We start from the raw sequence: 144,179 nt of genomic DNA, 5'->3' as shown, positions 1-144,179 counted from the left end.
ATTGCTTTAACAATTAATTAATCATTATTAATTCACAGCAACATCGTGATTAATCAGATTAAAAATTTTAATCGCTTGACAGCCCTAGTTTCATTTCAAATTAAACTCAGAAATACTTTATTAATCCCAGAGGGAAATTAAATGCTGTTGCAACTCATATTATGCCATTTTTTTCAAGGACTTCTTGAAGTAATTGTTTGTAGATGTAGTCTGCAGAAACGCATGGACAAAAACTTTCATCTCCATCTTCCTTACTAAAATACATTGAATTTTGCCATCGTATTGTCACAAAATTTGAAGCAGTAGGACATTTGTCAATACATTTGCAACTTACTATACACTTATTTGATTTGAGTAAATCAAAAATACCACTTTTGCACAAAACTTGTTTCTGAAACAAATTGAAAATCTTATCTCTGCCAATAATCAAATTTAAAAGATGTCCTGGTGAGCAATAACGGATTTCAGCTTCAAGGATTGCCATGTGGAGCCTCCAAACTGTCGCAGCATGATAATCCTGATAGGAAATCAAAACATGCCACGTGTAAATAAAAGTTAACAGCTTATACAGACACTTAGCATTTCAAAATGAGAACAGCGATTACTTACAGCCCAGGTCAGAAGAACCTGCACAGTCCAGAGTTGCATCAGATGAAGCTGGCTTGGACGATGGGTGCGATGGGATCCATGAGGCAAGAATGGGCAGACCTGTACTGATGTACACCAGACCCACCACAGCTGTGTAAATAGTGAGCCAGGGCCAACCTGAGGCATGGCCATCGGCCACGACTGCTGCTGCACGCTCTGGCATCGGGTCATTGGACCGGCAGCCCTGCTTTATAACAGAAACGCTGCCTCTGTAATCCTAGGACTTTTATTCTCCAGCTGCTGTAGCATCTTGCTCACTATTTTATGATGTGTGTGATGTGTCTGTCTAATAATGCACACAGAGACTAACAATCACTTGAGGGAAGCACATCTTTGCATAAATTTGCATGTTGGTCACAACCAGTGGACGGCCATTTAATCTAAATTCATCCACTATATGGTGAAATAGAAAATTATTACTTTATCAAAAATAGCACGTGGACCAGTTTTAGCTCAGTAATCTATTAAATGTTCAAATTTACATATTTGTTGTTATAAGAGGTTATATTTATTATATCTTTATGATTACGGCAGAACAATAGGCTGCTGAAGTGCCTCCTTATGATTATTTCAGAGTGTAATTTAAATTAAGCCAGAGTATTTTTAGATGGGTCTTTCATGAATAATTGCGGGTTTTTACAGCAGAGATCTTGGGTTTATCTCCCATAATTAGGCCAGCTGAGTGTGTTATAGGCACAGAGACGCACCAGCAATGTAATTGTTTTGGAGCAGAACAGGGGAAATGCATTTATTCCCTCTCACATGCTTAAAGATTTAATTGTGAGCTTGCAACTTGACCAGCTGCCTTGGTACATTATGTTACACCCAGTCTGGGACCGTCCATTAATGGCCTGTGGATGTTTGCAGACGTGCAATATAGAAAAACATCAACCCTGCGAAGCAGATTGGGTTGTGCAAGAAGAAAACGCAATGGCTTTCATAGATGTTTGTTGCATAAGGCAGAGAGTGACAGGAAAACAACACATACAGGCCTGTTTTCCTCCCCAGTCTGTCAAAGATGTGTCATGTTCTATCCTCTGCACTGTTGTCATGGCAAACGGGAGACTCAAACATCTGAAGTGATGCTGTGCCTGGAATGGCATGCTTTGCGCACTGAGTCAGAGTGTTGTGTAAAAATCTCTTAATACGCCTGTTATTTGGTAGGTCTAGTACCAATTTACAACATGAGAGTTCAGAAAAAGCACCGAACAAACTCTGTCAGCAACAAGAATATGTTAGACAAACATTCAAATGTGTGATTGTAATGTCCATAGGAGGAAGAATCATCTTCATTTTCAACAAGAAAACAGACAGTAACTAAAAATACTAGATCATATACGGGAACATCTTTTGGTTTACATGTGCTTTAAAATGAAATCAGATGCAATTTATAGCTTAATTTGAGAAGTGTGGCGTTCTCAGGGCTGTGCTCCCCTCTTGGGATATTTAAAATTCAGTGGAAATGCTGCCAATGCCTCCACGTACTCAGAGATGCATTTTGTGGAAGTGAATCTAAAAATAAAACTAATAGGTCAATGAATAATGACTGAAAAGTCATAGATAAGTACTTTGAGTGCTGTGTTGCAGTCAATGTTTTTTAATAATAGCCAATCACAATATCTTATCTTTAGTCACTCGGCAAAATTTATCGAGGCAATTTGAGGCAATTTATCTCAGACAGAAGACTGTAAATCTTAAAACTGAAACTTGTAATGAGGTGAGCTTCTTCATGACTTTCAAATGTTGGTGAAGATGTTTTAGTAATGTCAACTGAGGAAGATTCCTGCCATATCATGTCAGTGTTTCAGAATTGTCTATAAAAACGTAACGACCAGAAATCTGCTGTTTGGTACAATGTTTAATGTTATCTTGTTTATGTACAAGTCCACATCCCCGAACCCTTGGAAGGTTGTCCTCCCACAGTCTGAATATATAAGTCCTTGCTACTGTAATTCATGAGAGGATGACTACATATCCTCAGCAGTACATGCAGATGTGCCTGATAGAATATTTATCATCCAGGATTCATTTGTATGACTTTGATAAAGTGCAAGGCGTTGTGCTCTGTATTCCTAATAAGCTCAGCTGAAATGTGCAGCCATGATACACAGAATAACTCAAAGGCACCAAAGGTCAGCTTTGTTTTACCGGAGGAGACATAAATGTGTGTGTAAAGGGCCGGGGTGGGATGAGTGGCTTTTTGATGTTTCAAGTTGGAATCAAGCAGGTCAAAAAGAAATTCTATATTTAACTGATTTTTCTCAACCTCTAATTTACTGACTGGATAAATATTTTTCAGTCCACCCACAGTAAGGCCTGATCAGCTGAAGCAGTCTCACCTGTTTGTAAGTCAACATTCACTAACACCACCAACAACCCTCGTTTGTGTTGCGGTAATGACGGTAATGGATTCCTGAACGTCATAAAGAGAAATCATTGCAAGTTCTGCAGCACGCCATCTGGGTGATGCTTCTACTTCGAACAACCATTATCCAGTCTGACTGCTGCCGTTAGCGCTGTGATAGAAGTGATACATTAAGCAAAACTTTATTCTTTAAATGACACCATAACACGATTATAACCATTTTGTATTTTATAGGTGAAAAAGGGAAGCTTATCACTGATTATTATGTGTTTTTTGTTCTTCAGTCAGCTTACTTTACAAGAGTTAGACTGTTGGATAAATAAGAGCCAAATATAGATTATATTAACATCTGACAAATTACAATGCTATTGTAATTTAACAAAAGTGTTAGATGCCTCCAAGTTTCCAATACCTATTCTGCCTTTCTGTTATTTCCTTTTTTTTTTTGAAAAAATAGGCCTATGTCATTAAACATGTACGTAGGTAATTATGATATAAATAAAATATAACCTGATTTATAATAAATGTGTTGTTACCTTGTCATTACCAGTAAAAAATAAAAATTCCAAATCTTCTGGTCTTATGTACACATAAAGATATATTTTAAAGAAATAACCATCTTATCCAGAAAGCTATGAGCTCCATGCTATTCTGACTTTCCTTGTCATTACCAGTAAAATAGTTTGCTTTGCTAGCTAACCAAATGGGGTGACTTGTATAATTCAAATAATAATAATAATTATTTTTTAGCTTAACTTAAACTTTTTTCTTTTTTTGTCTTTTTCAATAATCACACATTTAATCACATGTCCCTGCAAAGCACCAATACATGTTGCACTGTTCACTTCTCAGCTTACAATCAGATTAAAAAGGTGTGTTGAACATGCATCCAAAGTGAAACAGGATTTGTTCAGTGATTGGTGATTCAGTTTCCACCAGTTTAAGAAAATATTTGGCTAAGGATGTAATTTTGAATTAGCCATTCTGCATGTTTGCTTTATTAAAGCACAAGGAGAGGAGTGCTTAACCCACATTGGAATTGGGAGCACAGCAGGTATGATTTTGGCAATGTTACTGGATGTTTACCTTGGATAATGTGAGTCACAACAACATTTATTTTCCCTCCTCAGGGATCAATAAAGTATTTTTGAATTGAATTTGAATTAATGAATTCTCTGTATATTAATAAACTGAGCAAACACCACAGTACTCTCACATTACATATATATTTATGTATGTTTTTTATTCATATCTAGTCTGTGAGAGTGCATTTGTTTACATGGAAGATTGCAGCTCCAGTTGAACGACAAGTAGTCAAGCATAATTCAAGAAAATATGAATTTTCATGAATTAATAAGTTAAAAAGCTGTATGGGTTGCACAAATAAGGTGGAGAGCCTAGTCAAATCAAATCTAACCTGTATCCCTCAGACGTTGGGAAGTCAGGCCGATATCATCAGAGTTAGTGAAATCTTGGTTAACCTTAGAGACCTGGTAATTGTCTTATAAGTAGCTTGGATTGCTATAATTCATTTAGGTCTGAACACAGACTGGAGCTTTTTAAATGTGCTTGTTCAAGTAAAGAGTGAGTATGCGCATTTGCATGTAAGTTGGCCTCCAATTGGTTGTTTGATTATTGAACTGGTGCATATTTAAGCATCATTACTCACATTATTAGCTTCTGAGTCCAAACTTGTTCACCTTCAACCAGCACAATGTTAAACTGACTGTAATGTTATCACATCTGGGCTCTGGCCTTTTTAGAAGCTCTAAACCCTCTTTGTCTAAATCCCTCTGCTCATATCCCTTTGTTATAACAGGCACTAATGCAACAAACTGATTAAGCGCTATTAACTTGCAAATTAGTTCTTTTGTTCCAACTTTATCCCTATCAGCTCCGTCCGTTTAAAACAACCTTTGTACAACCACAAAAAAAGATTGCGCTGTCAGTGATGATTCTTAATTGTGCACTTCTCATTTTGAGTATGTCTGTTTGAATTGTATGCAACAGCATTGAGGAGAAAATGTCATTTTGGCATCTCTCCATTCAAATGCAATTAATAATACAACCTGGATTGCAAGAAAGTGCTCTGCGTCATCATGCTGACAATTACTGAAGCCTTTATGATGTTTTCGGATGGATCTCTCGTCTCTGGCAAGTGGATTTTCAGAGAGATTGAAATTAAGAGAGTCAGCAGATAAAAAAAAAAAAAGAACCTCGGGCAAATGCTAAAAACCTGGAGAAAGCAGGGCTTGTGAGACTGTCCCCTACCTTTCTGTCAGTCAAAGCAGCATGGAGGCCTTGAAGCGTACAATACAAAATCTAAATCATAAAGGGACAAAAGAATTTGATTGTAAAAAATTACATCAGTAAACATTTGGCTAAACATCCCAATCAAGAAAAATTGCAAATATAACCATTTCAGCTTCTTGCCCCGTTATGAATTCAATCTGATTTGGAAATTTTGTGTTCCACTTCTTTGAGCACCAAAATAAGCAATTTGTTTTGTTTTGCACAAACTAAACATCAAATCATTTCCACCTTCAGGTCAATTTCTACCTCACTGACAGGGAGTTTTCCATAATCTATTAATTAACTGAAATGAAATCTGGTTATGTGACTAATATTATCTCCTGACAAGAGCTTGCTCATAGTTAATTTGGTTTCATCAGATGTCATTAATATTTAATCTTTCAAAGGAGTTGACTGGTCCAAACAGATCCCTGGAAACAGGATAGTCTAATATCTTCAGAAATAATAATACTAAAAAAACATTTTGTAAGCATTTTTGTTATCATTTATCTTTATGGCGTAATAAAATATGAAACTGCCAAGTGAAATAAAGTGTTATCCAATGTTTGTTTTTTTCTCTTTTTACTCCTGCTTTGCTTAGTCACCCCATCCTTCTTTCATTCCATACCAACACATTTGTGTTTATGGTCCTGTATTATTACATGTTGTGGAATTTTACTGTGTGGCATTTTCATAGAGTTATTGATAAGTATTTAAATCGTATGGTGAGATTATGCACTGTTTAAGACTTGGGTTTGGTGTTTGACACCAATTCCAAATCTTCTGGTCTTATGTGCACATAAAGATATATTTTAAAGAAATGGATGGATGGATGGATGGATGGATGGATGGATGGATGGATGGATGGATGGATGGATGGATGGATGGATGGATGGATGGATCCATCCATTATGATGGTGATGTAAATATTCATTATGTGAAATACGCTATTGAAATCTTGCGCTTCATCAACTTCATATCCTAATAACCATCTTATCCAGAAAGCTATGAGCTCCATGCTATTCTGACTTTCAAAATATATCTGCTGAAGTGTTAAGCTAGAGTGATGAGAGTGAGATGTATCAAATCAGATGTTGTTTAAAAGCCTGGGAGGAAGGTGCAATACTCTGTCCAACAATGATCTGAATATTTAAAGCTAAAAAAAAAAACCTCTGCATACTGCTAAGTACAGCTGGAACATGGTAGCTGTCACTTACAATTATGTAAATGGATGCAAGTGTCACCACTAGGCTTGTAGACGTAAGGGAAATAGCTTTGTTTGTCCTAATCTTCACCAATCTAGTTGAGGAAACGTCTTGGACTCTGTCTCTTACCTTGGGTGCCCTTCATTTCCTTGTAAAATCTGTCCGCTTACTCTGAGAGGCTGCTTGCTAAGTGCAATCTGTGCAGCTGTCAGTGGTTTGTTTGTTTGTCATGGGGAAAACGTGGCATGAACAGAACTGCATCAGACAATGCAGACCTATTTTTGCATGCTTCCACAGACAACAGAGAAGCTGGAAGCAGCGTGCAGTACATCACTGAGAAGCCTTGGCATAATCCAGATAAGAATATTCTGCTTGAAAGGATAATGTTTGCAAATATAATCACTATTATCTTATAATGTATTCCCCATGAACAAATATACAATGAGTTGACATTTTAATACAAACAAATGCCAGTATACTGGCTACTTTATTACATACATCTCACTACTACTAGATTGGATTCCCTTTTGTCTGCAATGATTCCTTAATTCCTTGTTCCACCAAATTACAAAAGGTGGACTATTGGACTGGTGAATGTGAGGACGATTGGAGGTCAGTGAATTTATCACCATATATCCAAAACCAGTTGTAAAGGTTTTAAGCTTTGTCACATGGTGCATCATCACACAAGAATACTCGGTTCGACTGTGGACCCAAAATAGCAACAGTTGCTACAGTTTCATGTGGTGTGGTACGTTTTCACACTGCACTGTTTCAAATGATCCAACCAATTGAAAAACCTGACTGCCCCCGTCTCACCAGTGGAGTAGCTGCACAAAGAACCGCTGAAGGAAACAACACTAAAACTTCTGAAGGAAACGCTGACACAACTTCCTTCTTCACAATGCTGGAGTGGTGTGAAATTTTAGATGTTGGAGAATGTCTCTTCTGTCTTTGGTAAAAGACCATGAGCCATTTCTCCCACAAGAGAAATGGTGTTTGTTTTGGCTGTATTTGCCCTGAATGCCTTCCGCTATGTTCTGTGTCTTGCTTTTGGAACGTTCTCCAGTCCGCTTGCATCCACAAATGCTTTTGCACTGAGCTCACTTTAATCAAACCAGGACTTAGGTTTTAAGGCAGACCACCGTTTGGTTTTTTGGTCAGCATCAGAGTTTGATTACCTCTATGCAAACAAACTAAAATTCAGGTAAAGTGGACCAAACAGGGCTGGTGTGAATGCAGCCATATTGCATTCACTGTGATAGACCATTTTCTTTGAAATTTGGATTATGTTTTATGTATGCCACACACCTTATACTGAAAGGTATTTTGAGCTACTGTTGACTTTTTTGTCATATTAGGTTGCCTTTTTCTGACAATTCTCTATAAAGCTATGAAATTGGTCGTGTCAGAAAATCCCAGTTTTATTACTGGAGACCAGCCGGTCTCTCATCAAAAAGCATTCCAAGCTCAACATTGCTTAAATCCTCTTTCTTCCCCATTCTGATGCTCAGTTTGTACCTCAGCAAGCCATCTTCACTCCTGCTAGATGCAGAAATATATTGAATTGTCACCATGTGATTGGCTGATTTATTTGTGTTAACAAGTGGTTCAATATGTGTAGCTAATGAAGTGTCTGGTGTCCTTATACTTCCTGTGTATGTTTAAAAACAGTTTAAATTATGTTGTGCTGAAACATTACAGCGACGTAAGCTGCACAATGGATTAATGTTATTATGAGAAAAGATAATTTAACATCAGCTTCAACACCCTGTGACATTTAATGTGTAAAGGGCTGTAATAACTACATGCAGTCTTCCCAATTGTTCGACAGCTTTCTGCGAAAATCAATGTACGAACAGTAAAAATGCTCTTTTATCTAAAGGTCAAAGGTCACGTTCAGTCCTTGATGCAATTTTTAGACTATTGAGACAACATATTGCTGAGATTGATAGAATCACGGCTAAACCGAATGTTTGGTGTAAAACGACTTCTGCAACATTGATTGCAGCATCTACATTGTTTCTGTTTCTGTGTTTATAGATGGGATTTATGCTTGCAGCCTGCAGGACTCCCACTGCTTCAGTGAGACCTGGTTGAGGGACCTGGGTGAGTGCATGTGTAAATGACTCATTTTCTGCCTCTAGCGGTATATCTGGCGCATGAGCTGAGCAGTAGTATGACAAGGCATGCACAATGAGAGGCTGCACTCAGTCTGCGCCCCAACGATGAGCGGTGTCACACTGAAAGCGTTCCAGAGGACCAAGGACTCTTTTAGCATATTTCTGACAGGGTTTTAAATGTGTATTTCCTTCTGAGATGTGCCTAGTTAGTATGCATCACAACATCCGCAGTAAGCAGCACATCCTTTAAGCTTAACGAACTTCTTGTATTAACACTCAAAAAGTTATTCCGTGCCAGAAAACCTTTAATTTGCCACGGGGAATAGATGAATGGAGGTAAAAGCCTTTATTCTCAGAAACATTTCAAAAAGCACAGACACCTCAGGTTTTCTGGGGCTCTGACTAACCGGAGATGAAAATGGCTTTCAAAACGGATAAATATGAAAATGAGGTGGCTCATTTTGATTGCACCGTCAAACACATTGCACGTCCGTTTAACTGGCAGGCAATTATTTTCGGTTCGCAACAAGGCGATTTAATAGTCTGAAAAAGCAAGGTACAAAAACAACCAAAAAAGAAATGGTCAGCGGTCCTGTGCGAAAACAGGTGCATTTATTGTGAAATAGCAGTATTTGAAGATGAAATGTTTCTGAGAATACACAGCCATGTAAAGAGCTGGCCAAACAGAAGAAATAAAAAAAAACTGAATTGCTAATGTAATGAAAATCAATCTTGTGCTGTAGTTTTATGATTGCAAGTGTACTGAATGCAGATATCATCTAATCAATACGGCTGTCCAAACCGGAAAAAAATCGCTGTTGTCAATGAAAGTTTTTAAACCAAAATAGCCCAGTAAGTTGTTGCAGCGGTTTAGAAATTTGAACTGACTTCGTTTACAAAGGCCAAAAGTCACAACATATAAATGTGTATGAAACACTGATAGGAATACTCATATTACCACAGGTGGGTCGACACTGTTTCTTAACAGTAGTCATTACTATCCAAACAAATTGTCAGTCAGTGGTGTGATCAAGATGCCAGCAGGTTTTCAGATCTGCGGTGCCATGAATAATGCAAAGGTAGTTCCTTCCTACAGAGTTCGGTGCATGACACACGGTATCTTCACCAACCCACTCAGGACCTCTCGATTGTAGATAACCTGTGAGCACAGCGGCTGAATGTAGTCTTTCATCAAGCACAAAGTTGGGAATACCAATACAAATTTCAAAGTTTCCTGCTCAGTGAGAAGGAGCGTGTTAATAAAAAATGAGACAAAGTTCAACCTGTTTTATCACTTTGCTCACTGGAGTAAGCTCTCAGCATGGGCTGCTGAAACATTCCTGGGCTGCAACATGCAGCAGCGAGGTCGGCGAGGAGATTAGATGTGAAAGGCCATCAGCAGGCCAACGAGTAACATACAAGATTTGCGATCAAATTTTAGAGGCAGAAGAGCAAAAATCTTGACAGTATGAAACAGAAAGCAATAAATGCATTTATAATGCAAAAGGGCAAAAACTAAAAGGTTTTTTTTAGGATCTTGGATTCAAGGTACCCATCAATCAAAAATAAAAAGTGAAAGGAAGAAAGAAAGTGGGTTAAACGTGACTAAGTAGCCTTGAAGAACACAATGATTTGGCGCCATGTGGAGGCAGGAAAAAGGTATTTATGGAGGTTGCTAATGAGCTACAGCTGACGCCAGGCACACACTCTCTGGGGACTACTTCTCTGAGTAAACACAAGATACGATGAGCAGGAGAAAATAATTCAATTCCTGGGATTATCCAAAAATATTTCTATTCTGTAGCCTTAAGTAAAATTAGTAAAATTACAAATCTAATAATGCTAGACATTGGTAAAGAATAACATAATCACTACCAGGTGAAGTGAATAACACTGATTATGTCTTCATCAAGGTACCTGTGAGTGGGTAGGATAAATTAGGCAGCAAATGATCACAGTTGATTGGTGAAAAGCTAGAAGAAAAAATATATGCAGTCTGTAAGGATTTACATGAGTTTAACAATGGAGACATTTTGATGGATAGATGACAGGGTTTAATCTTCTCTAAAGCTGCAGCACTTGGCCAGTTTTGGAGAGGCGAGTGTCTATCAAGTGTGTTCCAAGGATCCAAGGATCTGACTATAACATCAATTATCCAGCATTGTTGCTGTTCCTGAAATGTAATGGAAAATTAAAAAATGATCTATACTACCACTTACTACAAATAATACTTTCTTAGTGTACGTTTAAGTGTATAAATTGTGTTTATCTTATCAATTTTGAGTGTAAAACAGAAAATCTACAATTTTCAGGATTTCCATAGATTATGGATGATACTGACATTGCAACATAGTTTCTCTCCATGTGAACATCTTGACATAACAAATGTTTAAAAAAATTATATAAAGAACATAACTTAATTATTGCAGCTTCTACAAAAAGTATTCACCCCTTGAACATTTTACTCTTTCTCTTTATTATTTTTACTAATCAATCATAAGAAAAAACAATGTTTTTTTTTGACAAAGCATTTACAAAAAACGCTTTGATGTCCAACATAAAAACATGATATAACACCTCTTATAAACATGAGGGAGTCTTCATAAATGGTTATGACTGTTGTCATGAAGTGTCATTTGGTAAATAATGACACTTTTAATGTAAAGTTGCCAGTTTTAATGGAATTTTAATGGAATTTTTAGTTTTAAAACTGTCATAATTTACCGAATGACGCTTTATGACAAAAGTCATAACCATTCACGAAGACTTCCTCATGTTCATAAGAGGTGTTATGTCATGCTTATGACAGTGTCATGTCAGTATTATGCACACCCTTTGTCTCATGTGACTGAAGCATAAAGACACTTGTGTCTGGAAGGTTCATCCACTGTTTAATCAGTATTCCTGGCTACCATTACAGCATCAAGACAAAAAGAATGGTCCAAGCAAATCAGGGAAATATTTTTGAAAAGAATCAGCCAGGAAATGTATAAAAATACTCTCTAAGCTACTGAACATCCCAACGATGCTGGTTATTCGAGGACACAGTTGTGACTGACTTATTCTCCAGTTACATCACTAAAATGCACCAATCACAGCTCTTTATGTCTCTTTACAGATTCATCAGTATAAACCAGCCTCAAAAACTCTTTAAGTAACTCAAAAACAACACCTTGTTGTACTCAAGCTAAACAGATATCTTCTGTCGGCAGAAAATGTTGGAATTAATTGATGCAGGCCAAAGGAAAATGTCCCAAATGTCGGCCTGATAATAGGGGACCCATCGTCATTAGGATTGATGGCACCAATTTATTATTAATGATTCGTAAAATGAGATCCAGTAGACCCCATTTTAAATACATTTTCCATTACCAAGAACTTGACAAGCAACACTGCTGATTTCAGGCCCAAAGCCGTCCACTCTCTTGTTCTTGCTATGAATTACAGCACTGGCTCTCTCTCACCCAATGCAAATGTCTCATTTTGGTGAAACATGGGTTGTCCCAAATTGAAAGCATTTGTTTTAAACCTGGGAGAAAAATATCAAGGCTTGTCACAGGGTTGTAATATTATGGTGTTTTATTTGGCTTTAAATCATTGGACATAATGCTCAGCTGCACATGTTTTCTGTGAAATGTCCCTTATGTGTCTGGGCCATCTGCTGCACTAGATATATGTATGGATGGGTGAATAACCAACGTGGATGGAAGGATGAAAGATGTTTAACAAATCAAACTTACGAAAGCAAAGTCCAAGGTCCAGAAGTCCAAAAACATAAGCTTAAGATAGTGAAGGCTAACACACCATGAACATGGTGGGAAGACGATGGAGGGCACAACAACATGAGGCGGACTAAAGCAGACTGAATAGTGATGAGCTCTGCAGAGCAGACTGAACAGATGAACCAGCAAAGAACAATGGAAACCAGTGAGCCTATATACCGAGAGGATACAAGTGTGTTAATCAGGGGATTAGGAAATAGCTGTGGAGGACAGCAAACAAGCAAACTGAAGGAAGCTGAAAAATAAGAAAGACAGCTGCATTAGACACATATAAAACACAAACCAAGGGAAGGAGACTAACACTGACCTAAGAGAAATAAATGTAAATGCACCAAGAATATAACTCATGAGGCAAAACTCTAATGGCAATACCGACTAATTATGGCAAGACCTTTCCTACAATAATAAACCCACAAGTAATTAGAGAGGAGCACAAATGAAAAACATAAAACCTATGAATCGTGACAGGAAAATAAAGAGTGCATGAATTGTGAACAACTAAGAGACTCTCGCGCACAACATATTTCTTTTTATTTGTTTATTCACTAATAGCCCTTTGGTGTAGTGATGATATTTTGGTCTCCGGTGGCTGTTCATGTTGAGGTTTGTTTCAGTCACGTGGACCAATATTTAATCATGTTTTTCGTTTTGGTTTAATTGCGTTAATATTGTCATCAGTCTGGCGGCATTCATCGGTCCCATGCATTGGTCTTTTGCCTGCACAATTTGTGAAGAATTCGGCCGATATAATCTGCATCACCTTTTCTGGGCAAAATCGGCGCGCTCCTACAGAGCATCAAGACGTGCTGCCATAAAGTGAAGCTGGAATTATTTGTTAATCCTGCAGCTCTATGTTTTGCATATTCATAAGGGAAGACACGCTAAATCTATTGCACCTGCGATTCTTCTTATTTTGCTATCCAGTCCTGTTTAGCGTGTTGTTTGTAGATAAGGTTTGTGCGGGACATTAACTTTGTTCCTGTTTTTCTACATGCAAACCTGAAGTAAATCAGGCCTTAAATACAAAAGAGGCAATGGGTTCATTTTTGCACTCCAGACATACAATATCTGGATGAAAAGAGGACTGCAGAGAGTAATTGCAATATGAATGGATCCAAAATTAGACTCAGACAACCAAACCCCAGCTTCCACTAAACTCGCTGCAGTTGATTTAAATACAGACAGTTTCTAAAACAGCCTGTGGGGCCACAATGAATTATTGCACAGATTCGCAAACTAGACATCCACCGCCTTACAGTAGACAAAACCTACACTCCTAAAATACCGTCAGCAACGCCTAGAGTGTGCTTAATAATTGATTATTGGAGCATCCATGATAATTAAGAGCTAAGAAGGCATGTGTGTAGTCTGCATGTGTTGCAAACGTGTGAGGTGATAATCATTAACTCTACATCCACAGTGGGAGATTGCGTGTGCTTGCTTTCCCGTTGAATAGAAGGAGAATCCTGTTGAGCTGTGAAAACTGCACTGCAACATCCTGGTGGCTTGCCACTCATCCCCTTTACCCTCACACTGATGTAGGGGGAGTTTTAGGAAGCCATTACTCCAAATGGCTCTCGTTCTCCCGGCAATATTTGAATGCAGTTGAGAGGGTGCTTTTCTAGGCTTTAATTGGAGATGTATAACTTTTTGAATATAGTCATTCTCTGCAGCAGTTAGCAGCTCACAGCAATGGCTGTGATGTTCTTTTGAAATGCAAATCGTATCATGAGGGCAGTGGAAGTAACAAGCTGAGAGCATTGCACAAACACACAGGTTGCCACGTTGGTGCACAGCCATAAACTGCAGGTGTACATTCAAATGTTTGTTACAAAACACTAACAATTATTCTTTTTTTCAAAAGACAGGCTTTCTAACCGTAGTAGTGACAGTTTTATATTAAAGATAAATTATAATTCGTACAAACACAAGATTTTGGAATCTGATATGTTAATCAAATGGCCTCTTACTGACGACACACATTAAGAATGAAACCAGCACTCTTATTTTCCACCAGACATCCTCTACACAGGAAAGGTAGAAATAAAAAAAATGAAAAGAAAACAGGTTAAGAAGGCATTTTTTTTCCTATCCACTGAAATAAATCTCCCAGTTTTAAACACTTATTACCCCAGATTGCTATTGCAGTTGATGCTTCGCTTCAAAGCGAAAAATAAGCAAAGGTTAAGAGACAAGGACACAACAGTTCAAGTGAAAGTATTCATATAAAGACTACGTTTTTATTTGGACTTTTTTATTAGCTTGAAAGGATTTTAGGGGCTGAATGACAATAAAATGAGTTGTTAACTACTAATGACAATAAAAGGAGTTGTTAACTACCTGACTAAAAGAGGGAAGAGTTGTGAATATAAGTAGACCAGACCCACCAGACATTTTAGGTGAGTTGCTGGTTTGCTATGTCTCCAAGGTACCACCACACAGACAACATTTCTCCTCAGTTGCAAATTGTAGATAAATCTTCCATTTTGAATTTAAGAAAACATTTGAGACTTTGCTACACAGAGAACATACAGTTGAACACAGGAAAGGCCCAGTTTGGCCATCTGGCACCACTCCAAGTTGAAATTCATAAATAAAAAGCTAAAGTAAAAACAAAATAAAGCTTTTTTTTCTTTCTTTTTAATAAAATGTTCAGTGATGTATCTAGTAAAATGTTGTAATTTTAATTTAATCCTTAGTTAATCTGAAAATTGTTTTTAATGATGAAAATTGTATTTTCTAACACATCATTATAACACAAAGTAGTGGTAAAATAAATCAAAGTGGTAATTTTATTCTCTGCTTTTCAATCAATGCCAGAGCTTTGCTTAATTGAGACAACTGTGAAAAATGTTCCTTTTTCCTAGAATTACTTTATAATAGTAGCAATAACTGTTCTAGCCTAATTACACCGTCCCTCTGTGAGCTTAGAGGAGCCATAACCAGTAGCAGACAAAAGCTCCTATTACACCGAGGCAAAAACAAACAAACAAACAAACTGTTCATTTCTGACATCTGATTGCATTTAAAAACCTGATAAAGTGTTAATCTGATGGCTAAGAACCCAGCAGGTGGGTGGGCATCAGCTCATGTGGGCAGTTTAGGATTTCCTGCTTTGTTAGCAAGGTGCACTAGCAGGGTCATTTGGGATGAGTTACTCTCACTGTTTACATTGTGATTGCTTTGGGAGTGGAAATGAAATGCTTGAGGAAATTTACTGTTGCTGTAAAAAAAAATGTTGTGTACCACAGAGTTTACATAAAAAAAGACAACAGTGTGCTACGACGCATTTCATCACCAAACTGAGGCTGTAACTCAACAACAATTTGGCCTCTCCTGCGTTTCCAACTAGGCCAAACAGACGACATTACCTGACTCACCGACATCCATATGGCACTCTAATCATGTACAGGTATGTTACTTTGGCAAACTAACAGTACAGACATAGTACACTTATTGGTACCCATCGTAAAAAACAATTTTTTACTGCTGTAGAAGAGTCTTTCACTGAAATAATAAAAAAAATCCATATATTCCACATGCAGATTTTTTTTCAATGTATTATATTTGTAATGTATTCGATCAAAATGTGTAAAAGCCTTTCAGTAGTAATCCATGTGCTTGGTTTTATCAGATCCAGTCCACTTTCTAAAATGGGAAAGACAAGAAAACATTAGGTAAAGAAAAAGTGAATGGCTGTCGGCTTATACATGTCAGATAATTGATACAAAAAAGGCACTAACTTAACCTTGATCATATCTAGAGTTATTGAAATTCAAAGGTTTAAAAGAACTAGAACTATAACATTCAATACTGGGCAAGAACCCAAGTTTGTCTTGCCAGTAGTACTCACAATTAGGAGGATGTGTTGCTCTCTAAAGGTCAAACGGATGGTTTGGATGTATGCCAGCAAAAAGCATTTTCTGTGCTGCTAGTAAAAAGGGCATTTAGAAATACAAGTTAGACTTACAACTTGAGTCAAACTTTAGGCAGACCAAAACTATATGCTTGATGGTCGAGTAGAGTCAGCACAGAGAAAAATAAACCAAGAGGAAGGACATAAAGTCGTGTCAATCTACTGTCACAACTGTGTCTCACAACTTGACCCAAATCCACATCCACAGGGGTGGACCCAAATTATTTCATTTTCCATTTATTATTATCTGGAAAATGTAATTATTTAAATGCTTTTCATAAAAATGTATAAGGAGTGCCAATAACTGAAGAACATTACGCTGCTCTAGGGATCTGCTTCACAGCTTTTCACATCACCTCAGTGGCAACTAAAACTAAAGTTCATTAAAAGGTAGCGAATTTCATATTCACACCCCACACACACTCGTGCCCGTGTCTGTCAACTTTACAGTTAAGCCTCTGCAGAATAGCTTTTAAATGGTTCTCATGGGGTTTTCCAGCAGTTTTTCATTGTCTACATGTTACACATATACATGTTTATTAGCTCAAACATCTATTCAGAAAAACATGTGCATTTCCCTCTGCTGTCACCTAAAAAGAAAAAGAACTGAACAATTTTACATCTGTACAATGCCACCTTCCATGATTAATTCTCTGTGATTCATCATGTGTTCTGTCTGAAAAAATAAAATGCAAGAATTCAAAACACACTCAGAAATGTACAGTGTAATTAGAGCATATTATGCACTTAATTACAATTTGAATAATATAATGCAAATTCCTCTCCGCTGGGTCTTTTGAAGGAAAGATGCTTCACTTTTTTAGTTCCAACCACTGCAGACAGAAAGAGAAAATTTAAAAAAAATAAACAGGAAAAGAAAATCCTAAGATCCCATCAGGAGCATCTGGATCTCCATTTTTGACTCAGCTGTGAGCCTGGTAGCATTTTGTGCACACCACAAGATGTGTCAAAGTAATCACAGTGGAACAGCTGCAACTGTTTTCCAGTTGCATAGCCGGTGCAAGAAACACACCCCATGACGCTGACCTCGACTGGCCTAACGACTTTAAAGCAATCTATTATTTCCAAAAAAGCTTATCTGCCCTACTGGTTATCGTAAGTGCTGTTTATTTATAAAAGAGTCTTATATTAGCTGTCAGAGGGGCTTGATAAAATGCTCCCTCCAGTTTTAGTTCTCCCACGGTCAGGGCAGAAGGCAGACAGTAATCGTCGTTCATAATTCAAACCTCCTAAGTCCTAAATTGAATCTCTTAGATGCATTTCTCTTAATGTAATCCAGATTTATTGAATTATATCTCTGCTTTAGATTTATTATTTGCAGTAACACCATAAATCTATCAAGCATTTTTTTATTTCATATAGTATCTCAAAGCGCAGAAGACTAAATGGACTGGCCATTAAAATTCAACAGCAAACTAACATGGGGCACATAACATACTGTACTACTTAGTACTCAACAAGTGACAAGTGAAAGTAAATTATGTTCCAGGGCTTGTGCAGAGCAGTTTCCTAGTAAGAAGGCTGTTTTAACTTCAGAGGGACTGAAAATTGGCTGCACACAACAGTGACTAGGAGGCTATGTTTTTTTGAGCCGTGGAAAAATTGATTGCTATATAAACATATTTTAATGAGTCTGATGATCAGTGGAATTCAAAGCTAATTTGACTGCACTTCTCTTCAAAACGTCGCTTTGGGGAACATACAGCAAACAGGCCGGCACCAATGAATACATATTTGTCTCTGTGGAAACATTTACACACAAAGAGTTTTTCAGCGCTTAGTGTTTTCACCATCTGTCAATACAGTAGAGAGTCTAGCATTCTCAGAAGTGCTCATCAACAATCTACAGAAAAAAAATTATAATAATAAAGAAATCTCTTGACTGATCTTTATGAACCATTTGGAAATGTTATCCATAATCATGGTTTAGGCCAAAACATAATTAAAGTGTCTCTGCATTTCCCTCACTACATCTATTAACTTGCAGATTTTAGGGAAGGGGTTGCGCCTCTTTGGAATTTATGACGACTATTAGAGTCACTGGCACGAGTCCAAAACCAAGACAGCGGGAAAGAGAAATATTTTTGACGTGACTTTACTTCAGTAAAATGATTAAATTCAGCGTGAGCCAAAACTATTTCATTCTTATGGACTACAGGGTGCTTTATTTATTCAGGCTTGTAATAATAAGCCTTGAGTCTGGGAGAAAAATTGAATCCTGTAGCAGTTTCCTTCTTATATCACACACTGAAATTATGCTTTTTAATATCTAGGAACAGGAAGGATCAATATTTGGACTGATCAATAAATTTAACTGTGATTACAACATAAACTTGGAAAGTATTGCTTCATATTAGCTTAGTGCTATTTCCATTTAGCTTTTAGAGCTGCAAGCATTCCTTAAAATCATTCTGTGCTTTTTTACTTTTGTCTCAATATTCTTAGCCTCAGTCCATACTTACTTTAATTCTGTCAAAATGGGATTTGCTTAATGAACCAGTAGTGTAAAGGCAAATAAAACTGTCTTTCAAAACCTTTCTATTTTAGGTGCGTCAGTAGCAAGTTGCTGAACAAGGATTAAGACAATGTGGCATTGTTTGCAGATGCTGACTATTGTTTTTTAATAATAAAAACAGTGATGGAGTCATTTTCACATATCCATAACTTTGTCCAAATAGTCCCAATGCTAAAATTAGACAAATTATAATGATGTGAGATTTTTAACATTATCTTCATACGCATAAAGAAATAATAAACTAATGACACAAATTATTTGAAATGTAATAACTAAATGAGTCTGTTATGTAATGGAAGTAGGAAAGGGTGAAGGGGAAATAAAAGAAAAATGTCATAATAAGATCATCTTTATCTTTAGACTTTATTTATTATGGGAAAAAGCTGTCCAATCCAACTATGTGCGATGTTAAAAAGTAATTGACTCCCATTTTAAATCACAAATTGACAGTAATAAACCAAATTTTTGGAGGGGTGAGAAAATTTCATTGCTACACACCTCTTTAATACGAGACCCACAGAATAAAGAAATGACTTAAATAAAACTATTCTGATAACATGAAGTCGGCTAAAATATCTAAAAAAAATCAACCCATTATGTTCAGATTCAAAAATTCACATCTATCTGTCTGGAAAGACTTGCAAGGTTTGTTTTTTGGACCATAGGATAACAGTGAGATGCATTATACACAAATGGAGAAAACATAAAAACAACAATGAACTTTCCCAGAAGTGGCCAGCTTACCAAAATTACTCCAAGAGCTCATCAATGGCCCATCGAGGAAGTGACAAAAGAACTCGCAAAACATCTGAAGCACTCCACATTTGAGATCAGTGTTCATAATTAATTAATCAGAAAAAGACTGAACAAAAATGGCATCCAAGAGATGTAGGGCAAAAGAAACTAAGCAAAAAGAACAGATATATCTTCTTCTTGACCTTTAAAACTAAATAGAAAACAAAACATCTGTTTGTTGATGAGACAAATAAGAGCATCTCTTAGCAAGGTGTGGGTCTCCTTCCACACCTCGGGAGGAGACCCATACCCTGATGGGATGTGTCCATAACACCTCATAACATCCAAAACCAGGATGTCATGATGATGGAGTCACTGGGTACTTCATGGTAGTAAGTTTGTGACCATTTAGGATAGTATTTTTCCCTAAACACATGAAACAATCTTTTAAAAACTGCTGTTGTTACTTACATATATCATGTTTATCTAAAACAGAAAAAAGACTGAATAAATCTGAAATTGGAGGATAGCATCTCAATTCACAGCTCTTGGGTTGGACATTTGGCAGCAATGAACATTAGAAACTACTACCTCTTTAGGGCCTGCTTTGAGGCTTTGTAGAAATGATCAGGGTCATCAGGTGCTGTGGGATGAGAGCCAGATCATGAAAGCTTAAAAACAAGCTCTGAAGTCTTAGAATCAATCCTAAAGTTCACTAGTAGCAAGTGAAAGGGCATAAGGTTGGCACTAATGTGGGGACTTTTCGCAGTTGGAGTTAAAAGCCTAGCAGCTGCATTTTGTATCCTTTGCTTCCTTTTGTACTGCACTTCCTTTAGTACTGCCCTTTATTCTGCTTCAAGCAGAATAAAGTGCAGTACAAAAATCAGGTTTAGAAGAAAATAAGCTTACATGACCTTCTCCAAGTCTGCTTCAGATCATTTCTAACCTGATGGATAATTGAAGGAGTCCGCATCAGCAGTTTTTATACATATTTACTTCAAAATATCACCTCAAAAATAATACCTTTGTAACATATTAAATAAGGACAAGATAAAATTTTTAAGGCTGCTGGTGTCAGGGCCACAAGGAGTGTTAAACATTGTTGGAGGCCAGAGTGTAGTTCTGGGTTTAATGTGTAATAGTAAAAGTCAGTGTCAAAGCTTTTACTCCATTTCAGGCTATTAAGATAATTTTAACAAACTGATAGAGAAAGACTGTAGTGTGTCCACTCTCTTGCACATCCTGCAACTTGAATATAAAGTGATTCAACCTTCAATCTTTTGAAGGTTGCATCTTTAAAAACAAACTCTAGTAATAAATCGAAACACTTGCAATGTCTGTAGGCTAAGTATGATAGCAAAATAACCTGGATGAATAAATAGATAACATTAGCTTGTCAGATCTACAAAGTTGTAAAAAGAGAAACACCAGACAAGATTGGACATATTTGATAAAGTAAGGACACTTACACTCCTAACACACTATCTGCATTTTTTTGTAATTTTGGTAGCGTGAACAACTTAGACACCATGTATGCACCACTGCTACTTCATTAAAACAAGTAATTTTCAAAGGCTGCAGCTATACCTAAACAATGTTATTTGGTTTTGTTCAACGCTATGCATGTGCTCTGCCTGCATTGATAAAGACTCACTCACCGCAGCATATCAGATGCTTGCATGTGGCTGCAACCACAGGGCAGTCTAACCTACTGTATGTTCTAATTAAATCGTCAAACATCTGTCTAACCTCTTGGTGGTTCTCACCTGTTCACACCTGGCACTTATATCCAACTGATCCATTGCAATAGTCTAATGGATGAAAAATAAAAGCATGCAACATTTTCTATGTGTCCGGACTGAAAAGATATCCAAAAACTGAACTGAAAGCAGGAAGATTAGAGAAGTCATAGTCTGAATTGTTTTCTGAGAGACGTCTAAGAAACCTGTTTTAATCAGTTCGGGTAGAATAGGGTCAAGAACACAAGTGGATATCTTCATCCTGTTAATTGCTGCACTGATTGCATCTTTTCTCATCCCCTTGCAATATGACTTTCTAGGCAGCGATTCATAGACAAAGGCGTGCCATTTAAATGTTCCAACTGTATTAGCATCTCCTATGGTGACATTTTTTTAATTTAACCAAACTAATCCCTTATGTTTGACTTCAGTGGCGCGCCTGTTTAACTTCAAAGCAAGGCATGGATTTACAAAATGTGTGCAGAGGACAGAACAGGATTAAGGCTATTTGTTGTTGTGTGAAATTACCTTTGAGGTGGTTAAAACATGGTTTCTGCGGCACGCAGGGAGCTTTATCTTCTGGTTCATCGGTTAAAATCTACAGGTTCATCTCATGGTTTAGAAGAGTGAATAAAAAAAGTAAAAACCTTATTGTATCATTTGAAATGCAACTGTTCAAATTTTAAGGAGGTAGTTGTCATTGGGAAAATTAACCTCAAAATTCACAGTTTAAATATTTATAAGATTGGTATGTGATCAAAGTGTCATTTCCCCTTAAACGTGTTATTAGAAGTTGATCCGCAGAAGCTTTGAGTGGTTGATGTGCTGCTGCCCCTGCCTGTATTCTGCAGTACTGCTGAATAAAGAGCAAAATGCTTGCTCTCAGTTTTGTCCTGCTGATAGTGAATGTCGTGAGGAGTCACTTGATGTCAATAAGTGCTACAATTTATGCATGAAATTGCACCTCAGACTCAGTCACAAATCTGAATAGCCACAGCTGGTCAGAGTGACACCGTCATTGAAATGACACCGTCTTTAGCTCTGAGAAATAGCTCTGCGAAATCACGAGAACATAAGCTGTTATCACTTTCAGCTCTGCCAGTCAAAAATTTTGAGAAAAAAAAAATGGCACAGGCAGAAAATAAGTATTTTATATGACAGGATCAGCCTGACAGACGATGCTCTGAGCACAAGGTTAGGCCTCATGCCTCCTTTGGTTTTGCTCTTGACCTGCTTATGATTCAGCATGGGGTTAACCCTGAGAAAACACGGGAGGGCAATTGTACTGCAATTCACGTCTTTGTATGATCTAAAGTCAATGCAGCATCGCAGAGACTCAACAAGAAATTGTGATTTTCACCTTTCCTTTACTGAGCAGAGTAAATAGCCCAAACTCTGCAGTGACCATTAAGAAATATCATGAAATCTTCTGTGTAGTCACTCTGTTCATGTATTTAAAAACATTCTTGAGACATTTTTTTTTTTCATTTTCTCAAAAATTGCACTTCTATTTCCATCACATTAAACCAATTACTGTGATTTATGTCATATAAAAAAATAATTAGCCTACTAACAAAAAACTATTTTCATCAACTCAAGCTCTTTTCGACAGATGTACACAAACGAGAACCTATCTTTAGGGTTTTTTGTGCGACAGCTTTCCCTTGCATAATGAAGTTTGCAATGCTCAACCAAAAGAAAAGTGATGTATAAATTCCCATCGATGACACACAGCACTGTGACGCTGTCTTACCGTGACACATGTCCGAGCTTTCGGCTCTGTAACTACCTCGCTGCAGAGGCCTGACCATCCGGCTGGCTTTGTCCTTGCATGGGTCACATGGACAGCGAGACGACATCTCAGACGCTGCTTGAAAGGATCTTGTGACGGGGGCCCAAGTGTCATGAAACACATTGAGGCAGAATCTATAACCTCGGTGACAAACAGGCAACCAGGAGAGAAAAAAGAAACAAATGCAAAAACTTATCTCAGACACTTTATATATAAAAGACTAAAGACTGCCCTGGTAATGTGTTGGCTGCACTATAATTCAACAGTTCTTTTTTCCACATTGGTGTCTTTGAACATTGTTTTTTTGCCTTTGATTTACAACCTTGACAATTTAACTTCAAAAAACATGTTGACTGAAAAGGAAAACAGAGCTTGTCAAGCTTCTTGCTCAAAGGTCCAAATCTGATTTCTACAAAGGCTCTAAGGGCTGCAGCAACTAGCAAATTTGCTTAAAGCAAAAAGACTTTGCAGTTTATGCCTATAAGCTCATGCTTTTAAGATTACCTCTACAACTTTATGGCTGCTCCCAAACTTTTGTCTACCCTTTCTGTCACCCAATGACCGGAGCCTCCATGCTACCCTGCAAGACCTGGTGGATGTAGTCAATGGATGTATGGAGGCCCAAATGGTTTTTTTGTTTGTTTTTACCCTAAGCCACTCAAATGTACAATTGTAAAACAAATTGCTTGCTCTAGTTTTTACATTTTTATACAAATTATACAAATTTTATTTATTATAATTGCTTTACATGCCTCAATAAATATAGCCCCGTTTTTCACACACGAAGAAAATAATAAACTGAGCTTAATATCCAACAAGAAACTAAGGTACATGATGTTTATACTAGAAACTATTAAATATTAAACTTGTGCACCTGTTAAACTACAATGAAGACACAATTTTTAACCTGACTCTGTGCAATGTTTTTATTGAGTAAGTAGAATTTGAATAATAGGAGAATAATTCCTGAAATTACCTAGATGTTTTTGTTAAGCTCTAAAAGTCCAGTTATCTAGGAGGGTTTGTGCAATTATATAAAAGAACATGTATGTTTCATGCCATTTTCAGGATCTTTGAGCAGACAGGGATTTGTTGAGCAGCTAGGCTAAAGCTCAGTTGCTTCCACTCTATCTTGAGGTAAGAAATACTCTCATGACATGTTCCACTTATTTGCTGCAGAATAAACTTACAGAAAGAGTTGTTCTTCTGCTTAACAAATAAAGAAAGGTTGTTATTTGTTATTTGTCTAGTGCCATATCAGTGTGCTGTGCTATGTTTAGGTCTGACTTTTGCTGCTGATCATATACTGTATGTACTGTATATAAATTTTTCCCTTTCAATTGTGTGTTTGTTTAAGTCCATGTGGAGCTCTATAAGCAAGACTAAATATCAAAAGAAATATCTAGTAGTGATTGAGTTTTCTGTGTACAGGAAAACAGACAAACGACAGGCAGTCTAGCTGCTTTTACAAACGTATCAACCCAGTTAATGTTTCAACAATAAGTGTGATGGAGAGCAAGAGTGAAAGCAAGTAAAAACATGACATTCAAACATCTAAGTGGAGTTTTAAGTTTCTAGATAAATGACATTGGATTGGTAGACCTTGTTTCATCCTACTGTGACATGTCAAAGTGTCTTTTGTTGGAGAAAAAGCCCTGGTAGACAAAATGAGAAGCAGATTCAGTTAGGAGTACATCTGTGCCTATAAGTGTATTACTTTAAGGTCCTTTTGAGTAAATATTTATGACGAAACAAAAAAAAATGGACCTTCGGAGTCTTCTTTTTTTTGATGAGAGAACATTTTGACTTTTGCTTGGAAATTTGAACCGAGAGTCTGGGACAAGACTGTAGACAAAGAATCCAAATAGTTTGAAGTCCACTGTGAAGTTTCCTCAGTCAGTGATAATTAGAGGGGTCGTGTCATCTACTCCGGACATTTTTAGAGTGCTTCAAACTTCCTCTTCCCAGCTGGGTTTGGCACCTGCTCACTCTCACAAACGTACCAAATGTCGGGTTTAATGACAACGTTATGTTTGTGCTTGCTTCATCGCCTGACTTGAACCCTGAAAAGAATCTGTAGTGTTTTAAGAAGATGAGAAACACCAGACCCAACGGTGCGATGCTGGAGCCAGCAATTAAAACAACCTGGGTTCCATACACAGCCACAAGTTCATTGTCTCTCTTCCTCACTGTATTTATGATTTTATTCATGTAAAATATCCAAGAAGAACTATGTAGTGCATAGCGTACAATATATGGACAAACTATTTATTTGGCAGTAGCATTTTATTAGCTATAATCACTAACCATTAAAATCAGCCATATAGGTGTTTGTATAATTTTATGTGAAATTAATATGCTTCACCTTTTAAACTGCTTTGCTGATCTTGGTGATATTCAGATTCATTGAGATGCACCGGTAATATTTTGCTGCAATTTAGCCACAAAGAATGAAATATTTAAGAACTCAGAATGGTAGCCTGAGGAAACATCAAAAATATAGTTTGCTTCATTAACTCCATACACTGAGATGAATACTTTATGGATAAGCTGAGAGCTGTGGTTAGTAATCCTACAAATAGTTGACCTGAAAGCTGCTCTCTCTACAAGGATATTGATATATTTCCAAGAAACAGCTGATGGATTTTTTTTGTTTGTTTTTTTTGGCTGGTCACAGAAGATTATCCACCAGCCCAAACCGGCTGAAGAGCAGGTTTGTCTCATATAAACAGGATTAGATGATGAACATGAGTGCCATTGTTTCAGAAAACCCACCCAGCCATGCTACAAGCCGCAGTGTTTGTATCGATTATAAAAAGAGCATGTCAGCGAGCGGCCCTGAGGAGGAGGTTACCCCTGCAGTATCCTCCAAAGCTTGGCGATGAACGTCACTGTGGATGGGCAGCTTCGCTTCAGCTGCAGTCAAGCCTGCCTCTGCAAACCAAACTCCTTACACCAGCTTTTAAAAAGGTGGAAATTACGTGTCGCAAGTAAAAAGCAGAAGCTTTTGTACTTATCAAAGAAAGTTTCGTTGTTTTACCTTAACGTCTTCAGGGTCCCTGATGTGCGGGCGCCGGCTGAATTTTAAGGAGCCCGGATAAATGAGAAATCATCAATGCGGCGAGTGCACAAAAGCTGTGTGAACTATTTGAAAGAGCAAACATTTGTCACTCCTGATTGCTTTGTGATTTTGGAATTTGATTCTCTTGCTTCATTTCTTTTCAATTCTTTCCGCTAAAACATGTTCAGTTTTAATGGTCTTAATTTGGATGCTTCTGGCCTTTGTGTTGCTTTTGGGTTGTTGTGATCAGTTCTTTTATGCCTTTCTTCTTTTTACGTTTTTATTGGAGGAACATTATTATGTATGAGTTTAATTTGTTGGCCCATTTAAGAGAACCACCTAAAAGGTCCAGTCCTACCGGGGTGAAAATGACTATTTAACTTTGTGATTTAATCACAGTTCATAAAATTAAATCAAATTTGGACTTTTATAAAAGTAATTCTCTGAACATATTTTGGGGAAAAGAATCCCTACAGAAATGTTCATAAATATTCCAATTATGAAAAGCCGGCCCGCTGAAACACCTGTGTGGGTGTTTAAGAGCCCCTTATTATTTATTCATGTCTCTTTTCATCCTTTTAAACTTCTCACCCATCAGAATTACTTTTCAGTTCTAAGTGTGTGTCATTAGAGTCGCAATTTAAAAGCACATTTCCAATTTGAAGTGCAAATGAGCTTTAAACATGTCTTACAAATATGTCCCTTTTAAAGGGAAATGGCTGCACATGTTCAATCTCAGATAGTATTTCAAGACCATAATTGAATCTCTGAGTTTTCAGGGCTGAATTAAAACACATGATAACAGCAAAAGGTTTTCTGCATAAAATTTTGCAGGAACGGTGGTGAAATGAGCAGCCAAGTAAATCATTTTATAGTTTTACATGTGTGAACCAATTGTGTTCTGCTGAGGCAATAACATGCAAACTAAAAAGACTGGGAAATCAAAGTTGCCTCATAAGAAACGTAGGCCTGACTGAGCGGCAGAATCACAAGAAAGCAGTTCTGCTGCCACCTTCCTCGGTTAATACAGTTGCGAGTTTCATGTTGTGTGGCTATCTTTGCGGCTTACTTACAGGCCCTTGTGATCGATGCGGTTTAAACCAAGCTGCCAATATGTGCATCATTAGCGTCCCATGATCACACAGCAGTTAAAAAGGTCATTAGGCAGGAAATAAAGAGACAAGAGCAGACTGACCGTCTTTAACCCCAACAATGACAAACGATGGATGCGATCAGGGCATTAAACTGGACGTTATCGCCTGGTATCGCTCAACAGAAATGGCCGGAAGGTGGCCTTTTCTTCCTCCAATAACGTCTACCAGGCTTCATCTCCTCCTTTTGCTGATAAGCAGAAATCAGGTGCAAACCTGCAGTCTAATGAATCTGAACATAAAACTTATCTACCAATACATTTCAACCAAAGATGCGCCTGGGATTCCTAAGCAGAACCATTATAGGACTGGAGATGTGTTGGAAATATTTTTGATTAAGTCTGGTAAAATATGCTTTTTTTAAAAAACATTTTTCTTTGCATTGATCCGTTTTCTTGGTGTGTCGTGTAATAGGCAATGTTACGCCTTTTACCATCAGGGCTGCTCAGGATAAGGAACCACTGTCGTTCATTTAGGGTTCTGTATAATTTTTATTTCTTTCCATAGAAAGTTTGCGTGGCTCAGGGTTTTTGTGTATAGCTGTGTCTCTTATCTGGATAAACTACATTCTCTCTCTTTGTTTATCTTTCCAGGTTCTTCATGCTTAGTGCACTTTTCTATCTCTAACCCTTTACTCTCAGCCTTCAGTCACTTTGCAGCAAATGGATTCTTACTACTTGCTTGCTGAGAAGAAGAGATTAAACTCTCTGGGCTTCCTAGATAGATTTATTATCAGTTGGCATTAAATATTCAGCCGAAACTGTGAAAGGCTTATAGATTATATTTATTGTGAATCGGTGCTATTTATACAAACTGAGTAGACTTGAACTGAAAGTTTGTTAGACTGATGCAATGGGATGGTGAGCATGGTCTGAATGTTTAATGTATGGAGGGAGAAGGTTCTCTGCTAATTTCCCTCTTGTCTATTCTTTTATCGGCTGGGTTGCTACTAACCGTTCTCAGTTGCTAAGGTTCCTCCATTATTCATGTGGGCAAAAGCACTGAGACACATGTGTAGTTTTGCACATTTATTTGTTAACCATGACTTTTGCTGTTTTCCACCTCTGGTGGATCACTGGCAGCACCTCTGGGATCTCCTCAGCGTGGGCTCTTTCTCTCTGAGACGGATCCAATCAGTTTTCATAGTTTAGCGTTTCCTGCTGGACGGCGAATTTGAATATTTTTAATGGGGATTTTTTTATTTATTTTTTTCTTAACAAATGGTAAGGTTCTGAGGGAATACATTTGCATCTTATTCCATCATTAGCTGGAGTGGAGATAGTTTCATTTGGTTATTTTAGAGCAGTTGGTATTCCCGATGCCTCGCAGCTGGATTTCAGGTTCAACTCATTGGATTCAGCTGTGCCTGCTTAGATTTTCTCTGAGCTTTCCGGTTTCATCCCCCTGTTCAAAGATTTAAAATTGGGTCACCTGAGTCAAATTCTCAGAGCTTCCTTATCCCACTGCTTCTACCTGTAAATTTCTTTTTTTGTCAGCATCAATAAAAGTGATAATAACCTGCTGAGTTGTCAGGAAGGTGGCGACGGCCCCTCTTAGTCACATTTATGAGCGATAAGAAGTGGTCACAGCAATTTGAGCTGATAATGTCTCAATCTTTAAGCTGACATCACAAACATAAATCTTTAAGGCTAACCATTAGCAACGAGCCAATTTACTGGTCACTTCCAGGAGCTGGAAGCGTAGGTTGAAAATGGACTTTAGTAAAAACGTCCCCCACACTTTGAGGATCTGGCCACCGGCAGCCCTGACATAGATGAATGAAAAGTGTGATAAATCCTTCAGGCAGCAGGTATCCCTAAAAAAATTGAGTCAGTTATCTTTTATCCTCCATTTTCATACATCATATTTCAAATTACATGGTTGCATCATGTGCAAAATCACATTTCTTTGGAGCTGCAAAGGAACTGGTTGCACAGAAAATCTATTACATATATTTCACACATTTTATTTTTCATAATGCGCTTCATAGGATTGCGCTGTGGTGTCTTGTATTGTTGCCTCCAAATGTACGAGATGCACAGAGAAATCAACTGTTTAACTGGCATGCTCAACTTTGACTGGTCCAAAACTAAAATACCAGTGAATGAACCAATGTTCAACTGCAACCAGGTTGAGTGAACCACTGCACTCAAAGGAAGCATAGAGACGCAAGAAGGTATTCAGAAGGTCTGTGCAATTTCTACAAAGTCTCTACAGGTCACTGAGGCTTCACAGAGGACTAAAGAGAGCGCAAGTCAGCAAATAACAGGAAGGCTGAGTGGAGAACGGGGAAAGTTGCTCCGTTTCATCCTTCTGACTCATAGTACATGTTGGATCTGAAAGTGTCTCCAACTTTTTGGATGTTGTATAATAATACTAACTGTGGTTATTGCTAAAAAAAAAAAAAAAAAGTCAGCTAGTGATTTTGTCTTTGCTTCACAGAGACTGCTTTACAATATAATTTGAGTGATTTTTTATTTTTTTTATGTTCTAAAATTGTGTTTCTTAAAGTAACATCAATATAGGCCAAAATGTTTTTTTGGAGCATCTCTAGTTTAACGCCAGCAGAAGAATCAGTGACTTTCTCTTTGGTGTGAGTGTGGATGTGCATGGTTTTCTGTGATTGGCCTTCTCCGGGGGGCGCCGTGCTTTTCACTCACTGACAGGTTTCAGACCCTCGGCAAACCTGAAAACAGCTGAATGGTGACAAAAGGGAAGTTGCGCCATTTTCCTTAAAGCACAAGACCATCATCAAAAACAAGCAAATTATGAACACTACAAATACCTACATCAGATGTGTTACTAAGAGCAGTGTCCTTGAAATATACTGGATGATCCATTAACCCACTTATGAAAGAAACTCAATGTCTCTCATTCTTCTCATTTTGTCGCATTATCCTAATTCTGGAGTTCTGACAAAAAATCTGCTAATGCTCTGCATAATGGACACCAAGCTCTTGTTCAGGAGATAACAGCCAGAAATGTTGGAGAGGGGGGAAAAAAATGAGAAGAAAAAAAAGATACATCTGTTCCTGCTCCTCTCTGCGCCTAAATAAGATGTCGGAATACATTAAATAAACATCCTTTTTCGTAGTTAGTCATTTTGAATAGAACATTCTGAAGAAAGCTCTTTATTGCGTTCTATGAAATACGTCTGCAGAATTTGAATTTCAAATTATCCTTTTGATGATGAGGGAGAGAGAAAAAAAAAATCCTCTTATGTTTGAAAGAAGTGGATGTGCCCCAGTGGGGATAGTGTGGTGCAACAGAGCAATTTCCTGCGGTCAGACAGCAAAATAGGTACACCAAATAAATTCAGAGAGAACGTAATAATTAGAGAGTTCAAGGGGATTACGTTACAATGCAGGGCAATTGAACTGATGAATGCTGCAGATTAGCAATGTCGAAGTTGCAGGCTGACTCAATGTGCTCCCGTCTGATAGAGATGGCTCAAAAGGAAAACCAGATTAAAGCTAAGTTGGAAATATTTTTACATCTGACAGCATGGGGCCCATCTTTTTTTTTTTTTTTGTCTGACATGAGAAAAGAGCATACAGAGAAGAGGAGACATTTTCAGTATACTCCTCTCTTATGTTTTCTGAGCTTGCATGGTGGGCAAAAGCTCAAAGTTACGGTTGGAAAAAAAAAAAGTTTGTGAAGTGTATATTTTACTCCTGCTACTATCTGAGTCTTTTTATCCCACTGTAAGGCTCGGCACTGTCAGGTTGAAAAGATAAAGAAACTTAATTTCCGGGTGTGGAGTTGTCATATCTAAATTAAAGCTTGTACTTTTAAGGTTAAAATAAAAAGAAAAGTCTAAAGTGAAAATTAAACAAGCTTCCACAATGCAAGATACAATGGGCACTTAATAAGATGTTCAATTCATAGTTTTTTCCCCGCTTTGAAAAAAGACAAACTCTGACCTGAAATGTTCAGGAAAAAATTTTAGAATCCGTGGAGAAACAAAGAGGGAGATAGAACATAATAATCAGCGGCACAAATGTCACCATCACAGAGGAGTGAGGAGTTTAACATGCAGACATAATTTCCCTGGCTCTTTCTGTTTTGGGACAAAGGCAGACAGGGACAGTTATGATATCCAAGTATCATCGTCACAGAAACAGTAGTGGAACAAAACAGTGTCTGCAGGGGATGTGACCCCCCGTACATCCCTCCCCTGAGAGGTTCCCACAGCCCGCCTGCCTCCCAGAGCGCTGCAGTCTGTAGGCATGGCTGAGCTTTGCCTGTCCTGCGGGGATACGAGGACCCTCCTGCTGTTGCACAAATAACTCATCCACCGGAGAGTCTCTGCTCTGTGAAGCAGCAATCAGCCAGCAGCCCTTTTAAAGTCGGGCCCACACCGACGGTGATTCTGTTATGTAAAAAGGGAGGAGATACCACGCTATCTGCGGCGCTTTGTTCTCCCGTTTGACGTGAATCGCCTGTTTGAAGTGAGGGCTTAATGTCGACACGTGTGGCAGCTGTGTGGAGAGCGGTGTTGTGAAGCCCTATCTGGTGCAGATCAGCAAAGTAAACTGCAGTGGAGTTTCCACACTCACGATTCGATTCTCCGAGGGTTTCAGTGAAGATAACACTTGCGATGATAAGCCTTTGCATTGTGTTCTCTGTGTTGGTGTATGTTGGTGTGTTTTGCAGGAGGTGGGGAAGTTAAGGCGGCATGTGTGGTGAGGGGCTTGGGGGGTTGTACCCCTTGTCTAGTGAGTGTGTAATGCTGTTGTAAATGCCACAGACACCTCTACAGAGCAGAGAGAGGATAAAGGCCAACGCTTCATGTCCACAATTTCTAAGCAGATTATCACCTCTGTGTGTTGAACTCCTGTGCGTTCGCTGAGCTGGCACCAAAATGCAGCCACAGATTGAAAGTAATGTCATCCTGTGAAATTCCCAATGAGGTTCAAATGTCACGGTCAGCACTTAATGGTAACTTCCTCTGTCGAATCCTGTGAGGGCTCTTCGTCACGTTAAACCTACGGCTCAGACTTCACATTAGTGTGTTGAACTGACCGCCTATATCACATTAATTGGCCATAAATTCAAAAAAGCAGCTTCCACCAATTCCCTTCATGCATTAGTTAAGACCTTGCTGCAGACATGGAAAGAGAATCATTGCACCTTGTGCAAGAACAAATTGTCTTCACCACGTTGGATTATGGTTTGTTAATCAATAACATTTTGCATGTCTATGGAAAGAACAGATTAGAACATAATACTCTGAGGGATGGGTTTTTCTTGTAAATGATCAGATTCCAAGAAGTGTCTAGCACACGCAATGAAAGTGATTTCTTGAATATAACAAGAAGGAAAGCAAACTCTTTTATCCACACACTGAAACCCTCTAATAAAAGATGCTCTGAGATCGTTCTGCTTTTCTTTTTCCATGAACATCCACATGGGATAAAACACTTCTTACACTAGTCTTTAACTCAATGTAGCATAAATTATAAAAATCTCTGATTTAAATGTTTATAAGTTTTTATTGCTATTGCTATCTAGTGATAAACGCTTGCATTATAGAACACAGTGGTCAGGAAATAAACAGCTTCCTACAGAGAGTGGGAAAACTGGCTGGTTAAGATGTAACTGAGTATGAAAAGTCATGAACAGTGAAATGCCCCAAGACAAATGAAAGACACTGGAATCTTTTCTGGAAACCAATGGCGCACTAAAATAAAGCTCCAACTAGCAAGCGGACATTTTGAAGTGTTCGTCTTCATTGTGCCACTAGAGGCACTGGAGTGAAACCACCTGCCTTCATTAACAACTGGAACTATGGATCGTCAAAGAGCTAACTACCAAGATTAAGCCTCCCATGTTATTCACAAAACTTTCAAAGAAAAATAACATACAGTAAACACATAGTTTACCTCAAGCTACAGAGTGAGTAGAAACATTTTGGTTTCTCTTTCGAAGACTTAAGTGAAAGAAAAGTATTTTCTGTTGTCTGATTTTTAGTTGACTATTTTGGTTATAACTTTTGTTAGATGTTGTTAATCTTACTTTAAATCTGGTTCTAAAAAAGGTTTTGAAATATTTTTAGCTGAGAAAGTTCACCTTAACACGCCATATAAAACTACCCTACTTTTTAATTCACTATGGTCTGACTTCATTGCTCTTCTTTTGGATCAACATCCTTTTCTGGTTGTATGAGCCACGTTTTTTTTCTCCATGTGTGATGATACCTTTAAAACCCCACTCCACCTAGAAACACAACTTGTTCAGGAAAGTGCAAACACAGTATTCTCACTTTTCTCCCACACTGCCAGCTGTGCACTTGTTCCTGAGTGACTCACCACAGTTGGAAACTATTGGGTTACAGCAATAGAGGAAAGTAAAAAAAAAAGCAACAAAAAAAACACCCTAGCAGGAGAAGTTTTCGTTACACTTGGTACGATTTTATTTATACCAAGCTTATCCAGTAGTCTGAATAGTTTCTTTACACATCCTTGACCATTTGGACATTATATTGCAAAAGAGATGTGACCCCTGCACGCTCCAGTGGCTGAGACTACTGGCGCTGGTACATCTATACTCTCTACACGTCTCCATGCTGAGGCCCCAAGGCAGCAGTGTTAGCACTAAATTGACAAAGCAACTAGATGTGACAGGGGGGAGTCACAAAATTGCATTTTGTTGGATCCATGTTTTCCCCTCCTCTCTTGTCGCTCAGCACTTCAAAAATTAGATCATTGCTCAATTTAAAGTGTTATGATAGATCTAAGACAGGATCTACTTTATCCACTCGTTGAGATAAGATGGAAGAGGATGAACCCAGAGGGGCCCCTGGGGACATAACATGTAGGTTTGATACGGTCATACGCAGAGCACAACGCTGCAATTTCTGTCCTGTCATTGACAAATACACATCATCTTTATGACTTTGGGACTGTATCGTGTGTCATCAGGGTTGATGATTTTATCAGTTTTTGCTCTGGCAATTTCAGACTTTCAGGTGCTACGCTTCCACTTTTTTTATCTTTTCTTCCGCAGCACCGAGAGGTGATGAGAACATGCGAACAGAAGCGAGAGCGGCCATTTCTACAGAGATTGAAAAGCCTGCCATCGGCATCAGATGGCGGCATAATCTGTAAGGCAGTCATGTGGTGTGCCACACCACAGTTGTGCATGCATTCATTACAATGAAATAATTATTGCCTCCTGGGGGAATGGCCAATAAAGCCCCAATGGTTTTGCAGGAGATTCGTGGCTCTCTCTCTCTTTTTTTCTCTTTTTTTTTGTGCTGGACTCCAGGAACACGGCTTTTTGATTGCAAGAGAGAAAGACACCCTCAGGCAGAGATGGGATTTATCAGTGCCCCTGTAGCTCTCTCCCGTTTCTAATTTCTGAGGTGCTACAGTTGAGTATAGATTTCAGGGAGGCTCTCTGAAGCATGACGCTCCTACTGAATAGCAGGTCACCTAACAAGCTCAAACCACGCATCTGTATTGGCCTGAGGTTCATATTGGTTCACACCTACTGTCCAGCAAACCGAGGCGAGTGAAACTTGAAAGACTGAGCAACCAGCTGCCTGCTGCATACCGACCCTCAACACCTTTCACTTATTGCTACCTCTGTTCACACGGAGGGTTTCTCGATGCATGTTTTTGACTAGCTTGAATATGTGCTGATAAAAAAGGGCAAGGACCTCACGCCTACACCGATAAATTTAGTCTTATCATGTAAATGATCCTTTCTTCACACAAATCCACGTCCATTTAATAGCCACTGATTGGCGCACTATTACTGATTGTCAATATTTGACGTGATCACAATGAAACACTAGTGTGGCATTTATCACATTTCTACCACTTTACCCCAGCAAGCACATTCTGCAGCAAAAATGTCATAATCCTCAGAAAATGGAAGAAGCGGAATTTTTAAAAATATATATTTTTTGAATATGACGTCCAGACTCTCCTCTGCCTTTAAGAGAGGGAACAAAACTATTTCCCCCTTCCTTTTCTTTCTCATGAGCATGCACAAGAAGGATGAGGTTGCATTTGGATGCTCAATTAATTTTAGAGGTTTTTACACTATTAAGCACAATTTATCCAGGGGCTATTACACCCTGCTCTTTCTCTTTCTTGTTTTGCTTTGATGTTTTTAGCGCGCTAACAAAATTTCAGTTTTTTAATCTACCTATTACAAGGCAGGCAGGCTGGCAGTATCACATTGTTTTCAGATGTGTGTGTTTTTGCAGCTCCTCAGTGAATGTTCCAACAAAGCTATATATCCATGTTCCCTGTTTGTTTTTTTCTGTCTGTAAGATCACACTGAAACCGGTTGACCTAATTTCAGGAATTTTGGCAAAGAGGTAACTCAATGACAGTGTGTAACCTTCGGAAACAATTAAAGTGGCGCCGTATGTAAGAAATGGATGGTAAACACCCAATTATCATGCAAACTACAACAACAAAAACCAATGAGCTGCATCTCTTCACGCTCTACTCCTTTCCTTGGAAATAATCCCTCAGCTTTTATTCCCCACAGTCCTCCAATCACATCATGCATTCACCACTTTTCTGTATGTCTCCTCTTATTCCAAAAAGTAAAAAAATCCTCATTGCCCTTGTTCCTCAGACAGCCACCCACTACCACCCACCATCAGACTCAGTAGTGCTCACCCGGGTGGGTTAACCACCTGCAGAGTGCTCTGACAGAAACTTCTCCAGCTTCACAGACTCTGAGCCGACAGAACTACTTTCTGTCGTTCCAATTAATTGCTCCATCCCTTATTTTTCATCAAACATTTTTGTTGTTGGGTAAACAATAACACAGAGTTTAGCACTGCTAAAATACAGCAAAAAAAAAAAAAAAACAAAGCAAAAAAGACTTTAGGCTCCAATCTCACCTTGTCATGATCCAGGTATCTGAGTATGGTTTTGTGTATTTCTGATCCTTCTCTTGGAAAAGAGGATTTCTGCTGGAGGGCGTGGTTGTTTGGGCTGCTGCAGACTGCACACCTGTCCACAATTCCCCAGATTGGGATTAAAAGGAACTGCAGGACAACTACACTTTGCCTGATGATCAACTTTATGGTAGAGTAAAGCCACTTGTTTCTGAGAAAGTTATTAAACTCCTGGGTGGAGTCTTTTATGTTAATGAGTTTGGTTGGTTGGGATGAATGAGGTCTCCTCTAGGTAAGCAGTCTAGATTTCATGTCAGTTTTAAACAAAGCAGTTTTGATTACAGTCAGGGAGACTTTCTAACACTGCAGCCACAAATAGCTCACTGTATCATTATGGTAATGTTAAATGTGGTTTATTAAGCTTTTGGAGAAAAGCTGCCTCTCCAATGAAGAGAGAAGCTGAAGATTTATGCCATTTAAATGTAGATATTCTCGCACAGTAATTAGGCTGAGCAAACGGAAAGACAGAAGAATGAGCAGACACCAACATTATATTGAGAAAAGGGACGAATCGCTTTTACTACTTTTTTTTTTATGGATCACTATGCAATGTGACCAACAAATCCCTTATACTGCCAGTTATTTAACCAACCATTGAACAAGCATTTAAAGTTAATAAGGAATCAACGCAGCAACTTATTTTGAATGTTAGACTAAGCTTTTGTGGCATTTTTAGCTTCAGCCCATCACCGATGTCATGCTGTTGTTGACTTATGGAAGGAACTGTTCCTTCTGCAATGCTTTCTAGTCTTAGCAAATAGCATTCTTCACTTTTTAAAAACCAATTAAAAATATAAACTTACTATTCATTCCACTATTCCTTCAATTTCTGCAGCTGCAGCTGGGGCATGGCCCCCAAACGAGGAGCAAATAGTATTTTCCCTCAAAGTGAATCTGAGTCATGACCGGGTTAATGAATGTCACATACAGCCATGATAAAATGTGCAGGGAAAACTCTCCAATACCTCTGTGCATTGCAACGTCCATGGTTTAAGTTAATTGTTATAGTTTCTGTTAATGCATTTCTATTAATGTGTCATGCTTGAGTTGTAATTGGCTCCTACATTACAATTAAAATACCCACTGTATTATAAATCTCATTAAGAGGAACAAGATTGGTAATAATCAATTATTGCTACTTGTTACTCTGAACAGTATGTGTGCCAGATTTTCCTTTATTAATTGATAAAATACTTTTTTTTTTTTGCATAATCCTTTAATTCCATCAAAAAAAAAATTGATCAAAGAACTTCCCATTCCTTCTCTTTGTAACAATCACACTATGAAGTTTTGTGTGGTTCTGTCGGCTTCGTTATTAATAGTAAATCATAGCAAATCAGAGCTTTGTAGCCATTTTCTGATCTCTGTTGTTTGTAAAACTGTTCATTCCTGCTGTGATCAGTCATAACAAGCTGATTGAATGAAAGAAGAGTCATTGTAAATTCAGGTTTTACTAATTTAAATCAAGAACAAAATGATTTGGAGGTAACATGTTACTGTCATGTTGTATGATAGTTGATTGCGGACCCAAAAGCAGAGAGGCTGAGACGTGGAGTGATGATGAATTTAATGAAAATATAAGAACCCAAACTTACAAATATCCATGGGGGGAAACAGGGAGGCAGCACCAAAACCAAAAATTCACAATAATGAAACACGCAAGGAGACAGGAGGAAAACATAGGGTGGAGGGAAGAAGTAACGTGAGTAGACGAAAGGATCCGGCAAGTAGTGAGTGAGAAAGAGAAGCTTAAATACTGGGGAGGTTGAATGCTGAACAAAAGACTTGGGTTGATGAGCTAACTGATAACAGGGGCGAGGGAGAAATGAATCAAACACTGAAAAATAACTAGACTGAAGAAAAATAATAAAACTAGAGTAACAAAGAATAGCTATAAACAAGAAATAAACATAACTAGAAACATTAACAACTGAACTAAGGTGAAACAGAAACAAGTCAGTTCTAATCAAGAAACTAACAGAATAATAATGAAACTAGAATCAAATCAAACTACAAAACAACCTATCAACATGGGATCCTGACAGTTAAACTTTCTGTAAGGCAATTATGAAGTAGTCACTGCAAACCTCAATCTCTGTGTATTCTGCAGAGACTCTCACTATACCTACACTTTTTAAAAGGTTGCCAACATTTCTAAAGGAACCACAGATCATATCATCGACACAGAAAAGGCTAAATTGAGCCTCCTTCCTGCAGTAACAGCTTCTTCTCTGAAGAGTGTTGTAAGTAATGCAGCACGGTAGTGCTTATACTAGATTGAACTATAAATAAAAAGCACACAAATCCCCACATTAACCAGATTATTCACTTTCCAATTATGGTGGACTACCTTAAAATGTTACTATTCTGATCACCAGCCAAGTTCTTGTGGCATCTCTAAATATTGAACATTTTCCTCTTCTTGGCTAAACTGTAAAATAATGCTCAAGCTTACAGTATATTGTCCTTTTAAACTTTGGACATTACTGTTCATAATGATTTGGATTGCTTTTAGTTTTTTTATATTAATTTAATTCAAATAACAATAATTTAAAAAACAATCCATGCTAAGTTTGAGACCAATCTTAGCATACAGGGGGATTTACTAATGAACATTGTGACTCACAAAGTGATGTGGTTCCCTTGAATGTAAAAGAAGTTGATTATTGGTGATTTTTTGTGCACTTTTTGTGAATGGTAGGCCATCATATGTGCTTATTTAGACCCATTTGTTTAAAACCGCTGCCCAGAAAAGGCGAAAGAAAGAAAACGTGAACTTCAAATATTGCTCAGCCTTAGTACACAGAACTGAAACTATCGGCAAGGCCAGATAACACCTCGGGGTAAACTGGCTCTTTGATTAAACCACTTTAGAAACAAAATATTGTAAATGAGCCCATTTAAAAGGTTAGGCAATGCGTTTCAGCAGCCACCACTGGTGTCGCAATGTCACAGCCATCTAAGCAGAAACAGATGTGAAACAGCCACATAAACCCGAGGGGAAAAAAAGAAGATAAATGCTGTCTGTCAGTGGTGCATATGGCCATGCCAAAATAGGAACTATACTATCTGTCACCCCTCATGCTCTCAGCAAAAGAATTAAATCAAAAGCTTCAAATGCTGAACAGCAGGTGCCACGTTTCGTCCACATTTCTGGTAGTTAAAAAGCAGAGCTACAGTTGTTGCCATTGTTGTCTGCGGGGAAGGCAGCGCTGCACCGATTCGTGCCGTACCTGTCTTCAAGGACTGTGACAGCAGCAGGATGACTGCGAGGGTGATCCGGCTCCACAGAGTTTTGTTTATTGGCAAGCCGTTTAGCCAAGCATGTCTTCAAAAAAGACCTCAGCAGAATAATTTGCCAGGTTTACGCCGCAGTGTTCCCACGGAGATACGCTCCAGAGCAAAAAAAGGGATCTGTCGCACTGGCTGGCGAAATGTCATGAGATTACAGATATCTTGTCTCGTCACATTGTGTGCAGCACGAGAATTCAACCCCATCCTGTTCCTATGATAGAGATCTTAATTTGGGTTAAGTAGAAAGTGAGTCAATCGATTTGCGTTGTGACAAACACAAAGACTAGAAGCCAAAATTTTCAGAACATCCTTCTTTTTTTTTCTTTTCGTTTGTACTTAAGATATCACATTACATTAGAAAGGACGGAAATCCCAACAACAAAGCCACATAATGATGGCTTTTGTGATACAGCACTAAAAGGGAAGATTAACATATGAATCCAGCTCCTCTGTGCAATATTCACACGCATTTTTAGGCTTGTGACCAAATTAAAAGTGCCCCACAGAGGAAATAGCCATGTGGTATTCCACTCCTGCCAGGTGCTGTAAAAAAGGCACACGGTGGCTGCTGTGACACAGAAATTGTGCAACCTTGCTGAGCAGCCATGTCAACTCTTCCCTTACTTAATGAGAAGTGGTGCCTGGGTAAGAGGAAAAACACATTTCACCATCATATAATGTCTCATTTCCAGAGGAACCCTGACAACTCCTTGAGTGGGAACACGTCATGAGTGACAGCGTTTCCACTTGCAGTTTTTTTGCAGCATGCTTGCAATTTGACAACCAAATTCATGGGACGCAAGAGCCTTTTTGGCATTTTTATACAGTTGAAGACACAAAGTGGAGAGATTTGGGCTTCCAACTTGGACTTTATCTGTTGTTATGTTTCTGGCTCAGTGTCCAACCTCAGGGGAGCCCTGGCAATTCCTCCCCCCTGAGTCTCTCAAGAGACCAGAAAAGAGAAATGTGCAACAGAATGGAAATCTCAACACTTACAGCCCTCCCAGATTTCTACGGAGAGCATCCACAGTGCACTGGGTAAGACGTGCAACCAAGCATTGATAATGAGAGCCAGGCTGCCTGGGAAAGTGTTATTTAAGAAACATATTCCTGCAAATTTAAGGCCAGAAAAATTACATTTGTCGTTATTTACCCTCCCAGAGGAGATGGAACATCACCTGTGACTTACTTCTATTTCAAGCAGCAGGTTTACATACACAAAGAAGCATATTTGTAGTCTTTAGTTGTCAATGTTGTCAATGATATGTAAAATTGATATGCCTGGTAGATATTTCTATATAATTGAAGTTGCATTATTTACAGAAAATTGCAATGGATGAACATGTCAAAAATGGGAATCCATCCCTTGGTGAAAACTATTTTATACATCAGTAATGACAATTTAATTCTAAAAATCTGCAGTTCATTTCAAAAGTCATCATATTTAAATGGAAAAGCTGAAAGAAACGAGTTGAAACAACCAGTAAATATGTAAATTGCAAGTTTCTTGAAACACGTTTTTTTATTTATTATGGTAAGAATCATAAAATCTTTTGGTCAGACAATTAAAAGGAAGTTCAGTTTTCAGCACATTTAATTCCCAGCAGTGTGAGGTCAGTGATCAGAAATAACAGTCACAGAGGCATGGTTTTCATTTTTTTTATTCAATAAAGAGCATGAGCAACGGGTGCCAGTCAGAGCTGTAGATAATTACAGTTCTTTATTTAGTTTTATTTGTTCAGTTTTCCTTTCCGTTTGAAGTTTTTGCAGCAGCTCCCCCTCCAGCTGTTGGCATCCACCCATATGGCTGATTCCAAGAGCTGTGAGTTTGCAAAAGGAAGTGAACATCACGGATTGTGGATGTAAACTGAACGTTGTCGAAAACGAGGCTGATAGCCTTTGTTCTAGTAGCAGGGTTTTAATTCCTCTCAACTCCTGATCTTACCTGAGATTAGAACAACTAAATATTAAAACTATATACATTATTAGTGCATTTCCATGTGAGCCAATTTATTGAAGTCTGGGCGTCACACTGTAGGATGCTACCTACTGTGCAGCTGCAAGAAAATTCTTCAAAATCTGAATTATCAAGCATTATCTCAGAGGCTCCCAACCCTACACCTGGAGATCTACAGCTGAATCAAATGACTGAATCACCTCTTCACCATGGCATCAAGTTTGGCAAAGGCCAAACTTTACAAGGTGAAACAACCTGCAATTATATAAAAGGCAAGTTTCTTGAAACGCGTTTTTTTCCAAGTCATTCATTTGATTCAGGTATGTTGAAGCAGGGTTGCATCTGCAAATTTTGTGGACTAAGGTTGGAGACCCCTGTAACATCAATAAAAAAAGTGAGTATAAGTGTTAAAAAAAGAAGCGATGTCATGTTGGGAGGAAAATGGGATGAATTATTCTCTATAGATAACTGAAAAAGTGATGTTCTCATATGTTATGTACAGTAAGAAAGGGCTATTGGTACCACATATCAATGGGTTTTGTAGTTTAAAAAAATCAGTGGTTTTCTGTTTTTCGCTTGGCTCAAGCACATAAGTAATTGTTGCTAATAATTGTTATTGAGCTATGAAATGCGTGGACAGCATTGCAATTTATTTTCTAAATTAATATCAAATTAGGACAATAATTCAAAGCTGCCGTTGTGTGTTTTACAAATAGCATCAGAGTTACGTAAAACATGACAGCAACATGCTCATTCGCTGCCTAATTAATAAAAACAAAAAATATATATATACATGCCTAAAAAGAGGCTGTTGTGATCTAATTAATAGCCATCATATGATGAGTATGAGGAGATTTGAGAAGTGGGAGGCCTGGGAGAATGAGTGGGCTGAATCAAAATGCACAATCACCGTCCACTGAGACAGTGCTGAGAACAGGAGAGAGGAGAGAAAAACAGAGTGGTGTCCATAAAACAGTTCTCATATAGCAGCACGGGAAGCCTCACAAGGTTGACTGCCTCCATAACGCTGGTACAAGAGGTGTTGCCGAGGGAGAGCACGCCACAGATGACTACATTATTTATAGATGAAAGAGGATCTAAAACAGAGCGACCAATGCGCAGATGAGACGGGGCGACCAGATGATTGCAACCTGGTCTGCAGAATGAGACGTGAGCTCTGCAGGGTGGGCAGGTGTAGCCGCTATTTGGCCCCTAAAACAAATCTGCTATTTAATGGCCACTTCTATCACTCTGACTGTAGAGGAAGGGGTTGGGAGGGTGAACTCTGTTCTTTGCATTTGCTAGAATCACTAAGTGAGAGAGACGGCAGGACCGCTGAGGAGTTACTGCCATTTGGGCAGATCCATCAGGGCGGTTTGCTGCCATGTTTCCACATTTCAACAGATTCCTGTACACAAGCACCTTCACAAACCTCACGTTATCACCAAAGTGGGGACGTTGAAATTAGGACTCAGTCTGTGATACGGACCACTTGTGATAGCCGCAGAGGTGTGGGAGATCCGAAGTGGGACCTTGGGGAGTGCATTAACCCACACTGATCTGCCAAATACGGCATCAATTTCACACCTGAGTGGATAAAAACACGGCCATCCGTTTGAGCTTGTGACAGGGAAAACATCTGAGCCTGAATTAAGCCATCAGGTAAAAGACATGTGTTCTCTATTATTTAAGAGCTTCTGTGGTAATTGTCCACCCAATTAGTTAGTTTGGTAATGTCACCGTTTAGGGACGTCCCATGGTATTTTACATGACCAACAGTGCCTTACAACATGTCTTTTGGTAATTTCCCATTGTGTGTGTTGCAACAATACATTTCAATGTATTTTATTGGAATGGTATGTGGCACGCCATTATTCATACCCCTTTACTCTGATACACCTAGATAAAGTCCGATGACCATTGAAATCCTCAACAATAGAAAGTTTTGGAGAAGCGTAAAGCAAGGTCGGAATATAAAACAATATTCCTAACTTTGAACAAACTTCTTGTTCAACCACATTCTAAAGTCTGTACATATACAAACCTACTAAGACATGGGCTTGACCAGAGAAGAAGCCAAGAAACTATTAGGTACTTCAGAGAAGGTGCATAGCTCAGGTGGGAGAATTAGTCAAAAAGGCAACTGAATAAGTAAAGAAAATACTTCTGGCCTTTATGAGAGGCTGGTAAGGAGAGAGATGTTGTTGGAAACACGACAAGAAGTTCAGTTTAAAGTTTAAAGGAAACAGCAAATACGTGGAAAAGGCTGCTCTGGTCAGATGAAATTAAAATTGAAGTTCAAGGCTCGCATGTAAAATGCCATGTGAGGCAGAAAACTAACACTGCTTATCTTCTTGAACTAACTATTCTGACTAGAAACATGGTGGTGTCAGCATTATTCTGTGGGAAAGCTTTTCTCCAGCAGGGACAGGTAGTTAGAGCTGAGGGAACAATAACCCTAAATTTACAATCAGATCTACAAATGAATTGTGTATATCAAAGATTATTAATTTGCTACAATGGCACAGTCAATGTCAGGACCTTTATCCAAATAAGAATCACATTAAGTCTAATTTGGTGCCTTCAGATGCTCCATCCAATCTGACTGAACAACTGAGCTAGCAGTAGCATGTCTCTTGCTCTGAGAAGAGAATACATTTCTCAAAATACTTTTAGCTGCAATTACAGCAAAAGGTGTTTCTACAAAGTGTACACTCCAGAGAACAAAAATGCTCTCTACATTTTGGAAAGGAAAGTAACTTGATGACGACTAAGCCTGCTAACTATGCTATTTAAACATTCTGATGTACAGCAATATTTGCTTTAAGTGGTGGACGAAAAGCATGTCTGCAAGAGTAAAGTTCATGTGTCACGTCACATTGAGATAATGAGCAGCGCAACAGTTTTGCTTCACAGATGAGCTCCAAACTACTTCGAAGTGGCATCCATTTAAAACTTTCTCTCCCAATAAAACTGTGTGTAATAACTGGAGGCAACTATCTTGTGCATAAAACCACTTCCCTCCAGCCATTAGAGTTGGTGTGTTGAAGATAAAAGTTGTTAGCAACAACCTCAAAGGGCTGACAGACTGAATGCTGTGTACAGTAGGGCCACAAACACAAAGTTGACTGGGTCCAATTTGTTGTTCTCTGTTTTCTCCGTTCTTCATATTTTTTCATGTGAGAGGCTTATCTGAACGTAAGCACTGTGAACCTCAAGTAGACACAACAGTGGAGGAGTTTTTATATCCTTTGATGTGTGATTTCTGGTGAAAAAGGGATGTGATGTACATGCAAAGAAAGACACCAATTAAGGAAAGCCCCACTATCCCAAGGAAGTCACACCATTATTTCTTTGAGGCCTTCTCAAACTTTGACAAAGGGCATGAATCAAACTAGACCCTCAGGCAAGGGCAAGGAAGAGAAAGTGCATGTGTGTGCGTGTGAGGGTGTGTGTGCTTGATTGTAAACTGTATCCTACTCTGTGTGTGTGCTCTGAAACTGGGCAGCAACAAACAAGATAAGACAGTCTGTGAAGAAGGAGGAGAAGGGGGAACTTTCAGAGATCTTTGACAAGAGGAAGCTCCTGAGGCAGACAAGGTGATACTCTAATCCAGAGGTCATCGGCAACATTTGCTCAAGGACCAGATTTTTTTTTCTTTTTTTCCCCCAAGCAGACAGAGAAGAAAACAAACTTTTAGTATTTTATTCTATATCTGACTTTATTGTCAGACAAGTGATTGATATTTTAATGCTTACATGTGACGAGCGCTTTTCCTCATTTTCTCTTATTTTAGAAGGTAGAGACCCTCCAATGACCTTTTCAGATTCCCTTACTATTCCTGTCGGGCCCCGTTGTGTGTGTTCTCGTAGTAGGAGTGCCACTGAGAGACGAGGTATGTCAGCTCACTTTCCACCAGAGCCGTGTGAGGAGACTGGTAGGAAGAGATGTTTGATTCTCCAGAAACTACAGCACATTCTTTGATGATTTCAGCGGTGACCTTAAATTAAGAAAAGTCATCAGAAATCTGCACCCTGAAGAACTTATTTCTTTCCACTCTTTCTGCTATATAATTGCCATTGCTGAGGGGTGTGTGCTCAGGTCATGACCTCCAAATGCTGATTATAATCTCTTTTCCTTGTGTCCGTATTGAGCGCCATGGTTGTTGCCTCTGTGCCAGCCCTCTAGCTGTTTAGCTTCGTCTTTATTTCTATTCATTCGCCTCTGTGGAACTGTGTATAGTTCATAATTAATGCGTAATGTGATCATTTAAAGCCTGGATGGAATGTATGTGTGCTAGTTGTTGTTGTTTCCTTTTCCTTTTTCATCAAAGTAGGTTAAGTGTTAGAATCAGGTTTTAACTGGATTTCATAAAACCAGCAGGGAACAATTGGCGCCTATCTCCACCATCCAAGACATGCAGGGTACGTCGTGGAAAACTTGCTAGTCCATCACAGGACCTGCATGTATGTACTTAAGGTCTACTGAGTCTCTAAGTAGTCATTGTGAGTAAAGCTGTACTCTGTGCATTGTACATGTAACCCAGATGATGACAAACAGCAGAAAGGTAAATGGGGGCACATATCGGGAGAACCACAAAGCGTTTCATCAGGTGATGCCGTTGACACATTCTGGATGCTCGCTGAGACAGAACAGATAGCTGCACTTGAGCTGAAGATAGTTTTAACGGAACATTGACATTTCTGCGTAGAACAGGTTCAAATGAAGGATTGTTTGGCTGTTTCCCTTGGATGCTTCTCCTCTGGGTTATTTAGCTCAGGTACTGTTTAACGTCCATTAAACACAGTTGATGTGTGTTGCCCTTGATATGGTCAACTTGTATAGCTAATCTGACTTTTTATTGATGTGAATTGAGCTTTACTGCTTTTTCTTTCCTTTTCCTGTAATTAGAAACCATAACCTTAAGGTTTTAAACATGGAATTTACTGTATTTAATTGATTATTTCGACAATTTGGACTGAGCTGTCTTTTTGCATTAGTACAGATGGTGGTTTTAGGCAGCTGAAATACAAACAACCCATTCTTAGCAAACACTAATGTTGAGCACTGGAACCAGTTTGGTGCGAGAAAAAAACCATTGTGATACAAACATTTAAACTCTTTATCTGCTTTATTCCTTCTCAGTGGGTGTTTGTGAATGTGCAATTGTAGTCGTTATGTAAAGTGCACTACAAAACTGCTCAAGTTTTTCCATGTTTAACTAACATTCAAGGCTGAAGCAAAGTGCCACACAAAAGCAACCAGCAAGATTCTTGACAATAATGGTGCATTAGTTTCTAAAACTATTTTGGAAAAGTATTTTTTTAAAGGGTAGACAGAATTCAGGGAAATAAGCAATTAGTCTCAATGTGTCCTCATGCAAGTTTAATAGCAAGAAAAACAATGTCAGAACAATGTAACTCATGTTAAATAACATTTTACAAGAGTTATTTCATACTGTGCAGCACTCAAACTAATGATTTTTCCGGTGGTTGTAGTCGTTCACAAGTGGACAGAACAGTAATTACACTACATCAGTAATAGTGACTTCTGCATGTTTAGCAGTAAAAAGAGCTTTCTGATTTTTGCTATTGTAGCTGTATTTATGACATTAATGGCAGTGAAGTAACAGAATTAGATGTAATGTTTCCAGTGTTGGCATAAACCAGGCAAATGACAGCTCAATCATTTAAAAACAAGTTTTTTACTGATATGTTAAAACTTTTATGATCCATAAAAAAACTCACTTCTGATGCATCAAATGTAAAGAATGATCATCTGGTTGTTCCTGTCCAGTGCTCGTAGGTTTTAGTTCTCTTGTGAGCTTTGCTAAAGTTTTACCGTGGTGAGTTTTTGGCTTTTTCAGTTCTATAAAATAGCAGCTCTGTTTATAATTAACCTGGTAGGATGCCTTTGACATTTGTACTGGGGGAGGTCTTGAGTCGCCAAGTCTCCACAGGTGTTCTGGAAACAGATGAGACTGTTTTCATCACTTTTCTGTTCAGGCAGTGTGGGCAGTGACTCTGGGTTGATTACGTCCTGGGCAGTGTTGAGACCAAGGACTCTGGGATCTCTAGACTTTTGTGGAATATTTTTTATTTCTTCTCCTGTTCTTGCTACCTTCTTGCTTTTCGCATATTTTTTAATCAGAGGCGGGGAATTAATCCTGATCCCATCCCTCAACTGACATCTGAATTTTATGGCTGCATCAACATGAATACTTTTAAAATGATTTGAACTTTTTAAAATGTTTCTTTCTTACAACAAAAACAGAAAAAGTGTAAATGAGACCAGCTTTATTGTTGCATTAGCTACATTAAAATGCAGTACATTAGCAGAGGGAACAAGAGACAATCAAACAGAATGTAAATAGGATGTCAAAGATCAGATTATAAAGACATTTCAGAGTACAGTTCAGTTCTTATACTACCTAAAGCACCACTTAGCAACTTTTTTGTAGGAAATCTGCACAAATGATTGCATTATTGACTTTAATGTGAATTAATTTGTGCATTTTTAATTAAAATATGAACATAACTGATTCTGTCTTTTTTTTTTCAGCAAAATTGGAATTACAGTGTCATAATGGGTGAGCTTACAAATGAGTTTGGCTGAAAAATGCTATAGCTTTACAGATGCACAGTATTGGTAAAATAATGCAAACTTGTAGTGGAATGAAAATGATCACATAATTCTACCAAAATTGATAATTGAAAGATACTGTATTTGGTATTGATTTGATATTATTGCATAATAATACTGTATATACTGTATATAGTGGGGAAACATTGAGATATTCTGCAGTCCATAAATGTGAGCATAACCTCATTTTCTTATTCACTCAGTGGAAAACAGCTATTATTAGCTTTTAAAAAATAAAAACTCCATAAAAATTCAATACCTCTGAAATTGTTTCAATGCTGCCCTAATAATATTAAAACAGATCCCCACTGGTGCTCTAAATATTGCTCCAGATATCCGAGGGAAGTACTGTCTGTTTCAAATATTATCTTACCAGCATATTTATACTCGACATGCCGTCGGAACGTAAACAGAAGCTTGCAAAGAATATTGAGGGAGAGAAGAGCAAATGAAGTACACTCAATTTTACAAATAATACCTAAAGTTTAGCTGTCAAAGTTCTGATTACAGAAACATATTTAGCTCTTTGCCAAGACAGAGACAAAGCTGCTTAACAAGGTCTTGAATTCGTAGAAGAATATAATGTCTGTAGTATGCTATAGAAACATTGTTGTATGTGCGTCTTTTAATTCTACATTTGTGTGTATGAAACCCATTAGCTGAGGGGAAGTGCAGTTGAAAGAGAGCCCAGAACTCATATTGAGTTTCTTCTGGAGGATGCTGCACAGGAGCGACAACAGATACCCCGCATATGTCACTAATTACACTTTAATAGCCAACACCTTAATGAATGCAATGTACTTGCTGTATATTGCATGAAGTTACATGTCGTTCAAGTCAATTTTAATGACCCTGTGTCTCTGAAGACTTTGAATCAGCGAATCACAAAAGAGGCTTTTATAGGGTTCAAAGAGAGGTAGCAGGTAAAGATCTATACTGCAGAATCCCAGCAGAGCAGTCGGCTTCACACTTTACTGACTTTGAAACAAATAAACTCAAAATAATGACATTTTCCTAAAGCACTCAAACGGAAGAGGTTTAGCAATTGCTAAGTCGCGGTTGCTAAGGCACGGAGTGATTAGAGTGCGTGCACGAGGGTGTGACTCAGCAGTATCAGTGTACGGATAGGACTCAGTGAATAAACATTAGGAGGATGTGAAATAAAGCATTGTTTATGCAGCTGCTGGCTCCGTGGAGTAGGTGGCCTTTGCCAGCAACTCAATTCTATTCCAGTTCTTCAAGACTGTCCAAGGAAGAAGGAAGCAAAAAGGAGCAGAAACCAGCTTTTATGACTGCTTATATAAATGCAGATGAGGGGTCCAGAGTCTTTTAAATGAGTAGAAAGAAAAAAAAAAGTGAGTAAACCCGGCAGATGAGAAGCAGGGGTTTGTGCTTTCAGCTGTGAGAAAGCGGCGTTGCTCTCATCTCAGAGTCGATATATTTAGCTGAGATTAAAACCGTGTGATGCAACAGCAACACGACTGGCTGAAAGATGCTCTTTGTGTTTTATGGATACTGTAAAGTTCTGCGCGCAATTCTTTGAAAGGAGGACGCGTCGATTTCACACGATGGCAGGTGGAATTAAAAGCGTCTCTCAGCGCCGATCTGGCAAGGCTCCCCCGTGTCTTTCTGCTTTCCTGCATTACAGTCAGGAGACATGTCATTTATATGAAGACAGACCATCATTTTTCGAGCTACGTCCTCTTTAGCACACCCTTTTCATTTTTGGATGAATATCCTCTATAACATTACATTTAACTTAATGGTATGAGAGAATTTATGCCCCTAAGGATTCTTTCCAACTAGGGCTGTGTAATAACCACACAGTGAAATTGCAGCTCCAACATCCATCATTCTCTGCTCTGCTATGATCCAGTTTAAACATGACTGGGCTTTGCCAGCAAAGCTGCAATAAAAGCAACTTGACATTGTGCACTGTCGCACTGCCCGGCCTAAAGAAGTCGCTCCGCAGCAGTGGCGTAAATCTCACTAAGCAGTTGCAAAGATTTTATAGTTTTGCTGCCATTTTTTTTTTTTTTTTTGCCTCCTCTTGGCTCGTTAGCGACATTAGCTCTGTGGTTTGAGGGAGTTTTGTCCATATCTATAAGGCCTTGGGGGCATCATCAAGAGAACCACCAGGTACTTTAGCCAAGGCGAATGGAGATCTGCTGGTGCATGACCTGATCGATAAACGAGACACGGACTCTGGGTTGGAGCATTACAGATTTTTTTTGTATTTTTCTATCTAGTCCTGCCAGGAGCTACAAGTGTGTCAATGTCCGTTTGCTGCAGGACGGCTAAAAAAGAGAGCGATTCAGCCAGTTCCAGGTCACACGAGGTGAAGCACTAGACTTCAAAATTCTCTGAGCGTTGCAAGAGAAATCTGCCAGAGGCAGCGTGCTGCCAAGGCTCAGATTACAGCCTGGTAGAGAAGCAAATCGATCCAGTGATGTACAGAGCTTGGATAAAGTAATTGCCCCTTTACAGATCTCTTCAGTTTTGCATATTTGTCACGCATAAATGTTTCGAATCAGCTGACTTTTTTTTTCTTCTTTCTGTCCTACAAAGATAACCTGAGTAGGTATCAAATGGGGATTTCATTTACTGAGAGGAGAAACTATAAAATCCAACGTGGATCAATTTGGAAAAAGAACAGCTGTCAAACACGCTGATAACGTTCAGTCACTATTTTACGTGACTGTGGGGGAATTTTTGTCCCTTTTTTGTTTCAGAATTGTTTTATTTCAACCGGATGATTTAAAAGCAGAACAGGCAGCTTAAGGTCACACAGCTCAACTTGATCTCTGCCCTAACCCTGACCAGGCTTCTCTAAAAGCAACACAGCAGATCAGGCCCATTACACCTTCATCTCTATGTTCAGCTGGCTGTATGTTACTCTTTTTGAGAGATACTGGGTTAGTTTTATCCCAAATTCACAGATTAGCACACATTTAAAAATAAAAAATCCACAACATGCTTTCCTAAAAGTATTGGAAATCTTCAAAATGGTTTTTGGGCAAATTTGAGATGAGTCTTTGTGTTCCTTTTGATCAGCAGAGGTTTTTGCCAAGAAGCTCTCCCAGGGCTGCTGCTTTTGCTGTTACTTATTGTTGAATGTTGACCTCAGCTGTGAGGCCTGCAGTGCTTTAGATGTTTTCTTTTTTTTTTTGTGGCTCTTTTGTGACCTTCTGGATGAGTCATCTAGGCAGTAATTTTGGCTGGCGAGCCTTTCCTAGGAAGGTTCAACCCTGTTTTATGTATTGTATATTCATGAATAACACCTTTAACTGTGGTTCGCTACTGATAGAGGACAGTGATTTAGTTTCACATCTGTTTTTGAATTTATTAGTGTTTGAGATCTTCTAGCCTACTTCCTGTTGCCATAAAGGTTCTATTTTTTGTTATTTCTTGTTTTTACTAGTCTGGATGTGACTAGTAAGACTGGACTCTGCTTTCCAAAAAAGTAGTGGTACATTCATTTTTTTAACCAAGCCAGACAATTGCTGTTTCACATAGAATGACTTTTAATAAATGAAATCATCAGTTGAAAACTCATTATTGTGCTAACTCAATGTTGTCTGACATTAGAATATAGTTTATAATCTGAAATACGTAGGAGTGACAAAACAGTAAAAACACAAGATGTATGTGAAAGTTAAGCACTAGACACAGTAAAGACAAAATACTTTTTAGCTTCTTTGTAAAAAGGCTTGTTTGGTTGAGTCCTTAGAGACAAAGAAAAAAAAATTAGAGGAAAATTAGTAACGGTATGTATTGAAATTTTTTCCAGTGGTGTGAAATAAAAAATGCAACGTTCACTACTTCTGTAATCTAACCTAGTCGTTTATGCTGGATGTTGCATTTGTGAAAGGAGACACACAAGAACAGATTAAAATGTAAGTGATGAGTCTTGTGGGAAATTTAAATAGGCCAAATCTTTTAAAATAGTGCTCTGATGAGCTGGGACCACCAATCCTTGGAATACAGAGACATTTTAACAAGCAGCTCTGATCCAATTTATAAGACGGTAGTTCTCCATTTTCCAGCTCCAATGCTCTCATGCCAAACAGACAAACTCAAAGGAATTCATTCATTTTATTTTTCTGGCAAACATTTATAAAATGATAATCTGCTGTAGATTAACAACATCGCAATATTTGCTTTTCTTTCTCTATTCTGACAGAATTAGTTTGATTTAGTTGGATAACAGCACCACGTCTTTGCAGAAACTCGCAAAGTATTAATATTCTTGAACTTTTTCAAAAATATGAAAAACTGTCACAAAATTCAAGGGATGTGAATACTTTTGGATGGTATTTGAGGTTCAACATGTCCCTTTCTTTTTTAGAACAACTTCATGTGATTTAAAATCAGACTTTTTTTTCATTTGTTTTCATGAACACTAAGTTGTGCACAACATCAACTCTCTACACAAAACACCGGCGAAGTTTAGGCGGCCACTACAGAACGCGCCTTTAAACTCCCTAAAAGATAATTCGGAACAGATGAAACCAGATGGCATGAAAGTAAATGTGTTCAAAGATTAACTCAACCATTTGTTCATCTTCACACAGTCTGGAGGTTGTCTGCAATAAAGCACATACTTATGCAAATGGTTGCTGCTTGAAATGTTCAGGTCAAATTGGTGCCAGTTTTTTATTTTATTTTTTTTATGATATCTTCATAGGCCCACTCAGCATGCTATAAAGTATTTACAGTAAAGTCTTTTGTAAAGCACGCTCCATACTGGAGTTCTTCAACTTAGTTGCACAGCCTGGGGGCGAGAGCTGGAGCAGCAGGCCTCTGCAGATGCCACACGCCAACAGACATCCACAAACGCAAAGTCAAAATAAAACCAATAAAATCACGCCTGCCTTTGAAAACAGCACGCTCTCTTCGTTTTGCCCCGCACCTATTACTCTGCACTCGTTCCGAGCGGAATCCATAGGGCTAAAAAATGTACCCACACACAGATGTTTGAGTGTTCCCCACCAAAGTGTTTAAGGCATGATGTATGCCATTATAAAAGCAGTGTGACGGCAGCTGCGTTGTCAGCACTCTGCTGTGCTGCTGGCTGATGGGAGACTGGGGGCTGATTGAGAGCTGGCAGACCGAGGACATGACAAGATAAAGAATATTAAATTACACACTCCCAACAATAATTACATCTTGAATTAGGCGGCATATTAAGGAATATCGGTTCATTTTAATGATTCTCGGGAGACAACTTCTCTTATTTGACATGGTAATTACAACATCTCTAAATAATAAATGTTTTGGGATTTTTTTTTTTCTTTCCACATCGCTGGCTAAAACAAAAAATAGTTGAAAATTTCAAAACCAACACAGGTACTGAAAGTGGAAACCTGTAGAACATGCATGGACAAAAATACTTCTGGTTAAATTTGTAAAAAAATAAATAAATGCTTCATAATCCCAGTCAGAAATTTTGCCCCAACTTTGACACATTTCTATTAGAAATGTTGTCTGTGTCTTATCACTGTGAGAGAATTTTGTTATTATCCGTATATGGTCATGTCTTCCTCTTTTAGTGGGCAAGACTCAAATTGTGTAATTTGTTTTAATATGACTTATTTGCTCTGAAACACAATTGGGAGGCTGGTTGCTGTTTTTTTCTGTCTCGTGTTTTAAATAGTTTCCCTCAAAAATATGCAGTTTAAACATGTGCAAACACATTTTAATGAGGCTAAATAAGCTTACGCCACACAATTTGATCCTATGAATTGCTTTGTGCCATTGAATCAGTTTTAAGGTCAAATATAACTGACTCGCTTATGTATTTCTTCGCCACACCATGACAAGTTCAGTCAACCCATGGACAAATCTTATTCTACTCCCACTTTCCACTGCATATACAACACGCATCCGCATTACAGAAAGTTTCCAAAACCTGGAGCAATCATTGTGTGGATGTAGACACTCCGGAGGCACTGTTCCAAAACACTGCTTCATTTCTGAGCCGCTCTGTGCCCTCCCTGCATCACCAGATATACATACAATCCGTCTGAGTCACTGCCCAAGGTTACTGCTAGAAGAGGTAACAGTTTCACATCCAAACTTCTTGTTAGAGCCGATCTTCCCAGGCAACGTCTCTTTCTAGCAAATAACAGCCACTCGAGTGTGCATGATGGCTGAAATCAAGCGTGGAGCGGAGTACCAGGTCGTGCTGTGAGGCTGAGGCAAAGTTCGCGGCACCGTCGCCACGGAGAAATTATTTAGCATCACATTTAATTAAGTCAGCCCACAGAGCAGCTCGTTACAATGGAGGCTTGATTTACTCAATGTATATCAGACTCCCTTCAGTTCAGTGGCATTTTATGCCTGTTTCCGCTCAAGCTCACCCCCAACACACCCCCACCCTCAGTGGTGTCACTGCAGGCTTACAAACAATACAGCATACATGACAGCGGCAATATGGGAGCTGACAGCAGAACAAGAGGAGCTCTGGACTTTGAGATGCATTAGCCTAAATGACCTCTAAAGAGATCGTCTTGCTCATGCATACATTTTTCCCCCCTTCCCCCATTGTGAAGGTTAAACCTGCCCTTCATGGGATTAATTCATTCTTAATGCACCGGCCGCTTTCTCTGTGATGTTGTTGAACAAGCCTGATGCATCGCACAACAACTGAGGAGCTTTATACAACATGAGGAGAGCTAAACGCGAGACCTAACGTGCAAAACGAGGGATTTGCGGAGCAAAATAAAACCCAGCATATGTTCTTATCCTCAGCGCTAGAATTTGGGTTCAACAAGTAAATAACGCCATGGCTAGTGTAGCATAACTTTTCTGCTCATTTTGTCATGGAGATATGGTCTTTTTCCACATCTTTTTCTTTTTGCAACCACAAAACTCTGTTTATTCTTATCGATGCACTAATTCAGGTTTCCTACCCATTTTTCAAGTCAAAATCCGGAGCTGTCCAGATACCCAAATGCAAGACAGATGGGTGGATGTGTGGATAAATAAATTGCAATAGCATCTTTGCATGTCTAACCTTGCCAAACAGCTAAAGCTCATGCTATATGGTGTCTGTGACAAATACTTGATGTTCCATGAAATCACCTACATTTCTCACACTTAGTCCCACACATTATTAAAGACGTCAGCATATAAAAAAAAGTGTGACAGCAGCTTTACATATATATGAACTTCAAGGTTGTCAGACCTTATCCATATTAAAAAACGGAGATAAGATAGGGAATTTTTAAATTCCCCTTTCTGAAAAGTTCCCTTTTAAACACATAATTTCTAAAGAAAAATGTATCCATCCATTCAAAAATAATGCTCCGGCCTTTATGTGCAGGGGTGGGAAGTAAATAATTAACTTGTGCAATCTGCACTTTTTGCCTCTTTTTAAGTTGCTTAAATAGCCTAAACTTTTACTTGAGTTTATTTTTCATTCAAATATTTTACTGAGTTATAATATACTTCATGTCTGTTTGGGTAAAAACAAAAACAACACCAGAAATAAATGACACTGCTAGGTCAGTAATCAGATCCCATGGTGTTGCAGCATCACCTGCATGCTTACAATCGATGCCATCATGTAGATGAAAAATAAAAGGATGTTTGTTACATCAAAAATTATATTTTAATGTAATATGAAATTGATCTCATTTCTGTAATCTGACTTGTGATGCAGTTGCCAGTTACCAGCACCTAAACTCATCTTTTGAGATTTTTGTTGTCCGGTGCCAAACAAACAAACTGCAAATTCTCATCATCAATATTCTACAAATAATTTATTTGCTCTTCTTGCCCACTTCTCCTGTGTTACCATCTCTTACATTTTGCATTGGCACCCCACCTGACGGCTGAGATAACAAACCACTCGCATTTGGGAAAAGATAATTTAGTCCGACACTGCAAAAAAGTAGCAAATTTTGCGAACAGAGAAAGCTCTCTGGGTTGGGATGGAGAGAAAAAAAACAACTGAACAAAATAAACAATTTGACAGACGGGAAGGGGTAGCTTTTACTGCGGATGCAGCTGGGAACTAGGGGGGATTAATAAGTGAAAAATGAGCTGCATGCTTCGATGATGCACCACGTTTGCCTGTGGTACTTAACATGCAGCACCAGGAGTGCATGGCAGCGTCACTCGAAAAAGGCCGATTAGCGACTTATATGTTGATATCACACCCTATCATGCCTAATTCTAGCTCCATCAAAACACCTCTAAACTAATAAATTGGACTTTATGCATATTCCTGGCTGAAAGTCACAACTTCCCCCGGTAACCATGGTGACAGAGGCAACTGCTCGACTGGTAAATCATCTCTTTCTGAGGGAGATCACAATGCTGCATTCCCTCCCAGTAATAACAACCCCGCTCCTTTCATCTGTGCTGTGCTGTGTTTCAGATCGTCTGAAAGTGGAAAGCAGGCGGAAAGGGAAGCCCCGCTGTGAGCCCTTTGTTTCACCATCAGGGCAACACGCCCCCCATGCCCCCCACCCGCCCTCCACCACCACCACACCCAAGCAAACACACACGTTTGTGGCCTAACTAGCTCTGGTACTAATTAGCCACAAATCACAGAGCGCGTTTGAAAAATCATCACTAACTTTACTTATAAATAACACCGATAAAAACGAGCAGCTCTTCGATTATTGCTGGTAGAGCCCTTATGTAGAGCTGAACAGCAGACTACATTAGGTGATTGTAATGGATTTCTATCGGCATTCTGCTATAATGAGGACTCAACTAACACACACACACACACACCCACAAGATCACACATGGACAAAACTGTCCAACCTTAAACAGTGAACTATTAGAATCATGGCTTCTCTGCTAAATTACTCCGTCATCTTGCTAAGCTTTTTTGTTTCTGCAAAATAACTCCAGGCATTATTTCCATCATCTTCTTAGCTTTTCAAGGTCCTCAAAGACTTCAATAAAAGAAATAGTTTTGCTCTTCGAAATAACAATAATTTTACTAATGAGCTTCTTAACACTACAGAAGCAACATCTATAAACTTTTCAGCACTTTCACACAGCAAGATAAAAGACTATATTAGTATTAAGAGCTGTTAAGAAAGTATTTGCCCTCACATAGATTTATTCTGCTGCTGCTGCTGCTTTTTGTCACACTTTAATGTCTAATATTTTCAAACAACACGTATAATTAGACAAAGACAACCTGAGTAAATTTAAAATAAGCTTCAAATGACGACATTATTTATTAAGGGAAAAACAATTTGTACCAATCAGATGAAAAAGTAATTATTAAGTTGTATTATTAATGATCAGTAATCAGTTATTGGGATTAAGCCTATTTTTGGGGTTGAATTTTACTAGTCACAAAGAAGTTAAGGTATCAAAAAATCACCTAAACAGAACCTGTCTGACCAGCAATGTGCACAGATGGACACCAGGAGGTGCTAGACCACCTGTCCTTTTAGTTCTGAACAAAAAAAGTGCCCCTCTGAAATCTTCTTTTTTTTTTAAGTGCTTTACATATGGCAACTGATTTGAAATAAATTATGTTCAAAACATCTCACACTAGTAAGGCAGCTGGCGGCTACATGTGCCGCACAAGGTGCCCGTTTTTTTTCCCACCTGCCCCCCAAAATGTCTATGCACGCCACTGGGCCTGACGACATGAAGCAGGCCAACACATCATGTCTGATCTACTGATTATCACAGTAGATGAGAAACAAAGTCACTAAGCTCCATCAGGCTGGAGAGGCTTACAAAGCTGGGTCAAACTGTAAAATGGATGGACGTCTTTTGGAGCTCCAATGGACAGCATTGACGGTTTTAGTCTGCAAATGGAGAAAACGTGAAACACATTTTGGGGATGATTACCTTTTCACATAAGGTCATACTGGTTTGGACAGCTATTTACCCTTAATAAATTGAATCCTAATTGAAACATATGCTAGCATTTATTTGATCATCTGAAACATGTAAATGTGTTTAAAAAAATAAAAATTGCAAAAAAAAAGAAAATCTGCAAGGTGAAATACTTTTTCGCAGCTTTGTTATCGATAGGTCACAAACATGTTTCCCCACGGTACAAATCCAATTAACACTCTCTCCAGCTGCTTTGTGGAGCCCCCACCATGAAGCCCTGCTGACCACTCAGATCCGCGTACTGTCAGTGTGCAAATAGCCGGGCTGCTTCATAGCCTGTTAGCACATGGGAAGACATGTAGGACTCATTCCCTCAGCCTCCGAATGCAGAGAATCTGTCTGGCTATTTGATTAATGTCGCAGCTGGGAGCAACATCTAATTGCAGAAGCAGGATAAACACTTACTCAGAGAAAGGAAACGGTGCAAATCAGACCACTCCCCAGAGTATAGAGGAAGGAAATTGGTTTAAGGATGAGACGCAGGCTTGCGTACCAATGCGGAAAGCCTGTCAGCCCTCTTATTCTCTCTCTCTCTCTCTTTCTAGCCCTCTTCACCCCTGCTGCGGCACCTTTGATTCAGCTTTTCACTGGAAATTGGGGAAGTGACACAGCTCCCTTTTTTCTTGCTCTTTAGCAATGCTCGACCAGCGAGCACAAAGTCCAATCCTCCAATCTGACTGTAACCGATGACTGGAGGAGATATAAATCATACTTGAATTGCAGCCCTGAGATGTCAGCCATTAAAATACTGTGCTGTCTCAAGCGGGGATCTGGAATTCATATGAAATGATTGGTAGTCATCCCTGCTGCGCGATACAGCTGGATTACCTCATGCAAAGGTGTTCGGCTGTGGGTTTAATATCAGGCTCTGTTTAAATAGCTGTCGGTGTGCGTTTTCCATAAAAGCATCAGCACGGGACAGAGCAGCATAGCTTCTCAAGACACTACTACATTTGTCTGTTTGCAAATACAGCACATTGCAAAAGTGATCAGCAATCAGATTCTTAATTAGGTTTAGGTCTCAACTTTGACCAGGCCGTTCTAAAACAATGGATGTGGTTTGATCCAAACTCTGTGCACCACAAATCTGGAACAAACTTCCAGAAAATTGCAAAACAGCCGAAACAATGAGTTGCTTTAAGTCTAGACAAGCTCCCCAACAATAAATGAAACACTAACCATCATTTTGAAGTGTAATAATGGCACACTATTAACTCTTTCAGGGAGTTAATAATGTACTTTACAAATAAAGCTCATTAAATGATTGATTAAACTGCTCTCTAGTTTAGCGCCACCAAAAGGGTTCAATTTCACCACAGTCTCAAGTCGTGCAAGATTTATCTTGTATTTAGCTCCAGCCATCTCTCTCTCCGCTCTGACCAGCTTTCATCTCCTGGAGGATCCCCCTTAACATGACGCTGCCACCACCTTGCTTCACAATAGGGATTCTGTGTTCAGGGCGATGGACAATGTTAGTTTTCCACCAGAAACAGTGTTTTGCATGTCAACCAAAAAGTTAGATTTTGTTCGGATCTGACCAGAACTCCTATCTCTGCACGACCCACATGGATCGTGCAGAGATCCATGGGGATGAGATTTCTTATGTCTTCCAAAGAAGTCAGGGTTGGGGAATTGCACAAATCATAATTGTCATGTGGATCTCTGCAGCTCCTCATGAGTTAACATGAGCCTTTTGATCGCTTCTCGGGGCATCCACAATGTTTTGCTAAGTTGTCAATTGTGTAAGAGTATATCTATATGCAGATGATATGTGTTCCTTGGTCTTCATGATACAGTTTGATCTCTTCTTTTCAGTATTTATACTGAAATTAAAACACAACCTGGTGAACTTTATCAATTCAGATGCTTCTGAAGGCAATTTGCACAGGATTATGTTGAAGGGTGTCAGAGTAAAAGGGGCTAAATACAAGATCATCTCTCGCTTTTTCTTCTTCTTAAGAACAACATTTCTATGTGGAATTAAAAAAAATGTAGTGCTGTGAGTATTCTTTAAAGGCACTTTGGTCCACCAGCCTCGACTGCAGACAAAACCGTGCCACAAGGAAGGGCCTGAAAACCACAAATCATTCCACCCAAAAGACAATTAAAGAGCAAGCAGAAAACATTTTGCATCTAATTACATCACACAAATTATCCCAGACAGAACATACCGTTCACCACAGTCATTTATTCCCAACGCGCTGACAGCAGCCTTCACTGTTCGACTTGCAGTGTTTTCTCTCTCTGAAGCTTTCCGTTGTGAAAGGAGTTTTTAACATAATTACCTCCGTCATTCCCTCTGCTGATATTCTTATTTCCCCTTTTTCTTTTAGGTTTTGTCATTCCTTAGGAGCTGCTTATAAAAGAAAATTAAAAATGAAAAGATTGCGCTCTTTCTAAGGCTGCCAACGTTTCACTGGATTACATGATGTGGAGCTCTGCTGTGCGTTAAGGGAAAATAAGTATCCCGAGCTGCGCTCACGATGAAGGAGAGCTCATTTTATGGATCTGATTTGAGGAGCAATTTTATCCAAAGGTTAAGGTATGAAAGAAGGTTTAGTGAGATCATCAACCAATGTGGCTGATCTTTATAACGAGAACAGCAAAAAATAATTTCACTGCTCAGATACTGTAGTTCCTCTTTACAAATAGAGCTTGCCTTTATTGTGGGTGTTTGATTTATATTCATAACAAAAATGTGCTTTCATACTCTAATGGAAGTCCAAAAATGTTTTTGACTCCACAGAAGTGGAAAATAAAAATGTACGTCTCACTGGGAGCAGAGTCGTACATGCAGGAAGACATAATCTAAATAACTATGACAGATGCATATCAGTCAATTAAAATATCAATAAAACACTCACTTATTTTAGTAATTCGATTTAAAAAGTGTCAAATGTCACATAGACTAATTACACATAAGCATTTGTCTGTTAATTTTGAAGATTATGGCTAAAAGGTGACCAAAAAAATGGTGTAGACAAAAAAAAAGATATGTGCTTGATACTTGATTTTTGCTCCTTTTGCATGAGTTACTTACGGTGGCCGACAGGTGCAAATGCGCAGCAAAAGAGAAAACATGCAAACAAAAAAGAAGACACCCCCGAATGAAATGCAGCAAATAAAAAGAGAGACGCAAACACCCCCGAATGAAATGCAGCAAATAAAAAGAGAGACGCAAACACCCCCGAATGAAATGCAGCAAACAAAAAGTGTTGAAAACGGAAGTGCTCCAGACCACTAGGGGGAGTCAAAGAAAATAGTATTCATTTCTATGGGACCAGATGCAAGATTCTTCTTCTTCTTCTTCTTGGTATTTATTGGCGGTTGGCAACAAACTTACAGTAGCATTACCGCCACTTACCAGTATGGAGTGTGGTTCGAGATGGTCTATAAACTTTCACTTTCTACCTTTTCCCTCCATTAACTCCTGATTAAACATACCCCCACACATACACACCTGCTTATATTATCCAACTTGCTTATAACTTTATATACCCCTCTTTGATATTCTTTACACATTCACACCCAACTTGCTCTACTCATATCCTATGAAATAGCTTTGTTTTTTTAAGATACCGAATAATTATTTGAATATGTCTACTCCCGAAATCTCTCCTCAAAAATTCTATTAAATTAAACCTTTCTTTAATACCTACACACTCTCTCAGCATGCATCTTCTCTCTTCTTCATACTTACAACACTCTAAAATAACATGCTCTATTGTTTCAGACTTCTCACAATAATCACACTTTCCAGATGCAAGATTCAGAGAGATACCTTTACTTTCTTTCAAATTTCTTTCTCTGAATCTTGCATCTGGTCCCATAGAAATGAATACTATTTTCTTTGACTCCCCCTAGTGGTCTGGAGCACTTCCGTTTTCAACACTTTTTGTTTGCTGCATTTCATTCGGGGGTGTTTGCGTCTCTCTTTTTATTTGCTGCATTTCATTCGGGGGTGTCTTCTTTTTTGTTTGCATGTTTTCTCTTTTGCTGCGCATTTGCACCTGTCGGCCACCGTAGTTACTGCATTGGTGCAGTGTAGCATGGAGGTGATAAGGGAGCCCTGGTTGCTTTAATAGTGGCCTTCATCTTCATCCTCATCTTCATTTTCATCTTCATCCTCTTTAAAAAACTTAACACTAACATTACACTACAGGTAATGCTGATCTTTGTTGAACACCAGCATTAGACACGGAGCCGCAAATCACTGACTGTGAAAACTTCACATTGGACTTCAAGCAACGTGGATTGTGCCTGTGCCTCTCCACTCGTCTTCCAGACTCTCTGACATCCATTTTCAAATAAAATGTAAAATTTACTTTGATCTGAAAAACATATTTTAAGACACTTCAACGGCGCCTCTGGTATGTGCTCCATTTCTTGTGAAATTACAAAATAACTCTTGGTTATGGACATTCATCTTAAGGTTGAGATTATTGGACGTTGCTGCTGCATCTTGTCCTACCACACTTTTCTACTTCCACTCAACTTTCCACCCTTACGTGTGGATAGAGCTCTCTGTGAACAGCCTGCTCCTTTAGAAATTACATGGCCTAATCGCTTACTCACGCCGTTTGCTGTGGGTGTCGGTGACTGCCTGGACAAATCAGCTATTTCCCCGTGAATCACTTTTTAATTAAATTTTTCCAAATTAATGGGTTTTTATTAGCCATATTCATCAAAACTAACAGAAGTAATGCTTGAAATATTTCACTGGATGTATGATTTGTGAGTACCGTAAATAAACAATCCATTGATATGCAATTTATTGAAAGCGAATAAGTATTTGTATTTCTCCTGCTGCCCTGAAGTTAACTAGTTTTTGCTAAGCTTTTCCTCTTTTTTCCTGGTGTACTTGGCATCAGAGGACATCTGTAACAAATCCCTGTTCAAACAGCCTCCTGCAGATAAAATTGTTATTAATGTTTCTACTTTTTTTTTTTTTTTTTTAAATATTGGCATTCTGCAAAGGTTGAACTAATGAATACGGGACAATGTTTGGAAGACCTTGAAACTAGATTAAACGCAATGCCTCTATACCTCTAAGTTTTGACTTTGCTCTGTAATTATCCTCTGATAACTCAAATGGAAAGCTTCTCATGTCTAATGGCTTCTCTACAAAGTACTCACACTCATGCTGAACAACAGGGCCTCTCTGTGTGTTCGGAGAGTATCAGAAGTCCCAAATACCTGACAGCCTACCCTCTGTGTCCTGCTGTCCTCTTAGATCCTGTGAGAAGCTGCTGACATTTTAGTGAGGACTGCTTCATTTGACCCGAGGTGTGGGTTTTACCGCTCCTTTCAGAGAACCGTACCTGCTATTTATAAACTCCACATAACAGAGCTCAATCTGAAAACATCAAATGACAGACAGGTGCTTCAGAAACCCGCTTTCTACGGCTTAGTTCAAGAAATAACCCCTCACAAGGCCCTGCACTCCTCTGATTATGGATGTTCAGCTCTGAGTTTCCTTCCTTCTTTCCATCCTCTGTTTTTTTCTTTTTTTTTTAAACGCTCATCCCTGGCACCCAGGAGAACTTACGCTATTGATTAAACTGTCGTACTTAACCACTGTGATTGATAAAACTTCATTCAAACATGTCATACAATGACAGCGGTTTGAGTGATACAGCACAACACAAATAGAGCAGAGGGGAGGCGTGTGGGTGGGTGGGTGGGGGACCGGCAGCTGGGTCTGTCACACGAGGAGCTGCTCGGCGTTGTCGACTCTTGTGTCATATTTGTATTCAGAAACCTCACACAAAGATCGGAGCGTTGTTTTCGCTCTTCAGGCCCTCGGCTGATTCAGGTTCCCCGATTCAGAGCATCAGAGGGGAATCTATCCTGTTATTATCTGAGCCTCCTGTGGGAAATCCTTATTTACAGAGAAGCGTGGTCGGTCCTCGGGGCAGCCGAGGAGGGTCATGCTGTCAGAAAGTGGGACGAACCAGCAAACAAGGCTTAGGTTTAAATCTTTTGTGAAACTGAATCACATCAAATTGAAAAACTTTAGCTTTTTTATAAAAAAAATACCACCAGATTTATCACCCTGACACAATATGCTGATAATGGTTTTAACTTTTAACACAATTTCATTAAAAAATCCTTCTGAGGTTCTATAAATATATTTGACGTCGTGCAGAAGTCTTAATAGCTACATTTGTCACTTTGACAGGGTTGCAGAATTGAAAACAGAGCTTTGTCATGTGTGGAGAGAAGTGCGAAGGGTTTGACTTGAATCTGAGCCATCGTGGTTCCCAACGCGCATTAAAGCGATTTCCATGCATAAGCAGACTGAAAATACGTGTTAAGAGGAAACAGGGAAAGAGGACGAGTAACAATAAAAAGAACATACATGCTTTAATGAGAAATGGTTCAGGTTTGTGCAGTGTGAAAACTCTGGCATCATAACATCATGAACACCTGGCTGAGACTGTGCTGGTTGCCTTTTTGCTGTCAGAGGAGCTCGGATGGGGCCTCTGTGGATTTGACTTGTTTGTCAAGCACACCACACAGATGCTAGATTGGACTGAGATCTGGGGAACCTAAGGGGCAAGACAACACCTCAAACTCATTGTTGTGCTCTACAAACCATTCATGAATAGTTTTTGGTTCATCGGGGAATTGCCTTTAAATGAATGGGTGTACATGGTCAGTGTCAAAAGGTGTCAAAATAACACACACAAGGATGGCAGGACTCACAATTACCCTGAAAGACATTTCTCATAGCATCAACTTCTTTGGACTGACTTTGGACTTAATGCATCCTGGGGTAACGTGTTGCTAAGAACTGCATATAAACCCGCTCATTTACATGATTTTTTAAAATGACTTGTTTGGCCAGGCCACCTACTTCCTTTGCTCCATTGTCCATTATTTTTGCCTACAACGCAACTGGTCTGTAGCTATGCAACAGACTGGGATGCACTGTCCTTTACCGACTGAATTTATTCAATATTTTTTGATTATGAAAAATATTTCACTTTTTGTTGCCAACTAGATGATAAATTAAGTAGAAAGTATTAATTTGAATATAATTATTCAAATTATATATATACTGTATATAATTTGAATATATATATATATATATATATATATATATATATATATATATATATATATATATATATATATATATATATATATTGCAAGGTTTTGTGCTGCTAGTTATATAATGTTGCTGTTTCTCTACCCTTCAGCCGCCACTAGGGGGCGGTTGTGCCAACACTGTCCATGCTAGTTCAATTTCGAGGTTTGGTATTTCTTGAATAGAAACAAGTTATATAAAAAGAAAAAAAGAAACAAGTTGTATTTAAAATCGCAAATAAATTGAATTATTTCATACATTTTTTTACTCAGTTACTCACAGGCAAACAAATATCCACCTTTATAAAGACCAGTAAAAGGAGTGATGCTAACCAAACATGTCAAAGATGTCTGTCATGAAAAACAGCGAGAAGGTCTGACTCTGTGACTCTTAATTAATTTCCTTTGTGTATTTACTTATTTATTTATTTATTTAATGTTGGATTCAAAAGATGCAAATAAAAAGGCAACGATAATCTTTTAAAAAAGGCAACCTGTAGTGCAGTAGTTTACAAAAACCTTGGCTTGATTAGTTTGCTGGCAATGAAAGAGGAAATAAATTAAGCAATTTAATATATGTTCCCTTACAATCAGCTGATTGTCACCGGCGTGGACCTGGATGAAGAAAAACAAGCTCAAGCTGCTCTGCTGGGGCAGTAATCAGCACCACATGATACTGGACAGCTCCACCTGGGGCTAAACAAGGTTTGAAATCAGCCCCCAGTGGACCAGGAGGGGAAATATCATTTAAAGCAGCTGCAGTCCAGAGCACGTTGGACTTGGAAATGTAATAAAGTTTAGTCGCTGCTAAAGAAGTTTTCCTCCTGCTATTTAGGTTTTACTTGGTTAGAATAGACCACAATGCAACCCTTTTTTCGGGTCTTATTTTATTGACTTATTAGGTTGCCTTTGATCCACCTGTTGGTTCTTGTCTGTTATATTTTCGTCATGCATTGCAACTTGATCAGCCGCACGTTACACCAGCATCAAGTTTAAACTTCAAGGTCTTTTTCTGAAAACAGATCAGTTCAAACCAGCACACAGGTTACTGCTCTATTGTATGGAGATAATTTACTTGGTACATATATTTATGCATAAGGTTTAGTCAAAAAATAACAATGTGGGGGCGTGCTGTGGTGGCGTAGTGGTTAGCGCGACCCATATTTGGAGGCCTTGAGTCCTCGACGCGGCCGTTGCGGGTTCGACTCCCGGACCCGCATGTCTTCCCCCCTCTCCTTCCCCGTTTCCTGTCAGCCCACTGTCATATAAGGGACTCTAGAGCCCACAAAAGACCCCCTGGAGGGGTAAAAAAAATAATAATAATAATGTGGAAAATATTTGCTCTGGCAAGCTTGTCTACAATAATTGAACCCAAAAGAAATGAAATGTGTTTAGACAGCTATGAAACAATAGGTAAGTTTACAATAAAATCTAAACATTTAACATTTAAGGTCAGGGCTGTGGTAGATATGAAAATGATCAGATCACTTATTGAATACTGACATTAACAATGAATAACCCAAGGAAAAATAGAGCTTACTTTTATTTCTTCAGTCTCATAGTGAAACTAATGTGACTAAAGTTACCCTCTATCCGTTCTGTTAGGTAGCTGGATCCTTTACAAAGATCACATTTTATCATATTGGTTCACAAATATGCAGAAATTGTTTCTTTAGAAAGTTATTTTAGGTTGGTGCTACTAGCCTTGTGCTACTACTACAGAGGTTATGACTGGAAAACAGCAGAGTTAAAGCCCACACACCTTCTGGTTCTGTTTAGTTGAGCTTTGAATGGACTTGTTTTTTTAATTATTTGTATACAATTTGCAGGCAAGTGTTTTGGGGGTGGTGTTTGTGTGTGTGTGTGTGTGTGTGTGTGTGTGTGTGTGTGTGTGTGTGTGTGCGTGTGCGTGTGCGTGTGTGTGTGTGGAGAGTGGTATGATGTACGTCCCGTTTCCCGTAAAATATAAGAGTCTGAAGATAAATAAGGTGATTCCAGGTTCTGTGTGAGCTCCATAATGAACTAGGCATGCTGAGAAAGTTGTTGAAAAAGAGCCATCGTTAGTGCTACTGAGTCACACTGTGCTTCTTCCGCTTCGAGGTCAAAAGCTTTAAGAAAGCTCTCCACAGTGGTTCTTCCCTCCATGCAAAAATGAAATGAGTAATGACTCATTTAGCTGCGTGGTCCTGGTCTAAATTTGTATGTCCCTTAATATACCCTTTGGAGGGTATTAACTATTTCTCAAGATATTAAAGGTTTTAAAAATCATTTGAGCTCTGCAAATTTGTATCAGGGCCCCCTGGTGTTTATTTCAGCGTTTTATCCACCTCTGTGGGCCGCGTTGACTAAATATGCAAGCGTGACTTGCATTTGTATTCAGCCTCCCAAACAAATAAATTTGATTATCATTCGTTTTATTCAATCGTTACAGGATAGGAGAAAAGCTGGTGCTTGTTACCAGGTCAGCAGTCTGTCACAGCTTAACTTATCAAAAAGAAAAAGGGCAATTCAGGGGTCTAGGGATCTTAGTGCTGTCAATCACCCTCATGCGCGCACTGCTCAAATCCTTCCCTGTGCTTTCTACTAGCCTACAGGTGGTTCCCCACACTGGAATCTATTGTAAATGCTCAGGTTCGTTAATTTTGTTTATAAAGACAGTTTTATTTATGGCTTATGTTGTGTTTTTATTTCCCTTTTATTTATTTATTGTTTTTTGATGGTTGTGCTTCATTTTGGATATTAAAAATATCTTCCAGTTCCAGTGTGGAGTGTTCTTGACAAAATTACATGAATAGTCTGAGAGAGCAAACTTGCATTATTAATTAACATATTACTTCAAAACAGTTCCAAAACAATTTATCGGCAAGCAAACTTTATCGTGATAGAGCCATTGGTGACGGTTTTAACAAATTTGTATAAAACATCTCTTTTTTTCCCCTCACCTGTCGGTGACTTGCGACTGATATTCTAAACTTAAGCAGTGTTAGAGACATCGGTAACGTTAAAAACAGAAGAACCGGAACTGATAAACATCACAATTTTAATTAAAATTATATTTCTAATGTCATGCAGCCTCAGACCTTATGCAAAATAGAAAATTTAATCTCAGCTTCCATTAGCTGTAGCTACTTCATCATCATAAACACTTGATGTAGAAAATCACAATCGAGTTTTGCTGATTCAAACTATTCAAGTTTTAATATTCAAACTGAATGAAATCCTAATTTTCATGAGATGATCATTAACGTTTGATCTCCAGGCGTATGACTACTTACTGTGTTACTGGTTGTAAGTTCTTGAATGCTAAAAAGCCTGATTTAAAACAAGCTAGAATATTTTTTAACGAAGAAGCAAAGCTAGACTCTGATAGAAAACTGTGACGGTATGAAGACGTGAAGGTGTCTTCTCAGAGCCCCTCCTTAATTATATCACCGCAACACTTCAAGAATGAAACATTTTGTTCTGCTGCAGTCGCTACACTTTGACTGCAGCAACGAGTCAGCAGCGCAACATTAAACAGCCACTTAACGTTAAAATGGGCACATTTTTGATGAGAAAATTAACCGCGGCACTAGAGCATCCCCAATTACATGTTGAAACAGCATACTGTAGAGTGCCCCCAAGTCAGTAACAAAGACTACAGGGAGATATTTATATATAATTCATTGTTATGAAACAGTGCATAGTTAGTGGGAGAAAGTTACTTGAGATGGCTTTTAATTTCCAAATAGTCAAATGGCAACACACTGCATGACCTAAAAGCATGAGAATAAGAGTGCAGTATGTAAGAATGAAAACCAGACGAATGGATTGACTTTGTTTATTTAAGATAGAAATCAGGCACATTAATATAAGAAATGTATGCACTAATAAGTCAGCTCTCAATAATAATAAAATCCACAGCAAAGTATTTCAACTCAAGACTCAAACCAAACAATAGAGCAAAAGATGGGGAAACAATCCACTGACATTTTCTGTTTCGGAGTCCACCCTTAAAAAGAAAACCTCGTCCAATAACTTCACATGTCCCTCCGGCTGGACATGATGTTTTCAACAAAGCAAAGGTCTCAAAGACAAGAGCAGCAGAATCTCAAAGCGCTGCTGTGGACCAACGACCTGCTCAAAAGCAGAAACCTGCACGACCCTTCCGCACCTTACAGCTCCACCCCACTGGTTTTAGTTCGAAAAAAAAAAAAACCAAACAAAAAAGACACATTACAAATAAAAAAAGACATTTCGTTTTAAAGCTCCATCATCTGGGAAAAAAAGGATTTATGGTTTTATAAAGTTTCTGATATAAAATTTTAGTGTTCAAGCTCAAGGACAAGAAGTTTAAAGGCAAACTCTACACAGCAGGTAGAAAATATTGATCCCGTTGAATTGAACCCATTCAGAACGTGGAGATGTTTGGTCTCACTAGTAAATGAAGCTCATTGGCTTACGAAGTACTGACGCACACTCCGCTCATCCTGCAGCCCTCTGAGCTCTTCCAAACTCTCTGGAGTTTGAGAAGCTTTAAAAAAAGAAAAAAGCACTAAAGTGAGTAGCAGTGGTGTCAGTTTGAATACATAAAGTCATAAAATAAAACAAAGAACAATGATCAGGATTTGAGATGAGGGTTTTATAAAGAAACAAAATTTAACTGTTCAAATGTTAAAGCAATGACACAAATCTGATAAGTTTAAAGTTATTAGGCGTTTAGTGGCTTCTGAACATAATTTTAGGATTTATAAACGCAAGCACATATAGAAATGGCCTGAAGCTGGCTTTTTATGGAAGACGAACAACTGAATATCTCACTATTAAGATTAACAGCTACTGCTTAAGACGCACAAAAAAAAGGAGAAGCTAATTTTGCATAGCTGATATTTGCAGTCTGTCAAAAACATAATGGGAAAACCTTACAGCCCCAGAGTTTTACTTAAACGTGTTCAAAAAAATTTAATTCATCAAAAACAAAAACAAAAATTGGAATTACTTTCTGTATCCACATTTTCTTCTCATATAAATGAAAAAAAAAGTTCTATCCAGTTGGTTTCCCTTCTGACTGCACTTTCTACAGAAGAGACGGTTAATGCTGCAGATTAAAGCAAATCTGAAAGTTAGGAATGAGTCGGTGGAGGAATACAACGGCCCAAATGAAGAAGCTGACGAACAAATGACAGCTCTTTGATTTGACTCAATAAAAGGCTCAATCTATGCTATACTTTTGGGCTACATACTGATGCTCTCCTCCTGGGGGTTTTCTAGATGCTATCCATGGCTTTGAACTCGCTCAAAGCCTGCACAGGGCTGACATGCTTCTTCTGCGAAGATCTCTTGACTTTGTTGGTCTGCCCGTCATCCTGCTTCTCTCGCTTCACCAGCGGCTTCTTCTCGGGAGCTTTCATTCTCCAGGAGACCGCAGGCATGTTGAGTGCCTCCATGTTTTTGTTCTTTTGGTACTTCGTAGAGGCGACGTAGGAGGCCTTGACAGTGGACACCACGGCGTTCATCAGGTTCTTAGCTGCCTGAATCAGGGACATGGCGCTGTCCAACTAAACCGAGAAGAGAGAAGCTGTTAGTATCAAGCAATTGGGAAAACGAAAGGTTGCTACAGTGCTTTTTATTTTACGCAATTTGAATTCATGTAAATTGAAAAGTAACTTGCCATCCCCACTTAATGACTTCTGGTTTGGGGCCAAAAACGTAAAACTCAAACATATGCAGCAGAGGATCCCTGGCGTCTGGCGAGTTTCAGAATATCTAAAAAGGTCACCCTAATTTAATCTGCTCGCTTAACAGCTCCAGAGACACTAGTGACACTTAAAAAATGCTGGAATAATAGTCTTCTCTGTGTTCCTTTAGGAAGCAGGGCAAAAATCACGACACCCTGCTCACTCAGGTATAGTAATGTAGCCATTTTAAACTGGAGAGTAAGTGCTTAATTATTGCTTAAAGGCTTTGAACATTGCTAAGTTGGAAGGTGGAAAGGTTAGAAAACATTTGTTGAACACAGCCAGGCACATTTGAGACATTTATTCCTTTTTTGTGGAAGAAGAATCAGCCTTTGTTTTGGCAGCCTTTGTCTTTAAGAATTTGTCATGGATTTTAGCAATAAATTAAGCTTCAGAAAGTAAGCAGTGCATTCAATTTAATCATAATACATGCATGAAAAAAAAAGTCTGTTTAAGCCACAAATTGCAAGGTGAGCAACAGTGAAGCATCAGAAAAACAATGACTGTCCTGTCTGCTATGGAAAGTTGAAATGTTTTCATTTATCAGTCACTTTGGTTTGTTAAACGGCGGAACATTTGAAACGGCGTCTCTGACTTCCTCTGCACTCATTAAAACTTGTCTCATCAGCATGAAAAACAATTATGCTTGGTTTAAAAGACAAAGAAGAAGAAAGAAGCTGGACTCACCCCAGAGACAACCAGCTCCCCTCCCAGGTTCTGAACTTCAGCTTTGACTTTACTGCAGATGTTGAGCTGATGGCAGTACAAGGCGATGCGCTGCAGGTAGGCGAGCAGGTCCTGCTTGCAGGAAGAGTCGGGACACTGCGGGAGAGACAACAAAAACACGATTAAACAACGTGGAATAACACATTTGCACATCTGAGTAAAAATTATACGTCTTCAGCTGGTTTTAAAGAGGAAAAGAAAAAAGGATAGTCTTTGTAGCTTTTGTTGCAGACACTAATGTGCATATCTGTGTACTTTTTCATTCATCTCACACTTTATCAGAATAAGATAGTAGCAGTGTGACAGGTAGACAACCACACTATGAGCGCACTCAGAGCCAAAATGACAAACACACGCCCACAACCTGCTGTCTTGTCTTCACAAGGTTACAGTGTGATCACTTAACGCACAATGCAAATTGTACGACCGGGCGAAAGGTGCTGTCAATCAGCTGCTGGCGGGGGGCGTTTCGCTAAAGTCTCTGTTACAGTAGACGGGAAAGGAAAACAAACAGGTAAAGTTTAAAATTGCATGTTGGTTGGAACGGAAAATGCAAAATTGTGTGAAGATATGAATGAAGTGTTGGAGAAAGAACTCAGCTTTGTGGTATTATTTTTGGCTCAATGATTAGTTATGGGGAAAAACAAACAAACATGTCTACTGTAATTACAGTTTACCACCATTATTTCTTGAGTTTGGAAACCAAATTAAATTTACATTATGAATCAATTCATTTCTTGTATTTTTTTATATGTTTTACAGTGTAGCCAATTTTTCCACCCAACAGTCTTTAATTATAATTTTAAATTCAATTCTAACAGTGTGTAGGCAAATATTAAACTATTTTTATTAATAAAAAAAAAGTAAAATAAGATATAGAATATCAAATGTTCATTGCAAGTGTAGCTTGTGACATATACTGATTCACCAAAAAACATTCAGATACCTCGTTCGTTCATTCTTGTCTATTTTTGTGATGACAAGAACAGAAGTTGTTTCAGCAGGTCAGTCTTAGGTCCGTTAAATAAGTTTGATATTTTCAAACACTTCCCTTAAAAACACACATTGCGTTTTTTTATTTATGTGTAGAGAAATATCTCCTTTGGCACAGATGGCTACAAAGTCTCCAATAGACATACCCGGCCCCTATTAAAGATCTTTGCACAGAAAGCTGCATAAAGAGCAAGCTAGTGCTGGTTCACCTCCTGCCTGTACTGAGACGACTTTCTAACAATTTAGTTAGTTTTTTGTGCGTTTGAGCGCAGATTAAAATTTACAAAAAACAATACTTTCATTTTTTTAATGTCTTAATTTTTAAGGACTAGCATTTCAGCTGCTTTCTGGTCAATTTTTCCACAGTGAGAGGAAGGAAAATGGCACCTCACCTATTTTGATCCATCAGTTGGTCTTTTTCTCTGAATCATTGGAAAATTATAAAAACTTTGGGGGCCAGCGATTTGTTTCATCACATCCACATTAAATGACTCTTTTCTGCATTGAGGAAGTCGTAAAGGACGCAAGGCAAAGTCATTTGATTTGTCAATTTTTTTCTTAAATCATTTGGATTGAAAATCAAAATAAAACTTTGATTAATTGCACCATCCTAGCCTCCTTTATTGTACAGTGCCGATAATAAATGGCATTGTAGTATTGGCATAAAAAAAGCAAAGTCCCAGACCTAAATGAAATCTGTGAGTAACAGAGGGCCAGCATGGAGGCTCAAGCTGTGCCAGACAATGATTTTCACACCGTTTGGTTGGTGATCAGCAGAGGCATTATGAGTGAAGCATTTTTGCAAAGGTGGGGGTTTAGGACTTGTGAATGAAATGAAAGGGTTTGAAACTTCTGTCAAAATAATTTGGAGTCCTTGTAAGTTGAACCCCAAGTTTGAAAAGCCTCTAATTTCAGCTTCAATGAAGAGATTCTCAAAAGATGGCAAGGTGTACACAGTCACTAAATTACAGCCAGAACCCCCGCCCACATACACACATCAACTTCAAGAAATACATTATCATAAAATCCACTTTAAAGTGGCAGCATGTGAAGAACCTCGTAAATGCATCTCATTTAGCACTGGCAATCTCTTTGAATCATTTTATCTCGTCGTAATTAGACTTGGGCTCCACCGTTTCCAATCCCTTTCCTGGTTAGCTAAACAAGCCCCCTGCCAGCACAGTAATTAGGCCACAGTACTCTTCTTAGCTGCTCATCAAGTGAAGGATGTAAACACTTTGATGGGGGCCCTGGCGCTTTAAATCAGATCAGAATGACCTGAGTCACAAATGCTTTATCAGTAATGATCAACAGACAGACTTTGGTACAGATCACAGCCGGCCAGCTTCTCGCAACATCTACTAAACACAGTAGATGCTACAAAAAGATCATGGCTGACAACGCGAGTGACAAGGCCAGAAGAAAATAGACTTAAATGCCAGTGTTTTTAGAAACTTGGCTCCCTGAGGTGAATATCCTTTAGAAGTGTCTCAAAAGTGCTGGGAGAATGTGAACTTAACAGCAGTCCATCTTTTAATTGCCTGAAGTTGAGAAAAACAGAAGCTGGGAAGATCAGTGCCGTGCAATCGACTCATTGAGTCCACATACATGTCTTGAACAATTAAGCATTTTTAAACAACTAAACAAGAAAATAATGGTCAGAACCATGCATGCCCCAGTTCACTGTATAGACATACACCAACATTTTGAACGTTACCTTAAACAGGAAAAAAAAAAAAGTTTTCACTTTATGATTTTTACAGTTTAGAGTCATTTTAGCAAGATGTCACTGAAAGCTAAATGTGCTTACTCCAGCTATATAGTACATAGAATAGAAGTGATGCTGGCAGACAGAAGGCTACTGCACTTTTGGAAGGATAAACATTACTGTTTAAAAACAACTTGGAGGTGAAAAAGTCATCCAGTATCACTATTAGTAAGTTAGCACTGTTATAAAACTACAGATGGAAAGGCAAAAGCTGCTTCGCTGTTAGTCAATTCCAGGCTCTACCAAGCTGATAGCCTGGCTAATTCACTAGCTAATTTCAGCTGGTCATACTTGTGTTACTGTATAAAGACATCAAGGGCAAAAAGTTATACTCAATGCAATGAACATTTGAAAACATAAATTTATGGATATTTATATTTTTGCTTAAGGGCATGGTTTAAAAAAAATGGTTATAGATAACGTTTTAACGTACTAAACTGTTTTTGCAACAGTATGAATAATCTCTCCTTTCTAGTCTTAAACATCCAATCATTTTCTACATTTGCTTTAAAAATTCAAGTAAACACTTTAACTTTGATACTTTTACACGAGATACACCTGCTGTGAGAATTTTTCACAGGCCTAAGTACTCGGGACAGCAGTATATTTAGTCTCCTTACACAAGAACACCAACATAAAATGTTTCCAAAATGGAAAGAGAGGAATCTTGTTTTTCAGATACTTCAAACAGACTACAACTTGTGTGACACATCTAATCCTGCTGAGCACATCGGTATCCCTGGTGGGAGTGTGGAGTGCTCCACTGAATATGGTGGACTCACTACTAGATATAAACCACGCGAGCATACATTTATTTATGAACTACCAGGCCAGCATTAAGTGCTCATTCACACACATCTAATCAGAGCATTAGAGAACACAGAAGAGTTCAATTATTAATCATTATATCTGCAAAGTTCTCACCACAGAATATTATTCTGAATATCATTGAGCAGGCTAAGAAAAGAGACTTGCCATTTTATGACAGGAAACTATGCATAAGAAGGCGAAGGGAAATAGAGCTGGAGGGGTTGATCATCGTACAGGAGAGGACCAAAACATGGCTGCTGGACTGGTGAAAAGAGAGGTGGGGAGGGGGAAGGTTATAAAAGGCAAGAACGAACCAGAGAAAAATCAGGAGAAAAGACAAGGATGAAGAGTCAGCCAGAGGGGAAACAGTGTGGAGGAGTAAATAAGGGAGAAATCCGACTGGGGAAAAAAAAGAACAAGAGGATTCAACTAAAGTTGGGAGGGGCATTTAAGTCAGAGTGAGACAGCAAGTGCGCGAAAACTGTGCGTGCGCAGAGGCACAGATGCAAATGCAAAGACCTGCGATGAGGCTGAATGCAGCAGCCATGCTAATGAAGGCTCGGGGAAGTGTTCAGACGGCAGAGAGCAGGGCACTGTGAAAGCATCACTTGTGCTCATACTCGCTTCAGCTGCTGGCTTCCCTCAGCACTCAGGAAACTCTGGAACGGCGCTCCCGCTGTCACATGCGAATGGTGAAGTTGTACCAAGAGGGCCGAAGGAAATTGGGGAAATTGTTTTAGTGAAGAAAATGCAACATATCACTTTTGATCATTCAAGATAGAGATTAAACTATTTTCAGTCATTTTTCAGTTAAATAACTAGACTCGGTAGGAAATTAGCACGTATGCAACATCTTAACTTACAGGCCAAATAATATCAGCATACTGGCGCAGATCATGTGTACCATTTCTTAAGTCTGTGCCAAATGCTAAATTTGGTACAGACTGTAATTTCAGTCAAACTTGTAAAAAATACTTAATGACATGAACTCCAACTACACACAGCTATTTAATTTTTATCAGTCGCAACAAAAAGAGGCTCTTAGGTCTTACATTGGAGTGTGTTTGTGTCCAGTTGTAGAAAGAAATGGGAAAGCAGAAAGAGGTTTAGGAGAGACTTCAGCACTTAATTCTTTTCAAGGCAAACTAATAGAAAAGGTGAGTCACCACCTAAAAAACAGGAGCCAGCAGTGCAGGTTGAAATGTCAATGATTCCTGTATAGTTCTTGTCCTTAGTGCTTGCTTCTAAAAAAAAAAAATAAATAAAAGGTAAAGTCAGGTCAAAATGTAGCAGAACGCCATTTAGAAATGCTAAATTAATCTGTGATACATCAATGGCTTCATACTTAAAAGGGATCCAGTTAAACTGATGCTTTCAATTTTTTATGCCTTCTCTCCAACATGTAGAAACGACTGTAAGCAGAGTCCAAAGAATAAATAAATGAAAAAACAAAAACTTGAAATGTTTCATTAATCTAAAAGTCCAGAGAGAGAGAAAGCAGGATGTTGAAGGAAACCCCATGACAGTGCTGTGTATAAAGTAACAACCTCTGAGATAAATGATGAACAGGACAGTCAGGTCTCATCAATGGAAATGCCATGCAGTTCCACTGGATTCCATTACAGAGGCGAGACGCACCGAGCGCCTGAGCTGCCGCCAACCAGCGCTGACCTTTCAGGACGCATCACCCAGAGGAAATGCCAGTTTCCAATATTTACTGACAAGGCCGCATCCTAATGTGTCGCTGCCAGCAACCTGGTGGGGAGCGCCGTGGGAAGTGAACCCAAAAAGTGTTTTCGCGTGTTTGCTTATCACTTCCTGCATGCAGTGAGAGCATGCACGCTGCTGCAAGGAGATCCAAGTAGGTGGCCGCTTTCTATCACAGGAGGAAATGACTACCTTGTAAGTGTTAGCATTCAAAAAAGTAGAGATGAACTTATCTGAAATTTGTTGCAGATCTATGATGGCTGATTATCCTAAAGGTTTGACCAGTCAATAGCAATTTTGTCAATTAGCAGTTTTATTTTGGAAACTATAAACTGTCGTGAATAGGCAATATTTTAATACAATAAGCAGAGCTGATGTCAGAGGAAGTAACAAGCTATTAAAAAAAAAGATTAATCACTTCATTTTCCGAACTGTTTTTTGGAGATATCAACAATTAGCCAGTCAAACTCTTATCTTAAAAGTTTGAAAATACTGTAGTAGGAACATTTTCACATCCAACAAGTCCCATTATAGATGTTAAAATTCAAAGAGGATAAAACAGAGCAACTCTGCTGTATTCTGTTAAGTGTTCCTGTTGAAAGCCATGCTTTCTCTTGCTAACCAGACTAAAACAAACCACACATTTATGTTGAAATGTCTGAGAATTCTTTTGGTAACACTTTATTTGAAGGGGTGTGCATAAGACTGACATGACACCGTCATAAGACTGACATAACACCTGTTATAAACATGACATAACACCTGTTATAAACATGACATAACACCTGTTATAAACATGACATAACACCTGTTATAAACATGAAAGAGTCTTTATGAATGTCTGACTGTTGTCATGAAGTGTCATATAGTAAATAATGACACTTTTAATGCAAAGTTGTACTAAAGGTTACAATAAAAGTTTATTAAAAGTGTCAACTTTGCACTAAAAGTGTCATTATGTACTGAATGAAACTTCATGACAACATATACATTCATGAAGACAGGTGTTATGTCAAGTTTATGACAGTGTTATGTCAGTCTTATGCACACCCCTTCAAATAAAGTGTTACCAAATTTTCTTTCAAAATAGCTTTTTTCATCTTGGATTTAAAAATGTCATTTGAGAAACCACAATCATATCAAAGAAAGCTAATTTTAAGTAGTTTTTTTTTTAATCTAAAGAGTCATAATTATGAAAAGGCAATGCTAAGGTATGAGGGTTTTATTTTTTTTCTTAATTCTGATTTGAAAAGATTCAATTTAGAGATTCTGGTTGGCCACAGAACAAGCTGAAATATTCAGACCTCTTAAAGAGTCACAATAAGCAAACATATTTTACAATAATCTTTCCTTCAGTACAAGTTATCTTCAAATACTAATTGAAGCAGCTTATGACGACCTGAAACTACATGAGGTTCCAGCATCACAGGAGGGCACCTAAAGTTTTACCAGGTTAAAAAGTGCAAGTAACAACAATACCTTCATCTGACAAATTACTTATTATATTACATCCCTGCTGGTTTATTATTCTTTTGAAGTGAAAAGAAATAATTATAGTCCCTGCCGCGAACAGGCATTAAAAAATGCTGATGCCTCATTCCTGTTCATTTCAAAATGAATTAAAACAACTCACACTTTCAGGTTTCTGCCAACAAGTCAAGTTCCAGTTTATGTCCGGGTCTGCCCAGAAATATACAACCCTTGGCAAAAATATGCAATCACGCCTCTAAAATAAGAACGTTAATTCAGCTGTTCCCCCTGGCAAGAGAAACTTCTACTTTAAAGCTAAATGTTCTTGATTTGTAAAAATAAATAAATAAATAAATAAATACGCCAGACTACAATTAAACACATGTAATGCTTTGCAATAATAAAAAAAAAAAAATCAGATCAAGTAGATGCAAAAATATAAATTGCATTGTAATTTGCATTTCTAGAACATATAATGACAAGTGTGAATATGCAAATGAGTCAGCAGATAAGAGTCCTTGTGGATCTCAAAAAGCTGTTGTGGGATTCTGATTGACAGAAAACAGTCATAACATGAGAGCTTTCAGAGGAAACAATGGAAGCCATTATGAAACGCCTCTGAGAAGATGACTCGTATAACATTTTGTCTGCACTTTGAAGCGAGGCATTGGATGGGTTTGAAAAAGAAACATGCAGGCAGAAATCAAAGCATCGAGACCAGAGGACTCTGGTCCTCGGGGCCTGATGTCTTACATGTTTCGGATGCGTCTCTCCTCTAAGACATCAGATTAGTTTAGTTTAGGTACAATTAAACAGACGACTGCCTACAGATAACAAGCACTTCTCCAAACTCATGAATGTAGGATTGTATGCCACATGAAGGACTTGATGAGACGGTCATGGCTGAGTCTGTAAGTACACAGGTGCACCTTGACATCTTGTATAATTCTCATTCCATCAATCAAAAGCAGGCTTGACAGTGATATTTTTCAGGATGATTAAGTGAACAGTCGTGCCGAGGGAAGGAAGGTACATTAAAAGTAGAGAAAAAAGCTCCACATGGCCTGAATCTGTCTGAATCCCATTTTGACTGGACATTTATAATGGAAACTGGATGAAATTAATGGCAAGAATCCATCCAGCCAAAAGCCAATTTCACAACAGTTGTACAAAAAAGTTAGAATCTGATGGATGAAGAATAAAACTCTTTTTAGCTTAGTTTTAATCCCAAGAACTTCAGTGCAATAAAATTTGGACAGATTGTATGAATTGTAATAAGCACCAACTGGGTATTTTTAAACTCTTTCTTCGTTTAGCTTAAACAGATTAAAGAAAACCAATCGTAACAATTCTAGAAATTTTTACACACACTAAATGTAGTCATTCAATGTATTTACTTAGATCTGCCTCCAGTGTTTGATATGATATTTTGTTGTAGAATAAATTCTTAATTTCTAACAGTGGAGCTGACTTTTGGACGTTACGATACAATATGTCTAAATCATTTCACCAAGAAAGATATTTCTAGGCAAATTTTCACCATAACCCAATGGATCCCTGAGTTATAACTCAATGCACACCCGCTCACATGGATCTTTAAACCTAAATTACACCTATTGGATCAGAGTTTAGCTTAATCAAATAAGACCTTACATAAACAACTCTGCAGAACAACCTGCGTCTAATATCTGGAGCTAAAATGTTACAGCGTCTACAGAAATGCAGAGATGTCATAGATAAACAATTTTCTTATTCCCTCTGGAAATAACAGTCTGAGATCGAAGACAAAGTTTGAGGAGATAAAGGAAGCAATGCACTGAAGAGACCATTTTATTTCTCTAGGTAAGAACTATGATTCAAGATATGGCTAAGCAGTGACAGGAGATGATCAATCCCAAGCAGTGGCCTGAAGACACTTCAAGATAAATACACAGTTTCATGAGAAATGCTTACTAGACTGGAATTTAAAAGCTATAAAAATAGAGCCAGTATAAACAGCATGGTGGTAATATATAGAAGACAGAATAAGGAGAAAAGTGCACTGATATTATTGAAAACACAAATAAAATGAAAGTCATACTTGTAGCAAGTCGCACATAAATGTTTGCAAAATGTTTGTTAAACTGTGCAACTCAAAAATTAACAAAGAGTTGATTTATTTACATATATTATTTCAAAAACTGAAACTCATTTATGAAACTCAAAGTGCTGATTTTTATGAGTTACAACATTTAATTTCCCTTTGGGATCAACTAAGTATTTTTTAATTGAATTTTCCAGCTATCCAGAGAACTAAAGAGCCCCATTACCTGCTTTAATAACCATCATGCGTTTGACCAACAAACTTCTCTGACCAAAACCCCCAAACAAGTCTAAGGAGGATTATCGAGAAGATGATGAGACATCAGAGCCAACAAAAGCAGGGAAGCTGGTTGCCGCTATGAAAGCAGCCTGTGGTCGCTCAACAGTTCTCAGACCCACAGGCTCTATGCTACACTGCTTTGATTAGTATGTCATGCAAAAGGAGTCCTGACCAAGTGCATATATGGTACAATGCATGGACGTATAAACCTTATTTTGCTTTGTCCTATGTCAATTTTTTTGACGAAATTAAGAAAATAAATGCATGAATATACCAGTCTGTAATGATTCTGTCCAATTAGAAGTTTCAGTTCAGTTAACTTTCCTTGTTATTCTAATTTAGATGTATGTATACATGGACTATTGACTAAAAGACAATATTTTGTAATTGCGGAGGTTTTGTAAATCTTCTTTTTCTCTAATTAAAGGGTAAAAAAGAAAATCCACCATTAGCCAGTATCAATGGCCACTTTTTACAGCCTATTGTGTTGCCATCTTCACCAAATCCATTTTCAAAATGCTTCATATTTGGATTGAGCCATTTCCATTGCATTTGCAATGGGCCACATTACTTCAACAATGTGGCTAAAGGGAAAGTGGTGCGATTACAAATCGAGGATTAGCAAAGCCAAAGCTAAATTACTACTCTGCAGACAAATAAAACCAAAGGGGAACAAAACACTTTACTCTATAATTATTTAAAACTAAGAATGACACATCAACACATGAAAATGTCTGAATTTTGATAAAGCCACACTCTTAAAATTTCTGAACGTACTAAAAATCAACAAGCAGAGAAAAGAAGAGCTTCACTAGATTAGTATAAATTGCAGTTAGCCTGTGACTGACCCTTGGTCTGCTGAGCTGAGAATTTGTGGACTCTCTTGGCGATTTTACCTCTTTGCTGCAGCAGGTAATTTACAAGCTGTCTGCTGCAGAATGTCTGGGGCCAGACCTGGGATTAGACTGTGACCAGCAACAGAGACTATGGATCACCATAAATCTTTACTGATTGAATGCAAATTGGAAAAGTACACTCTGTGTTGTCAGTATACATCATGAGAATGAAACTCGCATGGCACACACAAGAACAGAGAAAGCATGCCGATTCTAAGACTATGCTAGCCCCTTCTCACTCGTGTTTCTGTTATCGAAGTGTTTATATGAGGAGAAGGCCATCTGCCAAAATTTATAGGCTACACAGAGGATAACACTTTTGTATTATAAATCTCAATTACGCAGCATTATTTGTTTACCAGGCAACTTGGAAGAAATCCTCATAAGGTTCCCTGCAGAGTAGGGTCATAAATTCTTAATCAACTGCAGTGCAGACCTTTGTACAGCAATGACCTAAATCCTGCAGCTCATTTCTACACTACACTCATTTCTTTAAAATTTAATATGGCTCCATTGCACATATTTAACAGTCTTAAAAAAAAAAAAAAAGTCCAAACCACACCATGTCCACCTGCACATTTATGGAGAAGACAATATTTGAAAACCATAACACTACATGGCAGTGTTATAAAAAAAAAGGGAAAGGTGGAGTGAGATGTAGTTCTATCAGTCTGGGACCATCTGCCAATGTGTTTTATATGAGGAGCAAACCCTCACAGACCCTTCAGGCCAGAGGCACAGAACGCAAGTGATTAATATGCCTAGGTTAATGAACAGTCCCAGCATTGCCTTTGCTCCTCTGACTCTGTCAGTCTGTGAACACCCTAGCAGAGTACTGCTGCTGCTGCTTGACTATGCTGACCCTTACCACGTGTGCCATGCTTTGGTGCATATGGATTGGTGACATCTCCTGTTTTGCTAGGAGGTATGGCCCTAAATATAAACCACCAGTATTAAAAACAAAAAAAAGAAGAAAGAAAGAAAAATCTGCCACCTGGCAATTATGCTGCTAATTAAAAGGCGAAACACTCTTAATGGATTCATCTCTCAAGAGGGTTGTACCGCTCTCCACGAAAAATGCACTGCCCCCTTCTTTCCACCTCTCCAATCTGAAGCCTTTTCTTTCCCTCTACCCCGATGACAGTCTCCAGGCGTCTTCGTTGACATGTCGGAGGGGCTAAGAATCACCTGGTGCGCTAGTGTTTTGGTCTTTGCCAAGATAGAAAGGCTAAGAGGGACAGCAGGATGGGTTCAGAGGCTGAAGGGGTCCTTACTCTTGGCTGCAACATCTGTTCCAACAGCCAAAGCTCCTCATTTATTTATACATTGAGTGCTTCAAACCCCCAAAACTTTTAAAAGGATGTCTGTATACACACACATCAACTGCAGATATGCATAAAAGACAGAAACAAGTTTCTACAAATAGCAGAGGATAAAAGGGTAAATACTCCTCTAAATCTGATACATCTATGCATATGTGCCTACAGAGAACCAACGCCAGTCAGCAGAAGCTTCTCGTGCAGGCATGCACAGACCAACATACACAACTGCACAGTTGCCCATCTGTTTTCTTTGGGGGATAACACTGTTTTCATTAAAGCGAATATGCATCTTCAAAAGCTGCAGCGAGGCATATAAAAAAAGTGACTTTCCAGGGCAGCTTATTCCCCATTCAGATGATTCAAATGCAATTAGGTCAGCACAGGTAGGACTGCTACTTTGTGATAGACGTGATTCTCTAATATTAAAGATCTGAGGGCACCTTAAATAAAATATCAGACGTGCTGGGTTCTAGGAGGCCAGCAGCTCATTATGTCTGACAATGAGGGAGCGAACTCGGCTGAAGCCTTAAAAGCAGATGTTTCCAGTTAGTGAAGGAATCACTGAATATAATAGTTGGGCTCCAACTAGAAACCAGTCAGGAGGAAAAGACTTAACCTTTCATGAAGCAGCTACAGAGATAATAAGCGCCACTGCTTCTTGCAAGTTTCTCCATAAACAAAAGTAAAGTCAATCTGTTAAGTAACCCTGACACATAAAATGCAGATATAATCAGAGAAAAAGTGTGCACCTTTTTACATGTCTGTGGTTTTGTGTGCATGTATTTTACAGTCTTTTACATCATTAGGAGGAAATCCTCAGTCGTCACGCTTTGCCTGTGCAAAGTTGATTCAGTACATTGTGGTTTGCAGAAAATCTGTGCCCAGCTCTTTAAAGCTTCATCACATATGAACCTATTCTGGACTTTGAACTATTCATTGTAGTACATTGACTTTTCTCTTTTTCAGCCATTAGGTTGTAGATTTGATGCTACATTTTGGGCCACTACATCACCCAATTTGTGCAAATCTTTAGCTGCCAGTCTTTAATTTATAGATGACTGAAAAGTGATTAAAGTCTGTGGTTTCAAAACAACCCCAAATCATCACTGTCCACCACCATGCTTGACAGCTGGAATGAGATTTGGTGCTGTGCTTGGATTTCATCCACCCAAAAGGTTATCGATTCAGATGCGACTCAGCAAATCCTGGATGCACCAATATATTTTCCTTTTTTTTTAAAGCCTTTTTCCTTCAACCCATCACAACAGTTTTTTTACTCCTCGTTCTACTGTCATGGACTGCAACAAGCGAGGACTCTCGAGTATGAGATTAAGCTTTTGTAGTTCTGTCATTTGAGACTGGCACGGTGTGACCTTGAGGTGAATTTGCTGGGATGTCCACTCCTGGGAAGATTGACAACCGTCTAAAATGTTTTACAGCTGTGAATAATCTCTCTCACGGTAGGATGATTGACTTCAAGACATCTGGAAATAGAATTAGAACCCTTGCTCGATTGATGGGCAGCGACAACAGCGTCTCTAAGGTCGTTGGTAATGCATTTTCGACCCGCCTTTGTGCAAATACACAACAACATGAACTAAAGCAGAAATTGCAGAAAGTCCCGTTTTTCTAGCAGTAGCTACACCTGCTGATGATTTCTTAATCAAGTACATCTGATTAGCAGCACTGCCTTTCTATTTTTTCTTCTTAAATCCTACTGAAGCAGCAGGAGTCTCATCTTCTACAGATAATTTCCATTTTGTCTATCTTGGCCTAAACCGTGAGGAATCGGCCGTTTTCCCAACGCCCAGATAAAAACGCTTTTAGGACATGGCGATTTCTATTGTGTCCCGATAAGAGCAATCCTAAAATTGAAAGAAGTTTTACCGTTTTACCATGGCAGTACCTTTTCCACAATAGACAGCCTTCATGCTATTAGTTTTTTGCCAACATGTCATCTGTTGTCAACAAATCAGAGTAAGAGAGAGCGACGGAGCCAACTGTTGTTATCCAAGCCGAAATCTGTGACATCTGAAGACTGTGTCCTTTCAGAGGCAACAGCGTTCTTGAACAAAAGTGGTTTTTAGAAAAACCCACAGCTGGTACAATCTCGACCACAGAGGCAAACAACATCCTCCCAACAGAGAAGCTCTGTTGCAAATGTGTTTTGTGGCAAACTAAAGTTTTTCATGTTTTTAGTAATAAAATATATGCATACTGCAGACCCAGATGCAATACTTTGTCCATAAGTTGAAAGATATATCAACTATCCAACAGTTTAACGCAAATTCAATTAGTTGAATACATATGCTCCATGTCAAGAACTGCAGTTTCTGAGGTAAGTTACGGATGTTATAAATTCAGAGGATTTACAAAAACAGTAAATGTAAGACGTGTAAACCTCAAATAAATCTCAAGTACTAGCATGCACACAACACTTAGCTTCTTCCTGTTAATTTCAATCTTTGCTGCCCAACTATTAAGGCAACACTACGAACAAATGTATGTAATTTGTTACAGCTGGGAGCAATTTAAATATCTTATAACAGCTAAAATCATGAGTAGACTTCTTTATTTTAGATGAATTGAAAATGCCAGCAATTATCTATGTAGATTTAGAAGAACTTAGAGCAGACAAATGCAGGCAGCACTTAAAGCTTCAAAAAGAGTATTCAAACTCAGCTTTATAAAAAATAAAAAAGCCTCAAAAACCACAATTTCGGAACAAAACATGTTCAAAATAAGGGACAAAAGAATAAAATGGAAAAAAAATACTATACCCAGAAGCACATCCATACCTTTCAGAAATAAAATAGTTGAGACTGAACATATCTTACTGCAGGAGTTTACAGGGGTTGGTTGCACAAAGGTGTAGCTTACGTCACCCCCTCGCCTTTATGGGTTTATTTTCACTTACAAGGTCAGCGATGCTGCGTCCCAGTTTGTCCATTTTGGTTCCCGCTTCTGCAATTTTCTTGGCAGCTTTGATGACATCAGATGTATTTTTCAGTGGCCCCTTCCCCCTGAAGATAGAAGATGGAAACATCAGTCAACATTTTTCCTCTACTGTAGTCAGTGTAATGCAGCAGTAAAATCTCTGTAATGGAGCCCCTGCTTCTTTAACAGAGTTGTTTTCCCTCTGAAGCAGTAGCATATTGTAAACTCTGGGGATTGTGCAGGTAAAAGCTTGAGATATAAAAATGCATAACAACTGAGCACAATGATTACACATATTAAACATGAATGCACCCTTGGTAACACAATGTCCAGAGAAAACTATCAAAAATGCTAGACCATAAACATTTTCAAGGTTACACAAGTAACTAAATGCAATTTAAAAATTTAAAAATGTGGATTAAAAAAAAAAAAAAAGTTTATCTGTGTATTTATTTTTGTTAAATGACCCGTTACAATCATACAATGTCAATCCTTGCCCCTATTGACACTCAAAGTCCATCCCAACATAGGTCAACCCAGCTCTGACCTGACCCACTGTAAAAGCTCGTCAGCTATTTGCCTTTTTCGGCACCCCTCAAGGGACTTTGGGACACAGTTGGCAAGAGAGACAAATTGGATTCAAAGCTGTTCTCTCCAGGCTAAAAAAAAAAAAAAAAAAAAAAAAAAAGAGCCGTCCAACCCAGAACAGATGGAATTTTGTTTTCTGTTCTCTCACTTCCTCTATCCTTTCCTCCCGTCTCCAAACCTTCCTTCTCTTGTTCTCCCTCTGCTGCTCTGATGTTGAACAAGCCAGCGTCCTAGTGGGAAAGGCCATGCGTCAGAGCACATACTGGAAGTTCTCCAGGGACGAGACAACCCCTGGAGACCGAGCTGAAAGCATTGTGATGCTTTGGAAAAAGGGGGGAAAAAAACGCATACAGGCAAAAAGGCAGCTGATAGCACACCATTGTGGTTTATTCTCAAAAAAAAGTACAACGTAAAGGAAAAGTCACAACTGATTTATATCTGACCAGTAGTGTCCCCTTTTCTTTAAATATTTATATATAACCAGTGGCTTATTCGTAGGAATTTGTTTCTACCTAGCCAGGAAAATAAACAGGTCGCAAAAACAAGACAAACTCTTTACAGGTGATACGTTTCAGAATGTGTAGATAAGAGCAAAGTATTATTAGAGCTCCTCCAGATGTGTGTAAACAAAGCACTTCGGAGAAATGTGAAATGTGGCTGCTGGACATGTTACATGTACCCAAGACAACAAAATGTCTTATTCATGAACGCTGCCATGCAGCCACAAGCATTGCTGAAGTCGACATGAACTCCTCACTCTCTGAAAATTTGTCAGGAGAGGTCAATTACCACATACATCAACCTTGGTGGAGCTTCACACCATCTCAAGGTTCAAAGGACAATAATTCGGGCATAGGCTGAATTCACTGGCTACTGACCTTCCCTGCGAAGGCATAATGTATGGACAGATTAGCTGGCTATCTGTGTGCTCCCTAAGACACATTTTGTTTGTGGGTCTGGGTGGAAACAATAGAAATGCGTCTTAAACACTGAACTCTAAGTTTTACCCTCAAGTAGGAACTTCACTGCAAAGTAACAAATGGACAGCTGCGTATCAGTTGCAGGAAGTTTGTGAAGATCTTGATTGTATTTTGGCTAAAGTCAAGACCGAATCAGAATTGAAACGCTGGTGGAGGGGCAGTACTTTATGGATTTACTTTGGACATACGGTGAAGATCTGTGGTAGTGTAGTAGTGTAAGCATTGTTGTGACGGCATCCTTTTAATCCATGTAGTTTCTCCTTTTTACTTCATTACCTTTTGGTTAATAACACTGTATTCAGCCTGGGAGCTTAGACTTTGAGAAACATACATGTTGAAGATTTAAACAGCCTTTCCATGAAAATTCAGTGACTAAAGGGTGACACAAAGATGGGTTGAACATTTTTGAATATAGAAGTGACCTTATGTAAAATGTAGAATATATGTTATATCACATGTATATCTATATATCAAATATTTACCTAAAAATCATAACATTCTAATTTCCAAAACTCAAGAATGAAAATGTTTTAAATGTTGTGAAATAATCAGACTGTAATGGAAAAACAGGGGGTGAATTTCCTTTTCTCCTCAAAAAGTGAATAAACACAGAAGTCTTTATCTCCAAAATTTGCTTAAAGTTTCCATTAGGTTTGGTTGGACTACAGTAATTTATAGTGTTATCACTGTTAGAGAATTATTGTTGTAGTTTTCCTGGTAAAGAATAAAGGAAAACTGGTTTTAATTACAATGGTAAAACCTCACTTCTACATGCTGTGTTGTTGAGCTGCAGGAGTTACACTCTCAGTGTCAAACAAAATGACTTCACAGTGGAAACACATTATAAGAGGTTCCAAACGTAATACAATTTATGTAGAGGTCCAGCAGAAAACTTTGTTGCTCAAATTGTCAGAAAACATAGCCTAAAATTGCTATTAAAGTGGAAAAAAAATGAAATCCTTGGAAAATGTGCTGCACTGTAAAACAAATAAAAAAGGCAATATATGGTACAAATTCTGATAGCGGGTTGGTGTTCAAGCACACCTCTGAAAATTAAGTTTTCTCCACTTCATTTGGATGAGACAGGCAAAAAAAAAGGTCCTGCAGCTAAATATTGTAAATAAAACCATGAAGAGAGAACTTTTTGACAGCTCCGTGATTTATCCAGGCTATTATCGGTGCTGAACTGCTGATTAGATGTCAAAATAATCAGGACTACGGAGGAGGATGAGTTTAATAATGTGAGTACAGCACATGAGGCTTGCGCTGGGTGCTGAAAGTAATACCTGTTTTGGATCAGCCTGTCCAACTTAATAAACTCATCGTAAAATCAGATTTTTTTAATTTATTTATCTTCAGTGGAGATGCATTCTGTTATCATAGACAAAAATGTTCTACAGTATGCAAAATTAATAAATCCTAAATCATGTGTATTTGAATTTTCTTTTTTGAATTCTTAGGGGTTGCTTTGAACAGAGGCTTTACAATGTGGGAGAGGCTGTATTCATGCAGTAGTAAAAAAAAAATGTCAAGGCAATCAATAACCTCATATCTGAATTCATCCAACCATTTAGTAGTAAAAGGTTGCAATACTTTTATCCTTACTCCTTTGAAAGATCGAGCAGCAAATAAAATCTGCCGGGTTCTGTGAAACCTTTCGGGTCACTGGCTGTTAACATTTCAAACTGCTCTGCCATGTTTCACTATTTTACATATTTAGTCAGTGCGACAGGCTCTTTGACCCATTCAGAAGATGAGGATAAAGAGACGACATTACATCATTACCAATGTGACTCACACTTCTGCAACAAAATGTCCAGAGTGATTCACTCACATTTCTAAAAGCAGAGTCATACAAACACATTCAGTGAAAAATGCATTTAAGCCACTTTCATGCATTCTTCATGTGAACCTAACAGTAGTTTCTAGTAAAGATGCATAATATATCAAATTGCAATTGTCATCGCGATATTCGTGTGTGTAACACTGCATCTGCACAGGAGCGCTTGGATGCTATTTTTAGCTGGATGCTATTCTTCAAGTGCCTTTACACTGGTGGACAATCACTGCCCTTGATAGAGAAACTTGATTTATACTTTTAGTGGCTGAGATGCTGAAGCTTCTAGAGAGCAGAGGGAACATTTTGTAAAGGTAAGAAACAGAAAATGTGAGTTAATCATATTGTCATAATGACAATATAGTCATCACAATTTTCAGCATTTGTAACGCGGTAACATATGTTAAATAATTTCAAGATATAAATGCCACCAAGCATCCAATATGCAGCGGCTTCTAAAAATGTTCAGTCCTTGAACATTTCACCGTTTGTTCCACATTATGAAGTCGAATGAAAATGAAATGCAGTTCTCCAAAAGTACTCACAAAAATCTGAAAATTGTACTCAGGCCCCTTTACTCTGATGTCTCTAAATAAAATGTATGGAAACGTCTTCTTCCAGGAATCACTTAATTAGCAAATTGAGACCAGCTGTGTGTACTCTAATTCTAATTTCAACCCAAGCTGTTCTGTGAAAGAAAATTAGTGAGAAAATATTATCTTTAAAACTGAAGGATACAACATATAGAAGGGAGTAATTGTGGAGGAATTTAAAGCAGGTTTAGGTTACAAAACCTAAACCTGAGACTATCGAAGTTGAGTTCAAACCATCCAAAAATAGAAAAATCATGGAAAACTCCAAAGGTAACGAAACAGACAAACTGACAAAGACAAAGGGATGCAGTGAGAGAAGCCGTCAAGAGACTAGTGGTAACACTGGAGGAACTACTGACATTAACTACTAGTTGTCAACATAACTAGTAGCCTGCATTCAACTAATCTAGTCTTTAAAAACAAGCAGCAAGAAGAAAGCTCTTACTAACAGAAACCATAAAAAAGTATTATCTAAAGTTGCCTACAGTCATGTAGAGGGCAAAGAGAATGTTAGCAAGACAAAGTAGTGCATTTTGGTCTCCAGTTGTGAAAATGTCTTCTCTTTCACATAACAGTCTCATAAAATACACTTAGGTTTGTGATTCTAACAAAACCAAATGTGAGAAATTTCGCCACTGTTATCCACTCACTGTATTACCCGCTAAACCAAATCATCAAGGCCTTTTAGAACAGATGCATAAAACCAGTCAACTGCATAATGAATATCCAACTGTTGGAATATGAACTCTGGTGCAGCGCTTATTACACAACAAAAGATATCTCTCTACAAAAATAATAGAAGTAAAACGGAGGCAAAATAACTATCTGCAAATCATATAAAAAATAAAAAAAGTCGTGACAAGGGCATGTTTGACTCCCAATGACAACTGGTAGCTAGTGTGTGCTGACAATGTGACAGAAGCAAGCTGGGTGAATCCTGTAGCGCACGGAGACACTGCCAGCTCAAATTCAGCACAGCTGACTGGTGGGCTCTTTGCACTACGGATAGACAGCGACCCAAAACGTATATATACAAAAACAGATAGAGGAAAAATACTCAGCAGTGGCTAAGGCACCTATTCTCAACTAGTGTGGGCGACAATGTTGTGAGGTAGACAAAAGTAAAGGCAGAAAGCCCCAAGAAGTCACTAAAGACAAGAAACAAACTGGTAGAGTAATAAGATAAGGGTAAACTCATCTTTAATGATGCGTGGAGGTACCAACACTTACACAATTAATGCCTACAAAGGGCTGGAAATAAAACCTTAGATTAAAAATACATGTTAATCCTAAAACTGAAACCTGATTACTTATCCCATTTTTACATTTCGAATTAGTAATTATGGGCGACAACCCAATCGAGTAACGCAGAGAAAACAAAGACAAACAACAAAGAAATATATCTGTCAACACATTAGTGTGAATTTGGCCTTCAGCAGCTCTTTGGAGGAAGACTGTCCATTTAATTTTTCTTCCCACTGCACACACATTGCAGCTTATTTATGTAACAGGGGGCAGCCAGATTGGATGCTCTGCTTATGGTTCTGCATATTAAGATTAAGAGAGGATGGAAAAATAATAAAGAAGAAATCCTCGCTACCCCACTGCTTAAGTAAAAGGGAGAGCTGTACAGCACGAACAGCAAAGTTAAACTCCATATGAAGCATTGTTCAAATATGAACAAATGTTGGTGAACAACCGTAGGCTTACTGAGGGACTGTATTTGACACAGACTTAACTTAAGCTTGTGGTATCTGTCTTTGAGACGATGACATGTTGACTGAATAGGAAAGAAACTATAGAAGTATTAATGTGAGTGACTTCATATGAAAATGTTTGGATTTAAAATGGAAAAGGACAAAAAAAAAACCTGACAATCTGATCAGAGATATTTTTTAAAATGTGCTGTGACATTTTTAGTTCATCTATTATTGTTCCATCTCACCTGGTGAAGTCTGTCATCTCCATCATGATCATGCACATCTGCTTAGCCAGCACAATGATGTCATTGCCGCTGTCATCCCATTTGGACACCTCAGCATCCAGCTTGCTCTTCTCCTCCTGGAAGCTAGCCACCTGCTCTGCAATCTTTGCCTTCTGCTCCTGAGGCAACTGAGCCATGATGGCCTGCAGAAAGGGATCGGAAGAAGTTTACCGGGTTAGACTTCGACCTGGTATTGCTTTGCAAATAATACATGCAGTGTTTTGTGCAGAAAAAGGTGTAGGGGGCAAAGGGTCCTGCTAAAGACTGGATTTGATCCATAAGCACAGCTTATTCTTTGATTATGATTATTTGATTAGCAGTCCCCGACATCTACTGCAAATTAGCTCACAAACACCTCTATACATCCTTTTGGAGTAGACAGATAAAAGGCAGCTCCCAAACAGCTAATCAGACATTGAGTCAATGATCCTGTCAGGCAGAGGTAGGCAGACACTTAAGAGAAGGAAATCGAATATCATCGCAAGAGTTTTTATTCTATTGCTGGTAAAATGGCTCTGTCTCTCTGGAGCCAGGTAAGATTGAATAAAGCAACTTAGGCGGTGCAAAAATGAAAAGTTCTCTCCAAACAAAACAGTCAGATAATCTTTGGTGATCAAAACAAATTGCTTGAATCGGTACCAATGGATCATTCTGCCCCAATGGATTTCTAAGATTAAGTTATAGCTCTCTTCTTTAAATTATTAATGCTATTGGCTTCCAAATGTACAGCTGCGGTGGAATTTAAAGTGAATTAAAGTAGACTGCAGAGCACCCGCATTCAGCTTGGCAATGCTGGTAAATCTAGTGCAGTACAGGCGTGATTACTAGACACAAAGGGACACGGGCATAAACATCAGATCAATGCTTCAGTAGGTTTGTACGGTACTATACAGATTAGATTCTTAAATTATTTTTATTAAAATATTTATTAAAATACGCCACCAAAATAACTATGACTCCCTGAGAGTCTGTAACTATCAAATCGGGTAGTATAAACATAGATTTATGAGCAGCAACAAAAGGACAAATGAGATCCAAATCTGTGGCAGAGCTCCACAAGAGAAGTTTCTGCAAATCTTTTGGTCACATTAGCCACCGTGGTACCAAGCCAACTGTGAACCACCCATTAGCAGTAAGTATGGGGGTGGGGTGTTTGATGGAGCAATAATTTCTAAGACAGACTTAGCATAAAAAGTTTGTTATAAATCATCATACATCCAACCTTTAAAAAAAATAAATAATACTTTATCAGGTTTTGTAAAAATCTGTGATTTGTTTTCCTTCAGTGTTGTAAGACTTCGAATATAATTCAAATTGGAGTTTATTATTGAACTAAGTAACTGAAACATGACAAACTTGTAGGTCAATATTCAACCAAATTTAAATCCATCTATGTTTTAAACGTTTTGTTCCCTCATCTATCAGTAAGGCAGCTTTTAATAAGGAAACTACAGCAATTCTTTCACTTGAGATTAATGTGTTATTAATTAATGTGTAAGGTCAACTTACACTTTAAAAATTGTAAAACCTTGATTTTATATACATGAATTGAAGATTTAAGGATGCAGACATCCTGTACTGCACCTTTAATGCCTCATGAAAATAATGACTTGCAAAAGTATTCATACCCCTTGACCTTGACAGAATTAAGAGCTAAGAAATTAGTTACCTAAAGCTCAGGTAGGATAATCTGTTGACACAACAACTAATTGACAGGATTTTCTAAAAGAAAGTCATCATGGAGGCATTCCCCAAAAGACTAGAAGCTATAACTGCACCAAAAGGGTCTCAGGTGGGATGCCACGTTTAGACTATATACAATATATATATATATATATATTTTTTTCCCCCCTCTTCCCTGAAAAATTAGACACCATTTTGTGTTTGTTACATAAAAATAACATGTATTGAAACTGTGGTTGTAATGTGACCAAAAGTGGCAATTTTCAAGAGATGTGATACTTGAAGGCCCTTCATAAACATCTTAGGCAAGAGAAGAAAACAGTTGGACTTACACGTGCACTCTGGCCGGCAATGAGCTGGTCGTCCTCCGTCTGCACACTGGTCTTGCTGCGGGAATCGAAATCTTCAGTTTCAAAGTCAGAGTCATCCAGCTCTTCTGGAGTCTTTAATGATATAAAGCAGAACATGGTAAGAAACAGCGGTTTGTAATTAAGAGAAGTACATAAAATAACACTGGCACGCTCCAGCATTGTGAGGTCTATTAAATAATAAACCTGTTTATTATCTGTGAAAAATGCCTTGGAGCTGCCAGCCTGGGCAGCATCAGATAAATGTCTTGCTTCCCTATAGCCCACCACATACACTGTAAACTCCAAATGAATTTGTAAATCAAGTGTAGTGTGCTGCCTATGCATTTTAGTGGGAAAATGAAGGTAAGACGAAGGCAAGAAACATATTGGAGCAAACACTTTTGAGGCCCATCTGTCGTTGCCATCTGAAGGGAGAAAAAAAAGAAAGAAAAAGATTTGTGAAGCGTGAATTGAGTTTTTGTGGAATTGTGCTACTTCATTCCTGATCCTTCACCTCGTCTCCTGCCATGAATACAAAACCAGCCAGGAGCGGCATTTTGTTCGTAAATAATATTCAAAAGGAATTTGAGCTCAATAGGTTACGCTTAAGGCAAAACATAACATTGACGAACAAGGGAAAGTATTTGTTGGAGATGTGGCGCGGGGTGAGGGGAGATGATGTGGGCAGATAAGGTGCATTATCGCACTTGTGCCTCTATTTGTGCTTATCCAACTGTCTCAGTCCTCCCTACTGTAATGGATTTGGAGCCCTCGTGTCTAAAAATAGCAAAGAGTCTCTGAACAACCTTATAGCCCTTTATGAAATTGTAGAGATTGTCTTGTTCTCGAGGGAATATGGGTATAGTTTCAAATACAAAGCAGTGGCGACTCTCAGGCATGTCTGAGTCCAGACAATGCTGTTCATCTGGGCACGCATTCCATCCTCAGTGGCCTGCAACGCTGATAAGCTGTGAATGTGGGCGGCTTAGAAATGATAAAGTGTGGCGGGTACTTTACTACAGAGTCACAACAATAACCTGCTGTTGGATTATATTAACAAAGCACGTTGAAATTGATATTTTTCCAGTTAATTTACATTTAACATTAGTCTTCTATTGTAAAATCTCCTAATCACATTTAATAGCAGCCTACGTCTTCATTGCAATGCTCCTTTTCATCTTAAAAATCACCTGTGAGGCACGCAAGACCAGACGCTGTGTAAAGAACAGTCATTAAGAAAAGAAAGAAAGGGATTTCAAATGGCAGTATTGTGACAAAGTCAGAAATCAGGCCAGTGCTGCATCTCTTTGTGCTGTTGTCGATATGAATAACTCAGTTCAACAGAGTTATTTTTCTTCTTGTGACATCGTACTCATAGCCTCGGTGAGCTGTACGGATTTTTATTTTAGGACATAGCCAGTTAAATCACCTTGGGCTGCGATGCGCCGCACAAATCACGAGGTAACGACAACGGCTGCCCTCTGCATCTAGCTGTCAGCAGCTGGCTGACTTCAAGTCAGTTTCATGTCTACAAGGCATATTCTCAGATGTCACTGTAGGTGGGAAGTGGGTTCCATCTGGCTTTCATATATCCAAGGGATGTCCAACAGACTGTCTGTGAACCACTTAGAGGTTAAAAACACATCTATTGCAAAAAAAAAAAAAAAAAAAAAAAACTACCCACATGCTTGTCTGTTTTGATTTAAGCATGTGAGGGGCTTACAAGAGACTGAGTTTGTCCAAAGTAGTGGGCATACCCTCTAGAGAAGTTTAAGCTGATTTGTAAAATTTCATACATCTTTGTACACCTAAATATGGCTTGTTTTACATGTCCCTGAATGTCAGTCTGGCTTTGCAACTAATGTGTTTCAAATAAGAACAATCTGTGCTGTACAGTATGTTGCAAATGCATAATTAATTTCAATTTCAGTGACTGCAACATTATCACCGTTTAGAATATTTGTTCAGAATATGTTTTGGCTATTATACTTTAAGGATGAGGATTTTGCATACCAATATTATAACCAGTCTGTTATAACACACTACACTAAACAGAAATATTTACATCTGAAAAGAGAGCACTCAATATGCTGAATTTCTAAGGTGTTCGAAGTACATCCACCAAGAAAATAAGAATTTATCTGAACGGATGTAAAATTTACAATACTATGCTGTTTCTACAATTGTGCAGCTGATGTTAGTAAATATGTTATACTTTAAATCTGAATAAAGGAAGAGTTAAGAATGGAAAAAAAGGGAATGGACAAAATAAGTCTGAATGATGTAAGATTATAGAAGAGCGGAAGGATGAACAGATGGACGGACAAAAAGAGAAAATGGATGAATGGTGGACGTGTGGTTGAAAGGCAGAGGAGAAAAGCTGGATGGTTGGTGGAGTAAAATGATGAATGAATGACGAGAAAAGAGGGAGAAACAGCAGGGAAAATTAAGAAAATGGTCAACAAATGGAGATAAAGCCTGGACAGAAGTATCCACAGACAGCTTTTAGAGAATGAGATAACTAAATCACTAAATATTCCAAAACCCCATTTTATTTTTCAATGCTTATTCAAACCTGAAAAATCCCTAAATCCCACACTGCTCAAAAACCCTGGAAAGTTAGTGTTAGAAATACTGCATTAAGCAATATTGAAACATTGGAGCTCAGCCTTCCGATGTTCTGGTGAAATCCTGGTTCACTCAGGGGAACTGGAGATTTTAGATAATGGAGGAGGTTCGAGTTGTCTCATCACGCCGTCCCAAGCTGGCAGTTAATGGCAAAATGAATCAGTTGGATAAATTATGAGTTAGCAAGCGTTTCCCCAGTAATCCCTCTGTCAGTTTTAACACACATGCACATTCACACACCCCCGCTGATCCTCCATGTAGTGTTTAGCCAAGCCCATAAAGCCAGTGTTAATAGCTTAATCTGGATGACAAGAGAGGAGCTGGGGCTGATAGGAACGGAGTGCGGTTCCCATGCGCTGCAGTACAGCAAAGGAATGCTAATTAAAATGTCCATCTTAAATCAGATGCTCATTATAATGCAAATGCAAATACATAATAGGCCAGCTTTCATTTGCCTTTTGTTCATGTCTGAGCAGCATAATTGATGAAAACCAATAAACTGTTTTAGAGCTTAAATGACAGCAAAGAAAACGCCACGTGGACAAATGAAGCCAATTCAAAAGATCCAAGTGCTGCTGGTTAAGTTCAGCAAAATGCATCCAACCTGCACAACTTGCATCATTTAGTACATAATAAGGTTCTGAATTACACATAGTCATCATGTAAAACATATAAAACGTGGCAGTCTTAAGTAGTCACACCAGTTCCCCTATAACTATCCATTTCACTTTTTAGGGCTGCATAGAGCTTTGTAGTCAGCTCATTGTCAGTCAGTAAAGTAATGCTTCAATGGCTCCCCACTACCATCTGTCTCAGTTATGGTTCTGCTCGGGCAAAAGCCATTAACCCACACACATCTAAAGGCTGTTGCTAAACCAGATTGCATGCCTGGTCAATTAGGTCGCCTCTTTCGTCAGAAAAGTTCATTTCTGGCTTCTGAAAACTGCACACAAAGTTTCTCCTGTAGGGCTAAAAATAGCACAAGGCATTAAAGAAACTCCACAAAATACACAAGATCGTGTATTACAGTAAATATTGCGAATAAATCAAGTTATTTTAACTCCTGACAAAAAATGTAAGGTCTTCCGATTAATTCAATTTATTATATGGGAAAAAAATATATAAAATTATACAACCACAACAAAATGAGGAGAAACTTTAATTTGCATTTCTAAGGTTAATAAGCTACAGGGGTTTATTTATACTGATTGATCTGCAATTAAGTTGGTGCCTGCAGCCCTATAAACACACTGAAATAGGCTGATTAGGAAGACATATTGATGAGACAAAGAGCTGTCAGAAGGAATATATAATCCCCTTTTAAGACTGCAATTTAAAAGAGAGACCAAAGGGAAAGACTAAAAAGGAAACGTAAATAGAGTTAGGAAGTAATGAAGAGAAAAGCAATGTTCAAAAACAGGAAGCAATAGTCGTGACAAAACTAAACTAATACGTAAAACTATAAGCTGGATAAAATAGGATTTAAATAAAGTAAGGTCACGTCTAAATCATCACTAGCAATATAAGAGAAGTAACATTATAGCGGGTGTAAAATAAAGTCAGTAATGGATGACAGCATGGTAGTAATATTTACTGATGAATCAATATGTACAGAGCAATAAGATGACATCAAAACCTATATTAGAGAAAGGACCAAGGTTTTGAATCCCTCTTTTTTTAATTTATCATTTTATTTTTCAGCTGGAACATTACATTATTTTCTGTAATAACCTACAAAAGAAATGTGAAAAAGAAAGCCAGAAATAAAAGTGCTTACTACATATTTCAAGGAACTTTTAAATTTTGAATAAAAGCCAGAGGCATGACAATGTAAGCAAGTCCTTGCATTGGCAGAAAGACGAAAAAGAAAGAAGCAAAAGTAAAAAAAATAAAAATAATAAAAAACTGTGCAACTTACTCTGATCATAAGAACAGCCTTGCGTATGTCGCGGATGCCGTCATAAACCAGACGTGATGCATCAATGAACTCATTCTCATCTACAGGTTGTGAACCTGCACTCAAGGCCTCCACTGCAGACTCTACTTGTTCTGTGAAGCGTGGCATGACTGAGGCAAGGAGGGGAAGGAGGAAAGAAGAATGGACTGTCAATGAACATGTTTTCCACCACCAAAATAACTCTTCGATTGTTCAATTGTTAAAAAAAAAAAAAAAATCAAATATGCTGCATAATCCAGAAGTCTAATAAAAACACAGAACAAAAAAAAACCAATAGGCAGGGATTCATAATGTTTCTTAAATTAGATTTTTATCTCAGATCAAAAATCTAACATTATGATGAAAATGTCAACTGACATAAAATCTGAATAACTTGAAGATTTGATAACTATATTCAGAGAGTTGAATTTTTCAGTTTACTGCCCTAGAAGGCTGCATTCAAAATACATGAGACTGCTTAACGGAAAAGATCTAATCTTGCATTAGGAGTTTTTTCAACAGAAGACTTCACAAAGCTGCCCCAGCAGGCATGCATTTTGCCCCGGTGACAATTTAAAAACTGCTCTTGGGGCCTTTTTTCCTCACAGCGATTTGCATTGCTTCAAATTCAGTTTTTAGGATTTAGCTGCTTCTTCATGGCAGGAGCTTGGATGTGAGGATGCAAATGTAGAGGAGGGGTGAGAGCAGCAGCGTCAACAAAGAGGATTTTGTTTTGAGCTTACAAATCACTTACAGCCTGCAGGCTTCAGTATACAGAAGAATCAGATTTTCAGTGTTCTTAACTTTAAAGGAAAATCTTATTAATTTACATTAACTTAGAAGTCTAATGCCAGCAACATTTAATTGCCTCGAAATAAAATGCCAACTTGATGAATTTTGTTGCTGCAACAATTTTTTTTTCTTTTTAGTAATGTGCTGATGTAATCCATCTTTAGCTTTCTGCCTGTCGACTGGAAATAGTTATGAAGTGAAATATGGTAATTAAATCATGTTCTCATTTAAATTTAACACTCACATCTAATCAACTGCAATTGTTATTGGATGAATTAATCTCTATAAAGAGAGAAAAACACCCAATACTGAGAAAGCATTTTAAAAATCATGAAAAGTAACCTCAATGTATGCAACTTGAACACAACGCTCGAGTGTAGTGAGAATAAAAAAACTCAACACCTTGCTTCGGCTTATTTGAAGTCCTCAGAAGAAAATCTGTCTGCATTTTATGACTGTTAATGGGCCCACCCTCAAGGGGGACAAGCCATTTCCAAATCTGACAACCGAAAAATCTTTGTCACATTAGCTTGCTAGTGATGGAAGCTAACAGATACATGCTGGCTGACTAATGATATACCACATTATTTGGACAAAATGACTTCTATGATCCAACTTGTGCTAAGTTATTCAATTCTCTCTGACAACTGAATAGCAACTTCTGTACAGATGGTGAGTCACAGGATGAATTACCCAATGTGGGAAGACTGAGCAGTGGGATGACTGGAAAAAATGAATACACTTTCCCACATAAGGAAATCTTTGTTTGAAAGTCAGTTCTAGATAGTGTTTAATCTTGCAATACACTGAAATTAAGTGAAAGATAGTCCGATGAAGCTCTGCATCGGAACTGAAAAGCATCAAAAAGATAGCAACTGAAAAAAAAGTTCAAATTTTTGTGTCATGTATGTCCCTCTTAAAGGGATATTTGACCTTTTCCATCACTTTAACCCTATCTAACTTAGGACGTAAATTTCTTCTAAATTTAAGCAGAAAGTAAACTACAGATCTGTTAAGATCTAATATTTTTTTTGTATTCATTAAGTTAATAAAGGAATTAGTTTAAAAAAAGAAAGAAATATAAAGCAAAAATAGATAAAATTCTAGTTTGTTACCTTTCTTTAAGACATCAACACATTTCTTATTTTACTGTGATACCTGAGTCAGTGAGCAGCTTGGTAGCCTCCAGAACCTTTTCTGTGTAGACTCCGGGTTCATAGTTGTCCATTTCAGAGGTGACAACATGGACAACCCTGGCAGCCCGGCCTCGAATAGCCCCAGCTGTGCGATCCAAACCATCAACATCTTTCTCTTGAAGGGCAATGACGCACTTATTCACGTCCTCCAGGATGTGGTTCTCTGAGAACATGCAGATATGAGAATATGTTTTATTTCCAATGTTACTACATTGAGATGATTCAAAAATATGCATTGATGAGATGAGAAGATAGAAATGAAACGTTTTATTGTGGCATAATGACGCTTATTGAAAAGGGTAAAAGACTAATTATTTGACTGCTTATCAATGGGACGCCTGTAAAATGTAAATGTCCACTGTGTAAATTGCTGCCTGTCCTTGGGTGGAGGTGAGTGAAATCACTCTACTTAATGCTTAATGAGAAGGCTCACAGGGCAAGCCTGACAAACCATTTGTGTGCCCTGGCGGCGCAGGATGTCGATGTTAGGTGTAGTTCTAATGATGCTTCAGATTCAGCCCAATAAGACCTGGCTCACATTTTCCAGAGAAAACAAAATATTTACACATCTTCTGATGTATTCTTCATTTTGTCCAATTTTGATACAAAGTGAGGTGCACATTTTATTTTATTGTAGTAGAATAAACACATATATTCTAGTAAAAACAACTTTTTAACCATTCAGAACTGCATTTTTCCCTTTAGTGTCAATATGACAGTAATTATCACTTACCAGACACAGACAGGAAGTCGTCAATCGATGTTATGTCATCAACAGCGTCTGTGAGGACACGAACTTGCTTTTCCCACTGATCCTTGAACACGTCCATATTGTCTTGGGCCACCTTACTGTTGGGCTTGGCAGCAAGGGCTAGTGCTGCATTAATCACCTGTAATCGCCAAATTACAACCATTAAAGCCCAATTACACTATAGCCCTCAGCCACAACATTAGCATACGCTAATTGCACAAAGTCCTCCCCCCGCAATGTTCAGATTCTATCAAGAGGCAAATTCATCCCTCAGAGTGATGAGGGGTTTCAAGGACAGAGGGGACCTGAACTATGAGCAGCAGGTTTTGAAAGATGGGACAGTATATCTGTGGATTTAAGCTCAAAAAGTCCAGTGGCACCAGACTGAGTACAGGTTAAATGTCTCATATGAATAAATAATGAAACAGTGATTAGCATGGCAAGGTGAAAAAACAATTGCTGGAAAAATAGCTTGTGTTGTTTACAGTAATGTGTTTATGTATTCTATGAGTTTTTAAATATAGCCCTTTTTTTTTTAACATAATATGTTAAGTTTACAATCTACAGATTCAAGTATTTTTGAAGGACAGAAGCTAATCAAAGGAATGAGAATCTTATGGCATAAAAACAATCAAATTCAGACTCCAGAAGTGGCCCAGTTATTCTGGGATACAATAGATATAGATGTAAATTATTTTTAGTGAAATGCTAGGGAAGGGAACAGAGTGATGTGTTTTCTTCAGCTTTATGAAGGGCTGCCCCTCTCTCACATGTTGCTACACTGTCAGCTGCTCAAATAGACAGTCATGGGGTAAAAACTTAAGTAGATGCACATATCACTCTTATAAAGGTAACATTTTAGACAAGCTATGAATGGCATGTCTGTAAAACAGCCAACAGCAGATAGCTCAACTAAGCAACCAACTTTGTTAAGCTTGTATTTTACAATGAGCAATAAGTTTGTGCTAAAGTTACTTGAGCTACTGCTTAAGGCTATAAAATCAAAAACATTCATTGCAACAATTACAACAATTATAACTTGATAATGTAGCAGCAATATGCATTGTTTCAGTTTAATTAAAATATCTAAGATTAAGAAATTTTATTAAATGTTTATACAAAATCGCTTATTTTTAAGCAACGTTATCCTACTGTGAGAACCTCATACATCACACATATAAAAACCAATGTACCCATCATTTCCATCAAACTGAACACAGAAATGGAAAATCTGATATTTATACTGCCCTCAAAAAAATCCATTTGAAACATGCAATGCAAGTACACCAAGAGAAATGGTGTAAGCTGTAAGAGATGAGCACAATCACTGCATTGGATAAATGATAACTACAAAACACCTCGTTACCTGGGGGCACAGAGCTTCCAGTTGAGAGGCTGCCATGCGGACCAGCTTCACTCCCTCTTCATTGTTGGAAATGGAGCATGCCAGGTTGGCCACCTAAATAGAGAGAACAAATAAATCTATTTTTAAGCAGAAAACAGCCACTGGCATAGAAACGTTATAAAGGAGGGGAAAAAGGAACACAGATGCATAATTAAACTAAAAATTTGTATTTTAGCTTGTTTTATTCTTATTGATCAGAAGTAGAATGGCTCTGCCAAGCAACTAATCCCTGAGGAATACAAGCTCAATGTTGCAGATTAAGTCATAAAGCTGCTAAAATGATGCAGTGTGATGACAGAGAGGGCAACTGGAAAAGTAGAACGACAAAAGCTACATTGTTGATTGGATAGATAAGGCCGCTATTTATTTCCCAAAAAACAGTAGTACATTTCACTTAATGCAAATCAAAGTAGTAGCTGATTACTCAAGAATATAGTTATTCTGAGTGACTAAATAAACAGGCAGCCAGATTGCTATCACCCTCCTGGAGAGGCAAACAGTCCACACTTTGAAAAGAACTCAGCAGCAGCATAAGAACTGCAGAGCAAAGCTGAACAAACCTCGTCTCTACCTGTTAACATTTCCACATTCAGAGGAAATCTTCCCATTCTGGACCCACAAATGAAGCTTCCTTTCAATTATATCTAATAAAACTAGCATCCTCTGAAGGAGAACTACATATCTATGCATATTTATTTGAATTTAGGTCAGGGAGTTTAAGATTCCTATTTGTTGGTTTGGGTGTGCTGGCAACACTGCTGAAACAGAATGCCTGGGATATGAGGAACTGTGCCAAAATGGGATTATCCAATGGACAGAAAATGTGCTGAAACATAATCACTTTCAAATACAAAAAAACCCCCAAACCAAACAAAAAAAAAGAAACAAAAAAAACCAAATCATGACATGACTGCACCAAAGCCGGAATTATTTTCAGTCAATTTCCTTGCTCTCATCAGGGTCACACAATATAGAGAACCAAAAAAAAAAAAACCAATCAGGTTTGTGAGAGAAAAACAAAAATCATTTCTTAATCAAAAACGTTTTGATTAGATACAACTTTAAGAAGTGATACAAATCTAAAGCTGTATTAAAATAACTGTGTAACTGAAAGGATGAACAGTATTGTGGCAGGTAGTCATTTAGTACGGTAATCAAATTACCATAAACAATTTCTAATTTTGTGGAAGATAAAATTGTGTGATTTTGGCAGCACCTGAGTGAGCACCTTCTCTGCAGCTAGAGAAGTGGTAAACTGAATTAGATGGTGAAATATCTTCTGTTTCCTCAAAATGTTTCCTCACCTTAAATGTCTTGGGCAATCTTTCTGATGTGAAATGCTTATTCAGCTGCATTGGCGATGTACTGAAACATTGATGGCAACGTACTCTACAGCAACATTGAAAGACATGCAGAGACCACAGGGTGAACCCTCTATCCTCAACTAGAGGTGAAAGATTGGTTAGAAAAGGGAAAAAAATGGCACTGTACGAGGCATGTATTTATTCTTTATTCTGTCTGAGGCGTGTGTTTATTCTTCGATAAACTTTTACCAACAGAACTGCTGGAAAAGACAGGCCAATTCATCTGTCAGGTTATCCAGTACAGCTCTACCTGCGATGTTGCAACAAAACATTTTAAATGTCATAGAAGTGATTACTGAGTCAATGCACTTCATTATCATATGCAAATCATTTTTATTTTTTCAAGTTACAGCAACAGTATTTCTGGTTCCTGAAAGCTTTGTAAGATTTTTTCCAAATGTATTTTAACTAACCAAGTGTACAGGTACAAGTAGAAATTATTTCACCAGAAGTTAAAAAAAACTTAACTACGATATAAGCAGAATGCTTTGCCTTTAATGAATCTTAAGCCCAACTGTACAGGCTCAATAGGCATCTTACGACACAGCTTGCATGCTTCCTAATTTGTGAACTACTAAAAGCTTTCAATGTACAAACCTAAAGGAGATATAGGTATTCATTTTTTGTGAATAAAAAAGTACTCACAAAATGTGTGAATACTTTTTTTAGCTGGTAGAAGTGGAGACAGTTTTTTCAGCGTTAGATGAAATGCTACGTTCCTATTTCATATTTCAAATTTCCTTTTCTGAATATATCCGACTCAAAAGGCTTACATACGAACAAACAAGAAATAAGGATTGGGTGAAAATTTTCTTATCAAAAAGCAGAAATTTAGGAATTTATTAACGGGTTTGCAGAGTAAAGCATTTTCCACTTTGAGATATACCACTGCCATGGATCAAGTTCTCGTCCATGGCAACACATTAGATCCTTCTATGTTTATACCTATTTTTTGCTCTTGCACTCATTAAATACAAGCAAATATATATATACAATAAGGTTTAGTTGAAACTAACCTTCTATGTAACTTAATTGCTTTGTTATGATGGCCAGAGATCCAGAAAGCTTGGGGCATAGTAAAATGAATCCTTTTTTTTCCCTTCATTCTCTGAATATGGGTCACTCATAATGTAGCTGTACAATGTGTGAACTAACAAGCCACTTTGCCTTGGGCAGCCTGCAGTTGAACTATTCATAAAAACAGATCCCAGTTCTGGTTAGTCCAAGAAATAAACAGTGGGTTTTGCATTTATTGCATATTTCTTCCCTGGATGATGAAGAACCAAGCATAATACGATAAAGATTTAAAAAAATAAATAAAGAAAACTCCAGGTTAGGTTAATTGTAATAAACCTCGCTGACCAGAGGATTGTCTGCAACTTCCAACTATTCAAGGTAACACTAACTTCTCAGTAACTTCAGTTACTCGAAGGTTTTTGTTGAAACAGTTTGAGCGCTGGGTATTTGTTTCAGTAATGTGTTGTATGGATCAGAACATTACCCACCTGGCTCTAAGTAATCAAGTACCCAAAAGCTTTTGATTAGTAGGTTTATATAAGGACCACTAGTCAATGCCAATTAGTTTGACATTTAATAAACAACCACATTGGAAGACACAATTCGTGAATCAAAGAAAACAAAACTAATTTTAGCAGCATTCAATGACTTCTTTTGGCAGCTGGTAAACTATTGAGGAAATTGAATAAACTAATAAAACTGGATTACAAATTCTCAGAAGCTGAAGAATGTTGCTCATTTTTCACCTCCAAGGAAGAGATATCAAAACACATGTACCGTACTCAAAAGGTAGTCAGATGAAAACAAGTTTATGACGTTAAGTTTGGCCACAAATTAGTTTGTGCTAAAAACCATTCCAACTTACTAAAAATATCCAAAAACGTTATAAAATATCCAAAATGTTAAACGGATACTGAACATGAAAATTAACCTCAAAACACTGAAAAAAAAGCCTTTTGGGTATATGCATAGATAATCTTAATACATCGACTCCTGAACAGAAACAATATTGTTCACAGACCAAGTCATGCTAATTGTCATGCTAATAATCAAGGCTGTAGTACAGGTTTAGTAAGACCTGTAAAAACTGGATAAGTCTTATTGTATTTCTTTTTTTTTGGATTAGTCTTGTGAAAATTAAAAATATCAATTATGTTCAACTTTAGAAGCAACATTAATACTAGAGACTGTAATGTAATGTGACAGATAAAGCTTGTATGATTACATGGGAGCCCAGCTGTATGGTAGGATTTCTGATTCTACTCCTCGGATTCATTGTTCAGACCTTGAATATTTTGATGCATACTATATAGAAATGCCAATGCCCCATTTAACTGAAGGACTGAATAGCATAAATTTTTACCAAAATAATTTTAAAAAAGTTAACTTCGTTTATACAGTATCACAGTACTAAATCTACACACTGATTGTCTGTTTCAACGAGCCTGCAGAAGTAGAACAAGCATTAAAAAGTTCTCCAATGTCAAGCTCGTGACACTCAGGCCTTTAGGAGCTACTTAAGGGTTTACACCCCAGTGCGGTCCCGTTTTCCCTCTAACGCTTCAGCGGGTTCCCCTGGCGAATGAGAACACTGCCTTGCCTTGACTGAATTTAGTGATTTAGCCAGTACTTACAGCCAGTCATTCAAGGAGATGAGTTACTTAAAAGTTAGCAACTCTTTCTCCAACAGAAGTATTAAAAAAAATGTCAAAATGAGATCTGACAAAATGCATTAAATATTGACTTTTCAGGGAATGACAGCTGTTGCAGCCAAGCAGTATCTCTGTGCAACCTTTCTAAAGATGGACGTCAACGTAAATGAAAGCCAATGCATAAACTGTGTTTCAACTGGAATAACATGTTTAAATTTGCTATGCAGAAGCAGTTAATTACAAGTTTGTATGTGCTGCCTGTGACCCATGAGCAAAGGTATAAATTAATAGATATCTAGCCAATGTCTAGACATTCTAGGTCTGATGAAAGGAGTAATGATCAGCATCAGGATTCCCTGGCAACTCTGATCTGTTTTGCATCAGCTGTAACAACAGCACTCACATTAAAGGTAATTACCACTAATTAGCGTTTACTGACAGATATAAACTGATAAATCCATTTTTCCACCCCTGTAAGCTATGGTTGTATGTGCTACCAGTGAGCATTCAGAGGTTTCTATAAAGAAATACATTTTTACAATATTTCACATCACTGAGTTTTGTTAACTTTGAAGTGGAGTACAGCAGATATACAGATTACAGCCGATTAATCTTTGATCGTTATGTAATCTGATAGTACAGTACAGGGAGAACAGAATGTGCCCTTTACAGAGACAACATCTCAACCCAGTAAAAAGAAACTATTGTTTCCATTATGCAATATAACATTTGCAAGTGGATTCTTCAATTCTGCTATAAATCAAAAATGTTAACGAAAATCAAATATATCAAATATATGTTAAGGTAAATATTTTTAATTACCTCAATTAACTTGTTGGCATGCTCACGAAACACCTGAGCATATTCCTTTACTTCCTTCTCGTTGCCATTCTTGGCAGCTTCAATCAGGACAAGAAGGGGAACATTAGTCTCCAGGAAAGAGTCAGAGACGTGGTCCATCACGGCTTTACGCAGCTGGAAATCAACAAAAAACATAACAAAGGCATTACAAACAATGCCACCTGCATATTTCTACATGAATCTTAATATCCTAGTTACACAGAAAACATCTTGTGGCTGAAAAAGAAAAAAACAGTTTGAAAAAACCTTAATTTAATATCACATTGGTACATTTTATTTTTTTAAATATCTTAAAAACCAAACCTAAGCTATTTGATGACAATTTCTTTTGATCTGAACAGTTCAGTGAGCACAAAAAGAAAAGGTTTTACGAGAGCTGAAGAGACAAAAGCTTGCAACAACATACCTGTCGGCGAAGATCTCTGGTCTTCTTTGTCATCCTGTCGATGGCTGTGTTCAGAGCATCGCTCTTGTCTTTTCTTCCTGCCTGAAACATAAAAGAAGAAAATGCTGAGCATTAGAATTCGGTGTTAACCATGGATCCATTTTGTAAGGGACATGTACTAAACAGATGTTAAAACACTCAAGGGTTTAATTAAACTGATGTGTTGTGATGAATCTTGCACATCGTGTTCAAAGACACAGGTCGACAAAAATGAACACGAAGAGTTTCTTTTACAGGACGCATTACATAAATAATAACATTTTGGAAGAAGAAATCCCTGCTTCTATTGACTTTTGTAACTTTCTTTTGACATATAAAGATGTGACATATTCTTTACTTGCAGCAAACATACTCTGCATAAATCAGCTGGTGAATTCTTCCCTTTGCCGTTCAATAAACATGGCGGTCATCTACATGTAGATGACTGCCATATAAAAAAAAATGGCGGTTATAAAAAAAAAAAAAAGTGGTTCAGAATGAGGAGGTTTTCCTACTCTGAGCAAAGTTAGTGTTCTTTATTTTATGTAATTTACACAGAAATGTCCCCCTGCAGCAAAAACCACCACATTAGCCAATAAATTGTTAGGAAAATGCCAGATCTTCACACTGAGAGCAAGCTTTTTAATAAAGTAATGCAGTTGAATATGAAGGAAAACACTAGAAGCAATCAGCCAAGGAAATATTTCTTCTTTCATTTAACCTGCAGCCACCTGCTGTAATTATTTATTTGTGTATCAATGCAATCAGCCAGATTGTGACTGTTGTAGTGTAATGTGATTACATGTTCACATTCCACGGTTCAGGCTTGCTCCTTGTTGTAATTGGTATGTAAATGTTACTTGCTTCACAGTTACTAAGATTGCTGCAGCAAATTGTTACGGAGTGACACCAAAGTGGCCCCTTTCGGACCGGACCTTGCATCCAATTAAAGGGAAGCTGCGCATGGTTTAAAGAGACATGGAAAGATGTGGATCGAGAGTCACCATTTCTCAGCTGAGGCATAATACAACAATGTTTTGGAAAGCTTTGCAGCATTGCAATCATGGCAGCATTTTGAAAATAATGTGCTCTTCTTGTGAAACATTACAGGTGGAGCCCTGGGTTTTCACATCTTATTTTTTGAGATGGGAAAAGTACTTCAAAAAAAGAAAGAAAATCACAACTAAAACAAGGAAAAATCATGAATTTAGATGCATCTAAACTTGTATGAAGATGGTTATCGTTTGATCTCACATTTGATTGAAAAAAACCCCCACTGTAAATAATCTAAAAACATCCCCAGTTTGTCCTGCATGTGCAGCTCTTCAGACTGTCGAAAGGGCATGTATGTTGAATAAAAAGTAACAATTAAGTGCAGCTGGCTAACTGTGTAAATTATGTACAGTAACATTTAAACATTATAGGCAGTAGTCACACCACAAAGTGCTGCACAGCAGTCGGTCCTAACCTCAACTCCCCATTGAGAGCAAAGAAATGCTCAGTCACATTCTACAACTCGCTCAAGCATAACCTCAAAATGTAAAACTTTCAAGAAACATGGAGAGATGGAGGGAGACTGAGGAGCTGAGCATGAGATGCACCCATTCTGAAAAACATTATAAAAAAGCCTGCAGAGGAAAAGGCAAACAACTAGTGAAGCTCTAGGCATTTTATCCCCCTTATATTGCTGAAATCAAGTGCAACTAACACCATGGATAGTGGTGGGACTGACCTCCTCTCTCTCCCCGCTGCCTATTGGGTGGGGGGTTATGCAGATACTTGGGAACCAAAGAGAGCCAAGAGCACAAATCCTCCATGATTTTGTGTTCTCTGGATGCAGTGCTGCAAAGAGGTTTAGCCTCCTTTACACCTACCATTTCAATCCTGTTCTATTCATGTCTAGCCTATATTTCATATCTCTGCCAGAGGGTCCAGAGATCTTCAGGTACTTATTATAGCAGCAGTTTCTTCTCCACATCTTTTATAACACTCCAGCTAGTCATATTCTCTCCAACAAAAACATGTCAAATGATTTGAGCTAGACAACCTTAGTTTTATTGAACAACATCTAAAGTCTCATGGCTTTAGATGAGCCATGAGAAACATAATTTCCCCCTTGTACAATTCATCTCCAACATCAAAAAAGGATGAACCACCCCAAAATGTCTACGCTTTTCCTCACATACTTACCTTATACCCGGCAAGGGAACCTACGTTAGTGGGAAATGTAGGCAAGTGACCCAGAAAGTCACAGCCAGATTGGTGTTTAGTTTAGTTTCAAGATATGAGAACTAATGGAGCAAATTAGACAACACAATGATTGAATTAAAATAAATCTTGCAACATTTTTAATAGAATGTTTGCCTTTTAATTCTACCCTTTGTTTCTTGTCCAAGTTGTAAATGTAAATTACATTCACTGCTGCAGCGTGGCTGCTATGGAAGTGCATGTGAGAGAGATGTGAAACAACTACATGATTCTTTAACCATTTACAGTGGCTATACACTACAACAGAAATAAAATTGCTCTAAAAGGAGGAAATTTTCTCAGATTTTCTTTTAGTGACCTGAAAAATTAGCGCTAAATGAACATTAACTACTCCACTTATCAAATTTGAAATCTGTGTCAGAAAACACAGCTTAAACTGTCTTTATTCCTAACATTACTGATGTAAATCCTTGAGATGGCTAATGCTGTTCAAGAGTGTTTACTCTTTGTTCCTTCAGCTCAAAGCAAATGTCCATGCTTCATTTATTTCATGAATATTTCCATCAAGATTAGATAACCATCAAGATTAGGTATTAGCCCATTTCAATTCCAGCCCTGTAAATCATCAATATTCAACATAAGTGACTTGGTTTAAATGGAACATGCCAGTTTCTCCTGTTGTATAATACAAACATTGACCGAAAATATGAACTCATGAGATAAATGTAAGGTAAAAGCTAGAAATTATTACCCAGGAAAAAGTTGTAGTCCCACTCCCCTTTTTCTCTGGGTCAATCCAAGAAGTACAACCTCCTCACTTGAATTGGTTTCTAGGGTAAATTTCTATCCTTGTAATCTGATTTGGCCCTGGTTCCTAAAGTGGAGACAAAACTACTGAAATAATGGCCCCAGAAAAGTGCCCTCTTTACTCGAAAAGGTTCTTGCAAAGAAAATTCACATTTAGACTGCACTGCTAATGTCAAATTTATATGGAAAGTCCTACATATTGTTTTCCCGTGACCTGGTCCCAGACTGCATACCAGAACATTCAGCGTTTTCTGTAACCTTTAGAAAGCAAATTTTAGTTACTCCACTCAGCAGCTGTGCATGCATTGCATAGCAGGAGTGGAAGAAAAGGACAGGGCAAGATATGAAAATGACGACTACAATAAAAGGGAATGTATTATATATGAGGCAATGCAGTACATTGTCATTCATGCTCTTTGAGCCAAAACTTTTGACTACACATGGGTTATTCTACTACGTATTCGCTGCTAGTAGAACAACACCATGGAGAGGCTGAGATTTACAGCTGTGGTTAATTTCAACAGCAAGCTGCGGCAACACGTTCAAGGTATCAATATTCTGATGGTGACGAGCCAGTGGGAGGGAAAGGGGAAGCAAGAGGGAGGTGGAGGAAGACTAAGGTGCACAAGAACTGTGTATGAGGCAGGGAGCAAGTTACTGAGCAGCAGAGTGAGAGACTGTTCGTGTGTGGGAGAGAGAAAACGCGGGAGAGAGAGAAACAGCGGTGATGATCGACGCCAGGCTGCCACCACTCTGCAGCAGAGAGTGGCTGCAACAAAAAGCACAGAATAACATCCCCGACTCCCCGCTCTGCTTTTTTTCTCTCTCTGCGTCTCAGCTAGCGGATGAGGGCTCCACTCACAGCTCTGCAGAGGCTCTGCCGAGACCGAGCCGGCGTCAGACGCAAGATCGCTGCCTGCCATCAACAAGTTAGGCTTGGACGACCAGAGCCATGAAAGAAAAACACTTGATTTTCAATTAAAACGTCACAGACATCTTCACTGCAGTGGAAGGAAATCAAAAGGGTAAAAGAAAAAGAAGAAGAGGGAGCTGCTGACTGGAGTCACTCTGGATCTAACTGATCAACTTGATAAATATATTACATATATTTCTATCAAGGATTTGTGGGTTGAAGGAGAAAAGATTTATTTCTTCTTTGTGCTTGGATTTTAGGGGACTCTGGCAAAAACACAAGGAATAAACATCTTAGGACATGGAATTTTACATTTTGTTTCAATCGGGTGGGTTCAGAATTGCTCTATTTCAAAAGAAGCCGATTCCTTTTGTGTTTACTCAAAAGGGTTTTTTCCCTTTGGATTTTTCTTCCATCCCGTTGCTCCAAGAGTCTTTGGAAAAGGACAGTTGAATGCAGCCTCCGATGTACACAAAAGAATGGGTAAGTTAGTCTTTTATATGGCAGCTCTGGTCATAAATAGGAAATACAAGTAAAGAGCAAGAGGTTGAGAACTAAAAGCTCTTCTGCTTCATTTATGCACTGCAATACCACCCCACCACCCTCCAATTTTCTGCTCTTCACTGACATAAGTTAGGAAGATGCACCTTAGAAAATAAAATTTGTTGTACTCAAATATTTCTGTAGAAATCTGGGGAAAGCTTTTTTTGATTCCCAACAATAAATTTGCATTCAATTGTTACAGCACAAAAAAAAGAAAAAAAAGAGCAGGGTAGCCTAATTTTAGAAGCAAGAAAACCAACAGCAGGTCACGTGTAATTGATAACTATATTCCTCATCATATTATGTCCTTTTTAAAGCTGTGATTGAGGGCAGCATGCTTGTGTTCATTTAGTTAAGTTGCAAATGTAAAATGTCTTGCCTGTTAAAGGTCCGGAAAGAAAAGATGGAGAAAATTGGCACCATTTCTCATCTGAATTAATAATAGGTGCTCTGCAGAGATTAGCTTTCCCGCCCCAAAGTTCATTTTCTTTTCTTTGAACCGACCCAGGTTTCCATTCAAGGTGGCCATTGGTGGGACCTGCACCAGTGGCTGTGAGTGTGATCAGTATGCTCGTAGCGTGTCTGCTGTCTCCTGCATCATGCACAACCTGCCCTCAAAAATGCCGCTGTGAGGACCTGCAGTTCTACTGCGACACCCAGGAGCTTAAGGCACCACCAGATGGTGTGGACAAGGGCGCCTTGGGGTTGTCGCTACGCCACAACAGCATCACTGAGCTCTCCCCTGATCAGTTCTATGGTTTCAGCCAGCTCACCTGGCTACATCTAGACCACAACCAGATCACCACGGTACAAGAGGATGCCTTTCAGGGGCTCTATAAACTGAAGGACCTCAACCTGAGCTCCAATCGTATCACCAAGTTGCCCAACACAACCTTCATCCACCTCATCAACCTTCAGATCCTGGACCTTTCATTCAATCAGATGACATCATTGGAGCCAGAACTGTTTCATGGACTTAGGAAGCTCCAGATACTTCACCTCCGCTCAAATTTACTTCGCACCACACCTGTACGAGCGTTTTGGGACTGCCGCAACCTGGAATATCTGGGCCTGAGCAGCAACCGTCTACGGAGCCTTGCCCGGAATGGATTTGCTGGGCTCATTAAACTCAAAGAGCTCCACTTGGAGCACAATCAGCTGACCAAGATTAACTTGGCCCATTTCCCTCGTCTCGTTGCCCTCCAGTTTCTCTATCTCCAGTGGAATAAGATCAACAATGTCACGTGTGGAATGGAGTGGACCTGGAGCACTTTAGAGAAGCTGGACCTCACAGGAAATGAAATCCGTGTCCTGACACCTGACGTGTTTCAAACGCTGCCAAATTTAAAAAATTTGCTACTGGATAACAACAAACTAAGCAGCTTGGAGCCCCAAGTCTTGGATATGTGGCAGTCTTTGAGTACAATTGGACTGTCCAGCAACCTTTGGGAATGTACCAAAAGGATTTGCTCTTTGGCCACATGGTTGAGCGCCTTCAAGGGAAGGTGGGAACATTCCATTGTCTGCCATAGTCCCGAATATGCCCAAGGGGAGGAGATACTTGACGCCGTCTATGGATTCCAGCTTTGCCAGAATTTTTCAGCACCAGTCATTCAGACCATCAGTACAACCACAGACACTACTACGGCTGCTGAGATCACAAGCTCCTTGTTTGGAATTATGCAGCCAACCCCCACACAGGACTATGCAGAGGATTTTGGGAGCTTTACCACACTCACAACCACCACAACCACAACACAAACACCAAGCACTGCTGAAGCAACTACTGCTTTGCTGGAAGAGGCAGCTGTAACAGATGATTTCTTAGCTATGGACAACACTGTCATGACTCATAGGGTCATCATTGGAACTATGGCCCTTCTCTTTTCTTTCTTTTTCATAATTTTTGTTGTGTATATCTCACGAAAGTGCTGCCCCCCCACCCTGCGGAGGATACGCCACTGTTCTGCTATTCAGAACCGCAGACAGATGAGGACCCAGCAGCGACAGCCAATGGCAGACCTAGCCACACAGGTACCCTATAATGAGTACGAGCCCAGCCATGAAGAAGGGGCTCTCGTCATCATCAATGGCTACGGGCAGTGCAAATGTCAGCAACTGCCTTACAAAGAGTGTGAAGTATGAACTCCTATTTATTCCTAGACCATAAGGTTCGTCATTTGACCATTTCAGAACAAACAGGGTTTGCTTCTTTAATTTGTTTCTGGTTTCTGTAAAAAGCCTAATTTCTACAAGTGACATTTGAAAACATGATCAATATCGAATGCTACAAAGACAGAGACTGGACAGTAAAGAAACTATGTGGAGATAGTCACAATTTTATTTTTCTATGAAAGAAAGGTTGTTCATATCAGCCAGGGGCAATCATTTTAAATAAGAAAATTGTAAACTGTGAGATTTGTCTCTACATTGTCTATATTTTGCAGCACAGCTTAATTAAAAGGGTCATACAGCCCTTTGCTAACAAAGTACCTAAAGTGAAGGGATGCGATTTTGTAATGTTTTATTTTTTTTTGTTTTCCAAAAGGTTAAAAAAAAAAACATTTAAAATATTGTTTCCCAAATTCATCAGAGGCACTGAAATTAAGAAGGTTCTTACTAATACTCAATTGTTTGAGAGTAGAAACCTGAAAAAACATTACATTCACCAAATCAGCGATATATCAATTTAACCAACAACCTTAAACCAGATAAACTGTTTTTTCATAAATTGTAGCTGCTACTCCACACAAAGAATAAAAAATGTTCAATTATATTAATTGGATGATTTTCTTTTTTGTCAGATATATGCTCAAAAATCCTGATTTGCAGCCAACAGAAGGCATTCTGCATTTGGGCTTTTGTCTATCACATTCAGCTACTAGAAATAAATCCTTAACCTTTGGGACACACCACAGTGTGTTCAACTATGGTTAATATCCAATTTATCTATCTTTAAAGGAAAAAAACAACTACAAACCTTTAGTGTACAATTATTTGTATATGGATTACACATTTTGTAAAGGCCATACAAACTGTGACCATAATATATTTTGGGGCTTAATTTAATTAAGTACAATATGCTGATTTGCCATAACAGGATCAATTTCTAGATTTACGTGATATGCGAGTAGCAAGTGAAAGGGCAATGAACAGAGCAAATGCCAGAACATTTTATGCTGAAAATAAAAACCTCTCCCAGAAGCCCACCCTCTTACGCTTACACTCTAATCAAGACTGACGGGTTCAAGATTGAGCCAATTAAGGCAAGGCAAAAAGAATCTTAATATTCTGTGTCCCACACCAGTGAACCAGCAACATCTAGATCTTCCATCAGTAAAATGTAGTTTTTTGTCATCATTTGTGAGATAACACCAACAACTCCCCTAAACTTGTTTTATTTTATACAACAGCATCAATAAAATTGTAACTTGCAGTCTGAAAAATGAATTCACATTCAACAAATATATCAGTTCTCCTGTTTGAACTAACAAGTGTTGAGCTAAACTGTGCTCAATACTCTAGGCAAATTGAGATCCAATGATAAGCAAACAGCAGGCTTTGGTGAGGACACATTTGTATGCAGCAGAGAGAAGATGTGCATTAGCATCAGTCTGAAGCTGCTGCTGCAGCTTCGCACTTCATGTTCGATTCAAGAGTGGGGGCAGGGTGAAAGTAAGTGGGATTGAGATGAATTGACGGGATGAAAAGAGGGCACAAATTGTTAGATAACTTAAGTTTAAAACAACTTAATAATAAAATGGAATTCATTATAATTGCTTGTGTTTTAAACGTACAACACAGCAGCTTTTGGTTTCATATCACTCCGCAATGAGGCATTGCTCTAATTCCACAGCACCTTTAAAGAAGATGTACCATATGACAAGAATGAGAGCATTTCTCTATTTGGGCAGAGGCAGAAGGTATTATTTGTGGGTTTGTCTTCTAGGTTATGGAAATTTGGCTTCAGGCTTTTACATAAACACATTTGTATAAGTGCGTCTCTAAAAATTCTCATGCCATCAAACACAAACTGTGTAAGTAAACCAAAAACTTTTTTACACTTTTAGTTAAGACCATTTTTTCCAAAGCCAAGTAATTCCCTTTCTAATTTCAAGTTTCTCTTCCAGCTTCGCACTGCTTTTACTGCTGCCCTTCTGACCTTGCATGTTCAAAAGTCCAACTTTCAGTGAAATACTTCTCAGTTTCATTCAGTAAACGTTACGAGACCCCATTTTCTGATGGATACAAAAGTAAATTAAATTCTATGAGTTATGGCAATCATGACATTGACATTTTACGGTTCAAGACTACAGTTGTACCAAGTGACTGAAAATCCACAAAATTTGTAGGATTATGCATCCCTTTGCACTTTGGCTCTTTGTAAACTGTTTTGTTTCCTCCCGTCATCCTCTAGTTCTTCTCTCCCTGCTAAAAAAACGCTGAAGTGAAAAAAAAAAAAAACTACAAGAATCCCTACTCATCTCGAAACTCTTTGTGCAAAACTGAATGCTTTTCTCTTCCCATTTTCCTTTTGTATTGTAATATGTACAATTTCATATCTGTATAGTGGATAAGATGTGCCAAACTGGAAAAAAAAAAACATTGTCCCTTCAAAACATATATTTTTTAAATAAAATGGTTATAATTGTTTGCAAATCGTTTGCGAACTGATGTACGCTGACATCTTGTTTTGGTCTTTCTTTCAAGTCAATCCATTACACAATTTTAGCATTAATGTACATTGTTATATCTTTGGCTGCACCAGTAATAAAAGTTGGGCCAATATAGAAATTAAAATTGCAGTTATGGCCAATAACAGTGATTATCTATCAATCTTTGTTTCTGTGCCCAGCCATCAATTTACATATTAACCTTTTAATACTTAATATATCATATTGATTTTATCAAGCTGAAATAGTTCATGGTTACATGAAAAAAAGGGGAAAAAAAACAACATATTTGAACTACTGCTTTAGTTAAATGTTGGCTAAGAGTTTTTAAACAACTGGATGCTGACTGATGGCCAACAAGGATGTAATTGTCCTCTTAAAATTACTCAAGTAGCATGCATTTTACCAGTGACATTGCAAAGGACATTTTAAACACAGCAGATCAATTTGTCTTCATATATTGAGGCATATATTTATGTAGATTCATATTGTATCGTGCAATATTGCTGTTATTTTAAACATTGACTTACAAAAGCTATAGCAAAGACCAGCAACAGCTCTAATCAATGTGACGCAAACCAGTTATGGGAGTTTAGTGAAGGTAAAATTTGCATGTTTAAGAGTGTCTCATAATGCCCAGGTGAAACTGTCAGTCTAATCCATGCAAGAAGCTAAAAGATTTGCGCTACAAATTAATTTGAATAATTTCAGTTACACAAGAAATACTTTTTTTTTTCTTTAATTAGTATGCCCCATCTTTTTACAAAACCCCAATTTTTCATCCTTAAACTTCTTTTTGATTTCGGGGTGCGAATTAGGACAAAAGTCCATTTATTCCTATAGAAATTTGTTTGTAATCGTATAAGAGTCTGCTCTGTCGGAACAAAGTTTGAATGTGTCTGATGTTTTGGTGAATCTTACATTCACCAATCATCTGATTATAAATTAAGCAGCCCACTTTTGTTTCCCAAAGATATATGGTTCTTCTCTCTGTGATCCAATTATTCTTCGCAGTATGTTTGAGCTGCGGCTCAACTACAGCTCCCAGACATGGAGTTGTTCCCAGGTGAACTGGAAACAACTATAGCCAGCAGGTCTTAGTGTGGGTGTAAAATTGTATCTGTGTGTGAACGGTTTGTGATAAAGAGGTGAGCTGTCTACACAGAGCAATGTTTTTTGTTCTGTTTCTATATAAACCCCTGAACAAAAAAAATAAAGCAAATGTAACTATTGCACCATCCTAAAAAAAACAGCAGGAGGAATCCAAGTACTTTGGAGTTTAAGTCTTTGCTTAATAATTCAATGGGCAAATCAAGTACTCTTTTGCAAATACCGCTCATTTAATATCAAAGACTTCCTCAACATGAAAGTTCTTCTAAAGGCAGATTAAGAGTTATGTGATGAAAACAGAGGGCTCTAAAACAGTAAAGACTCTGCAGGTACACAAGTGAGAACTTATTCCATTTATAAGCCTATTGCCTTCACTTAAAACTTATTCAAACTATTTATTTTGGGCTATAAAGTGTTCGAGTTAAAATTCCCTGGATGAAAATACAAATATTCAGACTTATTCACATCAGTTTTTCTAAACTTTAAGGGGAGTGAAAAAAAATGATAATATTCAGATATTTTTTTTTGCCAAATTAAAACCTCAACAGTGAGCATGAAATTTCCTCAAGTAGATTTCAACAACATATTTTTTTAAGTTGGACAAAAAGTGTCTAAAAGGTTAAAGCATAGATTTTGTCATGTATGATTGACTTAAAATTAACAAGGTTAACAACAACAAAATTTAAACATTAACATTTAAAATACTTCAGTAAATTAAAAAAAAATCGTCCAGGTCAAGTTATTGACCATAAGTTTATCAGTTCTCTATTTAAGATCTAGCATTCATATTGATGTGGGTTAATATGCATGCTACTTCAATGTGGCAACACAGAGGTGAACAATCTGGTTTTGAAGCAGTAGATTACATCTAACACGTTCTCAAAGTATAAGTGGACTCTACATGCAAAACAAAAGTTCAAAACTTGCATAACTGCTGCATTAAGTTTTACATTTGTGACTGAAGGAATTTGTTTCTACTCCCCAAATAGTCTTTTTGTTAATTGATTTGGCTGTTAATGGTTCAGCTGTGCTGCACAACAGGAGCTAATGAAAACAAGGCTGAACAACTGTGAAAAGCAAGAAGAGTCAAGTTGCCGAAGCACAGAGCTTCTTATTGCGAGTTCACTGCATTATTCTTCCTTACTGCCGAGAAAAACGGCTCAACCCATCTACGCGACAGAAAAGCCGATCAGAAGGCCCAGAATCTACCAACCTGAGATCAAAGAGACACATTCAAGAAATGTTGCCTGACAAGCGTCGACTGACAGACTAATGTTTTATGGAGGCCATAAATATAAGCAAAGCCTTCAGGATACTAGATCTTTTCTCTGTTACAGTGTGCAGTGTGTAATTTGTTATAATTATGGATTCAGATTCAATTTCTCAGCTCTGAGACAATTTTAGTTTCTTTAAAAACTTCTCCATGAAATATAAAATGTATGCATTAATTTGACGCATATCATTTGTTTTGTATTCGGAGCACTGCGGTCAGCTACAGTGCTCAGTAAGTCATTCACTTGTAAAAAAAATATTCTGTTGAAACGAGTCCTTTGTTTCAACATAAACCTCAAAATCTGAAGACTGAAAATGATGGATTACTTTCCCAGTTTTAGACAGTCCTAGCAGTGGACTCACTGGATTGTTCGCTCAGACATGGTGTTCTTATTCTCCTCCTAGTGTCGCACATAGTATTTTACAAAGCTTCAATAATTTAAAGTATTCAATGTGTATACAGAAGAAACCCTTCAGCTTCAGGTTACAAGACATTCACTTCATGCCCCAACAATGGTCAGAAAAAGAAACTAGATTGTTACACACTGTAAACCTTAAGTAGTCCGCCAAAATATATTTTTAATGAGATGCATCTGTGCAGGCAGAGAGAAAATTGGATAGAACTAAAATTCTTCCACTTACTTAAGGTGCCCAAGGCAAAAAGTAAGAGTTGGGGGGAGAGCAAGCCATCAGAGGAGAAAGGAACAAACAGGAAGAAGACTGCAAAGGAGGAAATGGGATTAAGCCAGATGTTCAATCTGTACAAGAAATGTTAAGGAGTGCCAAGTGCTAATACTGCTTTGAGCTAAATAGAAATGAGGAGGAAAGGGATGTGGGATCCCACTGCAGTTGCTAGGTACTGCATGTCATTTTCACACAGGTGAAAATGCTAATAAACTTGCAGGGACTGTCAGTTGCTGTGTATGTCAGAGCAATGAAGCATTTTGCAACGTGAGACAACCCTTGACACATGCTAGTAACAAGGGATGCTTAAATAATACAAAATGTCAGAAACTGTTACACTTTGCATGTGCGATGTAAAACCTTCATGGCTATATGGAATAATTGAGGCTTCACAGTGTGGGAGAGCAAGAGCAACATAACCACTTATCCACCTTTCCACTTCACTGGCTGAGGAAATGGGCTGCAATCTTTTAAGTGATCATCATTAACATAATATTGTTTCTCCCACACAAATAAGAAAAAAAATGCTTGCCTAATCCAAATAATTCAACAAAACAATTTCAATAGGGACGTCCCAATCCAAACTCTAGTAATGAATAAGACTTGCTCTGTAATTCAGCTCCAATTTCTGTTTACATTGGCTGCCACAGAAAGCCAATTTGTGCATGGCTAATTAGGTTTACATCACCAAAGCATCGCACTTATTTAGCAGACACTTCTGCCCAAAGATATTTAGAGGCGAGAAACAAACTGAGGGCCAATGTCAAATTTAATCAGTTGGCCAGTACATCAACTTGGGGAAAAAAAAAAAAAAGAAAAGATAAAACTAGTAATGTCCTGATTGATGGAAGATCACCATTCTACAGCCAACAATACAAGGTTTTCTCTTGGTACCTCAAGCTGAAGTATGTTACGTTCTGCAGGATATATAAAATGTATATTTACCAAAACATTTAACTTTTTCTTTGACACATCAAGGAATACAAATGCATAATACAGACAAATTCACGAGACAAAAATCACACCGAGGTGATATTGTAGCAGTCATATCCATGCAACCTTTTAGAGAAAGTACAGTTTACAGGCACAAATTAGGTTGGGAAAACTTGCCAGTTCTTTGATATCCGTTTAGTTCTCTAGCAACTTCTTTGAAACATGGATGCTAATTGTGTGTGTGCGTGGGTATGCATGTGTATGCGCACAGGATTTTATAGGCAATTTTAAGAAAAAGTCGTGTTTACTCTATTAATCATTAATTTTTTCTATGAGTAATCAGAATTGATTCATTAGCACTGAAAAAAAAAATCAGATTTCCCTGTTTGCGTGTTAGAAAAAATAGATTAAAGAAAAATTATTTCACACTTCTGGTAGCAATTTGCAATGCAATGCAACCCATGAAGCCATGTCACAGGAAGAAAACTTTATTCCCTCTTCCGAGGTACACTGAAAGCAGCATGAATGCTGCTTGAAGTTAAGGTTAAAAGGAAATAAAGATGAGACAGGATTTCTCTACTTGGAGCAGAAGAAATTAAATATTTTTCCATTTGCAGGTCTGAAACCCTCACTGAATGAGAATTTGATACACTAAAAGGACCCAAAAAGGAGGCAGTGTTCTATTTGTGTTTCTGAGTTGGTGGTGACTTCAAAAACCCAGCTGGAACACCAATAATACCATTTCTAAACGTGGCCCATTTACTTTTGTCTACTGGCAATACGTAGCTTAAATCTATGAAAGAAATTTCTATTTTCAGGTTAGACAGGCAATACCTGCCTATATTATGAACAACACTGTTTCACTTGACCTTTTTTACAATCGATGGCAAGCCAAATTATGCACAATTTTTTTTTTAAAAAAAAGCATTTCCCTATATAAAAAAAGCATTTCCCACTTCTGAAGCCAAGTGTTGGTAGGTATATTTGAACAAACTCCTACAGCTTTTTCTGATGCAATTGAAGCTCACTGAGGTAAACATTTCAAAATATACACCAAATGTGAAAAGAATGTAACCTCATCACAACCAAATTAGTCACTACATTCATCTAGTCTTGAACATTATATATATATAATGTTTTTACCACAAATAGCCATGTGTGAACCCTTACATCTGTTGCTGTTGTTACACCTCAAATTATCATTTGTCATTTCTATTCAATCGGTAAGTATCACTATTTTTCCTAATATTGAACTGCCCAACAGATTCAATATTTTCCTCGTTATATAATATAAAACTTTAGCGAATAGCACGTTTCTTTACAAATATATTTTAAAGATATTCAAATAAAATTGAATATCTTTAAAATTGAATATCTTGGCCAAACAACATGGATCGATTGGCTTGGACTCTTATTAACCCTGTGAAGGTGGTCTGGTGTGTCTTGACACAAGATGTTAGCAGATCATTTAAGTCCTGCAAGTTGTGAGGTTCCACCTCGCACCTGTTAGCAAATCCATTAGTCCAATTAGTTAGCATGTTCCACTTGGATGCCAAGTGAACACTTCACACTAATGCTGTGTTCTAGTTCCTACTTCTCAATTGGAAAAAATCAACTAGAACACTCTCCGAAGTCAGATTTCATACAGGGAAACGTGGAGCAACGATGACTACCCCCATTTATGACTTGTACAGCAGACTTCATGTGTCAATATGGCACATTTGTCATCAAAAGTAGTAAGATGAGGTGGATATGTTTATATTACAAGAAACACATGTAAAAGTGCGCCTAAAATCAGCATTACATGTAGCACCGGCAATTGTAAACTGAACAAATTAAAAATGGCATTTGTTTATTAAAAGTAACACTTTAAATGATGTCTGTAAGAGCTATTTCAAACAAAGTTTATTGGTAGTGCAATGTTGAAATTCAGAGTTTTAAACTAAAACCCTGTTACCTGACAGGTTTGACTTCAAATCTAGCTCAGGTAGCTGAAATGCAGTAATATTGTGAGCTTCAACCCATTCTTGAACTTTTTTTATTGCTTTGTAGATGTTCAAAGAGCCACAGCCATTAACTTCTTCAACAATTAAAGCAACAATAGCTCCTCTGTTGGATACGACCTCACAGGTCAGCTACTGCTCCTGACATACATTGATGGCTAGCCACCAAGACTCATCAGTTCACCAGTGTTCCTTACCTGGATTGCTTGATAGAAAAAGAGCACTGCAAACCCATAAAACCCACAGGAGCTGCAGTTTTGGGCAACACTCTGGCCACTTTGACCCTTCTCAACATCACATTTATCCATTTTGCTTTTAACCCATTGACTAGGAGGACAAAATGTTCCCTTTTTACTCAATGTACCCAACCTGCTAACAGGTCAGGTGCCATTGTCAGTCTTATTTACTTTGTAGAATGGCCATAACATCCTACTGGCTCTGTGTACATTATCAAATTCAATTGAATAGCATGAAAGACGTAAACATATAGTCATGAAGCCTTGCAATGTTTCAAATACCCGACAAACGTAGCCAAGTTATCCAACAGTCTGTCACTGCTATAAGGCACCCAGTCACATTCTCTCACTATGCTAACCACATGTCACATGCCATAGATCTCGTAGGCTAAATTAGGCCATTAAATGCACATGACAGGCAGTAACATATTATGCTTATAAACCATTTTCTTCATCTGGCCAAATGAGTAGTCATATCACTGTCATGTCCATTCACCATCAGTGTTGATGAGATTCGTTTCTTCATTTCTCTAGTTACAGTGTACTACTGAACTTGTGGGTAAGAGTTCAATGTAGACAAAAATAAAAGTTGCTTTAAAATCAACTTCTGATTTCATTTAATTGGATTGGATCTGAAAGTAAAGTGGATGTGACTGTGGATTGATGAAAGGTGAACCAGTGGTATAAAATGGGAATTCTCAGAACTATGACAAAGTATAAGTAACAAAAAAAAGGAACAAAAACTGAAAATATTGAAAAACAAAGGCCCATGGTTATAAGAAAAGGATAAGAAAACTTAAATCTGCCATATGTAAAAGTACTTTAAAAATTCTCAAAAAAATGCTTTTGTAATAACTATACTTTACTGCTTTGATCTTTGTATGATTTCCTTTCTTTCTTGCATCCGTTTTGCATTTGTGATAGGGCTAAAGTGCAGAAAGTATCTGGATGTCAAAGTTTAACAAGCTGCTAAAGACCTGTCAGTTTCACGACGATTTAGAAAATAAAGACACTTACATTCCCCATGTACTCAGACAGGAGGTCCTGCAGAGCCTGGCGCACAGAATTGCATTCAGCCACAATGCGCTCCCTGCGGTCATCACGTGTGCATGAAGAGTCAGCCATGAGAGCAGCTCCACTGATAATGCTCTCAAGGCGCTCCTCCAGCGAAGGACGAAAGCGTTCCTCGCTGAAGCCCACAGGATCCAAAATGATTTGTTTCTGTTGAAAAGGAATAAGAGAAACTAAACGAAGAGCAGAGTTGGATCGTTTTTTTATTAATTACCGAGGAGCATACTTGTCTAAAAACCTTCAAAATCAGGACAAAGCAGACTTTTGCCTGCAGCTAAAGATGTAAAGGGAAAAAAAGTATTGAAAATGAAAAACAAGGACAAGAATAAATCTGTATGTGGGTTAGTATTATTCTCCCCTGCTAACATCAGTTTAATATTCCTGACCTCTTGTAAAGGTCACGGTTTTGATTAGTGTGTATTTTTGTCGACAACATTAAAAAATTCACTCAACATGTTCACTTGTATTAAAAGGATGCATGTAAAGAATGTCAGAGATAAAGTTGAAAGTAATTACAAATTCACAAGCTCCTAAAGAAGATCCTTCTTCTTTAGGAAAAGTCTAGAGTTGGATATCTTTATTTCTTATGAGGTTTTTGTTCAAGGACCTATAGAGTGTGAATAAAGGTTGAGTGAGATTAGTTGTCCTTTCTCTGATACAGGTATTTCATCATCATTACAGCCAATGTATGACTTTATCACCTGGGTTCACTGATCTTCCTCCATTTTTCAGTTGCTTAAAAAAATGGCTATTTGGTTGAGTGAAAATATTCCCGTCTTAAAAAAGAAATGCAACACCCCCGTGGTTTGGAATCTACAAGAGAGCAACCCAGGTAACTTGGATAATGTCACTTTAGCAAAATATCTTCATCAGTGCCTCTTAGGCCTTAAAATGGTCTTCCAGTCCACTGATGTTTAAGCCGACTTGGACATTAAATTCAACCCGACTACTTGGGAATAAATTAAATTTTCAGCCTTGATCTTCAACATATCAATAGCTGAAACTGATTTAAAAGTCTGTGTCATGAGCACATAAAATAGCTGACAGCTGTGTATGTGGGGGTGGGCGTGTGTGTGTGTGTGTGTAAAAGTCACTGTTTGATGCCAGAGTTTTCACTCTCTCTGCATCTTTGCTAGCATTTCTACATCAACATAAGAGAAGCTTTAAATAAAGATACTGAAGCTATACTAAATAACTGACATGTGACATTTTACCAGCAATGCAATAGTTTTCTTAATATCATAACAGATTAATATTATGGCATTTCTGTTAAAGGTTGCAATACCTTTAAAAATCACGTACCGGCCCATGGGTAGGTTCATATGCATCAGTAAAACACTTAAGAGTTAATAAAATTCACAGATATGTTTCCATTTGCGTAATGAGACACCAGTATAACCTTGTCTTGTTTCTTTTATTTCAGCAGCACAAGACGACTCTAATTAGGTTCGACTTTGTAGGGCAAGCCTGTTAACAGCTACAAGTAGTTCTGCTGTTGATGCATTCCAAAAGCATTAGACAGATTCTAGCTGTGGCTCTAATGTTTTTCAGGTTAGTGGCACTAAAGAAAAAAAGGCCTCAATATCTGGACCCTGCTTTTCAGATGCTTTGTTGCGACAAAATATTTAAACTGCTTAGTTATTATAATTGTAGTTTATTTAGGCAGATCGCCCTTCATCGCAGGCACCTCCAGCTCCCTCCATTCATTCCCATCTGACCTCCTATGCTTGCGTGTCATATCACCATGGCAACAGGCAAAGGGAGAGACATGGAGGAGAAAACAGAGGGAGAGAGAGAGAGTCAGAGGTTGACTCATTTACTAATTTTGACTAGCACTTGAAAGTAGACTTTAGAGAGGTGATTTTCAGACAAAAAGCAGATGCGAGTTTTTTGGGGATAAGAGGCTTTCTGTTATCTGCTGTGGTACAACCAATCTAGCACATTTATTTTTAGTAACCTGCAGTTACAACAATTAAGAATTTTAAAGAATGTAGTTAAGATCCCCAGACTTAAATAAACATGAAAAGTAAGAGGAGGAAAACTTTGCGAACAAATTGTAATTTGAACAAAGTTTTGCTGTTAGTGCTGTTAATCCGCCTACTGATTTCCAAAAACTGTCCAAAATTAAATCACACCTATTTGGTAAGAGAACTTCTCCACACACTAAGTTCTCTTTCCTCCCACATTTAATTAGAGATGCAAAGAGAAATCAGCAGGTGATCAACACAATTATCAACTTTAGTGGCTTTGACTGGTGAATCTGTTGGATGAAAAAATATGATCAATCTGATTAGTGAACGCAGCAAACCTAAATGGCTGCCAGGCTGCACAAACAACACCTTTAGTGTAGAAGCAGCTGCTGAGTGAAAAAGTTCAAGTTGACTGTTGTCACTATCAGTGAGAACAGTCACTGAAATGAAGTTAGAAATGAAGTTAGAAAGCACAGAGGTGCAACCAGCTGTTTGCTAAAATGTTTTCAGCTCCTTGGCTGCTGATCAATGATGGGAGAAATGGAATAATATTTTAAAACAATGGTTTTTGTTTTATCCTTGCATAATACAGATGTTTTAGAAAAATCTAAGTAGCCTAAAATCACCATCAGCATGTCAAATCAACCAGAGTGCTTTGATAAAAGCATTAAATGTAGAGGTGAAAGAACATGTTCCTGTTTGTTATTGCTCTATAGGTTTTTTGTAAAGGGTGTTAATCTTGTATCTATTACACTTCTGTTGCATTACAAAATAAAAGGGACAAGTTTTTCCTTCATCCATGCACCAAAAGGAAAAAAAAAATCAGTTTCATTGTGCAAATAAATATAGTACATACAGCTATGAATGCACTACATCAAAATACCAACAGAATACAATAGACAATGCTGCTTGTCAAATGACTAAATATTTGAATAGTACTGGCTCAGTTATTGAAATTGGCACAAAAGAAGATGATGAAAACACATGCTTCTACAGAGCTGCGTTACTGTAGGCCTGCAGAATGTCTTTGGAGTTCAATTGAACACACCTTCTGTAAATAATATTATGCATTGCATGTCAGAGAGGTTAGTGCCATAGAAAATCTAATCATCCTTGTATTTATCTCCCTAGGCAGCATTGGGTTGATTAGCTCTATTTTTAAGCCATCAGTTATCTTGATGTTTTGTTTCATGTCAATATTATGAGTAGTGGGTCAGGTGTTTAGTACACCTATTAAATTTGTTTCTGTAATTTTATATCTAGGATATCTTGTAAAAGTAATAAAAAGTCTCCATAATTGAGTTTATATCCACACACATCGTATACAAAGTCCTGAATAAGCAGGGGAAAGAGAAGGGTTTTATTCATGTATATACCAAGTTATGTTATTTTGTCATAAGTATAGTTTAATTTATGAAACTCATGGCAGTATAAATCTAATTGATTTGAAACTGAAGTAAATTTAAAAAATGAAGCAGTAGTGACTCAAGAGCAGACTCACTTTACCCCACAGCCATGTTCCACATTGTCTGCTCTTCCTGTCCTAATTTCCACCTCAAGTTCAAACCCCTTAGGGTTTTTGGTCACTTCATGATTCAGTGAAGTTTCTGCTTTAAAATTGCTAAATCTAAAACTTATAATCCGCTTTTTAAAATGTGAATTTAGAAAGGTATGGATGATGTGCTTTGATTAACAGCTGCGCGCACACACTTCCTCGGCAAACAGGCTGTGACGTGTAAATCACTCATTTGACTTACATCAAAATTGTTGAGAGCATAAGCGAGCTCTCCGGCCCCTCCAGGCTGGGCCAGGGCTGAGTCTTCTGTGGAAGTTGCCTGGGCAGCATTGGAGATTCCAGAAACGGCCTGCTGCAGCTGCTTGTAGATCAGGTCACGGTTGGCCTTGTAGGCTGCCACGTCAGGATGCTGCAGGCAGGCGCAGGATGCCGTGTACAGCATAGGGACATTCCTTTGCAGCACCCCCCGTGCTGCAGCCATTTGGTCCTTGTGATGGACGTCCTTTAGCTCCTAGGAGGGTGAAATGAAAAGGGATGAAACAGGGGTTAAAGCAAAAGCTGGAATGCTTACAGGGATGATGGACTTTCAATCTAAAATGGGCCTGTCATGCCCTGATGGAGACACAAAGAGTTGTTAGAAATAACCCAGATTTATTTCTGCTCCCTCTGGTAATACAATAGTCATAATCAGGCCATTATAAAGTCCCTTTGCAATTTAATGCATTGCTATTCAGATTTTAGTGAGATTCTATAGTCATAGGAAAATGAGGCACCTGATTAATATTGAGCAAATAAAGAGCCTGAACATTAAAAATGAGGGTCTCACCACCAGTATGAACTCTTAGGTTATCACCCCTTAACTACCAACCACAGCTAAGCTTGAATACTTTGTATAGCCTCCCCTTCCATTAAAAATTGTTCACATAAAATCTCCTTTTTACAAAATGTGACTTTGATCCATTTGCACTTACTTTAGAAATACATGGATTTTACATTTGCAAAAGCATATATTTAGAATTGAAGAATATTTAGGATGATTAATTCATGTTAACACAATGTTGAACAATGCATCATATTAATTCAAATTAGGTGAATTTAAATTGCATTAGCTTTCCTGGAACAAGTAATGAGAACAGGATTAAAACTGAATACGTCCCTCTTTTCACTTAATAAGGTACCACTTGTGTATATTGTAATCATCATTAAATAGGCAAGTTCCCAACCTTGTATAGTTACAAGTCTGGTTGGCATGTACCATCTAGGTACATGCCAAGCAAATAAAATGAAATCCAGGCTTTTCAGTTCAATCCAACTCTTGGCTACTTTACATTACCTGCTGTCTCTTGGCAGCCATCATGTTCAACTTGTCCACCTCTGGTTTCAAGGCCTTATACTGGATCCCCAGCTCCTGCTCTGTTCCTGCGTTCCGCACTTTCAACAGATTGTCCTCCACCTGAGACAAAATTGAAAAAACTGAAGTTCCAAACAGCAACTAAATATTGAAACTATGGAAGACATCTTAAACATAAATAATATACATCTCATTGTCAAAATGCCACAATTGTTCAAAGGTACATTTCAATGATAATAAAATTCCAATGGAAACTTTGAGGTACCTTTTAGTTCTAAAACAGGGATTACAACCTAAACCAGGGAAACACTCAAGTCCCCAATATGTGTAAAAATTATTGAAATTCCAAGTAGTACTTTTCTGTGTTGAAGTATTAAATATGGTGTGTTATTAGAGCAATAGAATCATAGCACACCAGTGGTGCATGAAGTATGAAAACCCATAGGAAAGTCAAGTTTGGATTGGCTTTTTGGGTTATGGCATCTTATTTTACACCAGGGGAGCAATACTCCAGATTTCAGCATCTTCATGGTTCTTGAGAGTCCAACCAAAAACACCAGGAGGAGGCAACAGCATCAACAATATCACAATTCAAGACAAAATAAGTAGGGCAAAGTCGTAAAAATCACCCCCCACACCCTTTTTTGACAGTTTATCATTCTATCTCAGAAATACAATTTATTGAACTTGCATTAAACAAGCGCATCGGAAATGTTTTTTTGTTGTTTTTTTACATGTCAATGTTATTGCAGACAGGGCCTTAACGGGAAATAGAGATAATAGATTTCACAGCATTTGCACCTTCCAAACAAAGTTTTATCTGATTGCTAGTCCACAGGAAAGCCAATTTTGTATAGAATATGAAGTTGTGTTTATGAATTGGCATAACCACAGGTAAGGTCGGTGCATATTTCTTCAGAAACCCATGTGATATTTTTTTCACATTAGTTGAGTCACTAGTTAAGAAAAGCAGCAATTTCAATTGAAAGTCACATTGAGAAGCAGAGCTAACTGCCTGGATTTTATTTACAGAGCCGTAAGATAAATGCTACAAGTATGTCATATATATATATATATATATATATATATATATATATATATATATATATATATACACATATTCTGTTCATTTTGATCAGGATTTAGAAACACCACAGTGGCGGTACATGTGGGCTGCAGACTTCTCAGGATGCCCATCCTCTGTATTCAGATGACATTTTGGTCCTTTTCTGTGGCAGCATGCGCTACACCACCGTGTCGGACCCCGGCCAGCGACCATAATCCTCATTTTGCTCTCCTGGGGGGTCAGAACACTTCAACACCACCAGGAGGAGAGCTGCTGCATGAACTTTTATACCAGGCTCACAATAAACACATAATACAAACCTGCGATACAGCTCAACAGCGGAAAAGATACCAAGCTGCAATCCATACAGTGGAGAGTGAGTGGCATTTGCCACAATGTCAACAGCAACTTAAAAAATTGACAAATTCTTTACTGGCTAAAACTGGTGAGTTTTAAACATTTTACTTGAGCTAAAAAAAGAAGCATGTCAAATGATCATACCAGTTTGAGTTGCACCAGGAGTTTATAGACATCCGACATGTCTGCCAGAACCAACAGATGTGTGACAGCGGAAAGAAGGGCCCGGGCAGCGCGGACCATATTGCCCCTCTTCACAGAAGAGCAGGGGTCTTCTGCAAATTCCCCAGAGGCCTGTCGCATTGATTCACCTGAGTGAAACAAAAAAAGGCAAAAAAAATATCAGTTTCACACTTTTTTTGTGTAAAGTGAAGTGTTTCTTTAAATTCCAGTACAAACTCAAAAGACTACCAGAATAGAATATAAAAAGGCATTCATTTTGTTACAAAAAAAGCTGAAAGAAATGAGTGTAACAACTTTTATTGTCCTCAGTATTGGTAGCAGTGATAATCTACAGATGATACATGTTTGAAATCAGTCACAGTCCATTCTCCACAACATGTTTACTGCGTCAAAAGTCATTATTAGCAATACGGGAGTGTGCAGGAGCAGCAGTCGTCTGACGCATCTTTCCTGCTCAGCTGGGGTCAGCATGTATCACACAGTGTTCCTACTTCCCAATGGACATGCTCACAGACAAAAAAAAAAAATGGAGGTCAAAACCACAACAATGGCTCACTGTCTGGTTTTTCCAGCATTGTTCATTGGCTCATATTGGATGGGACTTCACAGTTGACTTGGCACACAAATTGCCTTTGTAGCCTCAAATCATGAACAAGACAGTAAATCCGTCCTTTACTTCAGCGAAAGCGACAGGCAAACTTATTCTATGAAAAGACCTTACAACAACACCGGCGTTTTCCACAGACAAAAGAGACAGGTATTTATCTTGTTTATTTTTTCTGTAATGCTAAACAGACTTGGATGAACTGGAGGAAGCAGCAAAAGTAAAACATGAATAATTTTCTTGCACTAGTAGTGTGCTGTAGACAGCAGACAAATACAAAGTTCCGTTGCATTTCCTCTCTGCTTATCTTTTTATCATCTTGATAAGTTACTCTTCTGGGTCAATGTGTGTACTGAATGAGAAGGAAAATTATCAATTTATACTAAAAATTATAATAAGAAAATAAAAACAACATTTCTTCTTAAGGTTATAGTGAATATCACCACATTCATTTTTTTGAACTTGCATGTAAAATCTACATGATAATTTAGGCTATTCTACTATTAACTTAATTAGCCAACTTCTATTTAGCTTACTTAATTTAAATGACAGTTAAATCTCATCTTTAAATTTTGATTTTCTGGCTCATAGACAGTATTTCTACCCTTTAGCTTAAATATTGCAGTGTTATACACAAACTAAATACAGAATTTCAAATCATAAGGTTTCGCCGTAGTTGAATTAAACTTAGACTGAACTTTTGATAGTCAAACGTTAGTTGTCATTCGGCATATTAGAATAATGTCAAAAAGTAACTCTGCACTATTTTGTTTTTTCTTCCTTTTGCTTTGGAGAGCATGCAACTCAATCACATGGAAAGAGGAAAAAACAAACATGCAAGAGTGATTTATTTTCTAGTTTAGAAGTGTGTCCTGAGTCACACACGGGTCTTATTTTTAAAAATGCGACCTCTCTTTGAACCAACACATCGGGAGTCCTGCAGCTCGTACATCATTTTCTGGGTGACACTCATCAGCATCATGAATGGCAGTCAGCCAGTAGACATAAAAACATGGATGACAGCTTCACTGGAAGCATTGAGAGGAATAACAGTGAGGCTATATACCTTATGAGTGCTTTATTTTTATTTTTTTTTACAAAATGAGGGGGAAGGTATGTGAGGTGCGGTGTAGCTATGGCAACTTAAACTTTTAAGTGACAGATAATAATGATGTCTATTTTGTTGCCGATTACCAAGGAAGGACACTGGGTATTGTGAATCATCAACCTGGGCACAATCATAAACCTTCAGATATTACATGACCAGCTTAGAGCAACAGCAGAAAGCAATGAGGTCAGTCTGATACTATATGTTAAAGACAGTCAACTGGCTCTCAATTAAAGCCAGTTCAAAACAAAGACCTCAGAAATATCTAGAAAAAAAACCTGCTGTGCTACAGGAACCTTCACATAAGATTTCAGAATCTAATTTTCAAACTCATCAAGTGTTCACATTTTTCTTCTTTATATTTAGTGAGGAAAGAAAATGTTAAGCAATCTATAAAAAATAAATTCATTCCAAATTAAATGTATAAAAGTTTAAAGTAGTTACCGTACTTCTGTTACTCCTACCGGTTTTACAGGTTGCCAAGCCAGTAAGAAACCTGCAGACCAAAACAGACTGAATACCAGTAAACCCATGAGTAGTCTAAACTGAACCTGCAACATCTGTCAACCATTTATTTCATTTCATTATTCCCCTAATCAAAGCTGAAGAAGTCCCATCTCAGCCTGTCAATTGTAAAGCTTTGTTGCCAAGGCCAGAGAAGTTACCGGTACTTTGAGACACATTTCTAGAAAACGTCAGAAATTAGCTTTTAAAAGCTGGATATAAAGGTTCTTGGGCCCACACTGTAACATAGGTATTTAAACATTTTTGACACAATCAGGGTCATTTACATATAAGTGAATATTTGAGGTTGAAACCTCAAGAGGAAATTAAATTAAAAATGATCAACTTCACCATGCTCAGTCATTCTGATTTCATGTCATCTGTCTCATCCTCTTAAATAAATAAACAACTTGCATGTTTCAGTATGTCCTAGAAAGAATTCTTTCCAAATGTCTACTACCTTTGTGATTCTTTCTAAATTCATTCTCAAACACCTCACTGTTCCTGAAAAAAAGCACACTTTGAGAGTTTTTACCTCAAGTAGCAAATTTCACACCAAAGAGGATTGTTACCACAACCTGGCAGCACTTGGTTACAGTGTGCTCACACATCAAAAAACAGTATATCAAGTTCAAAATTCACTGATTTATTTGAGCATTTGGACTGGATCCAATGGAATTTTAATATTCTTAAGCCTTTCTAAAAGAAAAAGGTTGTAAGTATACACTATTACTGTCTTCCTAGCCAGGAGGTTGATGCTGTACATTTACTGGATGTAAATGAGGGTATTTTGAGTCCAATACATTGTTATTGTGACTTTTTTTTAAACTAAAGATGCACATAATTAATGTCTTATCCTGAAATAGCATCAATAGAAGGTTCCAAATGTGGTAAGGTTACTAAACAAGCATGTTCCCTATAAGGCTGTTTAAAAAAAATAATAATTAGCCTAAAAGTATTATCATATTATCCATTCTGAGCAGGGGACACAAATATGGGCTTGTAGCCCAACTACGGTGGTGATATGTTCCGATAATCTCTATGGATCTCATTATCTCCAGCTTATCCAGTTGACCCTGCTTTTTATTCCATTGTGTTGCCCGCCCCCATTGCTGTCCTGATTCCTGTTTACATTAGATGCCTGCCGTACTAAAAAGCTCTACCAGGGGCTTTAGCTCAAACAGCCTCTTCACCAGTCTGTAAACTTTCCAGCTAAACTACTACTGCAACATTTGTATGCAGTGCACATAAAATCAAAAGGGCCTTTCATTTCATCTCTGTGGATCATTGGGTTTTTCTAATATCCAGTTAGTGTTGCTTTAGCTTCTTCTCCGTCCCTCTGCACCAATAAGTGTTTTTATTACTGCTTCACACTGTATTTTCCAGGTGTAGTTTCCGCTGCTTCCGTCTTTTCTTTTCCCCCGACAGCCGTTTCATCATGCTTTATGGATGTGGGATTTGTGTTCATAGATGTTCTGTTGGTACAGATAAAATGATCTCTAACTAAAACCTAAACTAAAACTAACAGTCAAAGTCACTTTAGACTGTTTAGAGCTGTCAACCACAGTCAAAGTCATTCAACCAAACACTTTGTTGAGGCGGACTGTATAATGCTACACTACAAAAATTGCAACAGACGATTCAACAAAAGTAAACCAAAATAAATTAAAAAAAAAAGTTTGAACTTATTTTTTGCAAAATTGATGACAAATCTGAATCAGTTTTAATGATGGTGTTCAAACCAATACCAAGTGAACACTTGAACATCTGTGGCAGAGGATGCAAGTACAGCTAAAAAAAATACATCCAACATCAACATGTAAAAAGCTCAGCTCTTTATGCTTGACTTAACATTAATACAGTGTAGGACTGATTTGTTGACAATTGATTTAATAATTGGGTAGCAATATGAGATAAGTAGGATTCCACCCCTCCCTTTTACACAGAATTTGAACTGGGCGAAGTTAAAACTACCACTTAAGGAGTTCTGGGTTGAAAATATTTACAGACAAAGAAGGTTTTTCATCTTAGTGCTAATATTAAGCCAAAATTATACAAAGAATATAAACTTTGTTCTTTCAGCGAATGTCATGTCTTAGAGTCTGAATGAAGAATTAACGATTTATCAATTGCTAAATTAGTTATTTCAATAATTGATTGTTTCAGCCCTTATTACATCATCCTTGGGTTTTAAGCTGTATACAAAGAGTTCTATCAAACTAAAATATGTAAAAAGCAGACTTCGACTACTAGCTCATGCAGAACATCCACTTTACTCCGACACCTCAAACCCGTAACAGTTTGTGCAAATGACCGCCAACACAGACCTCAAGCAGAGTCAGCCTCCTTAGGCTGTTATTCCCCAGCCCCCCATGGAGAAAAATCAATAAGGCCATTTTTGGAAGGGAGATAGTGATCTGTGCTTCTTTAATAAACTTCCATCTATCTAACGCTCATCTGCAGCCCACTGTGTGCATGATGAAATGATTAAAATGTAAGTCACACAATAAGCCTCTCAAGCAGAAGGACAGCAAAGAGACAGGTGGGAAGGGCAAGAGGGAGAGAGCAAGGACACATGTAGGGAGAAACAGCTGAGTAAAGAAAGTCTTCCATGGTGAAAGATGTGTGCATCACATGCTTTACATAGATGTAACATGAATGCTAAAATGAAAATAGTGTAAAATATCAAACTGCTTGAGGGAAAAACCACTTTTTTCCAACACCTATTTTGAAACGTTTAATAGTCATCCAATAGCCCATTATCAATCATAATCCAGATTTAAACAGCTGCTGGGCTACAGTTGGGTAGGAAAGTGCTTCCTGAATCCAAGGTGGTGTTACCCTAGTCAATGGCCGTATTATCAGTCTAAACACGCTCCACTGAGCAGCGTGGCATAGCTGACAGCCAGACCTAGGCACCAGCAAACAACAGGCAGTGAATTCCAGCCCAGTGACAGCTCACCCAAACTACACTAACATTCCTGGGCACCGAGTGCTGCACATGCTTTCAGCGACATGTCGTCCACCGCCCCACAACACAGAGCAGAACCTGAGCAGAGGAGATCTGGGAGGAAAAGACAGTGTGACACAGATGTCATGTCACATGGTAATAACAGCCCACCCTCAAGCGGAAGCTCTCTGGTTCGAAAGGTTCAGATGTTCGGTCAGAACTGCAAGTGAGACTGGCTTGTGTGCTTCTAAGATGACGGAAAGTAGCGTCACAAGAAGAATTTTTATTTCACTGGCTGCTGAGCTGATGGTCGACTTCTGTCTGGAGACGAGAAATTAAATTGGAAGTAGAAGCCGAGTGGGTGGACTCCTACCCACACAGGAGGATACTAACATTTAAATAAATCTACAGTCAGAGGCAGCTGGAAACCATGTTCCTTTATCATTTCATGCCCCACACTACTCTGATCTCTGTGGCAACAGCTAAAAGGGAGGCATTTTAATTAAAAAGCAGAAACAGCGGTGGATAGAACAGCGTCAGTTCTCTTCCTCAATCCAACAAAGAAGAAACTTTTAAAGCAGATGGGCAGGCAAATCTTTACCACAATCCACCTCCAGACGGCAAACGGTTCCAAGTGTGACAAATTTGACAGGACGATCATCACAGTTTGTTAAAACTGACAGGTAAAAAAAACAATTCCTGATCTTTCATCTCATGCAAAATTAAAACACACACTTCTGCTCCCAAGCACACTCGGTGTGGGTAAAATGGGGCTTAGTAATGTCTGAAAATATCGTCAGTGTTTGTGTTAATGTGTTAAGATACAAACTGAAACATTTAGTAATCCCAAGATTTGATAGTAACACCAATAATTTTATTAACAGTCAGTTGTTAGTCCTTAATTAAGCTTAACTCTAAATAACTGGTATTGTACTGCAAGCGATTGCATGTCTGCTGCACCATCAGCGAGCTATTCAGCCACAATTTGCGCTACCAGTTTGATCAAATCTGTCTGTTTTCCATCCATGACTTGCTAAACTACTATAAACCACAGACATTATGTTGAACAGAATTTAGCTCTTAGTAAATAATACTCTTTGCAATAATTCAGTGACAGACTGTTGGCTGCTTTTTTTCTTGCCGATATCCCAGAAATGTAGTTTACGTGTTCAAGACGCATTTTCAGTGAATGTTTCTTTTAAAAGGATAGTACAGGATGTTTGAAGCGACATCCTGTTAAAAGGTTATGAGGAGATTATTTTGAACAACAGAATTTAGCTCTCCCGAAAAGGGTTTTTACTCTTTACAATAATTCAGTGACAGAGACTGTTGGCTGCATTACCTCACATTATCATGTGAAATGATCATACAGCTGAGACAGGGTGACAAAACAGTCATTAAATTGTAACATTTGCATGTAAAAGAGTTTCTGAAGCAGTAGAAACATTTTTTGTTTTCACACATCTGACTAGAATTCCGCCAGAATAAGTTACTAGACAAATTATCAAAACACCGTCATCAGGCTTAAGCTAGGATTTCAACTAAGTAGATGAAAATATTTTGGGATCTTCACCATTAGGTTGATTTGTGTCAGATAAGATCAGTAATAAAATCCCTGGAAACTTTAATTTTCAGACAATCAGCTGCATAAACCATGAAAAGAAAAACACATTTAAAAAAAATAAGTTAAATCTAAATCCCTTTAGCCATTTTCCGCAGAGATATTAAATAAGGTAAATTGCATTTTTATTTTGTTCTTTCCATTTATTTTGAAAGCTTAAGTCTTCACTTTTTTATCAGCAGCGTTAATAGACAATATAAAGTACAATTATATTATCAACCTAAAGATTACAAGAAACAATGTATGCTTAATGAAGCTTTTATGGGCCAGTTGCAAACCAACATAAAAAATAAAAACCATAACAAAATATTATTTCAAGGTCTTCTCTTAGGAAAGCAATATCCATACAACTTATGAAATATTTATCGTCTATCCTTTCTAGGGAGGCACTTCATACCAAATACTGTGGCGTGCGTCTTTTAAGTGTGTTTTTTTTGTAAATGTACCTTGCTTGCGGACATCCTCCACTGCAGCAGTGAGTTCATCCTTAAGGAATTGACTTTCCTTTGCGATCTTTTCTCCCTTTTCTAGGAAGTTCTGGGTAGCAGACTCGACTGACGCAGCCAGAACATGAGCCTTCTTAGAGCGCCCCTTCTTCTTGTTAGAGGGGCCTTTGTTGCTTGAGTTGACCAAAGTGGTGACCTTTGCAGAAATTCAAACAAATGCATATCAGATATGTATTTGACAGAATATACGATCCATTATATTGCCTATGATAATGCTGCATTTATTTTAAAGAAGGCAGAATCCAACCATTTTAATATTCTTTTGTCATTTGAGAAAATATTGACAAAGAAGCTAATATTGAATATTTATTTCTAGGATTTGTAATTTTGTTTCATAAACTTGAGTTAGAACATTTAATATGAGTTTCCATTACCTGGGTAACAAGGGGCTCCAGTAGCCTCTCCACTGCCAGAGTACGAATCTCCAGGCTCTTTGGGTCCCATTTGAAGTTGATGTTAGGTGTGTTGATGCTAGTCATATTGTCTGGTACTAAAAGACAAATAATTAAAAAAAAAAAAAAAGTTATTCAACACATTACAAAATAAAGTTTTGGTCTAAAAACAAAGGTGAAAAAAATTTATGAAAAAAGGTAAAATAAAAAAAGCAACACAAAAAAACTGATTTAAGAGCAAGGTCAGAGAAATATAGACAATGACAGCAGTACTTAGTTTAAAAAAATATATATAATAATTTAAACTATATCAAACCCGTCTTCACCAGACAAAAGAAAACTTGGAAAACATTTTTAATTTTCAGAAGGCAAATGCTTCTCCATCTCTTTTTTTTTAACATATGGGTTTGACAAAGTCTGCTATAGAGCATAGTTTTGTTTTGTTTAACTTCAACCCTGTATTGTAAAGCCACTGATGATGAAATGCTAGATTCCCCTTCCACAGTCAAGCTACATCCGCCTCCTGCTGCAACTTTAAAAGAAGCATTTAATCTCAGTTTGAAATGCTGAGCTTTTTTTTCCTCTTTCCCAACGCAGAAAGGTTGCATAAGTGATCTTCAACGGCTCGCAGCAAGAATGCAAACAGATATGGGAGGATTACATGAGAAAAGTGGCCACACATCAGATCAACACTGATCCTAGCAGAGCTACACAGTAAAAGACAGTTTATGGAAATAATCAGCGATGCCATGTCATTATTATTCGCACAATATGAGTTTAATGTTAAATGCAAGAGCATAAATACAAGTAAAAGCAGCGTTATGAACATGTACTTACAATGGCATGTTGATTAACTTTGTACTTGAAATTGCTAATGCTAATTAAACTCCAGATTAATGTTGGCAAATGTATGTCTGTTAGCCAAAGCAACAGTAAAAATACATTTGTATCAAGTAATAAAAAAATGCAGTCTATAAATGACACTGGCTAAATGTCTCATTTTTCTAGATTGATTTTTTTTCCCCCACCAGAATATTTTTTAAGCAATGTACATAAGCTAAGTAAATACAATCAACATGGGATTGATGTTATATGGTTACCATCAATTATGGTATCCATATTGATCAATTATAAATGCAAACATAATTGAATCTTCCTGATCATCAGATCCAAAGGGTCTGATGATCTTTGCTGATCCAAAGGGTTAAAGCCAGTCTGACTTGAAAAACCCACATTTTGTCAGTGACAGAATTTAGATGTGTGCTGAGCTGTTAAAAATAAAGATTTTTTAAACACTAGTTTCCTATTGTGAACATCCTTTCATGATACTCAGTGAGTTTATCTGAAAATGTTCAAAATATGAAAAAGGTCCTTTATAGAGTATACACCCTTCCCTTAGAGAAGGGCAGTCAACAGTTGCACACAATAACACTGTGGCCCAATTTCAATTTTTCTTTTCAGACACCCACTGCAACTCTATTGATTAACTATCAAACATGGGGCAATCAAGGGCAATCAGCAACCCCCAAAGGCTAGAAGTGAAACTAAAAAGTTGGTCAGCTGTAATGCGAGAACAAAGTCATCACTAGCTCATAACCTAGATTATCAACAAAAGAGCCAATAATACAAAAAACATAATGAGAGATTATTGGGGTGGGTGGATGGGGGAGCACTGATGATATATTACTGCCATAGCTCCAGCAGGAGTTAGTGTGGCTTTAGAATAAGATTTAAAAACATCGCCTGGTGATATTAAGACAGTGTTTAAGAACCGAGTCGGAAACAATATTTATGGATTCAGAGGGAAAAAAAACATGAGTTGTGAGCACAGTTGTAAGCAGCACATTGACCTACTTAAACTCTGCATCTGATGATTTCAAAACAAAACTACAGGAAGGTAAGAGATGATCACATGATGTTATTCTGGTGCCGATCTCACATTTTATTCTCAAAGTGTTGTTACTGATTTTTTATATTTTACAGCTCTAGAAACAAAACCTGGAAGTTTTAAACATGGTGCTCACAACATTTTGATTGGATGCAGTTCTTAATGAGCCTGCCCTCCTTTTGGCCAAACGGGGGACATTCTTCAGACCCAACAGCCATCTAGGGCCTAGCATCGATTGTTGGTACTAGAGACAGGGTGTGATCTTAGTGGAAACACAAAGGAATGGCTCTATGTTTTTGGAAGAATCAACCCAGTTATTTTAGAATCTAACAGGCCAGTGTTTATCAATCCTGGTAGTCAGGGACCACTGCCCTGCATGTTTTAGACGCATTTCTGTTCCAGCACACCCGATTCAAACAATAGCTGTAACTCCTGCATCCAATCAAGTTTTGAAAAGCCTGTTAATCAGCCATTTATTCAGGCCAGGTGTGTGCCAGAAGGGCAGTGGTCCCCGAGAACCAGAACTGAGAAACGCTAACCTAGGTCTTGTTTGCTGGACATCCTTTGGTGGGAAAAAAAAAACTATGTTAATGCAATATATAAGATTGCATTTCCTAGGCTCTGATATGAATTATTAACCCAAATTTGCATTTCAGTTGGTTATAAGTGCAACACTGTTAACCTTGTTAAGTTTGAATAAAAAAATCTGTTTCAGCTGATACATTTCTACATGTTAAAAATTACTTCCAACTTTGTATTTCCATCACAACAGACAAAAAATAAAAGCACTGATGTAAGTAAACCTGTACACACGAACTCTCTGAAATGCACATTTCTCCCTCCCAAAAACAACTGCAATTGTCTTTTTTTTCTCTTTTTTTCTACGTGGGCCATTTCCTCCTCATGTGATTCCAAAACGCAGGAGGAGCTGAACTTCAAATGTGTTTACCCAATCCACTTGGGTGGGGCATTTAACCTCGTACGGTAAAGTCTTCCCAAGTGAAAAAAAACGAAACTAAAACTGGGTCCGTACCAACAAATATGAGTTGGAAATCCAGAAATGTTGAATGATAGAACAGTTACCAAAATACACCGAACTCACATTTTAGTCGACACGCATGAATGTGTGTCGACTGAACTCAGCTGCTAACGTAATAGGTGCTGCTCCTTTAAGCTACTCAGGTAACACCTGTTGCCCCAAGCAACTCAAAAGTATTACTGTTTTATTTTTACCTGTTTAAATAAAGGTCCATTTAGAGTATGAAAATAACACAGCTGATCAGCTTCACGTCAATGGGGAAGTAAAACAAACCTCAGCAAGTTCTTCATTTTTAGTCAGCTTAGCTTGACGTACATACGCTAATACCTGCTAACATCACCCAAGCATTCCATACCCAGCTACTGCTAACGCTAGCTGAACAACAACAAATCCCGAGCTTAGCCTTTTTTCTCCAGCCTTGCTGCTAAGAAAAAAAACTTTTTAAGTTAAAAGCTGATAAACAGAATCGAGTGTATTTAGATACAATTTAATAATTCTCAGCGAGAGAAGTTTATATGCTGTCAATTCTAGGATAACAATCGCTTAGATTTAACTGGAGTTTAAAAGTTCAAAATGGAGGAATGGGAAGTATGGAATTCTTCGCCTCAAAAGTTTCCCTCACCTTAAAGGCTTCCGTCAGTTGCGCTCGCCTGTCGACAAGTGAAATCCTCTTCCTCTCGACTGAATGTGACAAAATGTCAAAACGTTTGGAAAAGTTTAGAAGCCGTAAAAGGCGCGTAGGGAGTTTCGGTTAAGACCGTTTCGATGAGATAGACTGTTGCCCAACAATGGAGGAGACGAATCGGCGGGGGCTGAGTGGGGGGAGGCCGCGGGGCGGTGACCGAGTTCCTGAACTTCCTGGCAGGGAAGGGAGCGCGACCACACGCCACAGCAGGCCCGTGGAACATGGAGGTGTTCTGGGCGTGGCCCTCACCGTACGTAGCCATATATGGTTTAATTAGTGCTTACGTAAAAACCGAGCGAGGACTAAGTCGAGCAGTTTAATCTGTTTACAAGAGAATTTAAAAGGGAGTTGAAATGTCAAATTAAATGACATTTCAATTTAACTGAAATGGGTGAGAGAGAGTGTGAGGTTTTTTTTTAGGCGCTGGAAATGTTCAGAGTGTTCTATGGAATGTTGTCAGATTGTGTTGTGAAATCATTTGTTAGGAAAATGATTCATTCATTATTCCCATAATGACAGAAAAAATCAAAACATTAAGAACCGTGAGAGCTGGAATAACGTTCTCCGTCTCTTATTATTATTACCACACGGAATATTCTGGAACTATGGCACTCATGATACATTTAACACTGGCGATACTAAATATATATTAAGGACGTTTTTATGTGAAAGTCACGAACTAATTATCTGTCGTGTACAGTTTAAAAGCACCAGCAGCTAGAAACATGACAACACACTGACCTTTGCTTTATCATATAGTTCTCAAAATAGAAGTGTGGAGGAGAGAATTCTCAGAACTCCCTGTACAAACGAACTGAAGTGGACAAGTCAGGAACAATAGTAACCTCTGAAGTCAGAACTTCAATCTGGGAAGCCATACACATCTCCAGACCATTTTTACTGGGGGAAGAGGTGGGGCAATTGCCTCAGTAAACGGTCCAATCAATTTTTAACAGAAAATTGTGCTCTTTTAACAATGGGCCCAAAGATCCACTTTAAAGGGTTACAAGAAAGTCTGACTGATTGGTAAAACCAGCCTTAGTGTTTATTTCTGATTCTCGGGAGTATGGTTACACAAAATGATCTAGCTGTACTGAGGGAGACTTGAAACTTGAATTTAGACCATAAATTCACCAAGAACACAGGCGACTGTGTTTTTTTTATGTGTGTGTGTAAAAGTATTTCCCTTTATCTATTTTCTGTGTGTTTTCTTGTTATAAATAACTAGATAAGAAAAGGACAAATTTGATTTGTCATTTTTGGAAAAAGCAAAATAACCAGCAAATTTAAGGACTTGGAGCAGTTGGAGCAGTTTTCAACATTTCATACTTTTATAGTTTTGGTAATTTTATGCCAAAGCTTTTAGGGCTCAGTTGATGGGAAGAGAAGTACAGAAAATTCCCTACACCATTATAACATCACTGTCAGACCAAACCATTAGTACAAGGGAGAACATCTTATGCTGCCATCACCTTTCTCCTTGAAAGTTTGATGTGCTGTGAATCCAGAAATGGTATTCCACATACCTTGATTGCAAGGACTAGCTGATTGAGCCACTGTTTCTTTCCAGCCAGTTATTTCTTTTGACCGCTGAAATCAACAAGACATTAGGAGTGATAATTCTAGATGAAAGTCCTATTGGATGAGGACTTTCTGAAATACTCAAACTAGCATTTGGCTCCTACAACCCTTCCACATTCAGTATCATTTAAATCCCTGTTTTTACCCCATCAAGGTGCTGGGTTTAAATTGATCAAGTCTAGATGTCTAGAAAAATTGAAGTTGGTAACATATAACTGACTGTCTATTTGTTAAAGCTTCTATTGTGTAAATTTGTTAAAACTCTGTCAACAGTATGACACAGATAATCTGTGACATATTGAACTAATCTGGCTTCTCCCAGTGCTTCCAGCGCTAATTAGAAACAACCAGTCAGAGCTAGGAGGCGGGTCTTAGTGCTGTCAATCACCCTCCGTGTGATTGACAGAGGGTGCTCTCCTTTCTCTTTCCTTCCACCCCTGCTCTCTGCTACACTGCAGCTACCAGAACCTGTTGGGAATGCTCAGGTTTGTTAGCATGGCAGATGTGCCTATCTCCAG

The 144,179-nt window shown here is 38.1% G+C and overlaps 2 protein-coding genes across 2 annotated transcripts; one reads left to right on the top strand and one right to left on the bottom strand.

Moving 5' to 3' along the window:
- Positions 1-68,944: 68,944 nt before the first annotated feature.
- ctnna1 (catenin alpha 1) lies at positions 68,945-142,255 on the bottom strand. The gene is made up of 18 exons (XM_005795408.3): positions 142,018-142,255; positions 138,451-138,566; positions 138,017-138,212; positions 130,745-130,911; positions 129,160-129,279; positions 128,068-128,337; positions 124,287-124,490; positions 107,870-107,950; positions 107,425-107,577; positions 102,531-102,623; positions 101,147-101,303; positions 100,376-100,576; positions 98,408-98,556; positions 93,844-93,954; positions 91,790-91,971; positions 85,827-85,932; positions 71,543-71,677; positions 68,945-70,675 (listed from the first exon to the last, which is right to left on the bottom strand). The coding sequence occupies exons 2-18, from the start codon at positions 138,553-138,555 to the stop codon at positions 70,385-70,387; spliced, it is 2,721 nt and encodes a 906-aa protein (XP_005795465.1). The 5' UTR covers positions 138,556-138,566; positions 142,018-142,255; the 3' UTR covers positions 68,945-70,384.
- lrrtm2 (leucine rich repeat transmembrane neuronal 2) lies at positions 111,583-116,822 on the top strand. The gene is made up of 2 exons (XM_005795407.2): positions 111,583-112,298; positions 112,867-116,822. Exons 1-2 carry the CDS (start codon positions 112,295-112,297, stop codon positions 114,501-114,503), a joined length of 1,641 nt encoding a protein of 546 aa, XP_005795464.1. The 5' UTR covers positions 111,583-112,294; the 3' UTR covers positions 114,504-116,822.
- Positions 142,256-144,179: the final 1,924 nt, after the last annotated feature.

Source organism: Xiphophorus maculatus, chromosome 23 (assembly GCF_002775205.1).
Source record: "Xiphophorus maculatus strain JP 163 A chromosome 23, X_maculatus-5.0-male, whole genome shotgun sequence".
Classification (NCBI taxonomy): Eukaryota; Metazoa; Chordata; class Actinopteri; order Cyprinodontiformes; family Poeciliidae; genus Xiphophorus; species Xiphophorus maculatus.
Note: the sequence above shows the minus strand (reverse complement) of the source record. Positions and strands in the feature narration are given on the sequence as shown.

What these genes read in the sequence shown, in the direction of transcription:
- ctnna1 (XM_005795408.3), bottom strand. Translation starts at nt 138,555, where the DNA reads ATGACTAGCATCAACACACCTAACATCAACTTCAAATGGGACCCAAAG. An exon ending in CGACTTCCTGTCTGTGTCTG is followed by an intron (nt 100,577 to 101,146) that starts GTAAGTGATAAT and finishes GCATGTTCTCAG; the next exon opens with AGAACCACATCCTGGAGGAC. An exon ending in TTGCCGGCCAGAGTGCACGT is followed by an intron (nt 91,972 to 93,843) that starts GTAAGTCCAACT and finishes CCCTTTCTGCAG; the next exon opens with GCCATCATGGCTCAGTTGCC.